At 42.7% G+C, this 121896-nt stretch overlaps 5 protein-coding genes and 1 long non-coding RNA gene across 14 annotated transcripts; 4 read left to right on the top strand and 2 right to left on the bottom strand.

The window, feature by feature from the left end:
* The first annotated feature begins 4439 nt into the window (after positions 1-4439).
* Positions 4440-6978, top strand: LOC145419554 (POU domain, class 3, transcription factor 4-like). Its single transcript, XM_080287555.1, has one exon. The coding sequence runs from the start codon at positions 4510-4512 to the stop codon at positions 5593-5595; it is 1086 nt and encodes a 361-aa protein (XP_080143681.1). The 5' UTR covers positions 4440-4509; the 3' UTR covers positions 5596-6978.
* A 5954-nt stretch (positions 6979-12932) lies between these two features.
* Positions 12933-35635, bottom strand: rps6kal (ribosomal protein S6 kinase a, like). The gene is made up of 22 exons (XM_026188163.2): positions 34709-35635; positions 31803-31862; positions 31583-31699; positions 31415-31496; positions 31224-31304; positions 27276-27355; positions 26420-26526; positions 25272-25309; positions 24418-24560; positions 24228-24298; positions 24020-24108; positions 23787-23851; positions 23245-23347; positions 22946-23070; positions 21996-22118; positions 21166-21255; positions 20923-21081; positions 20683-20844; positions 20519-20595; positions 20293-20410; positions 19897-20037; positions 12933-15414 (listed from the first exon to the last, which is right to left on the bottom strand). The coding sequence occupies exons 1-22, from the start codon at positions 34733-34735 to the stop codon at positions 15289-15291; spliced, it is 2184 nt and encodes a 727-aa protein (XP_026043948.1). The 5' UTR covers positions 34736-35635; the 3' UTR covers positions 12933-15288.
* A 655-nt stretch (positions 35636-36290) lies between these two features.
* Positions 36291-44084, bottom strand: hdx (highly divergent homeobox). The gene is made up of 11 exons (XM_026188150.2): positions 43944-44084; positions 41264-41425; positions 40997-41143; positions 39572-40729; positions 39437-39493; positions 39183-39329; positions 38340-38538; positions 38171-38250; positions 37131-37223; positions 36844-36966; positions 36291-36761 (listed from the first exon to the last, which is right to left on the bottom strand). The coding sequence occupies exons 2-11, from the start codon at positions 41327-41329 to the stop codon at positions 36501-36503; spliced, it is 2331 nt and encodes a 776-aa protein (XP_026043935.1). The 5' UTR covers positions 41330-41425; positions 43944-44084; the 3' UTR covers positions 36291-36500.
* On the top strand, positions 43385-45069 carry LOC113033949 (uncharacterized). The gene is made up of 2 exons (XR_003274100.2): positions 43385-43680; positions 44070-45069. It is a non-coding gene; the product is annotated as an uncharacterized LOC113033949 (long non-coding RNA).
* A 747-nt stretch (positions 45070-45816) lies between these two features.
* On the top strand, positions 45817-112777 carry LOC113033954 (connector enhancer of kinase suppressor of ras 2). 7 transcript variants are annotated; one of them, XR_013900852.1, is made up of 27 exons: positions 45818-46195; positions 59820-59983; positions 67042-67244; positions 67467-67554; positions 68708-68749; positions 73226-73345; positions 75359-75418; positions 75552-75620; positions 79458-79604; positions 86130-86257; positions 86375-86586; positions 88557-88643; positions 89452-89660; positions 94640-94677; positions 94786-94828; positions 96523-96571; positions 96886-97058; positions 99707-99780; positions 99917-99988; positions 104003-104073; positions 104177-104277; positions 104807-105560; positions 108019-108281; positions 109814-110019; positions 111065-111110; positions 111279-111421; positions 111638-112777. XR_013900852.1 is itself a non-coding variant. In XM_080287563.1 (26 exons), the coding sequence occupies exons 1-26, from the start codon at positions 46132-46134 to the stop codon at positions 111291-111293; spliced, it is 3498 nt and encodes a 1165-aa protein (XP_080143689.1). In that variant the 5' UTR covers positions 45818-46131; the 3' UTR covers positions 111294-112777. The 7 variants fall into 7 exon arrangements, 6 of the variants coding, with proteins under 6 accessions (XP_080143688.1, XP_080143689.1, XP_080143685.1 ...); XM_080287563.1 differs by having other exon boundaries at positions 111279-112777; XM_080287562.1 differs by having other exon boundaries at positions 45817-46195; positions 104807-105551; positions 111065-112777.
* Positions 112778-113993: 1216 nt separating this feature from the next.
* On the top strand, positions 113994-121679 carry apool (apolipoprotein O-like). Of its 3 annotated transcripts, none has more exons than XM_026188250.2 (10): positions 113994-114135; positions 114774-114872; positions 114952-115077; positions 115600-115654; positions 116655-116753; positions 118152-118243; positions 118343-118453; positions 118828-119050; positions 119190-119405; positions 121008-121679. In XM_026188250.2, the coding sequence occupies exons 1-10, from the start codon at positions 114124-114126 to the stop codon at positions 121094-121096; spliced, it is 1122 nt and encodes a 373-aa protein (XP_026044035.2). In that variant the 5' UTR covers positions 113994-114123; the 3' UTR covers positions 121097-121679. The 3 variants fall into 3 exon arrangements, with proteins under 3 accessions (XP_026044035.2, XP_026044043.2, XP_026044049.2); XM_026188258.2 differs by having other exon boundaries at positions 119193-119405; XM_026188264.2 differs by lacking the exon at positions 113994-114135 and adding an exon at positions 114366-114480.
* The last annotated feature ends 217 nt before the right edge of the window (positions 121680-121896 follow it).

Genomic DNA, 121896 nt, shown 5'->3' on the forward strand with positions numbered 1-121896 from the left:
TGATTAATTGTGTATTGATTCTTTTTCATTTTGTATTTTTAGGACATCTGTTTATGTGGGGAAAACAATATAAATAATAATAATAACAACAAGAAAAACAGACAAAATAACTATTAACCTGATCCCCATAGCCTGAGACTGCTAAATAGATTCATTGAACCTATCTGCATGAAATTTTCCACTGCTTTTTAAATTTAATCTAAGATCTCCCTCCCCAAATCTGTTCACTGCACTTTTCCTTCACAGATTAAATAAATGTTAGAGGTCACAGGAAGCAGGAAAGGTCTTGTTAATCTCTGTTTGAGGGGGGAAATTTTCAAAATAAAAGTAACATTTTATAAAAATTTGTTCTTAATGAATGACACATTTTGTGTTGCTGCAGTGCTAAAGCTCTGATCACCAGTGCCCATGTTAGACGTTATCTACCCCCGTTATCTACCCCCCCCCCCCCCCCCCCGCCCCATAAATAACATAATGGACGTTTCCGGTGGAAAATCTGAAAATGGGATAACCTTCACATAGATTTGTTTCCACAAAAGTCTTCATTCTAAACCTGTTGAAGACCTTCTCTATGCCATGATGCGCAGATGTCTGACTCTCTCTCTCACACACACACAGTGAGACAAACTGCCTCTTGAACAGTGCAGACCAAACAAACGCACCGGGCCTCATGCATTATGAATGTACATTTACACCGGCGTGCTCTCATGGGGATGAGTTTTAGCTCCACGTCGGCTACACTCACTCACTGGCGTGTCCGATGTGTGTGTGTGTGTGTGTGTGTGTGTGTGTGTGTGTGTGTGTGTGTGTGTGTGTGTGTGTGTGTGTGTATGTGTGTGTGTGTGTGTGTGTGTGTGTTTAAAACCTCTGCTGGACACAAACACAGAGGTAACAATGGAGTCTGTGACTGACAGCTCCGTGTCAAAACCAGCGCTTTAAAAAAATGATAAATAATTTTTAAAAGACATTTTAGTTTCGGGTGTGTTTCTGTAAAAGACGCACCCCCCCCCCCCCCCCCACCCCCTCACAAACACACACTCCCCTCCGGTGTCACTATCCTTTATTAGCGACGTCACGGGTTAATGGGGATATCGATTTTACTGTCTGGGAGCTTGTAAAGTGTGCGCGGCGGGTGTCAGGGATGAGAGCACAAGCACAAGTTTAGACTCAGAGGTGACATGGATGGATCGAGATTCCTTTAAAAGAAGCCAAACCAAAGAAACTACAACAATAATAATAATAATAATAATAATAATAATAATAATAATAATGATGATGATGATGATAAAAAATGTGCTTATGAAAAATAAACTACAAGAACCTCATAAATACAAATTAATAAAAGTGTTTTCATCCCCCTTCTTATTTTGATAGGAAACAAGCCGGGAAATAACGTTTATGTCATGCACGCTTCTAACACCGAGGAGCAGAGATTTAAGCTTCGTGGGGAAAGTTTGCAAAGGTCACGACACCAAGTGGCAGGTCCCGCCCCGAGGCCCAGAGCTGTCTCCACAGCAGACTGAGTCTGATTTATAGAAAAGCTACAGCATTAATGTTGTGACCTGAACGGCCAAGATCGAGGCAAAAAAAATAAAAAAATAAAACAAAATAAAACAATATAAAATACTTCACGACTGTCAGCTGCAGTTCTAACCTTGCATATGAAACGCAACTCCACTGTCATTTTTTTTAAATAATATTTTTTTGGGGAAAAGCTTCCAAACTATAACAATAAAACTGAAGCACTTGTCAATTATTATAAGAGGAAAAAATGTAACAATGCCTTTAAAGTTAGAAACATCATAGAGCCAAGACTCAGACTCTCCAAAGGAAACCTGTCATGTTGTCTCTCTCTGCTCTGTTCTGCGGCATATATATAATTAAAGTGACCTCACATGAGATATTAATCAGCAGTGCTGAACACAAATGTTGCGCTCGCGAGTGCATGTTTCAAACTTGCAATCAATACGCGGTTTATTAGAGACCTTAATAAACATGACGGTGGATATGACACTCTACTCGCATTCGGTTTTGAGTGAATCTGTTTCTTTTTTTTTAGTGTAAATAGAAGCATTTATTTACAGTCCCACGCGTGCCACGCGAGGAAGGAGGGACACTGCTTTTCTTTTCCTTTTTCCTGAAAACTGAATCCATTTTTGTTTTCTTGTTTACCTTATAATTTTATTTTAGTCTGCCTAAATGAAGTCGTGAAACAAATCTATTTATTTCCTTCTCTGCTTATACAGTAAACAGCCCGAGTCAGAAGATAATCACTGGTTAAGACTCGCTTACAGCCGCCAGGCAAACACAAACAAGCCGCTGAACAAACGCTCCACGAAGCAACACTAACACACAAAGACACACACATAAAATAAAAATAAAATGAAGAAATGATAAGTCAGTTAGTTGGAGTTATTTAGCACTAGTGCGCACTGGTTTAAGATAGAGTCTGCAGTGTTAGTGCGTGGTGTAAGTGTAGCAGGGCTGGCTCGGGTTATCTGTGAATGGGCTCTTTATTGGAGGCGCGGAGCGGGGATTTGCCTTTTATTCGCCTCGCTATGGAAACGCGCTCGACGGCAGAAAAATGTTGACGCGAATAAAAGGAATCGGCACAAGGAGCAGTTTCTAGAGAAGCATCTGTTACACTTAGAAACTTAGACTATCGAGAGCAATACAGCCCCCTCTCAAAGTCCCTCTCCTGTCTGCTTTATGCACCACAAAAAAACCCGCAGACTTCATCTTTGTAAAGACCCGAAAATGAAAAAGAAAGAGAAAAAAAATGTTTTTTATATTCAAATTTAGTTCGAGTAAATCTGAATTTAAAATCTTACATTTTGTTCAATTTTTCGTATTACATATAATTAATTAATTGTTTTTTTTCCCAGGAATATCCTTTTTATTTCTTTTGAAATGGAGACCCCCATCCTCCAAAATCACTTCACGGTGCGTGTCATTTAATATGACACGTATGAAACTGCGGGAGCCGCTACTAACGCTGCGCAATAACTTTATATTTTGCATTTAATTCTCTCCCCCCCCACCTCCAGTCCCATAACAGCTCCAAACGAAGCAACCCAATTCAGCAAACTAGGCCACTGGAACAACACTGCCATTCACATCAAATATTCAGCCACTTTCACCCAACTTCCACAGACGCAGACACATAGGGAATTTACACGTAAGGCCGCAGCAGAATGAGAATAAAGACACGACAAAACGTATCTGATTAATTATCCTTCCATCCACAGGCGAATCTACTGCACCATGTAAGAGTTAAGAGCGCAAACATCCTGCCATCCTCACAGCTAACTGCCCGTCTGTCACCCCCACCCCACCACGGTTATCGAGGCCCCGTCCACCCTCCAGCACAGCCCTGTCCGAAGTTCTATAGCCCGCGCTCAGCTCACCTTGCTCCGGCCTCCTCCTCTGTCTTCCACCAGCAGCGTGTAGCTCGGCTATACTCGGCGCTCTTTAATGACTTTCTGGTGGCTGCAGCCTTCTTTTATTTCTTCTAAATGTATGAAAATGTATGCAAATTTAAATCAAGCTTAACCTGGGAGCTCGAGCAATATATTTAATGGAATTTCAGACCAATAAGGAGATTGCAACGCAGTCTTCTAATGGCAAATATAATTACGCCGCTAAGTTAGCTCGCTGATTTGCAGATCTTTTTTTCCCCAACTCTGAGAAGACCTGATGAGATTCTTAAATACTGGGAGTGATAAGTGTCTACTGGCTGTGCTCGCGTTTATCTCTTTGAACGTGTGTAACATGGAGACGTTTTCCTTCTGGGAAAATGTGTCAGGTGAGCAGATGTGGATTTTGGGCTCTTGTAGAAATATTATTTCATATCTCTATGTGTTTTATGAATATTCCAGTTTTGGAGAGAAAGACGGCAAGAGTAAAGTCAAACATGTGTGTTATATTTTCACAAGCTCGGGATTATGGATAGCCCGTGCGTAAAGCAATTTTGCCTGAAACACTCTCTCCAGACGTGTCATTCTACAAACACCTGAGGAAATATTCTCCAAGTTAATAATTAGCAGTGAGAACTGCTCTTAGTTTAATTGTATCCTTTTAAATTAAGTGCTGGCACGTCTAAGAAATGCCATTGCGCTTTAATCTCCTTCTTTGCGCGCGCTCAAGGGTGACAGGAGCAGCAATAAACTCGTGCGTAAATCAGTTGGAAACTTTAATTAATAAACAGGAACTGCGCTCCACGCTCACATCATTCCACAGCCAGACCCACTGGACCAGCACTCCGACACACTTCCGGTTCGACAGCCTGTAAACCTTTTCCTACCCGCAGCTCTGCTGCCGGAGGCGGAGGTTTCGGGTGTGCGCCGTCATTGGCGGAGACGTGTCGTCACCGCGTCTCGGTCGGACTGTGAGTGGTGGTGGAGGCTGTCAGTCACTCCCAAGCTGCTGCTGAGCCTCCGGAGAGAGGGAGATGTCAGAGGCTGAGCTGCTCCCTCTCTTCAGTAGCATTAGTGGGGTTGAGCAGCCAGCATGGCCACAGCTGCCTCTAGCCCCTACACCCTGCTCAGTTCCAGTCCCATGATCCACCCGGAGAGCCAGGCCATGCAGCCTGCTAGCCCCTACAGAGGACATCAGAAACTGCTCCAGAGTGACTACCTGCAAAGTGTCCAGAACGGGCACTCCCTCGGGCACCAGTGGGCAAGCAACCTGTCGGAGGGGAGCCCCTGGTCGGCCTCCATGGAGCAGCAGGACGTGAAACCGGGCCGAGAAGACCTCCAGCTCGGCATCATCCATCACCGCTCTCCGCACGTAGCGCATCACTCTCCTCATCACAACAACCATGGCAACCACCCGGGAGCCTGGGGTACTCCGGTGTCCCACAACTCCTCGATCACCAGCGGGCAGCAGATCAACATCTACTCCCAGACGGGCTTCACTGTCAACGGCATGCTGGACCACGGGGGACTCACACCTCCACCCAACCCGCAGGGCCAAGGCATGCACCCGGGCCTCAGGGACACACTTAGCCCCGAGCACAGCGACCTCGGCGGACACCACTGCCACGACCACTCCGACGAGGAAACGCCGACTTCGGACGAGCTGGAGCACTTTGCCAAGCAGTTCAAACAGAGGAGAATCAAACTGGGCTTTACGCAGGCGGACGTGGGTTTGGCTCTGGGCACGCTGTACGGTAACGTCTTTTCCCAAACTACTATCTGCAGGTTCGAGGCTTTGCAGCTGAGCTTTAAAAACATGTGCAAACTAAAGCCGCTGCTGAACAAGTGGCTGGAGGAGGCGGACTCGTCCACGGGCAGCTCCAGCAGTATAGACAAGATAGCAGCTCAGGGGAGAAAGAGGAAGAAGAGGACGTCCATCGAAGTGAGCGTGAAGGGAGTTCTCGAGACGCACTTTCTCAAGTGTCCCAAGCCTTCCGCGCAGGAGATCACGTCGCTGGCGGACTCGCTTCAGTTAGAGAAGGAGGTGGTGCGCGTGTGGTTCTGCAACCGGAGGCAGAAGGAGAAGCGCATGACACCGCCCGGAGAGCAGCCGCCCCACGAGGGACCCTATTCTCACAGCGGGAGCGCGGGAGACGCCTCCTCGTGCCATGATCTCTGACCGAAGCACCTGGAGGAATCCCCCCCACGCCCCCCACCCCCTCCGACACACACCTCCACCTCCACCCGGTGCAGACTCTCGAGCGCTCGGACGCGCGGTGGCACCTTGTAGCCCTCCGCACCTGTCCCGGTACAGACTCGCCCGGATGCCTCCAGCACTGAAACAATAACAGAGATACCTGTTCAGCCTTCGTCATTGTTTTTCCTGCCACGAGGGCATTATCCTATAGCGGCATATCAAACATCACATTCCAGATCACCTTTCTTTTTCTATTTTCTTTTTTGGGAGAGCCCGCCACTTTTTTTTCTCTCCATCACGGATATACATACAAAAAATGTGCCTAATAACCTGCCAGCGCCTTTGGTTTGTGCGTGTGTGTGTGTATGCGTGTGCGTGTGTGTGTCACCGTTTGTAACATCAGCTCGGTAATAACGATAAGATGGGACTGATGGTTTTGTTTTTATTGTTGTTTTCGTGGCTTTCCTCACACACGCCGTGCTCCCGTTGTACCCACGATCGGCGGCGTGGAACCAGTAATAATAACAACAACACCAATAATAACAATAATAATAATAATAATAATAATAATAATGTTACTGTTCTTAATTGATTTGTACCAGCACCAGAGGCCATTTTTTACACTCCACCTCACGCTTCCCCCTCGGGCTTTTCCAACGCCTTAGTTCTCCTCATATTTACAGTCATTTACTTTGTAACGTAGAAGATCTGTATTTTTTTTTCTTTTTGTGCATTTGCAACCTTAGGCCCTCATTCCAGCTGTGCAGCCACTCTACATGACTCTTGGAGGACTGTTTTGCTTTCTTTTACTTTTGGCCTGTAGCTTACGAGGGTTGTACGAAGCCACGCGCAGTTGCAGCTCTATTTATTCATTTACTTCTTTTTTTATTTCGATCATCTTCGACCATTTAAACTGTGCGGACTCTGAAAAAGGACACGAAAGAGCCGAGAGTCTAGAAAGCAACGCTATACACCTGCCTATAATTTTAATGTACGTTCACTATCGAAATTTTATAATCTTAAATACTCCTGTTATTTGGTTTATTTCTTAAGTATTTTTTCGAATATTGTACAGTTTTATATATTACCCTTTTGAAGTCATTAATTTAAATAAATGATCTTAGTTATTCACGCACTTGATTAGCAGTGTTTTAAAAGAAAGAAAAAAGCAAACAAACACGCGAAAAATTTAAAAATCAAAAAACAAAGAAAAAAATTATTTTCAATAAGACTGAATGAACTGTTTCGGCGGTTTTATTCCAAATTTCAATGACAGCTCAAGTAATTATTTATTTTCAGTATAAAGCTTGTATTATGTTTTTGAAATAAACTATGTATGTTGTAATAAACCATTTCTTGCTACAACTGCTCACTGTCCGAAGCAGAAGTCAGCTTCTGATTTTCTTTTTTTTTTTTTTTTTTTTAGAAAAGTAAAGACTATTCAGAAGTTGTTTTTTTAAACCACAGCTTCCTCTTATTGTTATGGAAACAAAGCAATAATTTAAATGAATCACAGCACTTTAAAAAAATATTGCTTTTAAAAGCTTGTATATAATGTGGAGCATTCTGTGTGGGAAATGGTTCGAGCTGAGCTTGTGATTAATTCTGCAAAGTCACCAGATCAGTCCCTTAATGCTGCTTTCAAACTCTTATATTTAGGTGAATTATATTGTTAGGCCGCGTAACCTTCACTTGGCCTCAATGTCATGTCAAGAGGCATCTTTTGCCAAATAAATAACAAATAAATAAATAAATCTCTACAACTAACAGCTGTAAAATATCCAGTGGTTCACAGAGACCCTGCACTGCAAACTGAGACGCTTTCTCCTGCAGTTCCACTGAAATGTTATTGTCCGGGCCCTCTGCCCTTCTCAATCAGACATGCGTGATTTATCGCCTGGGCCGCTGGGCCTGACAGCAAAACACAATGACACACATATACTCAGACACACACACACACACACAATCAGAAGCAGATGAATCTCATTTCAAAGGCTATGGCTGTGTATAATTGGCCATGCCAGGGCAAAATAAAGCTGTACTCCCCCTTTAGAAAAAAGAAAGAAAAACATCATAATGCCCCAAAATAATTTAGGGATGGTTTTGGAAATAAGTAGATGCATTCAGTACTGCTTAAATGTTTCAAAAATAGATCTGGAGAGGGAAAGTGAAAGAGGGAGAGGGAGGAGAGGAGAGGCGGAAGGGTGCTAGGCCTTGCCTTGAAATGGGGAGCCTGACTGGAATACTAATGTGTCTGAATTTATGCATCTCCTCAGTCTGCAGCCCTGAGAGGGGGGTGGGGGAGACAGAGAGAGAGAGAGGAGAGAGGAGAGGGAGGAGAAGGGGAAAGAAAAGGGTGTGAGGGTGGAGGTGAAGAGGAGGAGGGGGGGGGGGGGTAATGTAGAAGAAGAGAAAAGTAAAACCATGGCTGATTGATTCTATCCATCTATTTTAGTCTGAAATAATCCCCAGCTTCTGGGAGGAAGAAAATGACCCTGGAAGGAAGGAAGAACCCAGAAGCCGAGCAAATAAAGCAAAGCAAGCCAAGGTCCACGGCGGCGCTGCGGTATCCTTGAGCCTCTTCCACCTCTCCTTCCCCATGCAAACCCATCCAAATATGTTTTTAAAGAGTAACCAGCACCTCGGCGTGAATAACTTACCAGTTTTAAAAATGACTGACTTGGGGAGATTGTGTAAAGGATATTGAGTAAAGAAGAAGAAGGGAAAAAAGATAACATGTGCAAGATGAAAGCATACTTCAGAGGTATTGAATGATGAACTTCAGGTAATTATTTTTCAAAAAAAAAAAAGGAGAAAAAAACGCTTCAGGTTGGCTCGGCTCGGCGCTCTGGCAAATAATTGAGCTTCTGAATCAGATCCTGAGTGACTGAGTGACAATAGAGAGGCAGGAGTGGTGAAGTTGTGCAGTAGCAGTTTTGGAGGATGAGCAGAGTTGTTTACGTGCAGATTATAATGGGAGCAGCTGACTCACACCTTTTCTTTTTTTTCATAATTACATCTCTTCTAACCTTTTGTTCTCTTTTAATCTATTCTCTCTTTCAAAGAATCTGTCTGAAAGTTAAACCATTAAATAAACTGTTTTCCTGTATTTTTTATACTGTTACTTTGCCCATAATCATAATAATATTAATACAATCTGTCAAGCTCAGTGAAACGACTGAAACACGTTGTGATTAAAGTAACTTCAGGTGGTGCAAAGATTCTGGGGAAGGCAGGAAAGAGCAGAAGGGGCTGATATACTGTTTGCAGTAAAACGTTGGAGGTTAAAGCAAGGACACTCAACATCACATTTCTCTTTAATTAGACAGGGCTGCAGTCTATCTGCCATAGCAAGAGCACAGAGAAGAGCCAAACAGCAGCACCACATGAGAGGATGGGAGTAATGAATGTCGGCTGCTCGTCTGCCACGTGGTTCTTTCACTTTTGGACACCAGTCCTGTCTCTTCCTTTAACTTAAAGTGTATAAAATGATCCGCTCTCCTAATGTTTGCTGTGTCTGCTGCGTTACCTATCGTACTGCGTCCTTTCTGCTTAGAACTGGATACCTGCTGTATTCAACCACATGTGACCAGTTCAGCCCCTCATTTTTATTTCTCTTTTTTTCACTTTTGCCTAATCCGAACTGCCTAAGACCTGGCAGGATTTGTATGACAAACATATATTCCTACCAAAACTTTAAAATAAAGTTCAGTAAACATGACCACTATTACGCGGACTAAAGAAATTTTAAAAATGACAACGTTTGATACAGGAATAAAAAGAAGTAAAGCAAATAGTTATTATTATAGTGGATGTTTATGGAAAACGATCCAAAGATTTCCAAGGAGACAAGCAAACTCTTCAATAAAACACACCTTACAATCTGTTAGGACCAAGTGGTTCAGTCTGAGAGGCCTCAGGTGAAGCTAGAGGAAGAAAAGAGGGAAAGATTTGATTCATTCTTCATAAATAAGCTCTGGACTCAGAGCATAAAGAAAAAAAGTTAACTTCCTCTCATGGGAATTGATTTAGTTGTTTTGGAGTCTTGTCTTTATGTTCCTATTTGTTAGCAGCACGTTTCAAACTTGTTGCAGGCCGATTATAATGTACACCACAGCATTTTTCAGCCTCTGTAGGATTATAACCTCCTGGTCCTGCAGGAGCACAATGTCTCAGTGAGAGAGAGCAAACTTCACAGCTGCTTTATCGCCGCTGGTGCTGATGCACTGGAGGACAGTCAGCTCTGTATACCTTCCAACTGGACGGTGGAGAGACAGAAGAAAAGCAAGCAGGGTGAGGATGAGGAGGGAGAAAGGGGGCGCATCTGCAAACAGGTGTAAGCTGAAATCAGTTTCACCTCCTCAGCTCTGGAATTGTGACACCAGGGTCGGCTAACTGTTAGGTTGGGTGGGTTTGACTCTTCCAGAAAGGATTGCTCCATCTCTCCTGGCAAAAGCATAAATTTAGTTTTTGTATGTGTGAGTTTTCCAGGTTTCTCACATGAGTGGAGTCACTGATGAAGCCCTTTAAAATCCCAGAATCACTAGTGTGCCCCCCCCCCCCCCCCACACCGGGTCAGTAATTAATAATAAAAATCGTGTCAGTGGAACAGCTGCCTCTGACATCCGGTTGCTCCTCTCTGTCTAGGCTGTGTCATTCATGCCTTTGCAGTCAATTAAAGCTATATTACCGCTGTGCAGTGTGATCCATCAATTAAGCAACATGTGAACACAAAGCGATACAGTACAGCTTGACATTTTCCAGGCTGCACTTTTTTTGTTGATGTGACGTTAGGGTGGTCACACGTGGCCCACGATTAAGCTGTACAAAGTGCCAGGTTTATAGGGGAACCCACGAACGTGGAAACACACACACAGAAGAAAGGCCTGTTTGTGGCGCAGTGAGTAAATCACTGTGTCTGATATCTTCATTTGAGACAGGGGGCTGATCACCGCTCGTCCTGCTTGTTCCACATTAACTCATTATCACACGCGCTCACTCCATTAATTCTCCCGCTTTTATTAGCTGCAGGAGCGCGCGCGCGCGAACACGCGCACAGTGGGCCGATGACAGCCGCTGCCTCTACCTCATCTGACAGCTAATGGCTTCATTAGGAGCAGCGTGTTAATTGGCTGACTTTAGGGAGACGCTCGTTAATGAGGATAAATAGATTCACACCTGAGCGGGGCGCTACCCAGCCACAGCAGCACTGTGGGAGCCGTGGAAGAGACGCGAGTGTGGGCTGCAGATACGACTGCATCGGTTTGAGTGAGCGGAGAAGAGACCTGTCCCGCTCTCCTCCTTCCTCCCAGCCTAAGCGCGGTGGTGTTTTCATTGCCAGGCAGACTTATTAGCCGAGTGGTTGATTAGCACCAGGAGGCCAAAACAAAGAGCAGTATGTCAAAGCAATTAGCCCCACTGTTTACCTCTTAGCTCCCACGATGACTGCAAAATGCATCTAATCCAGGACAGAGAGAGAAGGAGGGAGTCAGCTCAGACAGTTTCAGAAAAAGGACAACAGCTGGTCCCTGGGCCAAAGTGTGTGTGTGTGTGTGTGTGTGTGTGTGTGTGTGTGTGTGATGGGAGCAGTCCTCGTGCCTCAATCCATCTGCTTTCCTGCCTAGACCCTCCATCCTCTGCTGTCTGCTCGTGACAGCTCCGACACGCAGACACTCACACGCAGACGCGCGCTTCTCCTTTAACACGCCACTGCTTAGAGGAGCTCATATCCTCAGGGGAGCGGGGTGGGGAGGTGGTGCTGGTGGGGTGGGCAGACAAAATGGAAGCAGGCGAGACTGATGATTTACATCAGGGTAGGAGGACACGGATCTAACCTGGGACGCTGCGTGTTCAACGCTTGTGGAAGTTGGCATGTACTGGAAGGTAATACCACCTAGTGGTGGCTAGAACCCGCTGCAGGTCATTGATGTTTGTTGGGGGAGGCAGGGGAACAAAGGGAAGGAGAAGCGGCTCGAGATGCGCAGGTATTTTGGAAAGAACCGGTTCACTCAAGTTCGCAAACGAAAAACTTTTTTTTTTCTGACACAACTGTTAAAGCTATTTTAGTTGGAACATCATTTAGTTTTCAACAGGACAATGACCCCAAACACACCTCCAGGCTGTGCAAAGGGCTATTTGACCAAGAGGGAGAGTGATGGAGTGCCTCCACGGTCACCTGACCTAAACCCAGTCGAGATGGTTTTAGATGAAATGGACCGACAGAAGAGCCAACAAGTGCTCAGCATCTCTGGGAACACCTTCAAGAGTGTTGGAAACCATTGCAGGCGATGAAGAGTGTGCAAAGCAGTAGTGGCTATTTTAAAGAATCTAAAACGTGTTTGGAGTTATTTCAGACGTTTTTGTTTACTACATAATTCCACATGTGCTCATTCATAGTTTTGATGCCTTCAGTGAGAATCTACAACGTAAGTAGTCATGAAAATAAAGAATGAGAAGGTGTGTCCAAACTTTTTGACTGGTAGTGTAGCAGAGGGTGTTGTTAATCAGTTTCAATTACTTTGGTGTCAATAAAATGAACAACAGGTGTAGTAGAGGGGCAACAATGAGACAACCTCCAAAACAGGGATGCTTTCACAGGTGGAGGTGATTGACATTTTTCCTTCCTCAACTCTTTTTCTGTTTGTTTTTCACTAGAATTACACTCAGGGTGAGTATCACAATGGATCAACTGCTTATTAACATCTATATCTACACAGCCAGTCACATGGCAGCGACTCAATACATGTGAGGTCAAGGCCACGTGCTGAAGTTCAAATTGAACATCAGTGGAGAAGGTGATTGAGTGACTTTGATTGTGGCATGATTGCTGGTGCAGACTCAGGCTGGCCTGAGTGTTTCAGAAACTGCTCATCTGCTGAGATTTTCCCACATAACCAGGTGATAGAAGATAAAACAGACTGCGTTGAGCTGATAGGAAGGCAACAGCAATTCAAACAACCAGTTGATACAACCAAGATGTGCAGAAGAGCATCTCTGAACGTCTAACCTAGAAGCAGCTAGGCTAAAGTAGCAGAAGACCATGATGGGTGCCATTTCTGTCAGCTAAGAATAGAAAACAGCCAACAATTTACTAGGGTTCACCGAAACTAATAATAATAATAATAATAAATTTTATTTATGAGTGCCTTTCAAGTCACCCAAGGACACTTTACAATAGGATAAAACACTTAGTAAAACAATGGCAGAATAAGAACAATAAAATAAAAGCACAAGATAAAATGAACAAACAGTGGATTCACAGTGAATATGCAGATTTGAACAGATGAGTTTTGAGTTGGGATTTAAACTGGGGGAGAGAACCAATATTTCTTATTTCAGGGGGCAGAGAGTTCCACAGCCTGGGAGCAGAGCAGCTGAAAGCTCTGCTTCCCATGGTGGTGAGGCGGAAGGAAGGTACAGTAAGCTGGATAGAAGAAGAAGAACGAAGTGAACGGGCAGAACAAGTGGTGGTTAACAGGTCAGAAAGGTAAGAAGGAGCGAGGTTATGAATAGCCTTGAAGGTGAGCAGAAGAAGTTTGAAAATTATCCGGAATTTCACAGGGAGCCAGTGAAGTTCCTGAAGAACAGGGGTGATGTGCTGGTAGGAGGGGGTTCTGGTGATAATGTGAGCAGCAGAGTTCTGAACCAGTTGAAGCTTATGGAGGGATTTTTGGGGGAGACCATGCAGAAGAGAATTGCAGTAGTCAATACGGGAGGTAACAAGCCTATGTACAAGAATGGACGTAGACTGGGTGGAAAGAGAAGGAAGCAATCTGTTAATGTTACGTAGATGGAAGTAGGCAGAACGGGTGAGATTATTGATGTGAGATTTATAGCAAAGTGAACTGTCTAGGATGACACCAAGGCTCTTAACCTGAGGAGAAGGGAAAACTGTGGAGTTATCGATGGTGAGTGAGAAAAACTAGATAATAGAAGATTGAAAACAACATCATCTGGTCTGATGAGTCTATTTCCGCTGCAACATTTGTATGGTAGGTGAGAATTTAAACCCTAAACTATTGCCGCTGATCGTCATTTAATCAGAATCAGAATACTTTATTGATCCCTGGGGGAATTTTTTTTTTTTTTAAATGACCAGAGTGTACTCATCATCTGATGACTGTTTTTCCTGCAGACTGCTACACCATGTCATATAGTTTAGATCATCTCAAACATGAGATCAGTGTACTCAAATGTCCTGCACAGTCACCAATTCAATATAGTAGAGCACCTTTGGGATGTGGCAGAACAGGAGATTCACATCATGGATGTGCAGCTAACTGTGTGATTGCATCATATCAACATTGAACAAAATCTCATGAGTGTTTCCAGAACTTTGTTGAATCTGTGCTACAAAGAATTATTAGATGGTACAAAAGTGGGTTCAACAGTACCCGTTGTTTCTGCTCTTCACATATTCTAACCAAGTAAATCAGAAGGATCACTAAAACTGAAGTTACCTCTTCACATGAACGCTGGCTCTGTCACACTCATGTGTTAAATCTGCCTCAGCGCTATGTAACAAAGCAGCACAGACCACAGTGGATGCATGTCAATAATGATCTTTAATGTCAATATATACAGAACTTGAAAGAAAAATAGAATCTTAAAAATCAAATGAAATAAATACAGTATCATACAATTTCCACAATGTCTTTTGAAGAGATTTCCATGGAAATGTTTTTTTGTTATTCATTTATTTATTCTTTTAAATTCAGCCTCTCTGGTTCGACAGGGTGCGTCCCATCCCCCCCAGAGAAATCCCGACAGCTCCCCCCCACATGCTCTTCATCTTCATTATGTTCTATATAGTTATATCATTTTTGCAAACGATTTCTTGTTACCACATAGGTTCACCTTCAGTAGCGAGACAGTATCTTTTGTCCGTCTGCAGCATGTTTACGTCTTTTGATACACAAGTAAAACAAATCCGACTGAGTTTCAAGGGAAAAGCAATACAGGATCTGTCCACACATGCGTTTATGTTACCAAAAGTGCTGGGAAGTGATTTTGGTTCTGAAGAACCTTCAAACCCGCTTCAAGCAGTATCTGATTTTTTTTAATACATTTATTTTTTTATTTTTGTCTCAGAAAGGAAACGGTTATGCAAAGTACCTCAGTCAATACCAACTTGCCAGCACTCTCACACATAAATCATTACTTCACGTTGAAAAAAAAAAAAGTAAAAGCAAATGAGGGGAGAGGAGGATGGCGGAGCGAAGATGAAGAGCAGTGTGTGGGGGGGGGAAGCACAGTTTAACCAAAGCAGCTTTTTAATCAGCCAATCACAGTGAAGGAAAACATCAGCTGGTGCGTTTCTTCCTCACATAAAAAGGAAGAAAGAATGAAAGGCGAGGAGGGTAAGTGCATATGAGAAGCTGTGGAAATAAATACAAGTCTGTCTCCCCAGCAGTAACAGATACGAGGTTCCTCTGTTCGTCTTCGGCTGACTTCTGCAACGCAACCTCGTCCTGTGTGTGTGTGTGTGTGTGTGATTGCAGATGTTCCGGTGTTTCAAATAAATAGATTTTTTTTTTTAAAAAAGAAAACCTGGGAGACAGTAGTTCTGACTGGCCAAGACTTGGGGCTGTGGGTGTGCGCGTACTTTTTGCTTTTTCTTGTTTGCGTATGAGTCTGACAGAGTGAGATCAAAACTGGTGGGTGAGAAACATGGGTCTACATGTCCGTTGAGGTGAGTTTCTTCATGCTGCGTCTCTGGGCTAAACTGGATGCCGCCACAGGCTCCAACACTGGCTGACTCGTCTTCTGGCTCAGAGCTGAATAGGTGGCAGCCATCGCTCCCTGATGAAACAAAGACACGTGGCTTTAATGTTTCAGCTGGCCTCACCACCACTGCTACTGTATAAATATATAATTAAATTGTTTCTTACTGGCTGGGAAAAAGATAATATAGTTTCAATAATGTAACAGAAGCTGACGAAATATTGTTAAAGTTACAGTGTGGCTTGCAAAAGTATTCGGCCCCCTTGACCTTTTCCACATTTTGTCACATTACAGCCACAAACATGAATCAATTTTATTGGAATTCCACGTGAAAGACCAACACAAAGTTGTGTACACGTGAGAAGTGGAATGAAAATCATACATGATTCCAAACATTTTTCACAAATAAATAATTGCAAAGTAGGGTGTGCATAATTATTCAGCCCCCTGAGTCAATACTTTGTAGAACCACCTTTTGCTGCAATTCCAGCTGCCAGTCTTTTAGGGTCTGTCTCTCTACCAGCTTTGCACATCTAGAGACTGAAATCCTTGCCCATTCTTCTTTGCAAAACAGCTCCAGCTCAGTCAGATTAGATGGACAGCGTTTGTGAACAGCAGTTTTCAGATCTTGCCACAGATTCTCGATTGGATTTAGATCTGGACTTTGACTGGGCCGTTCTAACACATGGATATGTTTTGTTTTAAACCATTCCATTGTTGCCCTGGCTTTATGTTTAGGGTCGTTGTCCTGCTGGAAGGTAAACCTCCGCCCCAGTCTCAAGTCTTTTGCAGACTCCAAGAGGTTTTCTTCCAAGATTGCCCTGTATTTGGCTCAATCCATCTTCCCATCAACTCTGACCAGCTTCCCTGTCCCTGCTGAAGAGAAGCACCCCCAGAGACTGATGCTGCCACCACCATATTTGACAGTGGGGATGGTGTGTTCAGAGTGATGTGTAGTGTTAGTTTTCCGCCACACATAGTGTTTTGCATTTTGGCCAAAAATGGACATATTCCCCCACCTGAGCTGTAGATCTCTGCAGCTCATCCACAGTCACCATGGGCCTCTTGGCTGCATTTCTGATCAGCGCGCTCATTGTTCGGCCTGTGAGTTTAGGTGGACGGCCTTGTCTTGGTAGGTTTACAGTTGTGCCATACTCCTTCCATTTCTGAATGATCGCTTGAACAGTGCTCTGTGGGATGTTCAAGGCTTGGGAAATCTTTTTGTAGCCTAAGCCTGCTTTAAATTTCTCAATAACTTTATCCCTGACCTGTCTGGTGTCTAAATCCAATCGAGAATCTGTGGCAAGATCTGAAAACTGCTGTTCACAAACGCTGTCCATCTAATCTGAGCTGGAGCTGTTTTGCAAAGAAGAATGGGCAAGCATTTCAGTCTGTAGATGTGCAAAGCTGGTAGAGAGACAGACCCTAAAAGACTGGCAGCTGTAATTGCAGCAAAAGGTGGTTCTACAAAGTATTGACTCAGGGGGCTGAATAATTACGCACACCCCACTTTGCAGTTATTTATTTGTGAAAAATGTTTGGAATCATGTATGATTTTCCTTCCACTTCTCACGTGTACACCACTTTGTGTTGGTCTTTCACGTGGGATTCCAATAAAATTGATTCATGTTTGTGGCTGTAATGTGACAAAATGTGGAAAACTTCAAGGGGGCCGAATACTTTTGCAAGCCACTGTAAATTGTCATATTTTCCCATCTGTGTCGATCACATTTTCCCAGATTTGGTAAATGAGATGGTCACATGTTTTGTCCAACCAACCGCAGTTCCTCAAATGGCTGTTTAAGACTCCCAAAAAGTTTGAAAATCTAACTTTACAGTAAAAATTAAAATATCTAAACTATTTTTTGTTTAATGGCTCACCGGTCCGTGAGTCGTTTGGTACTGGACCGTGAGAGTTGAGGCTCGGGTGTAAAATTTGTGGTTTTCAAGGTTTTTATCGTTAACTCCGTTTCCCTGGGTCTTTCCCAGTGTTGTAGTTGTGAGTCTTATTTTGAAACAAATATTTACGCATTACCATAGCGACCAGAGCACTAAGGGGCAGAGAGGAGGATGTTACTCTCAACGTTGTTGACGCATTTCAGGAGGACGCTGCTAATAAAGTTACAATTACACAGTGAATTCACATTTATTATTATATTTACAAAATACCACAGTTTTTGTCTCGGTCATATCATTTTATTTTGTTGTATTTATCAGAGACACCTTAAAGGCCGGTCCGTGAAAATACTGTCTGACATTAAACCGATCCGAGGCGCAAAAGAGGACGGAGACCGCTGTTATAATGGATATGATACATTTGAGTGACAGGTAGGGGCCAATATACTGACAACCAAGGCTGAAAGGTGATTTGAAAATGTCTTTGGGTAACTTCCTCCTCTTTTAGTAATCCTCTGTGATCCACATCGAATTGTTTTCCCTTCCCCCCCCAGTAAGAAAAATAAAAACATGACAAGCAGCTACTCTGCCACACAGTCTAAGAGTCCTTGATTAGGCATCTAATGTTTCTGCGGTTTACAGTTTAATGAGCTTTTCTGTGTGGATACAGTTAATTATTGAAAGTAGACATTAGGCAGAATTCTGACATGACCAGCAGAGGTTACGGTGCAGTCCAGGCTAGGGCTGGGTCATATCATACCGTTCACGGTAATACCGGTAGAATGTTGGGCAACGATAAGAAAATGAAATATCGCAATAGAATTTGGGTAAAACGCGCATGCGCAGTGCCTTTGTTTTCATACACACATGTAGGAAAAAGCGTGCCTGCGACGGAGAATGAGAAGAGCGAAAGCGGATCGTTGAATGAAGCAAATGAACCAGAACTGGTTTGTAAAAATGCTGCAACTTCAGTGATGTGGAACTGGTTTGGCTTTCATCCGTCAGATACACAACAAAGCACTATTTTTGGTAGAGCATGCTAGCGGGCCGTCGTTATTACCGTGTTTTTTGGAAAATACGGCACACTTAAAATCAATCCTTTGATTTTTCTGAAAATCGACAGTACCCCTTATAATCCCGTGTGCCTTATGTATGAATTCTGGTTGTTTACTGACCTTGAAACGATTTTATGTGGTACACGGCGCTCGAAAATCTGTCGAATGTTTTAGTACGACTTTGCTAAGCTACGAACCCGCACCGCTTGATGGATTGTCGGAGCATTATGGCTATCATAGGGAGGAGCCTCGCAGAGTGATACGTACTGTGCTTCAACATAATATTACCGTATTGTATGTGTATAACCTCTTTCTAAGTTTTGTGGATATTATACACGGTTATGCTGAGGATATGTCGGCCAATTCCCACTGGAAATGCCTTTTGGTTAAACTGTCAGCAAGAAATTTGCATTTGCACTGTTAAATTTTTAGATAACTTTAATGCACATAAAAAACAGCTGCTTGTTTAAGCGAAAATACATTGATGTTTTTTTTCACTAATAAAGTTGTGGAGTTGTAAAGTATTTTGTCTAGTGTCAATTATATCGTCAGTTATATCGTTATCGCAAATTTTCAAATGTATATGGTGATAAATATTTTTGGTCATATCGCCCTGCTCTAGTCCAGGCTACCTAATGTTAACTGAGCAGTCTGGAGACACAAGGATTAACAAAGAATTCTTGGATTTTTAGGACTGAAACCTGCTGTTAATCTGGTCCTTCCTTTAATGGCGACATTATCACCGGATCAGGAAGTGTAAAAAGTCAGAAGCAAAATCCTGTGCATGACTCTGGCCTTTTATACAGCTGCTGCTCTCTGAGATTAAGAGAGGTCAGCTCAGCTGGGTCGAGTGCTTAGCACAAATGATACCCAGACAACCTGACCTGGCCCCCGTGTGTCCAGCCACATTAGGGTGTCCGTATTCCAGCAGAGTGAGGGCAGAAATGATTGACCTCTCCACTCATTTGCCTTAGACCCATTTCTGGCTCCAGTCTTAAATACAGGCATTACTGTGCTTTTCAATTTGTGACGCCTAAACTTTGAAACAACCTTCGGCAGTATACAGGATCTGCTCAGTCTGTGGTTTGTTTTAAAGCATCTGCTGAAGAATTACGTCCCCAAACTGGCCCTTTCATTTGGCAGCAGTGGACAAAAAATAAATAAAAAAGTCCTCAAAATCCTGACGTTTTGGAGGAAATCTGTTTCACTGAAGCCACCGACATCACGATCTGAATACTTTTAGCTCCAACTTTGCGCCCACACGCGCCTCCGTACACAAGTACCAGCAGTGGCTCCACAAATAGCCTCCACTAAACCGTTTACTCTTCCTCAGCCTCCTCATCTGCTCACAAATCTGCTCGTTTCCACCGCACATCGCTCCATAAATAAAAATAAAAAAAAAACAACAACTTCCTTCTAAATACAACGTTATCACTGTCCATCTGTGCACACAGGGCACAAATCTTCTGACGTAAATGAGAAAACTCTTACAGGTCTTAAGTCCAGCACACATGTTGAGGTGTTACTAATCATTTAACTGTAGTAGATAATAATAATTGTTCCTGTAAATTGAGGTCTTTGTTAGCGGGATACGGTTGGATCTACTCACCTTGACGAGGTGCGGTGCATCATGGCGTGTGAGCTGGAAGTGCGGTAGCGTATCTCTGCACGTGATCCAGGAATGCTTTAGAACCTGCTCTGCTGTGTATCGCTGGTGAGGGTCCACATGGAGCATATGGGACAGCAAGTCCTGGAATACACAAATACAGATTTCTAAAGATTAAAGGGCACATTTTAAAAAGCCACTATGAATTCATACGGGTATAAAGGTTTAATTCTGGCCAATTTTAAGTCAACGGCATAATTTGTATCAAACTTTTAAGTACATGGGAAAAGCGGGTCGTCTTCATTAAACTTTACAACGCTGGGTTTACAAAAGGAAACATCACAGCTGCTTAAAAGGAAGCCTGAACAAAAGGATTTAGAACAATGTGTCAGTGTGTACCTTCGAGCTGTCTGACACAGTATCCCAGTTGCCACCCGTCAAAGAGAACTTCCCAGATCCTATCCGGAGAAGAATCTCTTCCGGTGTGTCGTTTGGCCCATTAGCGAACGGTGTGTACCTGACAGCGATGAAAACAAAGCGCAGATTATGAAATGCATAATCGCATCACATGCAGTTTGCTATTAATCATCCAAACGACTCCTGAGAGTTCTGTGTGCAGTCTTACCCTGCTAACATGGTATACAGCAAGACTCCAAGGCTCCATATATCACAGGCTGCATCATAACCTTGTCGCATTAGTACCTACGGAAACAAAGAACAACACAAGCCATCAGACTCAGAAACAAAGCAGATCATGGATTCTCTTTTTTTGCCTTGCTTCCTGCTCACCTCTGGTGCCACAAAGTTGGCGGTGTAACAGGGGGTTAGAAGGAGGCCGTTGCCTCCCCGGAGCTGTTTAGCGAATCCAAAATCACAGATCCTGATGGAGTCGGGATTCCCCGAGTCGTCCATGTACAGGATGTTGCTGGGCTTCAGGTCTCGGTGTACTACCTGAGGAGAAGGAGAAGATATTCAGAAAACGTGTCCAAATTAACTCTGCTGTGCACGCGCGTGTAAGCGTTTCCTCACCCCTTGGCAGTGGAGGTAGTCAACAGTCTTTGTAATGGTGTAAAGAACAGCACTTGCTTCTCTCTCGGAGAAAAACTTCTGCCTGAGGATTCGATCCAGCAGCTCCCCTCCCTTCATCAGCTCCGTCACCAGGTATACATACCTGCCCTCGTCATACACCTGACACAGAGACAACACAACCCGTCAGAATATACCCGCCAAAAGCCGACTGTGTCGGAAAGCTCACACATAAATGTCACTGACGTCTTTCAGAGTGATGATGTTGGGGTGCTGTCCATATCGCATCAGGATTTCGATCTCTTCAGAGGGGTCCCTCTTACTTTTGTCTATAATCTGAGTGAAACACAAACACAGTATTAGTGATCAAACAACTCTAACTTCTATCAGAGACTTGAGACACTAAAAGCAAACTGAAGCTGTGCTGCCATCTGCTGGTGCTTTATGAATAACCAAATTCCATTTGAGTCGCTCTGTTTTAAATGTATCGATAGTTAAAGACGCTGATGTCCACAAACTCTTATTCTACACACATCAACTGTACTTTCATTGGCTCTACCAAGAGGTGCAAAGCATGTGTAATAAAACGAACCAGTCGTGCCACTTAGCGATCTATTAACCTGGAGCTGCAGGACACTGCAAACTAAAGAAGCTGCAGTTTACATCCATGCCTGTCCAAGCATGAGAACGCACACAGGAAAGGCTTTGGAGGAATAAAGCAGGCTCCACAGATTTGTGTCACCAATTCAAGCGTCTGACATTCACATATGTTTTTAAAGAACTTCTACTTTTAGACATTTTTATGAACTTTTGCTATAATCAGTGTCAGTTCTTGAGGACTGGCAGTGAAGATGCAGTGATTTTGAAAGAACCCAAATTCTAAACAGCTCACGCCTGACTCCGAGTGCACATTTGTGCTGTAATGTAAATGTAATTTACATAAACATAATGAAATTTCCCAACATGATCGAGATGCAGTTATGAGAAAACAAGCCATCTAAAAAAAACAAAACACTTCTGTCCTCTGGTATAGATTCTTTAACATGTTCAGAGGTCACAAGGAAACAGCCGGTTACCTTCACAGCATAGTCCATGGCAGAGACTCGGTGTACACAGCGTTTACAAATAGAGTAGGAGCCGACCCCGATGTCCTCCTGCAGCTCGTACATGTCGGAGAACTTGGCTGAGCCTCCGTGCAGCTGGAAAGGGCAGGAATCATTAACATTTATACAGTGTCCTGTGACATTACAAAAAAAAAAGTTCCAGCACAGCATCACCTCGTGTCCTTCACGAGCGACGCTGAAGGATGCAAGTAACACTTCAGCTTGTCTATGCAAGTCAACAACGTGTATCAAATGTTAGAGCATCCTGGTAATTTGAGTCCCACAACAAAGAACATAATGTCAGTGAAGTTGACCTTTGGAGAAGAAAAAAAATAAAAAGACTGAGTACTTCATCATTTTATCTAATAGTTTGACCTTTAACCACCAAATGTTTAGCAGGTCAACCTAAAGTTCAGGTGGACATCTGCACCAAACTGTCCAGAGTGAAACTATTGCTGCACATTTACACAGGTGCTCCGCAGCAAACCTGCCATCAACTTTGTAATGTGCCTGTTTGTTTGTGTCGGTCAGCAGCAGAACAGTCATTACAAGATCATTTAATTTGGATTCTAGACCTCTGCCACCAATCCAAACTATTCCACTGTAATTACAATCAGCAGGCAACAGAAAGAAACCGTGTCAGCAGCACTCAGGTATTAGTTACAATGTTTCAGTGACCGATCTGTCTTACTGTGTTCTGCACAGAGCTGCAACTGCATCATGAAATTTATGCATGGCTCCAAAACAGGAGGAGAAACTGCTGAATTTCTAGAGATTACAATAGTTTCTCATGAACGCTGCTTCATGAAAAGAGAAAAAAAAAGTCTGTGTGAGCTTCGTGCATGCAAGACAATACTTCAAGTACCATTAAGTACCTCGTGTAAAGAGTGAGCGAATACAAGGTTACGATAATGCATCTTCACCTGAACTATGGGGAGGATGCTGAGCAGCGGGGAGCCCTTGTTCTCATCCATGGGGGTCGGCGCAACAAAACTGAAGCCTTTGAAGAGCTGGTGTGCATTAGCACTGGGCGGGATACCTGGGGAGTCTAAATAAACCAAGATAATTCAGAATATAAACAGACTAACATAAACACCCACTAACATTTTGCAGTTGCTGTTTCCATGGCTGCAGGACTAGCTGTTGCTTGTAAGCTTAAAAACATGTGAGCAGAACGTGCGTGCGTGCTTGTGTGTGTGTGTGTGTGTGTGTGTAGGTGTACCTTTCGGCGTTTTAGCGGTGAACTCTGGGTCAAAGCAGAACGTGTCATCTGGTTTACCTGCTGCGGGCTTGAACGGGGGCTGGAGCTCTCTCCTGTACAGTTTCTGCAGGTACAAAAATGCAGGAGACACGTAAACGTGTGAGGAATCAAACTATCACAGGCCGTCTGGAGCGTGTGAACATATGTGCAGGAGAGGCCAAGACCCCCTCCCAGATTAACCCCCTGAAATCCCACCACCGCTTGGTCCGGCCAATAGCATCCTGCCGGCTCTTAAACGCTCATGCAGGGCTATTAGTGCACACACAGTGAGAATTGGACCTCTGCCCAGACTCATGCACACACACATACGCGCACACACACACAAACACAGATCCCGTGGCCAAGACTGATGGCCAGTAGTCACCACGCCAAGCATTTGTTAGGTGTGAATCCTCAGCAGAAGCTGGGGAGTTGTGTGTGTGTGTTTATGCGTGTGGGTGTGTGGGAGAGAGGAGGAAAAAAGAAAAAGAGTGTGAGAAGTGCGTGTTGGTGTGTGCACTCACATTCCAGTCGATGGTGGAAAAGAATGCATGGCGTTTGATCTCTTCCACGCCGTCGGGCCCGGCCCCTAAAGACACAGATGGCTCTGGTTCAGTTAACCCAGCGTTATTGCTTTTCATCGACTCATCCGCACATTATTAACCTCTTGGCCGATTTCGAGGTAGAAGCGGATGCCAAAATGTTAACCAACCTTAGGCTTAGTGAACAGCGTGACTTGACGATCACGTTTCCTTACCTAGCCTGTTAGCAGGGTTACGTTTAAACAGCATTCTCAGCAAACTCTGGGCTTCCAAACTAAGGAACTGGGGCATTCCCAACTTAGCTCTGCAGGGAGAGAGACAACAGAGTGACAGATGAACATGGGGGGGGGGGGGTCCACTGTTATCATCTACATATCAAAACTTGTCTGACATGCCTTAATGATGTCATTCATAATGACTCACTTGAGAATCATGTTCATAGTCTCATTGCGGTCTTTCCCTTGGAATGGTAACGTCCCTGTGAGCATTTCAAACTGCAAACACACCATAGGTCAGGTTTTTTCCTTTTACTTTAATGTATAAAATTCCTATGAATACATATGTCCCATGTCTTTTCTTCCTATTTAAATCAGGTTTGTGTGAGGTTGCGTACCATAAGTACTCCCAGAGACCACCAGTCTGCACTCTGCGTGTGTCCTCTCCTGTTGACCACCTCAGGGGCCATATACTCCACCGTACCACAGAAGGAATATGCCTTCTTATCAGCATCTACCGACTCTTTACTCAAACCAAAGTCTGTGTAACATAGTAAAGTTTTAGGCAAGAAGTTACAGATTTACTGCAAATGTTTGCATTTGGATTTTACTTATTTATACAAAACACAGACCATGCATATTAACGTTGCTGCATTTAAATAAAAACGTAACCAATGCAATACACGTACGACTTCTAACCAAGCTAACTTGCAGATCTTTTCCTGGTTAGGCTTTTAAGATGCAGTATAGCAACACAAATATAAATCAAACAGTTAGAAAACAGCAACAGCAACCACAACAAACAGGAAATAAATAGAAACAGTTAACTCATTTCAGTGATCACAGATTTGCTTTTGTTTAAGGCATAATTTTACCTTTGCATTAAAAACTGATCTTAAAATTTTTAATGTTTTGTTGATGCATCTAATCAATATCATTATTACGAAACTCATAATAAGCAGAAGTGAAACACGGCTACACTGATCCATCATCATCAAATGAGAGAAAGCAGGAGGACATTTCCGACTGTTAGTTGATTTCTGACAGCAACATCGGGCGTCTCTGGCAGTGAAACTCCGTCGTGTGTGAGGAGCACACGAGTAAGATATTTGACAAACAACAAAACTAGTAGGACTCAATACTCAACAGTAGTGGCACATCTATCACTTTAAGCATGGTCATATTTAACAGGTTAACTACATTAGACTCTTTCCTGATTCTTCATAGTCAAAAAAAGTAAGGTAGCTCATACCTGTTAACTTTATGTGTCCAGCTTCATCAAGTAAGATGCTGAAAGACAAGAAGAGATTTCACAGAGGTGAGCATCAAAGCATCTCATGTTTTGTGATTTCTGCATAAAGCACGACTAAAGCGAGTGAGTTCTGAGAGGTTTGTATAAAACGTTCAATCCGTACGCTGCAGACATTTTATGAAAAACGGAGCAAAAGCCGAAAAAACTAAACCAAAATTTCTTTTCATACAGCAGGTAAGTTAGAAAACAAAAATAACCCTTCAACTGATTTTCTTGAAAAATGAATGTTTCATCAAATCCGCCTTGTGATATGGAGAAATTTTCCTAGATTTATGGTATGTATTTATGTTAAAGTTTCATTTACAGAAATGAAATCATATTAGAGATGGAGCAATTTTGTATTTGTAAGGAACTGTGATCCAATACTGATAATTATGGTTTTTCTTTTTTTTAAAGTGCATGACAGCAAAGGCAGGTGCTGTCTGGAGGTATCTCACCCTCTCTCACCAATAAGTTGTTTGTTTCGCAGTCGTTCAGCAGTTTCTGACTTTTTTTTGCGACTCGTTTTGGCTGAGTGAGCCGACAATAAGAGAGCCTCAGACAGCTTCTTTCTCCATTCCAACTGCTATGTTAGCCTCCCAACAAGCGTCAAACGCTGCCTTGCATTTACAGTGACCTGGCATGTTGTCAGCTTTACTCTGCTCCACTCCGTGTGTATGAGGGCCGCACACCGTGGGGAAACTAACGCAGACTCAAACTGAGCAGAGATCTTTATCTTTTTTTTTAAGTCAGATTTAAAAAAAAAAAAAACTTTAACTATTTGAATTTATGCATACACATATTGATTAGTCACATTTTATTTTACGTGGCTGTGTAATCAATAGGTCTATTGTTTTTACAGCTATTGTTTTAATTCAGACTATATGTTAATTGTATTAGCTGCTAACAACACACACACACACACACACACACAATATAGTTTGCAGCAATATAGGTGAAAGATCAAAGTGGTTTTGTACTTGAAAATGTTTGTAATGAAACCAAAAGCAATCGGCTTTTGCAGTTCCCTTCTGTACTCCGTTCTGTGCCATTGCGCAGGGCTTTGCTACGACAGGCTGAAAGGGGAAGATGAGGTCTGTGATTCTTACTTCTCTGGCTTGAGATCTCTGTAAACTATGCCCAGGTTGTGCAGATGGTCGAGGGCCAGGGCCAGCTCTGCAAGGTAGAATTTCACATCTTCCTCTGTAAACATAACCTGATAAGAACTGGACAAATTTACTCTTTGAACTCTGAAGAGAAATTCAGCAGCAGCAAAGGAAACAAAAAAAAAAACCAAAACAAACAAAAAAACAAAACCAAACTTGAATATTAAGCTTCAGTTACCAAAACAGAGAAAAAGAGTATTATCGTTATTGTCACAACAACATCAACATTTCAAATATGTTTCAGGATTCGGCAAGCTGTTGATCTGACGCCGCTGGCAGCTATCGCTTTGGTTCTGAGACATGCTTTCAACAATAGGTCTATCCAGAGAACAATCACACATTGTCTGAGTGCCCTGAAAGCATCTGAGAAAAGCTGAGCCGGGAATCTGACTGACAAGCAGCTGATGATGAAAAAGGGGGAATAAAGATTCCGAGGAAAAGCACTTGCCTTTTCATGAGGAATTCAAGTCGGAATTTGAATAAAAAACAAACAGAAGATATCAGAGACAAATGACTTGGCACATTTATGCGCTTTTAAAATAAATAAAATACTCTTGCATACTAAAATTGCACCTGCTCCATTAGTTGCCGTCATATTTACATTTCCTTAGGGTTTATAAATTAACATTTTGGCATCTGTAGCTCTGAGTTTCACAAACATGGGCACTAACAGGATTTTTATTTTTAAGAACATCTCAGATTTTTTTTTTTTTTTAACCGAAGTACAAAATAAACAGAATAAAGACAAAAATAAGCTTGAAGGCACAACAACATGTAAGACAACAGAATGCCAGCTTACCTCTTTGGATAAGCGAGTGAATACATCCCCTCCCCTGAGAAAGTCCAGTATTAAATACAGTTTCCCTTCTGTCTGAAAGGCTGCGGAGACAGGAAACTGACAATTTATCCACAAGCCAACAGTATTGTGATTTAACAGAGATGTCGAGATGAAATGTCAAATCCTGTTAAATAACTAAAGCATTCAAAAATATTTTGTTAAATGAGGTTAAAGGCATTTCTGACTGAAACACGATGCGGATAAACAGCTTACGCCATGTTAAACCCACCCTGAATTCATTCTGTATGATCATACAGTTACACGCACATGAGACGTTACAGCAACATCTGATTTCAATCAGTTCTGCAAACTGTTTTTTTCTGGAGCAGAAAGCAAAAAAACCCTGAAATGAACACATGGTTCTGATCCCATGTAGAGGCTCAAAACTTTACATCCGCGTATTAATTCAGCGCTGCTGCAAGTTCCAAATGCTGGTGAATGACTAGACTCACCAGCAAGTCCAAGGAGCTCAGAGCACGTCTGAGAAAGACGATTTTGCACAAGTCGGGGACATCTCTTGAAGCCATTTCTAAAGACTTTTATAGTCTAAGATTATCAGTTTAAATGAAGTGCAGCCACTTTGTCAGAGTCTGAAAAGGACTCAAAAGCTTTGATGCGTGCACTACAGCCCTGAACTCCTCCAGACATCACCCAACAGACGTGCACGGGGGAACACAAATGCAGTCAGACTGAACATTAGCCGGTCTTTAACCTGATAGCTCCCTACTATAAAGTCTGCGATGTCGAATTATGCAGATGTGTGAGCAGCGCAGCTATCTGTCAGGTGCGTTCACCTACTGAGTGGGCGTCATGTTTACCGCTTTCAGCGTGCTCTATCAAGGCAGCACCCTCGTATAAACAACACTGAGTAGTTCCAGTTGTGTTAAAAGCACCTGAAGTAGAACCTTTCATTCTTTGTGCTAAGGAGAAAGGGCAACTGTAGAAAATGTCCTGACCGTTTTTTCTGAAATTGTCCGACGTTTACACGTTAAAAACGACAACAACATTCGGCTCGGCTGACACAAAGTTGGAGAAATTATCCAGAAATCACCAAAGCACAGGTCTGCATTGAAGTAGAAGCGGCTAGAAGGCAGAAGTGGGAATGAGTAGACACCCCATGAATACAATATTACTGCCATTTCTAACATTTTGCAATGTGCAGAGTATTGCAACATATATTGTAATTTATCACCTTTTCCAACTGCAAATTATGTCCTCAAAGATTAACTTTAACAGTGCCTGTTTAATCCAATAAGACAAAGTCATCTCACGTCAAGTTTTTCTTGCTGTAAAATGAGCCAAACACACCAGCACTGTCACTAAAACCTGCCATAAATGTTGCCATAAGATGGGAGTTAGCCTGCCATCAATTGAATGGGGTCAAGTTGGCTATTGCAAGCAATCTTTTTAACTGTGATCAATCATTGAAAGTCTGTTGCTTGCTACATAGAAAGAAATTCACATTTGGACGAAATGCATATTTAACTATTACCACTGCACTCAGCAAACTTCCTGTTCTTCAGGAATACCACCGTTCTGCAGGGTTGCCGCTGATTGACCAGCCTGCGCAATCACGTTGCGATCAAAAGTGGTCGTGAATGTGCGACAGCCTCAAGCTCGAAGCAACCATTTAGTCACTAGAGCAGGGCGATATGGCCAAAAATATTTATCACGATATATATTTGAAAATTTGCGATAACGATATAACTGACGATATAATTGATGCAAGACAAAATACAACTCCACAACATTACTAGCGCAAAAAGACAACCTTCCATTTATTTTCACGTAAACAAGAAGCTGGTTTTTATGTACATTAAAGCTTTATAAAAATGTAACAGTGCAAATGCAAATTCCTTGCTGAAAGTTTAACCCAAAGGCATTTCCAGTAGAAATGGGCTGACATATCCTGAGCATAACCATGTATAATATCCACTGAAGTTAAAAAGAGGTGCTTTGCAACATTAAACTGCAGTGTGCAGTACGCATTTTTCGGACCATAAGTTGCACGGGATTATAAGGCACATTAAGCGAAACAAAGCAGTCAGATAAATCAAACTTTATTAAACTCATTCTTCTTGCTTCCTCCACTTCTGTACCATTGATTCATTAATGTTGAATTCTCTGGCAGCTGCTCTATTCCCATGTTGTTGCAGTATATTAATGACTAACCTCGTATTGTGGATGGATTATCTCAGTTGTTCTCCTGACTGAAGTTTGGTCCGTTTACAGCATCCTGCCATGCGATTGCATTTGTCTCTAACCATGAGGAACCTTCACGTTAACTTTTATAAGTGGAAAAGTGTTAGTGTTCGTCCTCCAGCTTCACTGTTTATGTTATGCTAACATAGCTGTGTCGCTAGCGATCACGTAGCACATCATTATATATCAGCTAGCCCAACTTCAGTAACCCTAAAAACGTCACTGCTGTTTAGTTTCCTGTCTTCATTTATGTTGGAAGTGATAGCAGAGCTGTACGTTTGAATTTTTTCAGAAATCTCTCAGTCAGAACATGCTATATCATGCTTAGGTAACTAGCGAAACTAGCGAGATAACTTCCGCTAGCTTCCTGCTAACTTCTAACTCCGTTAAATGTAATAACTTTTGTTTTCATGGATGCCTGGAAGTTAAACTTTATAGTTACACTTGGTAAAGCAGCAATGCTGATCGTTTTATTAAAGATCAAAGAATTTAGACAGTTTTCAACTCTCAGTGATGCTGCAGGGTTGTTTGACCTGAAGTCAAATATACGGAGTTTGGGACCCAGATTACTCCCAGATTTAAGAGCATCTTAGTCCGACAAATACGACAATAACAACGGCCGCTTGCATGTTCTGCAAAAAAATGTGCTTTGTTGTGTATCTGATGGACAAACACCAAACCAGTTCCACATCACGGAAGTTGCACCATTTTTACAAACCAACAATCGGTCATGTGCGTATGAAAACAAAGGCACTGCGCATGCGCGTTTTACTCCCATTCTATCGCGATATTTCATTTTCCTATCGTTGCCTAACATTATACCGGTATTACCGTGAACGGTATAATATGGGCCAGCCCTATTAGTCACAATAAGTTGCAGTTGCAGTCGGTCAGAGAATATGAAAGAAAATCATCAGACTGACACTGATTTTTTGCAAAGAGGTTCTTTTCCCATTTTTACTGCTGTGGTGGATGGTGGTGCATGAGATGAGCCAGAACATTTTATACACTTCATAAAATGCACATATTTGGTGTTTCTCTATTGATACATTATCACCACATAAAACACTCTGATACTATGACACACTGATCATTTCCCCCACCCCTACTGGAACACCAGTGTCAGTCTACCACCAATCATGTTTCACATCACCACACACTGACAGGCTGCAGAACTTCAGCACAACCTCAAGCTATTAGCTAGACTCTTGAAACTTAAAAACAACTATATTTCCAACAGGACAGTGACGCCCTTAAAGAGAGGAAAGCTGGTTGGGGAACAGATAAATTGCCTAATATTAAGCTTCTCTAAAGCCTCAACACTACTGAAATCTGTTGACTCGGCTTTAAAGCCAGTTCCATGCCAGGACAACAAACTTTATTGAACTCTACCAATTCGGCCAAAAACAAATGAATGATTACCAGAATTACGCCAAAAGCTTGTTTATGTAAAATTCTGGACCCCATTGTGTTTTTAAAAAAAAAAGATTTAAAATGTGTGCAGTACATTTCACTTATTTTTAAATTTTTATTTTTACTTGATGTAAAAGTTTCCGTCCCAGAAAAAGAAATAAATGAAATCCTGATGTTTCCATGACGTTTTAGTCCATGAGTGCATCTAAATGTTCAAAACTGTGTAATAGCCATGCTATGTGTATTAAAAATAAATAAATAAACAAACAAACAAACAAACAGTGTTTGTCTTACCGTAGTGCAATTTCACTATGAAGGGATGATTGACTTCCACTAAAATGTCTCTTTCCATCTTAGTGCGAACTCTGTCCCTGACTGGAGACAAAGGAGACAGATGGAGCCATTCAGAAAGAAATCCAGCACTTTGGACAGACAATACTGGTGCTGTTTTATGCAGAGATGGCCAAAAACAACAGTGGCATTACCTTTCAAAGATGCCTTTTTTAGAACTTTCATTGCATATAACTGACCAGCATCTGGACCCAGGATCTTCCTGACAAGAAACACCTGACAGAAGGCGAATGAGAGGATTTTAGATAGATATAAGCGCCGGCACAAACAAACCACTCGACTCATCTCCAGAGTTCCCTCACCTTGCCGAAAGAGCCCTGGCCGAGGACTTTTAGCAGTTCGAACTGAGACGGATCGGCTTTCTCGCAGCCCTCTTTTACATGGTGGGTGATAGGAATCTCCTTATATGTCCCATCATCCTACACAAACATTAGCAGAATGAGACAGAAACACGAGGCGGTGGGGTTAGGTCACCGCTTCACGCACACAGACATGAAGACTTAAAAGCGCAGCCTTACTTACACAGTGTGAGAAAGACTCTCCCTCCTCCATGGGCTCATCCATGATCTGATGCCCATTGACCTGCAGCCAAAGCAACAAATCTGATCAGAGTTGTTGTCAACAGCAGTAAGCACTTTCACAAAGCTTATTCATCCTTGTTTTTAGCTGAGCAGGACTATGACTGCAGCAGCAGCTGCACGCCCACATGTATGATGGAAGATTCAACAGATGAATTCGATGAGTCACACATGCAATAATACGGCACTGTCCCTTTTCCAACTGTAGTTCTCTGCGTGTTGTCAAACAGTATGGAGTCCATACTTTAATCCCGTCCAGCTGTCCAGCCCTTATCCTGTCCCTATAAAGCCCCCCCATTATTAGCATTCTAGCTTAATCCCCAGTGAGAGCAAAAAACAAGCTCCAAGAGTCAGATATTTGCTGGAGCTACAGTCAGCATTCAAGACATAACAGGGCCTGTTTCTTTTAGAGCTTCTAGCTGATGATGCTGGTAAATGCATACTTTAAATGACCGCAGACCACGTTTAAGAAGCGCCCCCCCCCCACACACACACCCTCTTTGTTTACTGTAACAGCCACGCACGCTGAAATGACATTGTCAGAGGAGGAATGTCAGATATCTCGGCATCTGCAAATCAAACGACTGACCACAAAAACATTATCCAGGTCTGAATATTTCAGTTACAGGCTGAAGCGCAGCCTGCATTATGTATTCAGTCCACTGTGTTTGTGTGTGTTGAATTCCATCAAGCCTCTGAAGAGGGGTATGAGTCATAGCACTACGCAAACCCACTCAGTGGGTGGAGCCACCAACATACACTCGTGTACATCCACACAACGGAGGCCAGCAAAACCACTTTCCAATATCTTGCTACTGCTGCTGCAGCAGAGCAACACTGGCAAGAAAAACATATTTAAAAGAAAAAAAAAAATCTGACAAGATAGACACCGCAAAGGCCGAAACAACGCAAAATAAAGCTGAAAGCAAACGCCTCGGTGCATCTGTGAAGGGTAACATCCAAGCTTGGCCGAAGCCAGGGCAGAGCTTGTGTCATAATTCACACATAGATTTTTTTCACTCCCACCTTTGCTGTGGCTCATCACAGCTTGTAATGGGAGTGCAGCCTACACTCAGCGCAACCAGGCCAGCCTTTTGCAGCCATCTGATGTCTGACAATCCTACATAATATCATTTTGCATACACTTATACCGGCATACAAGGGTTTGGCCTGAGAAAAAAGAAGTCTTTTATGTGAGAACTGATACAGTGTTGATTAAACAGCCAGCATCACCACTGCTCTGGTTTAGGTAGCTCAGCTGATATTTACTTCTGTAATCTCAGTCTTCACAGCTGCAGCTTACAGTAAACAGCAAATTCAAGTGTTTGTCTGCAGTAAAACTTTTTAAAAGTGGCGATCATGGCTCAAGAGTTGGGTGTTCGTCTTGTAATCGGAAGGTTGCCGGTTCGAGCCCCAGTCTCGGTCGTTGTGTCCTTGGGCAAGACATTTCACCTACCGCCTACTGGTGATGGCCAGAGGGGCCGATGGCGCGCCATGGCAGCCTCGCCTCTGTCAGTCTGCCCCAGGGCAGCTGTGGCTACAACTGTAGCTTGCCTCCACCAGTGTGTGAATGTGAGAGTGAATGAATAGTGGTATTGTAAAGCACTTTGAGGGGTCCCGAAAAAGCGCTATATAAAAATGCAATCCATTATTATTGTTATTAAAAGCATTGTAATATTTGGGCCATGAAGCTGATTAAGTTATTATAAAAGGTATTATATGAAAGATTAACAAAAAGCTTTAAAAGTTTCCAAGAGAAACCTCAATAAAAATGGAAGGGTCAGTTCAAACAACCCCGGGATGTTTCAGTAACTTTCTGTTGACTTTACGAAAGTCACAGAAGTCTGCCAGACGGACTTTTTCAGTGTGTAAATGTGAAAGGACCGCAAAGAATCCCAGAAATCAGGTTTAGGATGTCAAGTTGGCTTTGCTGCAACTGGAAAACCTTATTACCGAGCCCGTGCAAAAGCAAATTGAATCCTTCCCACAGCTATCACAAGACTGTTTCTGGATGTCATTGCAAAAAGGTATCACTGGTTTGTACTAACAGTGATAAATAGTACAGCTCCATATTGCGCAATTTTCAGTCACAGCGTCGTCACTTTATTGCCGCTGTCAGTCCATTGTTAAACGCGTTGTGCACTTTTTTGGTCAAATTATAACTTATAAAGCTGCGCACAGACGTTTTTGTTATTAAGTTATTAACAGCATCACTAATTCACAAGTACTGCTGACAAGCCAACCTTCAGCAGTAAACACGACTGACCGATTTAGCGCAGCTAATGACAAACTTTAAACAAAAAAAAACAAACAAAAAACTGCAGTGGCTGGATTCATGCGCTGCCTAACTACTACACACACAGACTAAAATACTTTAGCAACCTTTTATTACTTAAACAGTAGAGGTTGGATAACAACTTGGCTCCCAAGTTTTCAAGCCTGCAAGCTGTCAGCTATCAAGCTAGCTGCTGCTAATGCTACAAGCGCTAAGCTAGCTAGGAGGTAAACTCCTCCTGAGAAGTGTAAATAACAAGAAAAAGATGCGCGACGGGCACCTGTCATTGGGTAAAAACACCAGTGTCGGTGCGGAATGATGAGCCGTTGCGAAAGACGGGACGGGTAAGTGTTAAACTAATAAGAAAAAAAAAATCAGGGCAGTGCAATAAAAACAAACATCTAACCAGCTGTTAGCATTAGCTAGTGCGTTAGCATGCATCACGGTGCGCTGCAGGTCGTGATGCGAATTTAAGCTCTGCCGAGACGAGCGGGGCGAGATAACTTAACGGGACACCACGAAACCAGAAGCAACGCGGCGAGATTAACATGCAAAACACGCATTTGTCAACTCACCTCACTACTAACGCTGTTTACCTCCATCTTGTACCAGGATTCCTCTCCAAGTCTAAGGCATCGTAGTCCACCTAGACCCCCGCTCCACGTTGCATGTCTTTCCTCCCCAACCACCCTCTGTGGAAGTCCGGCTTTTTTCTGCCTCGATGCTCCGATGCAGGCTGTGGAACCGCGGGCCGCTCCGAGGAAAGGTTTGGAGGGTCGGCGCAGGGAACAGTCGATGTTGATGACTGGATCACACGCTTGCCGAAAGCACCGCTACCCTACCATAGATGCGAATATGGCGGCTACCGTGGTACCTGATCGTCAGTGAATGGGACTTTATTGACGTATTTATGACGCAATTCAGTTAAGGATTTCCCCCGTCCAAACCAAAGCAGCAGGTCTCGAGATAGAGAGGAGGGAGAGTGGACGTGGTGGCGCGGGGACCTGATGCTGTGTGTGACATGCACACATCCGGTTGATGGACTATTTGCTAGCGACCGAAATAGTTAGTCACCGTGACTGTGGCAGGCAGGGAGTTATTTTTTATTTTTTTTGCTTTTTTCTTGCTGTTGACGCATGATGAAATTAAAGCGCAAACGATTTGTAAGTTAGCGATCTTAACAGTGCGAGCTGTACGTTTTAAAACCACTGTTTCATAAGCCTTTCCATCCCTGGTTTAAGTGCATATAAGAGGCTTAACGCTCTCCGCTTTCTCTGCAGCTTTCTCCCACCCACAAATGCTCCGTGTTTCTGTAGTGAACGACTACATGCGTGGATTTGTCTATTTGATTTGGCACACGCATTTCTTCAGTCTAAACAATACAGCTTAATTGTTTAAATATATATTCGTGTACATATTTGGCCATTAATACTTCCTTGTACAAGTCAAGATACAGTAGGTCAAAACTTACGTGCCAATCTGTTAATAAATACCAGTATTCGCAATAAGACTAACTGTATTTTAACAATCAAACCTGAGGAAGCACTTGGCGACAGTGGTAAGGAAAATCTCCATTTTAACAGGAAGAAATATCTGGCAGAACCAGGCTCAACCCAACTCTGAGCAGCCTGCAACTATTACAGCAGTGTAACTAAGGAAGGGTTTGAGGTCACCTGATTCAACCATCACTATAAGCTTAATCAAAAAAATAAAGTTTTAAGCCTAATCTTGAAATTAGAGAGGATGTCTGTGTCCCGATTCCAAACTGGGAGTTACGTCCACAGAAAATGGGCCTGAAAGCTGAAGCTCCCATTCTACTTTTAAATACCCTAGAAACCAGTAGTAAGCCAAAAGCCTGAGAGCAAAGTGCTCTACTGGGGTGAGATAAGATGAAAATAGATGGGGCCTGATTATTCAAGCCTGTATGCTTGGAGTCCCCGTCAGTACTTTCACTGCAGCATTCTGGATGCACTGAAGTTGATTAACTGAACTCATACTGATGGCGCTCCAGTAGCAGTGTGTGTGTATGCAGCTGCGATCATTGCAGTTACAAGTTTGTTAATGTTTTTAAGAAGTTGTATTTTTACAGCTTAAATTCCTACATAATTTCCTACTCATACTCAGTAATACATGAGAAAAACAAAACACGAGACAAAGTTAAGTTAGAGGTCATTTATTGTTCTCTCAAGGCGAATGATATGCAGTAAAAAAGCCCAACAGTCATAAGTGAAGCGTCAATCCACAGGCACTGGGCGTGGAGTGTGACTTTTCCAAGAGTGTTTTTGTAATTGTTAGACACTACAGTCTCTATAGTTTGAAATAAGCCTCTTTTTGGAGTGAGGAAACATCTCTATAAGTGTGTCTGTGTCACTCTGGTTCTGCTTCTGCTTCCTGCATTTGCTCCTCTGATGCAGAGGGCTCGGCAACATCAGTATCATCTTTGATCATGGTGACCAGCGGGACTTCGTTTGCCTGGGCCAGCTGAGGGTCTCTGAAGCTCGCGCAGGCTGCCTGGGGGTTACTGTGGTTGGAGGATTCATCTGCTGACTCAGCAGGAGACTGGGCTCCTCTGTCCACGGTCATGTCCCATTCCTGGTCTGAAGGCTGAGGTAGACTGGCCATGAGTTCCTAAACATGCACGGCACAACTCAGCTTAGACACTGATAATAAGCTTTTCTCATTTAACATATAAACAAGACTGTGAACATACCTGCTGCCTCTCCAGGTCATTGTTCCTCACAGCACTGAGCAGGCTTTTTGTGAAGCTTGCAAGATCCTGGTACTTTTGTTTTTGGTTCTCTAGCTCATTCTCCAAGAACTGGACTTCCTCATGCTGAAACAGAAGGATCCAAACAAGGCAAAGAATCCATTCAGAATTTAAAATAATGCTAATTCAGGTTACAGCACATTTAGCATCGTGCATTTTATCCTTGCCGCTTTTACAGCACCGTGAGCAATGCTTTGTGAATGTGTCACAGTCTGTGTGGGTGTTTTCACCTTGAATTCCAGCAGGTTCTGCATTTGCTCAAGGTCCGAAGCCACTAATTCATCCTCATCGGCTTCCTCGTCCTCATCGATCACTTCGATCTTCTGTTAAAAAACACAGACATCAAATCACTTTAAACTCTGGAAACGAGCAAAGAAAAATGATTTCCAACAGTTTCGGTGATAATTATACCCTTATACACATTACATGAAGCCTCTCCTCAATTAAGTAAACAATACATCACCATCATCCTCGTCAATAAATAATCCAGAGAATGAGAATGAAAAGGCTTTTACAATTATTTAAAACTAATTCATTTAAAACCTAATAACCCAACAGTCATCTTAATCAGTGCTCTAGAACTATTATTTAGAAAAATGAGCTGAGGCAGAGAAAAATAAATACAATTATTGGCTACATGGTGACCCTTTAATCACAACAAGCTAAGATAAAAAAAATGTGCCTGCGATTGGTCAAGAAATGTATTCGTAAGCATTGTATTTGTCACTAGGTTGCTTTTGATTTTATACACTGCTACATTTCTCCTGGGTACTAATTAAAATCCTCTAAAGCTTAATGTATGAACATAATATTAGCTCTACTATAATGTTGAAAAGTCCCCTTTGAAAAAAGGCTGACTAAGCACATTGCACATTGTGATGTAAGTTTGCGAGTCACCGGGTGGCAACCTTGAAGACTCAGAAAAATGTAGCCACTGCTATGTGCAGTTCCTTTAATGGAGACCTGAGGCTGTTTCTAAAAGTGAGTTGACATCCACAGACTTGCATGTTAAGATCTCCAACATTTTTAAAGCTTGTACTGAAACACATTATAAGGAGTTAGCGGTTTAATCTTTCTGGTAAACAGACTGCACTCCAAGCATCCCCTTTAATACTGCAGTGAATTATAGTTGCTGTCAACCAAACTAGCTTCAGTTTTAGCAGACAACTCTCAGCCTAATTGCTAAACTCATATCATTACATGTTAATATGAATTCTACAAATCACAAAAGCTAATGAGGCTCTAATATAAAGAAGAACTCATAAAGTACCACATTATTGGCCATTGGAGCAGCATTGGACAGATCGTTTCCATCCTCTCCATCCCTGTGTTGTGAATCGATGGTGCCATCTAGGTTTGAGATAGATACTGCGTAAATGCCGGGATGCACGGTTTGTACACAGGATGTGTTAATGTGCGGACGGCATCAGCGGCCTCACCCTCAGACAGGCACACAGAGCCGCCATCGTTCATGTCATCTCCGATTTCAGGGGTTCTGAGGCGCTCCTCGTTAGGGCTGAGGGACACTGGCGATTGGTTTCCTGGCGATGAGGTTGTGAATACAGCAGGCCCACCTTTGGGTGGAGGGATTTCAATACCCATCAGACGGTACTTCCTCCGTCTGTTACTGATCCATGTCTGTAAATCATGTGAGAACAAATGGGAGACCGGGATAAGTATCAGCAGGTGTCCGGTATATTTCCATACCCGGATTTTCTATGAGTGCGCTTATTAAACAAATGGACTGCCTCTTTGATCTGTAACAAGATTCTCTAACACTGATTCATCCAATCACCAAAGTCAGAAGGCAAGGTCAGATGGTGAACTGCACCAGTTGCAGCAAGGAAATTATTTTGCAGTGATCTGAAGATAGTCCTAATTTACTGTAACTCTGAAGGCAAAAGTTTTATTCCTTGCAATAAATATCCTTGTAAGTGAGATGGCACAGGGTCATGTGTGTGTGTCAGGACTTAGAGACTATATTTAGTCTACCAGCATTCCTGCTGTGGCCCTGATATATAACAGCATGACTTTTACACAACATTGTGCAAGTAAGTTAGAAAACCTGACCCAGAAAAGTTGTTCTTTTCTCCTTTCTAACAGCCCTCAAGAGCTCAGACAAGTTAAATAGTCCTGTTTCCACTAAATGTCATAAATAAGTGAACAACTGAAGACCCAAAGCTTTACCATTTGTTTTGTAGCGTATGCAATGCCATGTCTCTTTTTTGATTCTTCCAAACCTAGAATACATTAAGCTATTTCTTTCTTGTTGAGTTGGCTACCTTGACTATTTCAGTGTCTACATTGAGTTGGTTTGCTGCAGCGCTGATCTTCTCCCTGCACACTGAGCCCAGGCTGGTCATGCCTCGGTCCCAGTAGCGCTTTAGCTGGATAAGATCCCCATCACTGAACTGGGTCCGATCCTGCAGCTGAAAACACAAACACCTGTCTGACTACATGTCTCGCATCTATAATTGTATTACTTATTTCCAGCATGCTACATGCGTGCATAAATGTGGTGCTTTAGAGCGCTTACTGTTCTCTTTCTGGAGTTGCTAATAACCCAGGGGGCAGCAGATACACCAACTGCAGTCTGCACACAAAGACACGCAGGTTAAATCTGTCAACTCACTTAAAGGGACGAATGTACCAGCAATAAAACCGCTCCTACTTGTGAGCTGGATTCCCCTGTAAGTGAGGTCTGTGCTGTGAGGGAGTAGCTGCCCTGAAGCAATGCGGGTCTGGAGCTCGTCATCGGAGGTGTGTGGTTTCCTCGCACGACAGACACTTCGGCCCCGATTGGGCTGGCTGACGTCTGCTCCCTGTGGATGTGTGTTTGAGCGGCCATATTTGCCAACTCTTCTTCCCTTTGCCACTCATCTTCTTCATCTCCAGTTTCCATGGCAATGGAGAAGTTATGACTGGTGTCCAGAGGTGCTGACCTGTGGGTTTCCTGGCTTTTACGAGCTGATTTTGGTCCGGGTCTGAGGCGGTCCCTGTCGCCCTTTTCTGACAAGGTGAAAACCTGCTGAATACGAGGTGTCTGATCAGAGGAGGGGCCGGCGTTGTGAACTGGCAAGGAGACCCGAGTTTTCTGCGGAGCAGGCGGCTGAGGTTGTGGGTTGGAGTGAGGTCTGGGCTGAAGCTGAGTCTGGGATTGTGAGGAAGAGGACCAAGGGCGAATTTGCGCTGTACCGTATTGTCTAGTCCAGCTGTGAGGTACTACCCCTGCTCCTGCGCTTACCCCCCCCTCCCCAAGGGATAAAGCGCCTTTTCTGACTGCAGTGTAGACTAAAGGCCCTGAGGCAGAAGTGAGGGATGGGAGATTCTGAGAAAGTGACACTAACTTGGAGTGGACGGGTGAGGAGGAGGAGGAACTGTTCCTGATCTGCAGCACCTGGTTCATCAGAGATGAGGATGTGTGCGCAGAGAGGTCAGAGTCTGACTGAGGCGGTGGGGCCGCGGCTCTCGGTCGGGACTGAGGGCCAGGGTTCAGAGAGTAGATCCCTGTTAGTATTACATCATTGTTGTTGTTGCTTCCACTGCTTAGGGGTGAGGAAGATGAGGGCGGGGAAGGTGTCGACGACACAGAAGGGAAGGACGAGGATGGAGGGAGAAGGTGCACGCGGTTCTGGATGCTCCGCGCTGCAGTCATGTCAGCAGGAAGCAGCGCTCCTACTGCTAGGCTGTGATTGGACAAAGCACCTCCGGCCAATGTGTGATTGGAGAGCATTCCCCCAGCTAGTCCATGACTAGATAAGGAATGAGACACCCCTCCATTCTGGGGAACCTTGGAGGCGAGCTTACGCCTTTTGTTGCCAACCCATGTCTGCAGGGAGAGAGCAATCAGCTCAGTAACATCACTTAAAAAAGCATTCTGCAAAACATTAGGGGAACTAATTCTGCTAAGTGAGGGCAATAACTCATGACTCTACACTAGATGAAGAGCTCGCATAGTATAGATCTGACTCACTGCCTTGATTACCTGCTGCGGCATTACATGAACATTCCTTAATAAAAACGAAACAGAGCATAAATCATAGCAAAGGGTTCCCTACTGCTCGTTCACACGCACAAGCACATTTTATGGGCCTACCCGGACAACACTGAAGTCCAATTTGGCCTCCTGAGCACACTGCAGTATTAGCTGGAAGCAAGACTTGCTCTGATTGGTCATCCCATTCTCATAGTAACGTTCCAGGATCCTCTGCTGCTCAGCCGTAAATACTGACCGCAGGTTCATCTTAGGGGAAAAGGAAAGATAATTACTACTACTAAGTCCCAGCTCGCAGAAATTTTAATTATTTAATTATGGAATTTTCTTTCTTTGGCTAAAACCAACAGAAACTCTTGATGTACTCACCGTCTGCAGGCCACGCCTTTGTGGCCACGCATCCATTCTACTGCTGGAGGGGAACGGGGCAGCCATGCAGATCAAAGCGAAACCTCCGTATTTCTACATTTGCACTATTTTGTTTGTGCCCATTTTGTCTCAGTGTACCCGACGTGCCGCTGGGTAGTGTGGCTGAGGAGAAAGCAAAGCAGACAACACCTTCTTGCAAAGTGTAAACAAAGAGTATAAATAGTAAAAGAAAAGGAAAAAAAAACATTACTCCATTTAGCAGTGTGGATTGACAAAAAAAGCCCCAGAAATGAAATCACTTTTATCACACACACCTATATACGTAACAAAAAAGTCTTGAGCCACCACTCGTTTCTTTATATTTTGCTCGGAAAATAGGAAATAAGTGCAGTGATTAACTGAAACACATATGGTTCACCTTATATAACTATATAAATACAGTATATAAGGCAAAGACAGAGGTACAGCTTTAAAGCCAATACTTGGTGCAACCACCTTCATTATTCAGCACAGCCTGGACTCCCTGAGCCAAACTTTCTTGTCATTTCTTCAGGTAGTCTTAAGGAATAGTTTTCCAGGCTTCCTGAAGGGCATTCAAACCTATTCTTTGCTTGTTGGCTGCTTTTTGTTCTGTTCTGTCAAGACCATCCCACAGTGCTCTAATAATGTTGAGGTCTGAGCTCTGGGGAGGACAATCCATGACTGATAGTGTTTTTCTATCCAGGTATGCTTTTATCGCATTGGCAGTTTGTTTTGGGATCATTGCCATACTGAAAAATGAAGCTGTTGACAGTCAGACAGCTTCCATGCATGACAACACCACCAACTGAAATGCAGCACCAAACCATGACAGAGCCTCCATTGTATTTTACAGATGGCTATAAATCCTCGCTGTCATACCTCTCTCTCATAACTGAACCAGAAATTTCAAATTTGGATTTGGCACTCCATCAGACCTGTTGCCACTGATTTTCAGTCCAGTTCTTGCTCTCCCTCTTTCTCCTTGTTTTCCTTCCTTACCTACGACTGAGACCATTTCTAATGAGGCTTCTCTGAACAACAGATGATTCAGCTGAAGGTCAGATGCATTTCACAGGTCCTGTGTTAGGCTTTTTCATCATTTTTTTCAACCTCTACTTGTCCAATTTCCTCACATTTGTTTTTGTTTTTTGGATACACTGCACACCACACCAAGATATGCCAAGTTGTCAACTAACCTCTCGTTAGCAATCACCTGTCAAACTCTGTTATGTTTGGGATTTTTTTGTGAATTAAATTAAAGAAATGACAACAAATTATGTGATTCTGCAACAGACTGCTAGTAACAAATAACATTTTAACAATTTAAAAACAGTTCTTTGCTAAATTGTTATGTGTAGATATGAAACCGGTTCATCCATTGAGTTAAGAGCCTTTTTTATGCTTGAATGAGTCATAGTCAAGTGGTTTAAACAACCAAACAAACAAACAAAAACAGCATCTCTCTGAAAATGCTCAGGTGCACCAACTGGATTGGAAAAGAGTGAAAAAAATAAACAATTTCAAAAGAAAAACATTGAAAATCTTGCAGAACTATTTCTCGGATAACTGCAAAATTAAAAGACAGTCTGGCTCCTTGAAAGCAGAATGCAAAGGAAAGAGGGCACAGGGCATAAAAGTTATAATAGTCCAGTACTATAATAGCATAACAGTACTCAGTCATTTGAGCAGCTGCGTAATTTTAGTGCAGTTAAAATACTCAAAATACTAATCAAAACAAGTACTTGTTTTGTCAAATGAAAACCACTAAGAGTACTTTAATAAATCCAAAATTCATAATTACATACTTATAAATGATAACGTTATGCCTGACTTTTGGCAAAAACAAAACAAATGGTCCTGTTGAAACTCCTGGTAATTGTTAGAGCCATTCAGCCTTCAATTTAATTGTACACACCGTCATGAGTAATGAAGTGGCACACAGGTAACCTTGTCCATTTGTTACAAACTGATTTATTAACATGGCTGAGTTAAATGTGAGACTTTTAAATGTGTGCAAGTTTCGTAGCAGTGCTGTCCTGCGTTAGGACGGGGTCGTGAGGAAGAAAACAGCGGTAGCCAAATTAGCGTAAAAAAACCCACGCGGACTTTCACAGAGCTGGGAAAACAAAGGCGAACAAGTTTTAAAGCAGAGCTGGGAAATGTTTTGTTTGAAACAAAAGTCACATACGGGAATGTTGTGCGACCAATAAGCAGGCGGCAGGTTTATTTTGAAAGGCTGACTGCGCATGGCTACAGTCAATATGGAAACATTAAGGAGAGAATTAGCAAACAAATTGTGGGCACGTCAGGAAACGGCGGATTCCGGCGCGGATTTACCGCACGGGAGGCTCGTGCCATAACTTTACGGTCGAAAACCCGCACAGTAAACTGACCGGGTAAGAACCGCTTTGTCACAATGGCAACACAGACAGCCTACGTTAGCTTGCAGGCCCGAGCGGCCATGTCTGAGCCAGCCAACGTTAGCTAGCATTAGCATAGCTCTCCCAATGGATAGCTGCAGCTAAACTTTTCCTTCAAATCTGTGATTTCCCGACCGCGGCAGGATCATTCTCACTGACCCTGCCTTCGAGCGGATGCCAGGCTACAAAGCGTTCTGGGGTACCCTGAAGCAAAAAGGAAAAATCACGTCCCTACATACCATTTTTGATGTTAAAATCAGACGAACGCTCAAATTCAGCAGATTTCTTCACCAGTCCCCTTTGCTAGACAATGAAATCAGAACGTCCGATCATCAATTCTAATCATGATTGTGACGTATTTGCAGACAGGAGCCAATGGGAGCTCGAGATCATCGCTGTCACGTTCGGAACAGGCTGAAAACTGAGCACCGTAGTCCCGCCCACCATTGACTTTGTTCACAGGACTGCTGGAAGGAGGAGGTCACAGACATGGAAGCAGTGGAAAGTTTGGGTGGGGAATGCCTCGTTTTCTCTTCACCTGGATATCTCTTACTTAAACTGCCCTCTACAGCACTGCACAAGGAGGAACTGTTTCACTACAGGCTGCAAAAAAATAACACAACAACCCCCCCACGCACACTTTGTTTGATTGCAGATGTGTTTAGAGTTCTGGCTAAGGTCTTCATGAGTTATTATACGTTTCGCTGAATATTAGAATTTGCTTTTGGAGATGTAAAATCTACACTTATAAAACTTTAAGATGGTGTAAATATGCACATATGTTTTCATTATATGAATTTGTTATGATAATGAAGATACAAAACATATATATGTGAACTGAATTACTGTTTATAGTAATAAAGTTTAAGCACCTCATCTAACATAAGTTTGGATGCACTCTCAGCAAGGTCCACAACGTAGCTGATTTTCAGTACCTGTTACAGCCAAGGAGTTTATAGGTAACACTAACAATCAACACGGAGACTCGGTGCTATAAAAAAATAGGTGCTGATTTCTATTCAATTACCATTTTTGGACATAAACGAATCACAGCAGCAGTCACCTCAAGGTGCTTTTATTGTAAGATACCTCTATAATAGAGATTTTTCTGTATGAGAAACTGATATTTGATGTTTGTTTTACTTTGAATCTATGACAATGAAACAAAGACTTGCCTGTCAATTGCAAATATTATAAAACAATAATTGAATCTCGTTTTAATTTAGATGACTTCTAGAGTCATTATTAATATAAACTGCCACTAAGAAGGGTCACGTAAGCACTTTGTACTGTTGCTAATTTTTTTTATAATTCTGCCGAATTAATTAATTAATTCTCTCAATAAAGATGTCTCTCATTCCTAAACGATGACCTGAAACGGTATCTATCGTGAGTGGAAGTTGGTGGTGTGGATGTGTGTGGAAGCGGGCGCTGCTGTAATCCATGACGTCACCTGGTTCCCAGGTACGCAGCAGGGGGCGCTGTTCCTCCCAGCTAGGGTCCACACAGCGAGCAGCAACGCCTGACAAAGTTGATGCTGATTTCCTCACAGACTGAACTTTAAAAAAAGGAGGAGGAGAAGAAGAAAAATCTTACACCTGCTTGCCATGTGATGCGGCACGAGCTGCTGACGCGCAGACGTGGTATTGCAAAGCAGCGCTGACGAATTCTTTCTTTGCTGGGAAGAAAAAAAAACATAATTAATGATCATTTCTGAAAATTTCCACAAGTGCCCTACTTATACCGTCTCTTGTATTCAGTAGAACCTACTGCATTTCATATATTATTTATCAGGGTGTTGCTGCTACATAGTCTGCTGTTTATTTACTGTTTGCATTACCCCAACCCCCAGACACCCCTCCCACATTGTGTATATGTACATGTGTATGTAAGGCAAGGAGGGAGGGAGACCGAGAGAGATCCTCCCTATATGGTGTGCGTTGCACCATTCCCTGGTCTGTATTATGAGTGGTGGCCCTAGTGATGCTGCAGCGAGGCGGGCTGGAGGGGGAAAAAAGAGGAGAGGAGAAGGAAGGGAGGGGAGGGGTCGCTCCATCCCCTGTGCGCCCACCGAATCCACTTCTCACAGAGCGCGGGGCTGCTGGCTGGCGGGAAGGCACGAGAAAGAGAGCGAGAGAGTGAGAGAGCGAGGGAACGAGAGGAGGGAGGGAGAGGGAGAAGCGAAGAGAGAAGAGGAGAAAAGCGTGTGTGTGCGTGTCCGTGTGTGCGCGTGTGGATTGCACCACCGCATCCAGTTCACCGTTTTCTGCAGGCGGCCATGCTCCGATGGAGAGAATAAACCCGACCACGTCTGGTTTCCCCACAGATTTAGCCACTCCGCTCCGTGTTTCCAGATGTGACTGACAAGTCGTTTTATGTCGCCCGCATTGAGCTGTGCGCCGTTCATCTCGGATAGACTGTGACACCATGGCTTTGGTTATGGAACCTATAAGTAAATGGACACCAAAGCAGGTGCTGGACTGGATGAAAGGTAATGTTGGATACCCCACCACCATCACCCCCATCCCCCTTTTCTCTTTCTTTTTTTCTCCCTGTTGCACCATGCTCTAACGTTTTCATGCTGCTTGTGGTTAGACCGACGATAACGATAATGATGATGAGGATGGTGATGATGATGGTGGTGGTGATGAGTAGCAGAGGGCCACGCTCTGTGCATGTGTGTTCTCCTTGTCCAAACCTGTACCCTGCGCCAGACCACTCGGAGACTGATTAAAGTCACTAAAGTGGACCGAAATGCGTTCGAGCATGGATTCCCCCCCCCCATTAAGAAGCGGGGACTTCAGGCTTCTGTCATCTGGCTTGCTTGAGAGCGCATCTCCTGCAAGCCCAGCCATATATGGCAGCGGCGGCGGCATCTCTCTCATCAATGAATGCTGAAGATATGTCATCTCCGCTCACTGGCACATGCCCTTATCAAACCCATGTCAACTCTCGCCGTGCATGTGTGCGCGTGCCAACCGTGCGTGTGTGATTAATGTAGTTAGCTGCATGCACCCCCCCCCCCCCCCCCCGCCCCCGCCCCCTCCAGTGGCTCACGCCAGCCCGTTTCAGCACCGTGGACAGCGCAATGCCGCCTGCCATATAAGGCAAACGCAGCGATCACACTCGCTTTTTTTTTTTTTTTTTTGCTTTTTTCCCCCTGCTGCTCGCTTTGCTGGCACGAGTTAAGTCCCTTCAAAGCGACAGTATGAATGAGTAATCCCTAATCGTGCGTGTGTGTGTGTGTGTGTGTGTGTGTGTGTGTGTGTGTGTGTGTGTGTGTGTGTGTGTGTGTGTGTGTGTGTGTGTGTGTGTGTGTGTGTGTTTGGTGGCGGTGGTAGGTGGTGTTCTCACACACATGGTCATCTACAGAAGCTGTGAGAGAAACTGTGGTAGGCCTATTGACAGACAATAGAAATGGAAAGGGAGGGTGTCCGCAACCCCTTACTTAAGAGGATGACTTAATCGCTCCTTGTTTGATGACTCAGACTGTTACAGGAGTGTAACAGATACTTTGCGAGTGTGTGTTTGAATTATATATGCAGTGGCCAGGTTCGGTATTTAATGTAGAGATGTGCTCGATCCCCAAGTCCCTGTGTGGCTTTTTGGGACCACTACTTTCCTCGTGTGACGGCCAAGCGGTGATCTCTTGGGTTGGAGAGTCAAGGTATAGCCAACACACCATCTGAGTACGCGGAAAGGGATTATTTTGGGATGCGTTACATTAAAGTGATTACGACGTTGTTCCAGGTTTTTATGCTCCCCTCTACCTCTACCTCTCTCTTTCTCCTCGGCCTCAGCCAGTGGAGCTCCAGCTTCATGCTCTGATCCGTGGAGTGCTCATTCGGCACTGCATATTAAGAGAGGCTGAGCGGATTTCTTTTAATGTTTTTGTTTGTTTGTTTGTTTTATGTGAGATTACATGGGGGCAGGCCAAATCGTGAATAGATATCGCAACTTGGAGAACAGAAACAGAACACAAAATAAAAAGAAACATTTGCTCACAAGATGTCGAGAAGCAAGTGATCAGAGCTTTTACCCCCTTTTACAGAGCCAGTGCCAACAAAAAAGTGATGTCCACCTTATTTGCAGTTTCTCCAGTGTAAACAAACCCTCTCTCCACATGTAGCCCAGGTTCCATTTGATCAGCAAGAAAAAAACCCTGAAAAACAGAACATAACTGTTGAGCTGGTGGGTCTAATTTCCACTGTCATGTTGTGATCGTCATTAAGCCATCGCATCCCACTGCAATTTAAAAGCTCTCAGTGTGGAAAAGAAAAAAACGAGGAAAGAAACTCAGTGCCACGATTCAAATCCACCTGCTCGATAATGAGTACAAATGATCGTGCTTCACGATTTTTCACGTTTTGTTACATGCAAATCCTAGACGTCTTAAAGCACTGTTTATAAAAAAAAAACAACTTTATGTTCAGTGAAGGACAAGCAAAGAAATATGTCCACATTTGCATCCAACCCTTTGAAGGAGAACTGTTTCATCTTGGTCACATAAAACAAGCCACATCCCGGCCTCTTTCACATGAAGCTCGGAGGCTCGTTTTCATAGATGTTTGCCAGCATCTCACAGTGTCATCCCTGTTCTTGTGAAGCTCCTTCCCCCTTGTTTTTTTCCCCTGCAGGGATTTATAACAGACCAGTGGAAGGCATCTTATTTTCGCGTGAACAAAGTAAAATGTGAAAAGCTAGTGCTAATCTGTCCGTTTATGTGGGTTCCAATTTGGCCTCTTTGCTGGGGAGCACCCCGTCTCTCTCACGCCGATCTAAGTACTCTTGTACCATTTTAGCAGAGCAGTGACTCTGAGACCTTCTCTTAAGAAGAAGTACTTCAGCAACCCCCCCCCCCCCCCCCCCCTTTGCTTTTGCAAACACTTAGCAAACACGTGGGTGCCGACAACAAACATTAAGATAAACTGATATTTTCCCCGCATGAAGAAGCCAAAATTATCTCCCTTTTTCATGGTGTAAATGCTGTGCCTGTAAAATGTGTTTACTGTCATTTGATGAAAGAGAGAAATAACAAACACATTCAAACATGTTATGAACCAGTGCAAGAATCGTGCAAAAGTCTGAAAACTATTGAAAGAAAAGTCAGTAAAAAAAAAGAAAAAAAAAGAATAATATCCATGACTTCGAATATTTTGTCAGCTGTGTGAGTGTGCAAAAAGCAGCCAGAAGCTGTAGCTCTTGGAACAAAATGAGCCATTTAAGTGATCCGTGAGCGTGGGTGATGATTTGGGCATCAATCAGCGGATACCCGTCTACATTTTTGGGAATCCATCCCTTACCAGCACAACAACAACCACACAAGCTCTGCTCTTCTGTGTGGGACGGCGTCTTCTTCTTTTCCTTTTCCTCCACAGCCCTTTCCTTTTATATGAACGGAAACACGATATTCTGCAGCCCCAGCCAGAAAACCTGACACAGCTATAGCAGACCATACTGTATCTCCCGCTGCTGTAGAAGGACTACTCCAGCGGCAGAACACTGGCGAGCCTCACAGAAAGATGACTCATCAGCATTTGTTTTGATTTTAAACACCCACACCGGAGGACTTTCCTCTATGTATGTGCGCGTGTGAGCGCATGATGCATCTCCAAGGGTGTGTGCAGACGCAGTGGATGCGTTAAGCGTGGCGCGCTCCAATCTGGGCTTGTTTCTGAGTCCTCTTTCAGCCACACGGTATCGGCAGCTTGCTGATGCATACATTGACAGGAAAATGAATGAATAAGGCAGCTCACTTTTCCTGCAGTAATCCCTCTTACCTCTCCGCGTGCGCTAATGTATTGGAACGATCTCGATGTAAATGGTGGGGTGTCACATTTGATTCAGCGCGAGGCTGCTTTGGGTGACTATAGACTGTAGTCTGTGTTCAGATGGAGGGAAGATTCCAGCTCACTAATGTGTAGTAGTGTGATCTTATTAAAGAGCTCCTCTCAATGTTATGTGGTAGATTAAGTCTCCTGGAGTGTTAAGGACCATGTTTAGCATCATTCCATACTGTGCCTTCTGATTGCGTCTCCCGCTGGTATGGTAAGGAAGTCTGTGTTGCAGAACACTTCCCCCCGGCTCTGACTGTGTGCTTGTCGTAGTTTCAGCTGCATTAAAGATTGAAGAGTGTGCCTTATTATGGGGCGGGGGGGGGGGGGGGGGGGGGGACACACGCGAAAACTCCTCGTGTCCTCTATTATTCACAAAAGAAATGCTGAGGTGAAAGCGTCACGTATGGGCACCGATGCTGCGAAGCATAGGATAGGATAGATAGATATGCGCGCACGCTGACACGGGCATGGATACAAAAACTCTGGAGCAGCAGCTTTAAAGTGGGGCATCCGTAGTCATGGAAACCAGATCTGATCATGTTGGGAGTCACGGCACATGTCATAAGATGGGGAAGCAGCAACACGCACACGCAGATGCCCAGCGCACATCCAGACTCGTGTAGACCCATGCCGCATATTCACATGTTTCCCCTCCGCCTGCTTCATTGCCTCGAGTTAGGGACAGATAGAGAGAAGAGACCGCGGGGACATGAATTCAGAGATCGGGAGGCCCAAAGCGAAATGAAAGAAAGGCTGAGGAGCCTAAGATGGGGGAGGAAATGAGGGTGCGTGAAAAGGGAATGCTGGGCATGATGGCGAAAGGGAGAAGCGGTTTCAGAGCGGGGTGTAGAATAGGGGATGCAGTGGGCATCATATCAAAGCACCCGGTCTATCCGGCTGCTCGGACAGAGGGGCCTGTGTGTGTGTGTGTGTGTGTGTGTGTGTGTGTGTGTGTGTGTGTGTGTGTGTGTGTGTGTGTGTGTGTGTGTGTGTGTGTGTGTGTTCACATGTCCGTTACTGGATTGTTTTTGCACCTGTTGTTCCGGGGCTGCCGTTTTACGGCCAAACATGTTAGGATCAAATGAAGTTTTTCAACCCAGGGCCAAAGACTTCAGATGAGGTCTTATAATATACAAACGGGATCACTTGAAATATCTAATTAAGCCAGCAAATGTGCACTATAAAATCCTTTATGGTGCACACTAACAGCTTGCTGTGAAACTACATTCAGTTTTCTTCATTCTTTGCGCAAAAACCATTTGATTGCTGTTAATGCCTGTGAGGTAAAAAAAAAAAAAAAAACTTAACCGCAGTTACAGTTTTTACAGTATAAAGTTGTAGGTTTCTTTGGCAATCACAGACTCATTGGAATATAAATGCTTGAATCCAATAATTTAGAAAGCCAGCCAGGATGCTGTTGTAATGTAACAGGCTAGAGCAGATATGTCAAACTCATTTCACATCATGTGCCATACACCAATGAAAGTACATAAACTTGTACAGTTACAGAAAATGCTCTAGTAGTTTATTGCTCAGACTGTCCCGTAATGGTAAATTTTGAATATAAAGTTTTCATTAACTGAGAGAAAATATCCTTGTACTTTGGTGTAGTATGACTGGGAATAGAGGTGGAGGTCTTTATCTGTAGGAAAAGCTGTAAAACCTGTTAAAATACAGTTAAAAGTTCGATCTCTAATTCACATCTTCTAAAGCTGTCTGGTGGACTGGATTGGAGTCTATGATCATAAAGTTAGAAAGTATCCGGGCACTAAAATAAATGTCAAACAGCGACTCTTATTTTAGCTCTGTTTTGTTCTCCACCAGCTTCTTGGTAGCAGCTAAATGGCTCGTTCCCCTGCTCTCGCTGCTAACTGTGTGGCCGTGTAGAGTTAGATTTTTAACATACACCTTTTTAATCAGCTCAAAATTATTACCTGCTATGATTGCCTCCCCCAAGCACCCCGATGTCCTTTGCAGACAGTAAATTAATCCAGATTTTATGTAAAGTTGCAGCTCAAATGTAAATGGGTTAGAACAGAGACAGTTGGGGCTCGTGAGGTAAAACTAAAGCTCATGTTAACATATTATCAGTCTTTCTATTCCAGCCTTACTGTAGTCACTTCACATTCTCTCAGGTAGGTCAGATCCTCAGAGTAAAGCGCTGCCCGTGAACTCCTCGCAGTTTTCTGGTTGACCCTGTTCTGTGAGATTGCCTCTTGGCACCTCCCTGCAAGCTGGATCTCAGAGAAGATGCCGTGGTGCACTTGAAGTGTACAGGGGAGCTAAAATGCCACAGTCATAAGAATATTCTGGCATGATGTGATGAATATTTCACAGTAGGAATATTTTTAGTGAGAGCTGTGTCTTTTCCTTGCGCTCGCCGATGCACTTACTCCGGCTCGGATCTCACAGTTGGAGGGTAAGGCAACAGGACAGGAGTCTTTGGTGCTTGTCACCACTCTTAGCCCAGGCCACAAACTGACCCAAACATTGTCTCAAAGAAGGACGAAGGTTTGACTGATTTCAGCTGACATTAACAGCCAGGCAGTGGAGCCTGTTTTCCGCAAGTTGTTGGTTTTTTTCCAATTTGAGGCAAACTCAACTCTAAGAACAAGAACTCTTCAACAAGCTTTCAGCCATAGTGGAAGGCATGTACAGGCTACTGTGTTAGTATTTGTGTGCTTAATGTGTGTGCGCGATCCTTAGCTTAGTATCAGTGCAAGGTCTTGAGGGGAAGCAACTGCTGATCGCTCACTTCTGCTCGGAGGCCTATCTCTCCCTTTGGTTGCCTGGCAACCCTTGTGTTTCTGAACGGGAGGGGTTTATTTTGCCCAGGAAAGAGGAAAAGATTGGAGGGAACCGCATGAAATGTGGATGAAGCTGTCAACATGAGATGCTTTCTCAAGGCTTAGCACTCTGGGATTCAGGGATGGTCAGGATCAAGGGATCCCTTAGTGCAGGGGTGGGCAATTCCAGGCCCCGAGGGCCGGTGTCCTGCAGGTTTTAGATCTCACCTTTGGTCAACACACCTGAATCACATGATTAGTGTGTTACCAGGCCTCTGGAGAACTTCAGGACATGTTGAGGAGCTAATTTAGCCATTTAAATCAGCTGTGTTGGTTCAAAAACACATCTAAAACCTGCAGGGACACCGGCCCTCGAGGCCTGGAGTTGCCCACCGCTGCCTTAGTGTTTCCTATAGGGATCTATTTAACGCACAAACAACACAGGGCCTTTGACTTGAGGTTATAAAAACATAACTGCGCTTGCTACATTCATATTTTAAAAACAATAGACAAATGTGTCAATCAGTTAATCTCACAGTAATTTTAAGAATAAAAATTAAAACTATTCAGAACCTACAGTCATATTACTAAAATCTATATCTCTCCCTGTCGGACTGCATATTCTCTTCCAGCTGAATGTTTTGAGTACTGCACGTCTAAAAGAGAGAAAAGAGAAAATGGCCTTGCAGGCAACACAGCATAAAAAAAAAACAAGTACAGAGAAAAATATTTACACAAGCTGCCAAGCAGACACCTTTTGAAGCAGTGTCTGCTGATAATGGTAATATACTCAAACATAACAGAAAATTAGCATTTTGAGTGACCGCTGGAACCTGTCTTAATTAGCCCTGAGATCTTGGGTTTGGTCTTCTCTTTGCTATTGATGTCTGTGCCGTGTCATCACGCCAAGAATTAAAAAGTCTTTGGAGAAAAAGCTGTGGATGCTTATGAGTCTGGGAAAGGATTTTAAAAAAATCTCAGAAGTATTTGAAATAATTACACTTTAAAGAAAGTCGTTTGAAGCAACTGCGAATTTGGGAGCGGCCAAGGAGCGACCCTTTTAATGCAAATTTCACCACAGGATGTGCAGCTTGCTCTCCTGACTCCTGTGTCAATGTGAAGGTTAGCAGTTGGGTCAGGAACCAAACCCATATTTTGCATATTGTTGTGAACAAACAGGCAAAGAGCAGGCATCTGTATGTGCTTTGTAAAGGCAAATCAAAGATGGTTGGCCTCTTTAACAGTAGATGTGTTTGGCAGGATTTTTTAGGATAACAGTTTTAAAAACATGGACAAATCCACCAAAGAATGGCTCAAAAACAAAAAATGGACGCTATTAAATGATAAAGAGGACAATAGAATCCTGCTGAAATGTTGTCGGGGGATTTAATCCAGGCAACATATCCAAGAAAACCCTGCTGGAACTGACAGCAATCAGCAATTTGTGCTGAAAAGTGGATAAAGATTTTAGCAAGACCATGACAGAGAGCAGTGGATTAAATAAAAGACGCCATAGAGGTGCTGATTTTCTGCTCTGAAGAATGCCACACCTCAGGGTTTTAATGGTTACAAAGAGTCCAGTACTAGTAATATACATGAATAGCATACATGCAAAACTACTGTAATACTACCAATATTTCCTGTCCTGTCTCCTCTTGTAGTTCAGTAATAATTCATTTAAAAAAAAAACCTTCTAAGTCTGATCATCCAGAAGTGAGAAGCGCTACTCAGACTCTAGTTCACAACCTTTCACGGGAGAATTTATGCTGTTGTGAATACTCGGGATGTCATTTTATGTCAGGCTGCAGGCAGTAGCCTTGATTTGAAAAGAAAAAAAATACTATCGATCAAAACTGTCTGAGAAGTCAGACTGTTGACAGTTGACACATTTCTGTTACCAGATGTCATCTGAGGTGCAGAAATCAGAGACGTTACGAGCGATGCTGAGACTCAGCAACTACAGTTCCTGAACTGTGTCGGGCAAATAAACAACCGTTACTGGAAAGACACTGAGTGGCCTGAGCCCACTGGAGAATAATTACAAATAAGCTATGATAAAACATCTTATTCCTTAGAATATTTCCCAGAGGGTACGAGAACAAGCTTATGACTATGAAAGACATTTCACATTCAAAATTGCTTTTTGTGTATTTCGGTTGGGCTTGTTTGTCCTGCACAGGAGAGTGAGGTCAGTTTTCATATTTTCTGAACACTGCAAACTGTCTGAGGATGCAGTGACTGCATCTCACACACTCGCTGTGGCGCAGTTGTGTCATCTGAGTATACAACATTTTAATATCATTAACGATGTGGTGAGGTTATGGTGCTGAGAAAGCTCGTCTCTTATAGCGCTTGTTCGTGGCAGCGTTTGTGCGCCATGTGCTATTTCCAGCTGGCACATGAACTCGGCAGATGAACCCGGATCAGCTGTTTGTCCTCTAGGGGGGGAAAGCATTCTGGCTCATCTGATTGGCTAGCAGCTGTGTGTCACTCTGTGGATGTATGCGTGCGTTTTAATGCATATGCGAGTGCGAGCGTGTGTAAGTGCATATATTTGAAAAAAAAAAAAACTCCTTACAATGTGTGTGCATAATCTCTTTGCATCTAAATGTGTGTGTGTTGCAGAGGTGGGAAATACTATAGCTATGGTATAGTAGGTGGTTTTCCCCAGGAGGCGCTCTTAGTCAGCCTGGACCTCTGATTCTTCATTCATCACATCTCCATATAATTTACAGTACTGTGATTATAATCCTTATGCACTTCAAGCACAATGAGTTGGCTTTAAAAAAATTTATTTATCGATTAGTCCAGAATAAAAAAACAAATCTAATCAAAAATTGATTTACGCAATTATTCCATTAGGTTGAGAGTTTTTTGGGATACTTGGCAGGGAGAGTGTCCAAGCGTCTTGTGTGGATTTAGGCTGTCTCGGTGTCTTCTCCTTCTTCGTGTAATCCCGGACAGAGATAATCTTAAGTGCCTAAAACTCTTTCTTCCACCCTCAAACGATCTTAAACGTGCAATGAAGATATTACACTGTCACCAGAAATCTCATTCGCGTCGTGATGGAATAAGCTATAAAGGGGCCCAATTGCATCACGTGGTCCCTATTAAAATGTGTTTCCCTTGCGCCGGAAGGAGAAATGGGGAAGGACAAGGGCACGGAGGGAGTGGCAGAAAAAGAGAGGTATTAGTTGGAGAGGAAGGCTCACCTTTCTTGTGGACATAAAGACTTCCATCTGTGAGATAGCCAGCACAGTTTTTTCTTCCCTCGCCTCTCACAGTGAGGGTCAGGAGTAAAATATTCAGGCACCCTATTTATTAGCTGCAGGCTGTCTTTCTGCTTTATCTCCATGTTCTCTACTTCTAAAGCTGGCGGCCGGCTAAAGGAGACTGCAGAGCGAGTCCACTTGTGCGTGTCTTTGCCAGCTCTGGTGATGATTTATGAGACTGTACTAGACTGTCTTACCACAGCAATGAACAGGGTGTATTCAAAGAAAAACTAAAGCTAATTTGAATATAATACTAGAATATAGCACTGCACTTGGCCTTACTCAAGCATTTGTCAACAAGAGCAGGCTTGTAAAACAAATGGAGTTTCTTGTAATTTTTTAAAGTGGCCTTTAGTAATAGTTCTCCAGCTGTTCTGAAGCTCTTTTCAAGGTTTTTCTTTAGGCATTGGCTGCTTTTTCACTCATTTAAACTCCAGTTCTTATATTTGACCATTTTCAGAGGGATGTTTTTTCAGTTTGTTTGTTAAGCCACATAACAGTGACCAATGAATCATTCGAGGATAAAAAGAAACTGTCACGGCTGCCGGCGTGAGCCGTGTGGTGTAGGAGGAAAAGAACCCAAAATGCAGGCAGTTGACTGGTGATGAGAATGAAGTTTTATTTGCAGAAGTGGAGCGACTGAACAGGTAGTGAGACAAGACGAATAACTGAAAAAACCTAGACTGGGAAAACTAAATAACAAACCTAAGCATGAAACAGGGAGCGGACAATGCAGAGAGCCGTAGTTACACCGAGAAACACAGACGATCCGACGATGAACAGAAGCCAACACACACTATAAATACACACTAGGTAATGAGGAGATGACATGCAGGGGTGGACACAGCTGATACTAATGGACATGATGAGAGGCAGACCTACAAAGTAAAACCGGAAACACCCAGACTGTTTTGCAACAAAAACACAGGGACCTGAACGGAGCACAGAGGGGAGACACAGGTAGGGATAATAAACACGACAACCAACCCAAAGAATTAATACAGAATCAGAATAAACACCAAACACAAGATGAACCCAAAAAGAAACACAAAACGCTGGGTCAACGACCCAGGATCATGACAGAAACAACTCAAAGGGCAAACCAGCACTGCATCTAAACACAGCAGACAACTTAGCAAAGTGTTAAACTGTAATGCAAAGACATACAATTTCTTTAGCCGAATCTTTAAAAACTGCCAAACACAGGAAATAGTATTTTTGCACCAACACTGTGATTCCCAAAGAACTAAAACTTGTCATGTTTGGCATACTTTTGTGCAGTGTGAAAAAAAATTTCAGGAAAGTGGAGAAGTCGAAAAAGCTGCAGGCCAAAAAGAAATGTGCATCAGTTGAACAGTATCTGAAATTCGTGCACATTCTTAAGAAACAAGAAAAAATCCAGTGAAGACCTGACGGAGGACCAAAAGATGCATCTGGCCCTTCAGTTGTTCCATTTACTGTTGTACTGATCAGAAATGGTCTCTGTGGAGGAGGAGGGAGAAACAGGCTGAGGCATGCCAGATTACACAAGAACACCACTGAAAATAAGTGGCAACAGGTCTGATATATCGATGAATCCAAATGTAACATTTTTGGTTCAAATCATCATGTATGTATGGTCAAGGTAGAGGCATGACAGTGAGTGTTTGCAGCCATCTATAAAAAACAGGATGGAGGCTCTGTCATGGTTTGGGATGCATTTCAGTCAGTGGTGTTGGAGATCTTGTCAGAATTGATGAAATTATGAGCGCAGAAATTAATGAATGAATGAATCTCACTGGCAACAGCTTCACTTTTCAGCACGGCAATGACCCCAAACACACTAACGATGCAGTAAAAGCATTACTGGAAAGAAAAACACACCAATCCATGACACTATCAATCATGGACTCACCAGCCCAGAGCTCTGACCTCAACATTATTGAAGCAGTGTGGGATCATCTTTATAGAGAACAGAACAGAACACAGCCAACAGCCAAAGAAAAGCTTTGAACGTTCTTCAAGAAGCCTGGAGAATTATTCCTGAAGACGACTTAAAGAAATGACAAGAAAGTTTGCCTGGGAGAGTTCAGGCTGTGATGAAGAGTAAAGGTTGTCAAATCAAATATTGACTCATACAAACTGGGTTTTTTTTGTTTGTTTTTTTACCTTACATATCCTGTATTTTAATTATTTTAATTTCCTATATTCCTAGCAAAATGGAGAGAAATAGTTCAAAACAGTTTACACACCATCTAATATGTCTAACCTGGCCATGTCTTATATCTTAAAGGTGTATCAAATGTTTTGCATTTAATGTTATAATTTCTTAAGATTTTTTCTAAAAAGCCATAAATATTTTTTTATTTAGAATAGAATAATCCTTTAAATGTCCCACTAGAGGAAATTTGGTTGTAACAGCAGCAAAAGAAAAGCACATATACAAACAGAACAGGACACCGAAAACAAACACACACAATTTTTACAGAAAAAAAATATTTACACGATGGACAATAGTTACAAAAACAGAGTACTGTACAGTTATTAAGATTAAAGTACAGATAAAAGTGGCAAAACCAGGTTGTAGTGTGCAGACAGAGCAGGCTACTGGAAGACGTTTAAATAGAATATTTAGAAAAAAGTACAGATTATGGATTGTACCTGTGCATTAAAAAGTAAACGGGTAACTTCCAATAAGTTCGTATATATAAAATGAGAAAAATAACAAGTTATAACAGTAGTAGTTGTTCGGTTGAATTTGAAAGCATGAATTGTTTAAAACAGGAATACACAACTGGTAGAAGCACCAGTACCTCAATTTTGTATTGTGTGCAACATAATAATTATAATATAGTACTTGAATAACGGTATTGATGTGTACTAATATTGCCTATATGAAAACAAATCCTCATATGCACCTAATTCATGTGCAGACTAAGTTATCACACAAGCCTTCCACGTTGCAACACTGTATCATTACCTGTGAAACACATGCTTACATGTGGGCCATTAGGGCTTTTCCACGGGGAACTTATTCTATTAAACAGTTTCCACTTGTGTTGCTACCGGTGTCACTGATGTGTTGCTTTTGAAATGGCTCTGCTGTGCTATATGTAACAACACTTTGTCTGCATGTCACTCAGAGCAACAGCAGGCTTTTTCCCCCCGTTCTGGTATCTCCCATGGCACACGAAGACCAAGAGATATCTCGCTCGAGTGTGTGTACTCTATATACGCATGTGTGGTGACTTTGTTGAGGTGCTACCGCACTGTCTGCTCTTAAGCTTTGCATCCCTCGGGCATCAGTGTTTTCCTCACAGCTCTGCTAGGCTTTAACAACGGGCATCCACAGAGGTGTCAAGACCCTGAAGAGCAACACTAGCTGTAATTGCATTGTGTTTGAAGTCCATGCTCATAGGGGGAGTGAGTGTACCTTATGTGTTTAACTGTGGTTCTGTGCATGTGTGTGCGCATGGATTTGCTTACTCTTGTGCAACTTTTTTGCTCTGTGTTTGCTCGTTTTGGAGCGGGCTCGTTCATTAGATCTGTGGGGAGATGCGCCTTTTTTGCTGACTATATTTGAATCAAAGCCAGAGGCTCTTACCGATCAATTGTATCCACCACGCCTATGTGCAGCTGATTGGCTCTGTGCAAAGCAGGCAGCCACAGCGTAACAGCAGCAAGTCATACGTCGATTTATTGTTCGCATCTTCCTCGTTTTCTTTCGAATGGCTCTTTAATTATGCAAAATATGTGTGAAATAGATTCTTTTCGCTCTAAAATCTCTTTTATTGCCTCTTGAATGTTAAAAGCAGTGGTGAGAAAAGACTTTTTTTTCCTCATCAAGCTTATCATCCCGTACAGAAAAGGTGTACCAACAGATGTGTTTTCTAGCTGTCAGTAAGTTGCTCATAGATCAGTCAGAGCTCCTGGCTTGAGGCTGCTGTTTATCTTTACTTTCTATTTGGCAGGCACAATTTGCATGTTTTTATGCCTGACTACAGTGTTGCATCAAAGTAAGCCAGGATTCGGTCTCGGGAAAGGAGCTCATTCTTGTGTCAGTCAGTCATGTCTGGGACAATATTTCCTAATCGTGTTTTCCGTCTTTGTCTCAGAGCAGAAAGCCTTCTAAATCACTGATTGAAGCCAATATAAATATTTTTCTATATACAGCTGCGCAAAGTGATAGACGACAGATACATCAACACATCCTAATCTGTGTCTGTCTCCACTCTCCTTAGGTCTGGATGACTGTCTCCAGCAGTACATCAAGAGTTTCGAGCGGGAGCAGATGGGAGGAGAGCAGCTGCTTCACATCACCCATCAGGAGCTGGAGGAGCTGGGTGTCACCAGGATAGGACACCAGGAGCTCATCCTGGAAGCCGTGGACCTCCTCTGCGCCCTGGTCAGCCTATGATTTTAAATGCACAGTACTGGATGGAGTGATGGTCAACAAGCTCCTAGATATGCTTGTTATCTTCTTTTATAGCTATTAGTTAGTTATAGTTATTGCTGAGATAAAATAAGCTTAAAAATACACTCATTAGTCATTTTTTCAGGCACACGCGTTCAACTGCTCTTTAAGGAAAACATCTACATATAAAGATGAAAGCATGGCTCCGTCCTGCCTTGTATCAAAGGTTCAGGCTGGCGGTGGTGTAATGGTGTGGGGAATATCCAAGGAGCTGGGAAAGAAAGCCACTGGACTTCTCTAAGTTTCTTGCTTAAACTGTAAAAAGTCCAGGCGCTTTCTTTCCAAGCTCCTTAGACTACCATTACTGGGATGACGGAGAACCTACACAGACCGTGTGGGGAATATTTCCTTAGCACCAACTGAGCCATCCCATGTGCATCCCTTTGTGACCACAGCGTCCACAGTGTGACCACAGTGATGGCTGCTTTGTCATGTCACAAAGCTCAGATCATCTCAAGCTGGTTTCTTGAACATGTCAGTGAGTTCACGGCACTCAATTGGCCTCTAAAGTCAGCAGATCTCAATCTGGTAGAGCATCTTTGGGATGTGGTGGAATGGGAGTTTGACTTTATGGATGTGAAGCCAACTAATGTGAACCAACTGTGTGATGCTGTCGTGTTAATATTGACCAAAATCTCTGAGGAATGTCTCCAGCACCTTGTTGAATTTGTGCCTCAAAGTTAAGGCAGTTCTGCAGGCAGAAGTGGTTTCAGTCTGGTGTACCTAATAAGGTGACTGGTGAGTGTATGTATGTCTATATATGATAGGTGAACATTTCACCAAAGAACAATCATTGTCTAGTGCATAAAACATATGGAAAATCTGTTAAAATCAACTCATTTAAAGGTATCGGGTTCATTGATTAGCCACCATGTCAACAACCCTCCTGTAACGACATGTAGATGGATTTGACAAAGTCAGGGAGCACTATGAACTACTGCACCTGTTTGGATACCACAATGTATTATAGTTTCTTCTGGTTTTGTTTAGATATATAAAATAATACATTATCTAGATATATGAGATATCAAGTAAACTGCTGTTTTTTGTTAGGATAAAGTTATTGTATCCTGTTAAAGGTTTTAAACCATAGCTGGTTCTAGTGTTGAAGCTGATTTTTAAAAAGTACATTATGTGCAAGTAGGTTTTACAAGAAGATATTTGCTCCTTTTTCCCAGTTACTTTAAGATGTGACTATGAGTTTTCTTCTTTTATAACTCACAGAAATACTAACAGGTTCAAAGGTATATATGTTGTTTTTTGTTTATTTTCCTCCACCAGTTATTGATATTGGCTTAAGAAATGACTGAAAAAAAAAGAAAATCATTCAGGCCTCGCTTTGTGTGTACTTCCTCGGTCATTGCTGACTGTATGTGCAGCGGCCCTGCCCGGGATTAGAGAATTAGGGAGAATTAGGTGCTACTCTCCCAGAGAGAGAAAGCGAGGGTGAGAGGGAATGGGAGAGAGAGAGAGAATGTAGAAAGAGTATGCAGGATGCACCTTATCTCCCATGCACACATGGGTGGATTAGTTGGGGCTGTTTGAATGTGTGTGTGTGTGTGTGTGTGTGTGTGTGTGTGTGTGTGTGTGTGTGTGTGTGTGTGTGTGTGTGTGTGCATACATGGTCGTGTGTGTGTGTGTGTGCGCTAATCAGCACCTCTTCTCATTCAAATGTTCCAGTATGGGAATGAGAGTCCAGCAGTAGCGATCACCATATGTCTGGAAATTTCTCACGGACATAAATTCTGAGTATCAGACAAAATGAGCCACTGAAGCTACCGCTGTGAGTACTTTTACTTTTTATTTGTTTGGCGTCATTCCGATCAGTTGCACTGATAATTAGTGAGACTGATGAATGGGTCAGCGTCTGATGGGAAAGCACACACAGTCAGGCATGTTTAAATATAGCCCACATTTACCCGTTTTTATAGTGTACTTAAAAACAGCACAGAAATATTATCCAAACTGACAATTGTAATGCTAAGACTACAAACAGGCTGCATTGTGCACACACAGTTTTTTTTATGTTCAGAGGGATTAGTACCAACATTTTTTGGTATGTTTAGAAAATCTGGGTAATCTGTTGGCAGGTGTACAGCTTGTCTGATCATGCCACTGCTCATTCCTTGCCCAGTCTCTCTTGCAGGGACGTCGTTATGATTCCAATTATTTTGGCTAATAAAAAAGAATAAATAAACCCAATAAATCCAAATCTTTTAAAAAAAACATATTTAGTGAGGAAAAACTTGAGCGCCACAGCTCTGTGGTTCATGTAGATCCTGAATATTTGGACGATAAAAGGAAATGAAATGTCTGGTCATAAAGAAGAGATGAAGTTGGCTCCCATGGTTCAGCTGGGATCCCTCTCTGGTCTGTCTGTTGATCTTGATCAATGCAGGTTTCAAGAACTGACTGAGCTTTCAGTCTTGCTGTAATTGTAGAAACGTTCCTTCTTTTATGCCTGTGCAATCAAATCTTGCCCCCAGCGTGTATACTAAGTAGAATATGTGGGTAGTGAATTTTCAGCAAGCTGTGCTTGGAAATAACTTAAAAAACAAAATTACTGCTCCTTCCTAACATGAAAGACAAAGATATTGGTGCCATTAAAGTTACAGGACAAAAATACAAACAAGTTTGTTGTACTGCAGTACAACCCTCACTATTTAATAGTGAGGGTTGTACTGCAGTATACATTATGTGTTCTGCTTTAACTGATTAATTAAATCGACTTTAACAGTCGGCTCCCACAACCCTGTTCATTTATGTGAACAGGGTTGTGGGAGCCAGGTTAATATAGCTCATATACTTCAGTATTTATATTTGTTGTTAAACTTGTTTTGTGTAATTAATAATTTAATAAGTAAATTCACGGTTATAATTGAACTAAAGTTATTTTCTTGCATTCGTGTTGGCTTGGTTAAGTAAAACTGTGAATACATGTGCCTTAAAGGCTTGGTTTGTAGTTAAAATCCCGGGAGGGAGCCACACGGTTTTTCTACCGTAGTATGTTTGTTGTTGAGGATAACTTAGACCTGATTACTCCTGTAAGAAGATTTACAAGCTGTGGAAAAAAATTTTGTTTGTATCTTTTCTCATCGGTGTCCCGTGGAAGTTTTTTTCTCTTCAAATAAACGTACACGAGAAAAGCACTGGAAAACTGGTCTCAGGACTATACAGGGGTGCTACTTAGATGCTACCTAAGTACCACCCTGCACCTGCTTTATCCTGCACTACCTAACGTTTGCCCTTTGTATCCTGTAAAAAAACATCCATCAGATCTAAACCATCAGCCTTATATAGGTGTGATATTAGCTCAGGATTTATCCCAAGGACAGCGATGCACTCTGGCTATCTGCGTGACAACTCACCTGTCTAAAAAGTTAAAAAGTGCATAGTATACATAGCCTTTAGGTTCTGACCTAACTCTCTCTAATTTTGTGGGTGGGGAATAATTAATAATTAAAGCTATTTAATTACATGAGTAAGTGTGTGTAACTACCTCTCTTCATTTGGAGACACCTGTGGGAGGATCCTGGTTTCTGTCTGGTGCTACAGGTACTTCATAAACTCAGAGGAAAGACTTCCACAAACAGCTTTAAGCAACAAATCAAACCTTAGCTCCTGTAAATTTTTTTGTCTGAACGGCTAAATTCATTAGGCCGTCTGGTGAGTCATGTCACTCCGACTTGTTGGAGACTCTTTTTTTTTCAGTTTGTTATAAATGTGAAATTGTAGAGCAAATGACAGAAGCAAGAGTGACTATTTACTGAATGTGTCTGTGGTTTGAAAGATTTGTGTGAACTAAAGGCTGAGAAACTGTCCACTGGAAAACAAACATGTCAGTGAGAGCTTTTATCACAATCATCTATCACTTTTGCTCTTCATTAAGGAATTTCTTTCTCACTGTAACATGAGATAAGTTTTGGACTGAGCACGTATCTGTGTATTGAAACAGCGGCAGCCATGAAAGATTCTCACTTTGACACTTTGGGTGAGTTTATGAGATTGATTGTGATTAGCTTTTCGTAACTTAACAATTAAAGTTGTTTTGTCATAATCTTCACTGATAATACATATTTTTTCTTTTTGTTTCTAACTCTCCAAATCTGCTTTTTGTCATTTCCTTTATTCTACTTTCATCTCTCCCTGCACCTCTTTCATTTGTGGGTCCTTCTCAGTGCTATCTTGTGACTGCAAAACAAAGTTAGTTGCAACATTTATTTCTTACCATGCTTACCAGCTCATGCTTGGTGTATTACTTGGTCTTTTAACTGTTTACCAAGTAGTTTGGAATAGACTTACAAAAGGGGCCATTACAAACAAATCAAGCTATATGTAGCTCTGTTTTTAAACATTTATTTAACTCACTGAACTGTAAATAGATGTCCCTGACAATCAAGGTTAAAAAAAAATCACCGTTATATTAAATGCAGTGCTCAACAGTCACAAAAATTACAGCAGGACTTATTTTGAAGAGATGCAAAAAGCCTGCAGTAAAAATATAAAATTCATTGGTTGCACAGAATCCATCTGACTAATTTGAGCATTGAGGCCAAATCTTTTTGCAGAAAGCAACATGGGCACGATGGATATATTCTTTCTATGATTGATAGACATTCTACATTTTGGTGCAAGCATAGTGCAAAAGCTTTGACCGAGGAATCTGCAGCTGAGCAATACTTTACTTTTCAACAGGGTTTTATAGTTAAGTCCCTCTTTTACCCAAACATGTCATAAATGATGTGTGATTGTGACTCAGTGTACGAACAATAGCAGAAATACCAGCATAGCAAAGAGGCCACTCCAAACATGGCTGCTATGGTAACCACATTGACATGAATGGCAGGGGGTGGGGTGGATGGGTGGTACTCTAATGGCATCGCTCTCTTACTGTATTGATCTGGCACACTCTCTCCATCACACACACTCACACACACACACACGCAAGCATTGCTAAAATTACTTCTCTCTTTCTCCAAAGTCAAAGTCATTCATGCGCTTTTATTCCCCCGCTTCATCTCAAGCGCTCTGTAGCCTGCAAAGAGCAGCACACAGCTCTAGACTGAATCATATGACAGCCTAATTACAGCTGTGCAAACCATTTACTCTATGTACATGCATGCATCTGCATTCGCACAGGAGATTATCCAGAACACAGTGTATGCATGACCCAGTTTCAGCAAGATGCATAGCTGGGTACGGTCTCTGTTCGTCTCGCTCCCCCCTTCTTGTCTTCTGCCTCTTTACTTCTTTAGTTGCCTCATCTCTCTCTTTCTCTCTCTCTGCTGCCACTGTGAAACCCTCCATCCTTTGTAGTCACTGTGGTCGTGACTGTGTAGAATAGATCTAGAGGCAGAGGAGGAATAGATACGTCTAGCTCAGCCTGTGGATCTGACTACACAAGGAGGCGCGTGTGTGTGCGTGTGTGTGCGTGTGCGCGTGTGCGTGTGCGTGTGTGTGTGTGTGTGTGTGTGTGTGTGTTTGTGTGTGTGTCAGCAGGAATCAGGCTCCGTCATACAGGACATGACTTGAGGTGCCTTGGGATGCTGAGCACAGTGTGGATTAGTGGATGTGTGTTTGTTTATTTAAAAGGGTCCCAGTGCAGTAATGGGCTACTCAGCCAGCTCAGTGTTTTTCTATTAGTGCAGTTAGTGGCTGTATGAATGATTATTAGTAATTCCCAGATGACATTTTTAAATTTCATGTAATTTCACCCGGAATAAGTTTTTATTTAACTCATGTTTCTTAAATATGATCTTTGCACATGATCAGCTAAGACTTGTGTAAAGATCATAGCTTTAAATAATAAGTATAAAAAAGTATTTAAAAAATAAATACTCTTACAAAATATACAAATATTTTTCAAACACTTAGTCTTCGAGTAAATTAGGCTTATCTATCACTAGCTACAGACATGTAAAAAGACTTTTCACAGACATCTCTGCAACCCAGTGAAAAACTAAATACACTTTGAGAAACATCTCAGACTCTACAGGCCTCAGTTAGCGTGCTGAGTGTAAAAGCTGATGACAGTACAAAGCCTTTTCTTTCATATACATTTTCTACATGGGAGTGGGGGAATAAAGATGAGATGTGTTGCACAGTGCCACATTTGGCAAAACAGCTCATACCAACTGTCGAGCATGGCAGTGGAGGGTGATGATTTCAGCTTGGTCTGCAGTGACAGCATCTGGGCACCTGACTGAAATCTGACCATGAGCTCATCAAAGAATTCTAGAGTCAGGTGTGACTCTAGAAAGTGACAGCATTTGTCTGACAGTAAAATGTTAGCTAATCGTGGGTTATGCAACAGAAAATTGATATCAAGTGCAGCAGTAAATCTACAATAGAATTAAAATATAGATAAAAAAAATAAAAGCATTTCAAAATCCAGACCTCAACCTGAGTGAAATGCTCTGGCTGGACCTTAAGAGAACTAAATGAACGAAGTGAAACGAGGTTGTGATAAAGAGAGGGCCAATCGTCCACAATGATGTGAGAAACTGATAAAGTATTCATTCAGAGATATCAGATGATACAGTTATTCACTGACTGTATATCATGTCTGTTATACAGATAAAGTATATTGGACTAAAATACAGACTAGCAGAAGGTGATAGCTAGCCTCACTATTCTTGAACAGAACAAAAATATGCATGTCAGTGCCTCTAGCTAGTCAGGTTAGCTTAACTTAGGAAAAAGCTAGCATGATTTTATCCAGAGTTTTTAAAAAAAATCAGCAACCCAAAACCCTATGTATATATTTCCTCTTTCCAGACCTTTTGAAATATATATATATATACATATTTAGGTTTTTGTATATATGTATATATGTATGTCTTCTAATCCCTACATTAGCTAACTTAAGTTAAGCTCCTTGCTCTTTGGCAAAGCTCCTGACTCCACAGAAGGTCGTGACGTTTTTATCCAACTTCAAATTCTCAGGATAAACATATTTTCTGATCTCAGTTTGTCTGTTTGTCCTGCAGAACTACGGACTAGAGACAGAGAACCTCCGGACTCTATCCCACAAACTCAACGCTTCAGCAAAGAACCTCCAAAATTTCATCCTCGGCAGACGGAGGGGCGGCCATTATGATGGGCGAGCTTCCCGAAGGCTACCAAATGATTTTCTCACTTCAGTGGTGGATCTAATTGGTGCAGCCAAGAACTTGCTAGCTTGGCTTGACAGGTGGGGGATAACATATGGAGATTAGATTGTTTTGTTTTTTTTAAATTACAGTGTTAATGAATAAATGAAATTGCAAATATTTTAAAAAAAAAACACCAAATGCCAATATTTCTCAAAAATTGTTCAGGCAAACATTTTTTCTCTAAAATTGTTGGATGTTTTGTTTTTACACAGCAGAAACATTTCTCAGGTTATGATCCCTATTATTCTTTATTTTCTTAGGTCTCCGTTTGCCAGTGTGACAGAGTATTCATTACTGAAGAACAACATTGTGCAGCTCTGCCTAGAATTAACCACCATTGTACAACAGGTGCTTTCACACACATTCCTGCAAACATTACACAATACACCATTTCCATATCCATTAAAATAAAGGTCATGATTTGAATTTAAGGGTCAACACTAGAGCAGGATTGGATTGGAGACATCAATATGTATAGAGCTTTTGTTGCCTACAGCTGGTTTCTATAGATTTGAGCACGTGTGCAACTTACATGCATTGCCACAGGCTGTTTGCAGCATGGCTGATGGGACGAGTGGCTCTCAATAAAAGCCTTAAGCAACATTCTCATCGACTCACTGTTAGACATCATCCCTTGCCTAACTTAGGCTCTGTTGAACAGTGAACCAGAGGTCTCTCATCCCTATAATTCCCTGTCCTCCTTCTGCTTCCCCTCTGGCTCGATTCCTCATGTTAATGTACCACATTGCGCGCGCGCGCACACACACACACACACACACACACACACACACACACACACACACACACACACACACACATATCCAGCATACTCACTCTGGTACTTTAGCCATCTCATTGTTTGGACAGAAACTATGTCTTGGACCCCATTCATATCCTCCCAGTAAGAGCCTGCTTAGAGTGTATGTGAGAGTGTGTTTGTACTTGTGCCCAGAATGAGTCCTGGAACCGAGCAGATAACACCCATCCCCTGTTACAAGGGCCAAAGAAGAGCGAGGAGAAAGAGACCACCGCAGGTCCACAATGGGCCAAATGAACATGTGGCTGCCAGGGTGCAGCGAGACAGACAAAGGTGGCAGCGCTGTCCGTACTAATGCATCAGACAGATTAATTAGCTGCTACCGTGCACATCTGGTGGATTCAGTGGGCTGCCTTCTCAGAAATGCATTACCTATCAGCTGTCGGTGAATAACACTCCGTCAAGCTTCAAATAAAGTCATTTTATAAATCCAGATATGAATTTGATGCTCCAGACCCCAGAGTAGATCTAAAACTCGTCACTCTACTGTCAAACATAATGCAGAGGGGTTGTAACAAAATAGCCAACTGCTCAGGTCCACATGCCTTCCATTTCTTCCTGTTGGGCATCTCATTTCCTTCTTTCCTCAATGTTATATTTGGACTAGAGAAAGACACTTGAGCTGGAGTGCGGATGTACACATCGATGTTTTCTTAATGTGTTCCTCTTTGTTCTTTTCTACAGGACTGCACTGTCTATGAGACAGAGAATAAAATTCTTCACGTGGTAAGTTTTTTCTTATAATATCAGCGACCATTCAAAGTTGTCAGTCAGTTTTTGGGGTCAACAATGAACTTTCATGCTCAACTAGCTTTACTTCATTGTTGCACTGTCACACATGTGGTTACAGCACACATGAAACTGCAGCGCGTGGTAATCCGCATATTTCCAAGCAGCTGGCTCATTGCACAAACCTGCCATCTAGTATTTGCAAGAACAGAATTTCACATCTACCGGCAGACTTCTGCACCGGTTTTGAGAAATTAAAGCATTTAGAGAAAATCTGTGTGTGAAACAGAAAAAAAAAGTATTAGCTAAACTGGTGCATTTGAGTGCGCTTCAGTTAGACGTTTGTGTTTGTGTGTGGGCGTGTGTGGGCATATATGTGCGTGCACTTCAGCGTACTGTTTGTTTTTGGTCGAGTGTGTGGCACAAATTTGTGCATGTTAAAGTGCAAATGAGCCCGAGGCCTTCTGAAAGCTTCAGTATGTGTGCGTGTTGTGTGTCCATGCGCGCAAATGTGTGCATCCATGACGGAGAACTGTCTGCATCCACGTGTGAAACGGACTGAGCAGCCAGTGTCTGATTTGGGTTGACAGTTGGTTTAGGACACTTCCTGCTGCCATTCAAGGTCAGGTGGAGGAAACCAAATGAAATGTTAGCAGGGGGAGCTCACAGAAAAAACTGTTGACGCATCTTTTGGCAAAGAAAACGCTCAAGGAATGCATATTTTTGCACATGCACATTGGATACTCTGTAATCCATAAGCTCTTTGGTTGAGCTGTCATTTACCTCTGCTGTTACAGCCCCAATAATGACACAGGACAATGACATCAGGCAAATTCAAATATTTAAAGGGCTCCATTGCACACGCAGTTACATGCTCACAGCCATCAGTGCCCGACTAAGGGCCGCACATGATTAAGTCTGTTATGTGCGGGAGGTTTATGTGTGAAAGAGGGGAAACAGCATGAAGAGCGAGAGAGAGGAGGAGCTGTTTGTTTTTAGATCCAGCTTCCTCGCAGGCTCTTATTTACTGTGAGTTTTCCACAAAGATGAAGTGAAGGTGAGATAAACCATGCAGGCACACACAACAAACACAAATATCCAATCTTATCCCCTGTTTTTGAAACAGAATGGCACTTATATTTGGACTTGGACAAGCGCACTTGTCCCCAAAAAAGTTTTTCTATTGCACTGCTAGGTAAAAAAAAATAGGTTAGTTCTAGCCAATGTGTTATGTTGACTCGATGGAATTTTATTGTAGCTGGAAACTGAATTAGAGGGAAGAAAACAGCATATTTCTAACATTTGAATCCTAGTGACCCCTGAAATTAAAAATTATTTACTTCAAAATAACAGCAGCCAGATGTGATTCAGTATAGATGGTAACTTGGTACATTAAAGTGCGTTTCTACTCTACTAGAGCACTCAAAGCACTTTATAAAAAACAGACTATTTACTATTTATCTCCGATTGTTTAGATTTGACCTCCAGGTATAGCAGGGGGATATAAGTAGCATCTTCTCCACCACATAACCAGCAACAAGCTGGTTTATGTCTGTTTGTTACAGCTTCTACTAAAAGCTACCTGTTTCTCAGATGCAGCAAGGATGTTCGCCTCTTCAGCCTCACCCTTCTTCAGCAAGGTGCACTTAACTCACAGGTGCTTCTTCAAATTTTGAAGTAGAGCATGTTAGCGGCTGACAGCAGCTAACAGACTTATCATCACCCCAAGCAAGACTCTTTTTTTCTCTTTTTTGTCTTTTGACGCAACAATGGAGACAGTAACAGATTGACTGGAAACATCATGTTGCTCATTTCAATGCAAATGTAATCTGAGTACTGCTGCTTTGTAACATGTTACAGACAACATTGCACAAAGCTTCAAAAAAACAAGCAAAGCAATAAAAAAAATAAGTAAATTAAGTAAGCTTTTAGTAATTTGATCATATTTATAACTGAAGATTTAGACTGGGCTCTCTGATAGAAAACGAGTTAAACACACCCGTGAGTAACACTGGTTGATTAATTACATTTCCAGCGGGCTCTTTTTCATCCAGAGCTCCAAAACAGTGGAGCAAATGTAAACATACCATAACTGTAGGACACTGCGATACTATAGCCTATCGTAACAATCTCTATAAATATATGATTATTCTAAAAGGAAATGCTTTAAAGGGAGTGATTCTTCAAATTCTGCTCTCATTTCGGTCTGAAGTCTTACTTACAATGCAGTCATTTCACATAACTGGGTTTACAGTTTCACTCAAGTATTCTACTGTATGCAGTTTGATTCAGACAGACATACAGTATCTAAGAGTCTCCAGTGTATAGCCAGCATGGGGATTACAGACTGTTTACTGTAGTGATAGTTGTACCTATCTCAGCTTCTGCTCAATAATGCAAAACTCACTGCTACTCTGTTCTCTTTTAGACCACGGCCTGCAGCAATCAGATGGACAAGGATAGTGTGCGTGCGTGCGTGCGTGCGTGCGTGCGTGCGTGCGTGTGTGTGTGTGTGTGTGTGAGAGAGAGAGGGAGATAGAAAAGAAGAGCTATAAGATATGAATATGTGTGAGTCTGTGTCTGATGGAGCATGAAGTGTGTATGAGTGAGTGTTTTTTGTGCATGCATGCATAAGGATGAGAGGAATTACATAAGACTGTCCTAGTTGTGTGTTTTCCCTTTCTCTTGTTTTCTCCCCCTTTCCTCCCGGACTCCCGCTCCCACCTCCCTGCCTTTCTCCTTCTTTCTCTCTCTTCCTCTTCCCTTCTCTGCCTCTCCATCTTTCGCTCTGTCTTGGTTGATACTTGCTGCAGTGTGTGTGTGAGTATGTGAGAGACCATGCATGTGCAGAGGATGCATTATGCAACCGTGCTCGGTGTGTACATGTGCATGAGATAGAAGGCGCGAGTCGATGAGGATGAAAGCACATGAGAGAATGGGAATAAGAAATGTGGTGGTGGTGCAGTTGAAGGAGGGGGATTCCGCCAGAGCTTAATCCGTTTGGCAGTGTACTATGTCTGGCTTTCTGTTTGACTGCTTTTAAATCTCACGCCAGCCAGCCACATAAGTTAACCTCCCTATAATCTGTGCTCTGGTGCTGAGGAGGCGTGTCAGATCAAGGTCCAGGGTGTCAGAGCTAGAGGAGCTGAGAGTAGCCGCACTGGTGGCCTTTTTGTCTCTCTACTCGGCATTAATCCCGGGTTAGGACTATTAGTCTAATGATCAAAGAGGAGCACAAGTACAGCCCCAATATTGTCACTTGAGCTTTAGCTTGGCATGGCTCTGTACACGGGATTATAAATGCACCTTTTCTCATTGTTTCTACCCCTAACCAACCTTTAAACCCACCCTCACTAAAACTCAAAATGCTGTTTGGTGCCTGAGCTGGGTATGCCATTACATAACGTGAACATGCTGGCTAGAACATAATATTACTGTATAAACATAATACTAAGCAGACAAGGCGATCTTTAAATAAGTGACTCAGAAAAAAAGATGCAGGTGTGTGTGAGAGACAGCATCACATAGCCAGCTCGCCGAAGATTCTCCACCTTTTTCTTTCACACTGAATGAATCATAGGCTGTGAGCTGTACACACACACCGTGTGTATCACATGTGTGTATACTGAAGATCTCCTCTGTTCGTTTCGTAACTGTAATCTGGTAATTGCTCATTAGGACGTAGATCAGAAGATTATTTCATACAGGGTTCATCACTGCCATGCTAGTCACAAGCATACTGTAGCTGTAGTCTGTCTTCCATGTATGCCTGTTACATTTCAGCGTGTGTGCATGTGTGCTAGCATGTGTGTATGCACTACAAAGAGATGCTATGAAGGAGGATAAGCAGGGTAACAGTGTCTGTAAACCACCTGCATTCAATCAACTAAGATTAGAAGGCAAAGATAAATGAACTTGCATGCGTGACCGAGCACACAAACAGCCTGAAATATAGTCAAGGTTTATTTAGAACAGGCAAGGTGAGGCAATGCTTTTTGTGAGTGCTGCTTGGATTGGGTAATGTTGTTTGTATTAGGAATAGGCTTTAAGTGCAGTGTGGGGAAAAAATACAGCAGTTTTACAATTTTTCTTTTTTTGCTTGTTTCATTGATATCCAGGCAAATGTTACTGATAAAAAAAACAAATGGAAACTGTGCTCTGTAATTTAGACGTTAGAAAATGTCAACTGAACACCTCAGGCTGGCTAGTACGGCTGATGTGTTGTTCTGTCTGTGACGGTGTCTTGTGGGCATGCCTGCGGGCGGACTGTGACAGGAAACAGTTTGTGCGCTGGATTGATGGAAGTGGCGACGTGGAACAATCTGATGAAATAATGTCTGTTTCACCTCCTCCAGCTAGGTCACAGCATCCCTTGCGGCCCAAAACCAATCTCAATAACTTTCTGTCTTCCTCTTTTTCTGTCTTTTTCTTTCTTCCTGTCATTTTCCCTGCTCTCTTTGCCTCCATCTTCAGTGTAAGACCTTAGCAGGGATATGCGATCACATCATCTCTCTGTCGTCAGACTCTCTGGTCTCTCAGTCTGCCCATCTGGAGGTGGTCCACCTTACCAGCATCATGCCAAACGAAGGCCTGGTGAGGACCTCTTTGAAGATGCACACAATCAAACAAACTAAGGCTGTTTTAAAACTGCATATATCAACAAGTACTTTATTTCGACAATCGATTAAATTATATTTGTACTGTGAAAGGCAACCTGTAGTTGCATAGCATCTTCTAACCTAAAAGTCTTCCAGGAAGCACTTATACAGCTCTTAATTTACATTTTCCAGGCTCCAGGTCTTGGTTTATTTTTTGCAAGTATCGTAAAACTGTAGTCTCATAGAAAGCCCAGTCAAGTAAGAGTGCAGAATTTGGACTGGCGGTTTGAGTGTTTTGGTGGTTCTTGGCTATCCGGAAACTTTGTGTTAGCCTTTCCTTTAAAATGATCCATCTGTACAGTTGAAGTCTCACAGCAAATATTTCCTAACTAGGTCTGAAGTTCTCACTTTTCAGGTCAAAGGATAAATATGCAGCACTGTGCAGAGGTCTTGAAAATGCCAAAGAAGTTCTAGACAAAAAACTTGTATCCTGCCATTGTGTGCAGTGCATCCTGGACAAAAGTCAAACTGGTAAGCCTAAAAAACTATCTACAGCAGACGAGAAGTCATGTCCTTAAGAAATAGGAAAACCTCCAGCAAAGACCTGACAGAAGACCTGAGAAATGTATCTGGTCCTTCAGCTGATCCACCAACTGCTCACTGAAGCCTCATCAGAAATGGTCTATGTGGTAGGGTGACTGTCAAGGAAGGATGTAAAACAGAGAGAAACTGATAGCAAATTACACAAGAACTGGACTGAAAATATGTGGCAACAGGTCTGATGGAGTGATGAATCCTAACTGGAAATTTCTGTTCAAGTAATTTTCAACATGTATGTACACGGTGGAGGCTCTGTCGTGGTTTAGGCTGCATTTCAAGCCATTGGTGGTGTCTTATCTATCAATCTTGTTCTTCTTCTTTGATCCCTAGCTGGCGTTAGGCCTGGATCGGCTCCTAAGCCAATACGCCAATGGTGGGTGCCAATGGATGTCGAATTTCCTTCACAACTCGTTTCCATGCATGACGATCGTTGGCGATTGTCCTGGCCTTGTCGAGATTTATTCTGCAATCTCTGACGTCATCTTCGACCTGTTTTAGCCATGTTTTCTTTGGTGCTATTTGTTGGATTCTCCACTGGGTGGGTCGTTTACACCAGAAGAGTTGGTGTGGTAGTCGGCTCGCGTCCATTCGACACACATGGCCAAACCATCGCGATCTGCGTTTTTGAATTTACTCCTCGATTGGTGGTTGGTTGTCGCACATCCGTCGGATGTCCTCATTTCGAAGGCGGTCTCGAAGTGATACTCGCAATATTTGCCGAAGGTAACGCATCTGGAAAACTTTGAGTTTGTTGAGGTCCACTTTGAGCACCGTCCACGTTTCGGATCCATAGAGTAGAATCGGCAGGATCAGTGTCCGGAAAAGGTGGATTTTGCTCGGGATGGAAATATTGGTTCGCTTCCGGTGTCTTGTCTATAAGGTGTCTGATTGGCAACAGCTTCATTTTTCAACGTGGCAATGATCCCAAACACACTTCCAGTACAGTAACAGCATACCTGTGTAGAAAATCACACAATGGACCTCTATCAGTCATGGATTGGCCTCTACAGAGCCTGGACCTCAATGTTATTAGAGCATTGTGGGATCATCTTTACAGAGAACAAAGCAAAGGGCAGTCAACGTGCAAAGAAGAGCTTTGAATGTCCTTCAGCAAGCCTGGGGAACTATTCCTGAAGACTACTTGTAGAAATTAGAATAAAGCTTGGCTAAGAGAGTTCATGCTGTATTAAACAATCAAGTTTGTCAGTATTATGCAAACTCTGTTTTTCCCTTATATTACTGTGTAAACCGCTCATAAACCGGTGCACCTATTTCCCATTTATCTAGCAAAATATAAAAACACGAACGGCAGCTCAAGACTTTTGCACAGTACTGTACATATGATGTATTTCCCTGTGCACTCTTATACTAAATCCACCCTGCCTACCTGTGTTTGCTTGCGCTTCAGGGGATGTATATAAAATCAACATATGATGGACTCCATGTTATCACCGGAACCACAGAGAATGTGAGTTTTTGCTTCACTCATTTGAAAGGTTGATGCTCCACCAACCCCAATATAACACCGATTTTGTTGCCTCAGTATTCGCCTAAATTTGTTTCCATTGTCTGTTTTTGTCCTCCATTTTTTGCCTCTGCAGTCTCCAGCAGATCAGTGTAAGAAGATCCATCCAGGGGATGAGGTGATCCAAGTCAACCACCAGACAGTGGTGAGCTAAAGACCTGCCAAACACAACACTGAAGGCATAAAAAATTACAGAAAAGGTCCTTTCCATTTGTTTCCACCGTGACTGCAGTCTTTTGTTCCCATTATGTGCTATGTTAAGGAGGTGCCAAGGTACATAATGTCTGCCGGCACCACCACTGCTGCCACCATGGTGCTTCCTGTCCTGTGCCTGTGTTGCTATATAGGCTAATTAGGCTAGAGGCAGGAGCAGATTATAGGGCAATTGTTAGAAGACCTTTATTCAGACCAGTGTGATTATCTGCTCACTCTTTCTGGAATTTCTTCCTATTGTCAGAAAAAAAAAAACCCTGAAGGAGGCATCCTGTTTGAAATGAGAGCCCATGTTCCACTTTCATATGTGAAAAGCTGTATTCTGCCTATAACTCATCACATCAGAGAAAAGCAGAGAAATGGGCAGCCATTTTAAATGGAACGATGGCTTGTGAGGGCATGTGATTGAACGTGCCTATCTATTGCCTGTGCTGTCAGCTCGGGCACAAACAATTTGTTCCAGTGTTTATATGAGTTTTCTGAAGGGGGGAGTGTTGTGTCTGTGTGCAGACGTCTTTTGTCTGCTTTTTTCCCCATATGAATTTCCTTGTGCATCTTGATAGGTGTTGCTCATGCGAAAGCATGCATGCAGGGGCTTGGGAGCGGTTCTGATTGACATGTCATGTGAGGGAGGTAGGTGTTATCTCTGTCTCTCTCTCCTCGGGGTGACGGTGCAGATCGCACCCTGCCAGGCTCTCAGCTCCAACCCTTCATTACTCCCTCAGCTAGACCCTCACCACTCTGATACCTCACTCTGGGGTAGGAGATAAGCAGTGGGGGAAACAGAGGTGTGTGTGCGTGTACGGTGGGGGGGGCTGAAGCATTTGGGGGAGGCTGAGATGCTGAGGCAGAGCTGGGAGAGTTGGTGGGAGGGAGGAGGAAGTAAAGAGGGACTTGGGGAGAAGAGTAAGGGGATAAAAGAAAAAGAGAAGAGGGGGGAGAGACAGCAGAGGGAAGTCTCCAGTCAACACAGCTCTTCGTTCAATCCCAAATTGAGCTGCTAAAGAGTAAAGACGGATACACACCACCAGTAAACTGTAACTGTCAACAGCAATTGATAAGTTCATCTTATCAGCCTTCAAAGTTAAAATTACATTAGTGTGAATATGGATCGTACAAATTCCGTTACATTATGGAATCATCATGTAGGCCTATTAAGCAACAACGCTGCTTTCGTGTCTGTGAATGAGGGTTTTTGGAGACTCACTTCAAAACAGGGAGTTGTTTTTTTTAGCTCAGCTCGTTTTCTGAGGAAAAATGTGGAATTTGCTCAAATAAAAAACTGATTGTTTGAAGAGGCAGCATAATTATGTGGAGGTAATAGCATCTGGGAAAATAATGAAGACCCCTGGGATTTGAAAAAAGCTCTCCAGCAGCAGTTTATGCTCTGTTATTTTGGTAGGTCTCTCCCTGCTTCCCTTTGCTATCTGTGTATTTGGATAAGAGAGGAGACCTAAACTGGGCTGGTTACCAGTAGCTGTGTGAGCCCTTGTAGTTTACAATGCACTATGTTGCTGTGGAGCTTAAAGTCATGGAAGAAACAAAAGTTTAGCTTGATAAAAGTCGAGTTCAGCTCACTCGCAGTTTAGCTGCATAAAAATCAAGGAAAGGAAATCGAACCACAGTCTTATCAACTCATGTAGCTTCAAAACTACAGACACGACAGGATTAGCTTAGCATAGCTAAATCAGGTGGGGGCAGCGTTTGCTTCAACAAACAAGATATTGCACTAATTGTTAAACTTCAGAAGCACTGATATAAAGGGGGTTTTTTTGTTTGTTTTTTTCTACATTTTGTCAGATTTGAGCTACCTGTTTCCACCATTTCCCAAGTGATTACACTAAGCTTGGCTAATTGTTGTGTGGTTATCACTTCATGCTAAACAGTTTGCTAGCAATCAGCTCAGCAGCCAAGCACGACAAGAATGTCCCAACATGTTGAAGTTTTCCTACTATAAAAGAGGCCAAAATGCTTAAATGGTAAATGTTCTGTGAGCGTACACAGCTCTTTAAAGCTTTGTCTAAAATGAGTCGACTTTTATTTCAAATCAGGAGCTGATTAATGTATCGTAAACAAGATTTAAAATCTGACCAGAGATTCAAAGCTAGCTTTCGATGCTTGAAGGTGTTTAGATGACAGGAACTATTTGTTTCCACACTTCTGTTTGATAAATGTCCTTACCCCTCGCACAAGGATTTGAGCTTGAGCTCAACAGTTCACATTGGTAAATTACAGCACAGATGAATGGCACCAGTTTTAGTGTGTCCAGGAATAACCCCTTTTTGGTTTAAGTGGCAGGAGAGAACAGACTGCAGTAACTCACTTTGACCCAGGCTCTTCCTGCATTTGAACACTGACTGAACTCAGAGCTCTGAACTGGAGAGGGGGAAAGTGGACGCTACAGGCCGACACAGGCCATCATTATGTCAGGAATAAGGTCAGAGCAGCTCTGTCTCTGTGTGTGGCTGAGTGTGCATGCGAGTGTATGTGGCCTCTGCGGACATTTACAGTGGCTGAGACCAGTGTAGCCAATCAATGGCCTGACGACTACTTCGAGCTCTGGAGACAGGCCGGCCAGAATTGCTGCAGTCAGCACTCCTTTCTCTCTCTCTTTTCTGCATTCCTTAGGCCTAACTATACTGACTAAGCAACCCTCTATTTAAATATGACACTTCTTCTAGACCAGTGGGGCCACTGTGGTCAGTTTTTTGCTTTACTTAAGGCTACAAAGTTTAGCATTCAAACACTCTGTGTTGCAGCTTGTATGTTTGCAACTATTAAATCGGAACATTTTTTCCTTTTAGGTTAGACGTGCTTGTATTAGACTACATCGAATTTTAGCTTTGAGTTAAATAGCAAACTCTAAACTAATTTGGTAACTAGTTTCAGAAATTGCAAATTAGAGGTTTATTATAGATGGTATTACATGCACACCTGTGGGTTCTTTCCGGGTAATCTGACTTGCTTCCACAGTAAAAATGCATATTGGTTTAATTGGGGATTCTAAATTGGCCATAGGTGTGAATGTGACTGTAAAATTTTTCTGTCTCAAGTTGTTAGCCCTGCCACAAACTGGCAACCCTGCCTTTTGCCTTATGACAGCTGGCATAGGCTACAGCAACCCTGTGACACTGAGTGCAGAAGAAAACGGACTGAAAGTCAACTTGGCTGGAAATCATGCTTGGAAAGTTTTCGGATAAGGCCAGGCACTAGTGAAAAATAAACTTAGCTGTCCATCACTGCGTGTTAACTAACCAATTTTGACCAATCACATTAACAAATCTTACAAGACAGACATACCAGAGAGTGAAAGCAGGTGATATTTTGAAAGCTAGCAGGTACTATTTAGGTAGGTATGAAGTTAGCATGTTAGATAATTCTATCTTTGTAGGGAATATTTGTGTATAACATGAATGGAACTGGCTGGCAGTGATGATATCTATCTATTGGACATTTAAAACAGAAGTTCCTCACAGGATGCTGGTTTGTCTAAGCTGTATACTAGAGCTGCTCCAGTGGCTTTTCTAATAATTTCTTTCATACTATTATTACTCTCTGTCTGGAAAAAAAAATGTATAATATGTCCTAGAAACATACACTCTTTTGGACAAGCAGTATCAAAAGCATGTGTGTGGTGGTTTGCAGCAGCAGTCAGTCCTATATCTGCTGCTGTGCATGGTGGTTTTCCACAACAGATTCAGATGAGCCTGATTCATTGTGTAGCAGTTTGCAGCAGTCGTTTCGGGAGCCTGGTATGTGTGTTTCTCAGGTGGGCTGGCAACTGAAGAACCTGGTGAATGCTCTAAGAGAGGACCCATGTGGAGTCATCCTCACGCTGAAGAAAAGGCCCCAGAACACCCTGAGCTCCACACCAGCTCTGCTCAGGAACGTCCGCTGGAAACCACTGGGCCTGCAGGTAAACACCAGCACAACTCACAGACGCATTAATGTCTCGCATGCTGACCGGACAAACGGTCAGACTCAGTTTGAAGAATTACTGTGACTAAAATGTGAACGGAGATGTCAGAAACTTGTATTACTTGTATTACTCCCCTTCTGTTTAGTCTCATGCATCCTTATCAGCACACTCGACAGCTACAGTGTAAATTCACATGTAGTAACCTGTGTAGTACTTCCATCTTTGACTCACTCTCACTCTTGCTTTTACTGCCCACACTCTGCATTCTGCTCCTGGCATTTTAAACGAATATTGTTTTAAAAGAAACTTATTCCCTGATTGACCTTGTATCAGTCCTTCCGTTGAGCATTTAAGAAATCTTTTTTACCATTTGCCACACTGCTGGCAGCGTTCAAAGCCATTCACAAATGCGTAGGCAGCTAATGCTCAACCTGAAGAGAATTTAGGCATACAGAAGGCTTGCTTTTTTTTTGTTAAACAGCAATAATGCTAAAAAATCATAGCAGTGGAGAGTAAACTACCTAATTAAATCTGCACTTTATTTCGATCTTGTGTAAAGGATGTAAATAGCGCAACGTGGCCTAAAGTTTTATGCTGGAGAGAAAGAGTTTAGGCAACAAAAGGTAATCCGAGGGGTCCCCATCCCACTCCCCTCCTGCTCACATTCAGATTTATTGAGACTTTAGTCCCGATTCATTCAACCTTTGCCCCAGAGATCGTCTCGTTGTCAAAGACGAGTAAATTTTTAATGTACTGTAGATCTTAAAGGTGGAACGCCTGTTTGAAGTCTCGCAGCTCGTAGTGGGTGTACACATTTCACTTAAGGGCAAATACTTTGTTAATCTGTCACTCGCCGCCCAGAAATATCACTGAGCAATTTAGGCACACAGAAAGAACGAGCTGTGCCGAGACGGACGGAGGGGTGAGGCGAGGGCTAGTCTGATGCTGCCTGAGTGCTCTCTGAAGCGCCAAATGTTTTGTCAAGATCCTGTGTTGCACTGCTATTTTTATCTCAGCATCAGGCTAATTCATTTACATGCTACATGTATGCTTTGATCTCTGTTCAGCTGCTCTTTAGCTTTTTGAGGGTTTTTTTGTTTGTTTTTATTTTTTCGTATGCTCCTTTTTTATTCTGTGCTTTCTGTGAGCATATAACTGCATTATTAGGTGGCATGCATGCAAGTGTATATTTATGCAGAACTTGCAGCTTCTGGGTAGCGATGTGCAATAGCGCTCAACTTCATCACCACAAGGTGAAAGATCATAACAAGGTAAAAGACTCTTCTCGTTTCCAGGTTGCTGCCTTGTTATCACGGCCCCCGAGTTGTCATCAGGAGCCTATTGTTATATTTATGCAATAGCAGGGGATTGTGGGAATTCTACTCTGATGGACTGCTTAGACATAAACGCGCCATGAGGGGCCCAGATCAGAGCGCAGAGATATCTGCTGGAGAAGAGAAGAAAGGAGTGTTTTAGTTTTGTTCTCTCTCAGAAAGACTGGATCTCTTAATTATTCATAAGCAACTACAGGCAGCTCCACTGGCTCTGAAACAAGAGCTGCTACTCAGCAAATACTGTAGATAATTCACTGAATCCAAAATATCTTGCTAAACAGCCTGTTTGTGTGTGAGCGTGTGTGTGTGCGCGCGGTGGAGAGAGGTGGGTGTGCGCACATTGCTGAGCTTGGCCGCATGCACGCTTGTCCATCTGGGTGTCGGAGCAAGTGTGTTACTGTATGTGTTTGTGCATGCATGCGGAGAGATGATTCCCCGTCATCGGACCCGTTGCTCCTTTGAGAGGCGAGGGAACTGGGTCACTTCACTGTGTAAGCGCTGGTTTTTGGATGCATTACTGTACATGCACGCTTCCAAATCAAACACACATAGAGAAGACATGCGCACTCGCACCTCTGAGCTCAATTTTGGAGGATGAATTGTAAGGGCTGCGAAGTTTAGCTGAAATGTGGCAAATGTACAGCTGGATTATAACTGAATCCACAAAGGAAACAATTTATCTCGGCATGTTATCATGTGATTCCAAGCTCCCAAAATCCTTCCATGGCAACGTCTTTTATTCTACTAAATAATGACATATCTCTCTCCTTTGCTCTCTCTCTCGTTCTTTCTATGTGTGTGCCGGTTTGTGAGCAGCAGGAAGGAGTAAAAGCAATTTGATGATTCACTGTCATTACATGTGAAAGGGTTTTAAAAGAGAACACGAGGATTACCGTGATGATGCATACCGCATGCGTGCATTCTTGCATGAATGTCTTCTGGGCTGCTGCAACATGTATGTGTTACTGAGAGCATCCACGTCACAGGTCACACATGCGCCACACGTTGCCTGTGACCCTGCTTTCACAAACCTGTTACATGCTCAGACATATAAACCATTACTCTTGATAAAAACCTGCTATTTTGAGCAACATGTATTGGCAGTGAAGCTCTTAATTGATTGGCTAGCTGAGTGCGAGGGAAGTTATTGATTTCTATTATTTTTTTAATAATCACAAGTCGTTCTTTTGGTCTGTTATTGTGCTGTGTGGTGTTTTCAGCTCCTAGTTTCATACTCAGTGCAGTCATATGAGTGGTATCAATCTCTTCATCTAACTAGAGGCATTAAAGCAAATAATTACATTTCTCCAAATGTCACACTGTTAATTTGACACATCGGTATATGCCATTTCTATTTTTTCCACATGGGCTTGCTTTAAATATAGTCACTGGCCACTTCATTATGTACACTTTGCTAATACTGGGGGGGATATTGGGCCATACTGACATGATAGCTTAAAACATTTGCAGCAGATTCTTGCACATCCTGTCCGCCGCATCCCCCCAAAAAACGGATCCATTTGAGCTTTTTGACACGGTGGGTTATCCAGCCATCAGGAGATGGGTACACTGTTGTCACAAAGGGATAGACATGGTCAGCAAGAATCCTCAAATAGGGCTGTGACATTTAAACAATGCTCAGTTGATAGTTAGGGGCCAGGAGAATATCTCTCATATTATTAAACCATGAGCTGCCTGAACCATTGATGCAAGGCAGGATGGATCCATGTTTTCTCATTGTTTCACACCAAATTCTGTCCCTGCCACTCCGAGTGTTGCAGCAGAAATCAAGACTCATGAGACCCGGCTGCATTTTTCCAAACTTCAATTATCCAGGTTTGGGGAGCCTGTGCAATTTGTAGTCTCAATAGCTTGTTCTTAGCTGAAAGAGTGGCATCTGCTTCAATGCTCGACGTGTTGTGCGTTCAGAGATGCTCTGCTGTATAACTTGGTTGTATACAAGAGATTATTTGAGTAGCATAAACAGCCATGCCAGGTTCAATGTCACTTAAATCACTTTTCTTTCCCATTCTGATGCTTGATTTGAACTTCAGCGGGGCACCTTGACCATGCCTAATTCCTAAATGCATTGAGTTGCTGCCATGTGATTGGCTGATAGATAGATTTTTGCATTAACAACCAGCTGAACAGGTTTCTATAATGAAGTGGACATGAGTGTCCCTCTGGGTCACAGTATGGCTTATTTATCATTATTTATCAGTCACTGTAGCTTATAACTTCTGTGCTTATGATTGAATGTTTATTATTTCAGCACATTTTAGATTTGTCTGTAAATGTTATAGCTGAGTTTAAGTTTAGATTAGTACTGTATTTTTCGGACCATAAGGAGCACCGGATTATAAGGCGCGTTAAGCAAAACAAAACAGTCAGATAAGTCAAACTTTACTCAACTCATTTTTCTTGCTTCCTCCACTTCCCTATCATTGATTCATTAATGTTCAATTCTCTTGCAGCTGCTCTATTCCCATGTTGTTGCTCAGTTGTTCTCGTGACTGAAGTTTGGTCTGTTTACAGCATCTTGCCATGCGATTGCATTTGTCCCTAACCATCGGGAACCCTCATGTTAACGTTTATCGGGTGTGAAAGAATTGCTGCACATTTCACGTATGTCAACATACTGATTGTTATCAAGAACACAAATTACTTGTGTGATATTTACACATCATGTGGAAAATGTGAAGGTGTGATGACAGTTTAGTTCTAGTCAAAACATGTTTATTGTGCTGATCGAACAGAAATGTTAGTGCAGATCTAAACTGTCCTCTCTCCGGGAGCCTGGTTCTGCTGGAGGTTTCTTCCTGTTAAAAGGGAGTTTTTTCCTTTTGCCAAGTGTTTGCTCATAGAGGGTCATATGATTGTTAGGGTTTTCTCTCTGGGGCGATCGTGGCTCAAGAGTTTGCCTTGTAATCGGAAGGTTGCCGGTTCAAGCCCCGGCTTGGATAGTTTCGGTCGTTGTGTCCTTGGGCAAGACACTTCACCTGTTGCCTACTGGTGGTGATCAGAGGGCCCGGTGGCGCCAGTGTCCGGCAGCCTTGCCTCTGTCAGTGCGCCCCAGGGTGGCTGTGGCTACAACGTAGCTTGCCATCACCAGTGTGTGAATGACTGGATGTGTAAAGCGCTTTGGGGTCCTTAGGGACTAGTAAAGCACTATACAAATACAGGCCATTTTTTATTGTAGGATCTTTACCCCACAATATGAAGTATCTATATAAATAAAACTGAATTGAGTTGAATATGGCGTTACATAGCTTTATTCAATGGCATTATGTTGTTATTTTGATACACCAAAGGTGACTTTCCTGATATTTCAGCCGGGTCAAATACTGCCATTTCATTAAAGTGTGTAATATCAGAAATTACACACAAGGTGTCTTTTTGTGCCAGTGTGGGCGTCACCTGTTTTGGGCCAGTTCCACAGTCTCACTGTAAAGGACTGCTTGGTGTCGCATTTTACTATATTAGCACTTTTTAAAAAAACTTGTCTACAACCAAGGAACAGGCAGGAAACGACACTCTGACATATCAGGCAGTGCAGCAGTGTTTGACATCCGGATGAACGATAAACGGCATGGCTTCCTGTGAAACATGGACGCTTTTTATACTCTAACACACCAAATTGTCTGCAGTGGATAAGGCCTATTGTGACTTGAAAATTACAGGCTCACTGAACTTAACTCAGTAAAAGAATCCAAGGAATGGTAAAACATTCAATTTAATAACTCCCCTTTTTTGAAACATTCTTAAGCGTTTAAGGCCTTTACTTTGTCGTGTGTGTGTGTGTGTGTGTGTGGGGGGGGCTAGGAAAATTGGTCTGGGAAAGGTTTTAGTGGTAGATTCTTAGGTAGTCTAGAGTGGACACAGCGGGGGTCAAATGCTTTAAGTGTTGTTTTAACAGACTAGAATTTCTCCTGCTGTGTTACTCCCATCTCTCCCTACTTCTACCCCCAATCCCTTTCCCTTGCAGGGAGCAGTGGGCTGTAATCACTAAATTACTGTTTTCAGACTCAGTTCGAGTCACCAAACTGCACAGCTCCCCCACCTCTTTCCCTCTTTGTCTCTCATGCTCTCTCTCACTCTCTAGCACTCTTTCCCTTTCTCTCTTTGTCCTATTTCATTTGCTCTCTCATGTCGTTCTCTTCCCAGCTCGCCTTCATTATTTATCGTGAAGCCGTCTTACTGTAAGCTGCCTTTATGAGTGGAGGGCTGTGCGGGAGAGAGAAGAGGAAGACAGAGGCAGCCTGGGGGATAGAGGCGAGGGAGAGAGAGGGGAGAGGAGAGGATGGAAAGTTTGGAATATGAAATGAATTTGATTAATACGCTGCTGATGAAATGATGAAACCACGGGCTTTCGTAATGGGAGCACTGCCCACTTTGCCGTTGCTCAGGCTTCATATCTGTTTATCTGTCTTCACTTGTGTCGTCTCCGTCTAAAATGGAGCGTACTCCTCTGACAGTAAAACACTTCATTTTTCTAAATCTGTAAGCCTCTTCCTCAGGGGTGGAGGGGTGGCGGCACGAGCTAAGCATTTGCCACCCCCGACTGTTTTGTCTGAGAATTAATATAATTTGTTTATAAACTTGGACTGAGTCGCAGTGACATCAGAGGTGAGGCATCCTCTCCTCACGGAGGACTCCGTAACAAATGGGTGTCCTTGAGTCAAGCATAGGTAGGAGGCTACACTACTTTCCCTCTGTCCCCGCTTTTTCTTGTGGCACGGGATGCAGGGAGGGGTTTACAGAGGGGTGAGAACCGAGGAAGAGCAAAGAGAGCATGGGAGAAGGAGGGGTTGTCATGGGAACAGACGTGGAGAGGCCTGTGTGAACGAAGAGGCTTGAGACAAAATGACAGGGTGGTGAAGTGACTGAACTTGGGGTAGGCAGGTATTTAAAAAGGGAAAAACAACATAGGCGACATGACAGCGGTGTGGAGATAACGCTCTTGTTTGTGATTCGCTCTTAAAACAAATGCCAGGTGCAGCGCGAGCAGGATATCACAAATAAAAGGCTCCATTCCCTTGTAGGACCGTAAACTGTGTGCTTGTTTGTTTTTCTGTGAAGCAGGGAAAGCTCTAATGCTCACTTACTGCAGGTTGTGCTCTGAGATCCCTCACCATCCTCCCATTAAAGACTCGTCCTTTCTCTCTGTTCTTCTGTTCTCTCTCTTCAGCCGGTCCCGACCAGCCCCACCAGCACCTCACCTACACCCGGTGGAACTTTGGGCATGTCCAAAATGGATGCCCCCAGCATGCAGGACGTCTATATCCTCTCTCCTGTTTCCGGACTCTATAGCACCAGGTCAGCCTCACACACAGGCAGATGTCTGATGATGACCATTACATTGATTATTATGATACAACGATGATGAGTACACTCATGACAGCGGTGATGACAAGCTGTGCTGTCTCTCCCCAGGGAGGAGATGGGTCTGATGTCATGTGACGACATCAGCCGCTACAGCGTTAGCTCCCAGTCGGGCTCTAAAGGTTCAGAGGCGGTCAGTTACTACCTGGACCAGGACAGCGGTCAGTACTTCTCCTTGCTGGAAGGAGATGGACCGCCGGGACCTGACTATGACAGGGGTCGCAATACGGGGGTTCGTCGGCGAGATAAGACCCCTACCCACGGTAAGAGGTCAAGCGTGACCAGGCGGCATGGATGGAGCAGGAATGGCTCTGGGTCTGTGTTTGTAATGGAAAAAAAAAATCATGCTTTCTCCCACAAGCTCTCTCACCTTTTCTTTTCACCATGCTCTCAGAGCTCCTCCTTATATGTTTGTTCATCACCCGCTTCATGGCTCTGCTCCTTTGTGTCATTTTCCGGCGGACACATGTGCCAAAAGCAAAACAAAATCACACGCCAAACAGTCAATCCAAATAAACTGTCTCCAGCTCCCTGTCTGCCCCACCACCTGTGTCCACCCTCGTTCCAGATCACTTCCAAAGCTTCCTGTAATGCACCCTTCCTCTGAGTTTATTCAGGCACAGCTATATGGCATGCAGGATGAGGGTCATTGAAGCTGAGTCAGAAGGCAACATTACTTTATCATCTCTTTAGCGAGGCAGTCTGAGAGCACAGTGGCAAAATGAAACTAATATTAGCGATTACATATGCAAGAATGTCCTCGTATGTTTCATGTGTCGTTTTGTGCCAGGCAAAACAGCATGACAAATCTTTACCAGGATGGTGGCTGAGAAAGAAATGATGGGTTAAAAAAATACCTGTCATGTCAGACATGAGTGCAACAGTATATACTTTAGCAATGTCAATAGCAGCTAACATGCTAGCATGGATATCTATACTATAGTGGAATATGCTAGCATTTTCTATACCTCCAAAGGCAAAGAGAGGGGATTGCTAAATGAAGTTGCAGGACCATGGCATTATGAACAGACAACATGCCTGATTTGAATTTAATCAGTTTCCCTTTCAAAGTAATCTTCTCGTGCACCTCTGGGCCACTTCCAGTGCAGCTGCTATTTTTAGATCGATGTTTGTTTTGTCTCTTCTGCACTGTGCACTTTGTGATCTCACCGTGGACCTCGATTTTTGTAGGAAGAAAACATAAAATTTTTGCTTCAAACTGAGCTGTCATCACTGGTGAAAGAAAGTGACCTGTGATACTGTTAGCTGTGTTCGGTTAGAGTTCAAGGTTTCAAGCACAACCAGGAGCATCCTCGTGGTTTTTTGCCTTGTTATGCACAGGTTGTGCAAAGTGACATGTAAAGCTATAAACCCAGCTTTCAACTGCCACATCCTGGAATACCTGCCGCTGAATATAGCTGAGTTTCTACGGTTTTTCAGTGGATGACAATAAATCTTATACCATTATGAAACATGTTTATTAACCCTTAAACGGGGAAACAGTTTATTCTGCTACTGATTCTCGTTTGGTGTCGTTTCTTGGATTGGATGATTAAAGTCTGAGATAGTGGCAATTTAACAGTTTATTCATTTAACAAAGGGGGGCCTCAGTAGCTGTGGATAAACCGAACACACGCACAAACGCCTGAGACCTCCTCCTCATGATGGCCACCAGCTTGGCCCCACACTGCTGTGAGATGGCATCGTGAGTCACCCAGCAGGGTTGTGTTGTTTACAGAATATTTGTGGCCAACATTGTTTGGCATCGGCAGGAAGGATCTCGCACGTTTTCAGGTATCAGTACTGGACTGCAAATGATTGACAAAGCAGCCAAAGTCCTAAGAAAAACTTTGATAGACCTCAAGAAAGGCTGGAGAACTATTGCTCAAGGCCACTTTTAAAAATTGCACAAAAATCTGACTCCTTGGAAGCAAAATATAAAGAAATGAGTGACTCAAGACACAGTCAAGCTTTGTTGAAATACGAATGAAATTAAGTGACAACAAAATATAAATTCAGCCTAATTACGGGGCCTTACTCGACACTCGCCTTGCAAGCTGTGTAAGTCCCCCGAGAGTCTGCCCAACCCCCTACCTGCACACACCTTCGCTCCCACCTGTCTGCCCCACCAGCTGTGTCCCACTCTGTCTCTTAGTCGCTGCGTCCTGCAAAACACCCCACCTCCAGTTCCTCCCCCATAGCAGACTATCTGATTGATGATTGGTACTTCCAGGTGACCTCAGACCCGTTTCCATGCCTCCCGAATATAACTGGATGGCCGAGGCCAAGGAACCCAGCATGGGCAAGAGAGGGAGCCGAGGTACACACACACAAACACCTATACGTGCTAAAGCACAGCCCTCACACACACTGTTCAGACTGGTGCTTTGCTTCATACTCAGCTCAACACATTTCAGCTCATCTTCTGGTTATCCATGGTGGTGTGGTTGTGTGAGGATACATATCTACCAGGTATGTATCTGACAGGGTGAAAAACGAACATAAATGCAAAGCGACTGCATTTATACAGCTGCCCTGGAAATGTGGATATTTCAATGTTCCCGATTTTACCCAGCTTCACCTTTTTTTGCGGCAATACTCAATTTGTATTCAGCTGGGGATCCACAACTCTGCCATCAGAGAGTCTATGAATAATATTAAAGCACAATACAAATGTTGGGGTTCTGCCCTTCTCCCTCTCCTTCTCGTTCTCTCTGTAACTTTTTCGTTTTCTAATATTTAAGTGTTCGGATAAGAAGCAAATTAGGTAAGATGCATTGTCTATGTGGAGCCAAAGCAGTATAAAACTTTCTGTGACCAACAAGATTTAGTTGTTGTGGTGCCTCCCAAATCAACATAATCACTGCAGACAGATTAGATGTATGTCCCCAGCTGTGGCGCCATATCAGATGCAACAGCTCTGAGGCACTTTTATCCTTTTCTGTTGGGTTTTTATCTGTAAGGGTCTATTCAGTCTTGTCTGTTTCCGCTCTGCTCAGGGCTTCTCCTTTGGCTCTTATATGCTATCTCCCCCCCTCTGTGGTTTTCCTCTTACTGTCATCCAATCTATCGATCCTGTCCATCATCTAATGTCCATGTCCCTTCAATCCCCCTCCTCTTCCATACAGATTCAGACAACTCCCTCCTGCGCTACCTTAGTGACGACAAGATCCTGGTGATCGAGGAAGAACCCGAGGGTCCGAGCAGAGAGAGCCGCCGGGATTCCACCAGACGCTCGAGGCGTAAGAGCCGTAATCCCAGCAGCCCTAGTTTTCCCATCAGCCCCTCCATGCTGTCCTCCACCCTGCTCCTAGACCAGCCACCTGAAGCTTTGCCTGTAAGTACATTAGTTTTGAACGTTTATTGTTGCCTTTAAATACAGGGCGAGTAAGTTTTATCCACCTTCATCAGGACACAAGCTATTTTAAAACAGACTGTGTCCAAGTGAAACAACTGTCCCATAGTCAAACCAATTTAGACTGACATTCTTGATAGAGCCTTATAGTCATATGGAGAACATATAAAGGAGCCAAAGAGAGGGGAAGTCCACTTTGCTGTCAGCACAAAATTCAAAAGCCAGCATCTGATGGCATTTGTAGACATTAATGAATGCATGACATTTGTGAAGGCACCATTAATCCTGGACGTATACAGAATTTTTGGAGCAACACGTGCTGTCATCAAGATAATGTCAGTTGAAGAAGAGGAAACCAAAACACATTTACACATCTTAAATCAGCATGCTCAAAACACAAAGAGCTTCAGGGTTAAAGTAACCTGCATTCAAGAAAACATAAACTTTTCAAAACTAAATTAAGTGGTGCTGGAGCCTATCGAAGCTGGCAAGGAGCAAGAGGCACACAGAGATGGAAAACCATTCATCCTCACATCTACACCTAGGGCCACGTTACAATCACCACTTATCTGTGGACTGGGGGAGGAAACTCAGGCCCGAGCCGGCCAGTGGATTCGAACCTAAGGCCTTCCGTTGCTTCACTGCTAACCAGAGTTGCTCTATCATCGACAAAAGTAGCAATTATTGTTCAAAAAGTAACAAGCAATTATATTTCTGACTTGATTCTTGATTTTCTGTTTCCTGATAATTAATTTCCAGATGTATTTGATGTCTGACATTAACCATGGAAGAGAAAGGCCTGGTACTGATAGAAAGGTGCACACAGAGCATCACAGTTTGTTGTTGTCCAACAGACAACAACACGTGAGAGCATGTGAGCATCAGAACTGGACCACAGAGAAATGGAAAAAACATGATGAATCGTGTTTTCTTTTATATTTCGTGGATGGCCAAGTGCATGTGCGTCACTTACCTGAGGATCACCTGGCACCAGGATGCACTGTGGGAAGAAGACGAGCCAGCGGAGGCAGGATGATGCTTGGAGTAATGTTCTGCTGGGAAACCTTGGGTCCTCCCATCCATGTGGATGTTACTTTGACCTGTACCACCTACCTGAGCATTGTTGCAGACCATAAACACCCTTTCATGGAAACTGTATTCCCTAAAGGCTGTTGCCTCTTTCAGCAAGATAGGGCGCCCTGCCACAAAGCAGGAATAGTTCAGGAATAGTTCAGCACAACGAGTTTGAGGAGTTGACTTGGCCTCCAAATTCCACCGATCTCAATCAAATCGAGCATCTGTGGGTCCACCCTTCATGATCCATGAAGCCCCTACAGGGTTTTTACAGTCTGTTGCTAACAACAACGGTGCCAGACACCACAGCACCATTTCAGGGGTCTAGTGGAGTCCATGACTTGACCAACACATTATTAGGCAGGTGGTCAGAATATTATGCCTGATCAGTGTATTATTCAAGTTTGAACATTTCCTAATAAATATGTTATTTACTTTGTTTTACTAACTTTTTTCAGACTACAGTGCTCAGCTGTTTAAGATTATTGAGCCATTTTTAAACACTAAACTACTGATAGACACCAATTTAAAGGTTTACACCAGGGCCGGTGTCCTGCAGGTTTTAGATCTCACCCTGGGTCAACATACCTGAATAAAATGATTAGTTCATTACCAGACCTCTGGAGAACTTCAAGACATGTTGAGGAGGTAATCTATCCATTTAAATCAGCTGTGTTGGATCAAGGGCACATCTAAAACCTGCAGGACACCGGCCCTTGAGGCCTGGAGTTCCCCCACCCCTGGTTTACACCATTGTTAGGATTTACTGGTCTTAGGACTAGGTTTTTCTAAGACAGGGTTAAGAAACGCACTGAAACAAAACACCGACGTGTTACCTTCATTTTTGTTAACTTTAATGCTTGTGTATTTCTAGCCAAACCTTTCTCCTTATTATCAAACATCAGATATGTCTGGAAATTAAGTATCAAGTGCTAAAATGATCAGAAAATAAGCAACAAGCAACAAGAGTTTGGAGAAACAGAAAAGAGTTTCAGAAGCGAAGCAGAAAACTGAGTGTAGCGGAAGCTTTATTATTAGTGAATAACATGGCACAAAGCTGATCAAAAGCATTAAGTCATAACTACAATTGCTTGTTCTTATCATCAGAGGCATCTGGGCCTCTGAGAAGGGACCTGCCGGTGGCTGTAGGACAGGTCGCGGTGTTCGCACCTTCTGACATGCTGTCGGTTGTGTTTGTGTGCATTTGTCAGGTAGAGGACACAGAGGAGAGCGACAATGATAAGTGTTATTGCACGGCCGTCAGCATCGCCCATGACGGGAAAGACAGTGACACCGAAGCACTCCCCTCCATAGCTCATATGTTTCTCCCGTGCGCAACAAGCTCACGTGCACGCGGCTACGCGCAAAACAAACGAGCATACAAGGAGGGCATTTGTATGCAGGGTAGCCATCTCACGACTCATCCTAACTCATCCTAATATCCCCCATCTCCTCAGACACGCCTGGGTCTAAATAGGAGTTTATTCTGAATAAACACACACGCTCCCGTGCGCACACACAGGAGCACGTATCCCTGTGAGTAGGTGTATGACTCAGCATCAGCTAGACCAATTACAAGCTCAACTGACAGACTGTGCTTAAAACACTACGCACGCAAACACAAACACGCACACACACCACACGGCAAGCTAACAGCTTAGCTCACACCGGCCCTCTCTAACCCTCTCGGCTGCGTGTTTCTCACGGTGGTGAGTCATACCTGTTTGGTGGGACATGAAGTATACCATCCTGCACTAACAAGCATATGCTAACCTAAATGACCCGTGGGTTTTGTCTGTCTCATTTCCTCTGTCTGATTCGTTTCTATCATAGCAACAGTTTGGCAAATGTCACACAAACTGAACGGCAGACATTTAGAAGATTTTTTGTTTTGTTTTGTTTTTTAGTTTTTGCACATTTTTTACACTGCATGCCATTAGATTGCCCATACAGGTGACGTATTCTTCATATCATGTACTGTAAGATGTGCAGTGTATAAGGCTAGCAAAAGAACGTGCAACAGTACTTGTGTTGCAAAATCTCCTGGAAGACTGCAAGGATTATGAGATAATGAAACCCCGACTGAGCCCCTGCTCTCCAGCAACAAATGCTCCTAATGATCTCGTCGCACTGTGGCTCAGGATCTGAGGATCCCTTGAGCACAGAAAGCTTCACAAGTAGTCCCATTTGTTTAAGAAGAATATTTTGTGATAATGGATTTTTAAAAAATAGATGTTTTTAAAGGACACCACAAGTGAATTCACTGAGCTGCAACTAGATTTTTATAGTTAGGTCCATACGTGTTTGACATTGTCATAATTTTTGTAATTTTGCCTCTCTACACCACCTCGGTGAATTTTAAATCCAACAGGCTAAATGTGGTTGAAGTGTATCCTTCAACTTTATTTCAAGGGTTTTTTTTACAAAAGTACTGTATTAACTGTTCAAAAATTACAGACATTTTTCCACGCAGACCTGCATTTTCAGAGGCCTAAAAGTATTTTGGCAATTCACTGACAAGGGGTTTTGCTGCCAGATGATCTTCCTTCATTATTCCATAAACAATTAGCCAAATTATAGATTAGTATTGATCTTATGTGTTCAAGGGGTATTTGGTAGCTTTTCCCTGAACTCTTAATATGAGGTACAAAGAGATGTTAATGCACATGAAGGAGGGCCTTATTGGGCTGAAAAAAACTATTTAGGAAGATGGGAAAAAGCTTCTAGTACAATCTGGTTATTCTTTAATATAAGGAATGCATTGGAAAACTCAGCAAGAAAGACCACAGGAGACAACTAAAGACTGGAGGTTTCTTTACTTGGTTGGCTTCACAACCTCTAACCAAGTCAAGAAACCTCTTGAGGAGGAAGGTGTGTCATTGCCAAAGTCTACAATCAAGAGATGCATTCATGAATAGAAATACGGAGGGTTTAACACCAAGGTGAAAACCACTGATTACACATCTAAGAGAACATCTAAAAGAGTTTGACCACAGCCTCCGTCTAACATGGTGGAGTCAATATTATGTCATGGCCATGTATGGACACCAGTGACCCAGACTAGTGTTTATTGATGATGTGACGTCTCATAGAAACAACGGGGTGAATTGTGAAGTGCGCAGGGCTGCACACTCTCTCCTCATATTCAGTCGAGTGCTGCAAAACTGATCAGGCAGCACTTCACGGTGCAAATAGCGAGCGTGCTGCAAAGCCAAGAGATTCACAAGGTCAAGAAATGTGACATCCTTCAATGACCAAGTCAATCAATGACAGCCAAAGAGAAAAGTGGCAACAACTGCAGTAAAGGCCTGGCAAAGTCTGCACTTTAATAATTGTTTGGTATTTTCATTAAAAATCCTCTGCAGTGGTGCATGAAGCAAAATTACAAAATTAGCATTACTGTCCAAATACTTATGACCCAAACCCATTGCTTAAGTAAAAAAAATCAAAATCCTACTTTAGTGGCCTGGAAGTATACATTTTTTAGGATCAAAACATATTTAAAGTGGTTACAACAAAGTGGTTTATAATGCAAAATGTCACTTTTCAGGAGCATATATCTGTTATATTACTGGGACACTCTCCCCCTTCAGGTCATTATGTTTGTGGTGTTATAATTGGGAGCAATTCTCGTAACACTGCAGTTAGCCACAAATAGTTTCCCTGCAGACTTGACTGCAACATAAAACAATTCAGTAAAAAAAGGCAGTGCAGCGCTGATGAGTCTTGATCCTCAGCTTTGCTGTGATCCTCACGTTATAGAGTCTTATAACTGTGGTGTTTTCATTTTAGCTGTTATTCATTCATTTATACAGTGCAGTGTAAATATGCGTGCAGAATTATGGAAGGTTTCAGAGGTTATTTAATGATTTTTATTTATTTTTCAGAGAGGTGCAGACACACTGAGGGCAGACACAACAGACAGGTGAGTTTGTGTCCGTGGTTGCTTGGCGGTTTCACCGCTTGCTTGTGATTGGTGGAAGAGGTTGTGAGAGTCATTTGTGCTGACTTTCAGCTCTGTGCCTTCTTGCAGGTACTCGGGCTCAGGAAGCTCGGGAGCCGCCTCCATGAGGAAGGTGAGGGGGAAAACAGTGCTAAGGGGACTGGCTTTATATTTTCTTAACATGCTTTATTATGATGGGATTTTTCAAGCAGCACTGCCTTCAGTATACTGATTCTGACTCTGGCACCATTTTAATGAAGTGACAGTTACATCAACAATCTCCTAGCAACCGCATCTCGCTGTTACACGGAGATCAATTATGTCTTAATCGCTGAACATACAGCCAGACAGGAGCAGGAGAGATTTCTGAGATTAAATCAATTTAGCACTTCTTTAATTGAATAAAAAGATAAGAGTCGGGTAAGTTGAATTGGTTTCCATTTTTAGGCTACTGTGGCACAGGGAGCTGCTTTAGTCATTAGCCCCAGTCTTTTCTCTAAAGCAACATGAGTTGTCGTGTACAGTGACTAACCTTGTTTGACTGTAAACAGACAAACAAATAGCTGCTAGGCTTGTTCATTTGTGTTAGTACTAATGCTATCACCTAAACACGCATTAGCTTCTTTGATCTACAGTTTTTTTTATATAGAAAACTCTTGTGGAAAAATCATTTGGGTGCAGCAGGCTGACCTTAAACACCTATACATGACTGAGCTTGACTGAGAATGCAGACAAAGGTCTGCATGGATAAAGTCCAACTCTTCTGAGCTTCAGAGTTTGGGCCACAGCCTTCTGGCCAGCTGTACAAACATCCAAGGATCAAAACTAAAAGAGCAAAAAAAACCTCATTTATTCTCAAGGCGGTAGTCTAGCCACTGGTGTCAAACTTGGACTCGGGTGATGGAATGCACAGATATATAAAACAATTGCATTTTACTCTATGCAAATCATGGTTTACAGCTACTGACATCCAAAAGGGACTGAAAGAATCAATTTATGTCCACTGTGAGCGACCATCTTTGAACAGAGGCGGTGGCTTACGACACCAACTGTCTGCCATCTATAATCCAGTTCTGAGATCCTTCCCCAGACGCCTTAACGCCCACTCACATCCTGGGCCATCTGACCTCAGGATATCACATGATAGGGTGGGGTTAGGTTTCACAATGAGCTCACCCGAAACCTTGGCTGCTTGTGACCTACACCCGTTTTCACACCTTGGCTCATGTGATTAGGTAGAGGATCATTAAGGCATCCATTGTCCCTCTTGAGGAGGGGACACTCCCACAGGGCTTAAATCTGGGACTCTCCACCATTTGACCCTAGAACCGAAGAAGCTTCTTGGATGAGAGGTGAAACGTCTTCAAGCGACTTAAAGAAATCCAGACGCTTTTCTTTCCAAGCTCCTTAGACTTTTCATTAGATAGCAAAATAGCTCAATTTAAACATTTGATATGTTTCCTATGTTCTGTGGTGATTAAAACATACCTTTATGAGACTTGCAAATCACTCCAATCCACTTTGACATTTTATACAAGATCCCAACTTTTTTGGAGTTAGACTTGTATTTTATTAATTTACTAAAAGTCTAAAAGAAGAGCAGTCCTGACCTCTTTGGCACACAGGTTATTACTGATTGTAGGTCACTTCCTGCTCTCTGGTAGGTTTAGCCTTGTGCCCTGTGCCTGTAATCCTCTTTGGAGTGTGCCTGATGAAAATTTGAAAAAAATCAGCTAAACATTGCGGTGTGAGCTAGCCGCTTAGCTGTGTGGTACATCCATTAAACAACCACAGACTTTCTCTCTAATATCTTTTTCCCCCATCTAGTCTTTCCATTACACCTCCCTAAGAACGAAAACCAAAAAGAGAAGTAAAGGTAGGTACTTTTCTGTTTTATTTTCCAGTGTAGGATCTTCACAGTAACACACTGCAGTGCTGCATGCATGGGAGCACTTGAGGCCCCCGTGATTTACCCTGAAAATGTGTCTAAACTCCAGACATGATCACTCATCGCTGTGAGATAATGACAGGGATTAAAATTCTCCCAGAGATAAAGAATAGACTCCTAACATTTGAATTTCATTTGTTAGCATTAGCAACTTCAAATACTGATTACATGTTAGCACACACAGAGTACTTATTTTCACTGTCAGACCTTCAGGATTCTTGGTCTTTCTTCTCCCTCGCTAGGTTCCCTCACTAGTGCCAGTCGAAGGAGAATCTCCTGTAAGGATCTCGGCCACGGTGACTGTGAAGGCTGGCTATGGAAAAAGAAGGACGCTAAAGGCTACTTCACCCAAAAATGGAGGAAGTACTGGTTTATCCTCAAAGAGTCTTGTCTCTACTGGTACACCAACCAAAACGTAAGGCATTACATTCAAAAACACAGCAATTTCGCTGTGCTTATTGTTGCCAGAACTAATGAACACTAGCTAGTTGTCACAGTTTCAACACAAAACTTCACCAGTCCACATATGAAGTGTAATACAGTGTCTGATACAGATACATTATTATATTTCAAATGACTATAATGGCTCTCTTTCAAATTAGAGACCAAATTAGATTTTTGAATAAAAAACAAAAACACCATATGAGGCATTATTAATAGCATATAGCAATGAGTGCTACAGGATATTAATGTTAATGATTTTCTCTTTTGAGGCTTTTCTTTCTTATTTATGAGGTTCTGCTGAAATCAGGTTTACATCTCCTCTGTCTGTTTCAGACAAACATTTGACAAAACATCATCTTACTTGCTTTCATTTGGCTGTTGTCACAGGCTGGGACTCCGACCCAGCACTCTGAGTTTTTCTTTGTATTTTTTGATATGTTATTAGTTTTTGTGTTATTTCCTATTTTGCCTTTAGTTTAGGCAGTTATTGGTTATTGTTCCTGGGTTTTCTATGTTTTGGGGTTTGGTATTTATTCATCACGTATTAGGTCTGTTAAGTTGTGTTGTCATGTTTAGTTTTAGTATTTCCTGTTTTATTCTGACAATGTCATGTGTTCTCTGTTAATTGTATTTAGCTTTTCTCTCCTGGTCGTGTCATTAGGTTTATGGCTGTCAGCTGTTTCCCCATATGTTTCCACTTCCCCTGATTCACCTCATGTCTGTATTTAAGCCCTTTGTTTTCTGCATGCCATTGTCGGGTCGTCTGTTTATTCTGCCCTAGTTCTAGCCTGGTTCTGTTTATTTTGACCTCGGTCTTAGTTATGATTTTCATCTGTTATTCATCATTAGTCTTAGTCATAGTATTTGCTGGTTATTTTCCATCACAGTCATAGTTTAGGTTTTGGTCTCAGTACCGTTTAGTGTTTTGTTTCTTAGTGTTTTGTCAGTTTACTTTGGTTTCCTGGTTTACTTCTGCCGTCATCTAATAAAGGATCACTTTTCTGCTCAAACTTTCAACTACTCGTCATCATCTGCTTTTGGGTCCTGTTTCCACACACATCGGCGCACCCCGCCGTGACAGCTGTGTTGTGTAGTTTTGGCTATAGAACCAGCCAAAGTAATAATGAGGATACTAGTAAAAACAAGAAGCCAGGTGACACATAAAGACAACATGCAGAACCAGAAGTACACCGACACAAAGATGACTTGTCAGGTGATTTGTGAGGTGACAGATGTCGACGGTCTGCCTGTCCGTGCTGGAGTACAGTTCAGAGTTGACATGAACCTTTTCATTTGACATAGAAAGTGTGCATGTGACCATCATTTTAATACAAATGGAACCCCATACTGTTCCTGTAATGAAATCTTCTCATAAAATCAAGAAAAAAAGGCTAATATCATTTCTACATCTCTGTCGCCGTGTCTTATAATTGGACTGCAACTAGGAAATGCATAATTTAGTCAATTAAAATAAAATAATACTTTTTTCAATTGAAAATTTTCATTACAAAAAAAATGTAAACAAAAAATTAATTTAATGTTTTACAGCAAAGTACTGAAACAATTTCTCGCTGATTTTGGTCCGTATTGACATGACAGCAACACACAGTTGTCTGTGAACGATATCTGGTGAATGTGGAGGCCATTTAATAGTCACGTTTAAGAAACCAGTTTAAGATCGTTTGGTTGATCTCATTATCCATCAGAAGATGGGGACATTGTGGTTATAAAGGGATGGACATGAACAATACGCGGGTAGGCTGTGGTGTTTAAACAATGCTCTCTTGGTACGAAGGGGCCCAAAGTGTACCAAGAAATCCTCCTCTACACCACTACCAACAGATGAGACGAGGCAGGATGGATCCATGCTTTCATGTTGTTTATGCCAAATTATGACACTGTTATCTGTAGCAGCAGAAATCGAGACTCAGGAGACCAGGCAAATTCTTTCCAATCGTCTGTTGCCCAATTTTGATTAGCCTGTGTGAATTGCAGCCTCATTTACCTGTTGTTAGCTGACAGGAGTGGCGCCGGGTCTGGTCTTCTGCTGCTTACTGTTGCCTTCCTATCAGCTCAAAGTAGTCTGGCTAGTCTTCCACTTTTGACATGTTTTAGCTTTTTCAGACTCCTTAAACCCTAAAGACAGCTGTAAGGGGAAAATCCCAGTAGATTAGCGGTTTTGCACCAACGACCATGCCATGGTCAAAATCACCTAAATCAGTTTAAATGAGTCACTTAAATGAACTTCAGCAGGCTGTCTTGACCATGCCTACATGCCTAAATGAACAGAGTTGCTGCAATGTGGTTGTGTACCTAATAAATTGACCAGTTAGTGTATATGTGAAATATTTTGAAACCAAAATCTCATCGAGACGAAATTAACAGTGGATGAGTTTGTTTATGCAGAAGATTTTATCTCCATGTTCTGGCTATGATAGTCATAGCTTGTCTTTTTAATGTTAAGTGGGAAAAGGACTTTATCCCAGCCAATGTAAACAACATATGTTATTTTCATATGCTTGACTAGAGTCTTAGTATCCCAAATAAAATTGGTATGCATGACATTTTGTTCTGTGTGTTGATGCTGTACCACCACTCTCCATCTGTCTCTGCCTGCAGGATGAGAAGGCTGAGGGCTTCATCAGCCTCCCTGAGTTCAGAATAGACCGAGCCATAGAGTGCAGACGGAAATTGTGAGTGTCTCTCACATGTCGCCAAAAATTACTAATCAAGCACATGTGCGCTCACCCACACAACGTGAGCACGCACAAACCCACTGCGCACACGCAAAAACACTAATCAGTCCTTCTTCTCCCTGACTGACTGCAGTGCCTTCAAAGCCTGTCATCCGAAAATCAAGAGCTTCTTCTTCGCCACAGATTGTCTTGAGGAAATGAACAGGTGAGTTACTGTGAATATATACAAGTTTCTGAGCGTGTGTGGGGTGGTGTTTTGGGTTTGTTTCTTTAAATATGGACCAACGTCAGAGACAGGGGACGTCACGTGTCCTTTAATGAATATTTTAATGGAGTAAATCAAGTTTACACAGGGAACAACTCACCAACACAACTCTAAGCATGAATAAGGCATGAACTTGGCCCTCCTTTGTTAAATGCTCTTGTTTGTGTGTGTGTGTGTGTGTGTGTGTGTGTGTGTGTTGTGTGTGCTTACAAGAGATAGATTGTAGAGATATATTTGCAGGAGTGCTATCTGATGAGCTCTAATTATCCACACCTCTCCTCAATGACATGGGGAGATAATTGGAAGAGAGTAATTAATCAGCTATATTTGACTTCCATACTTCATCTGGAGTGTTCCTGTGTGAAAGTGTTGTTTCACGCATTTTCTTGGGCATTATGTGTGAAAAAGTGGGTGTTAGCATTTTTCAGCACTTACAGTGAAGCTAAATTTAGATCCTGATTCTTCGTGGTGGTTCACAAAGTCCTAAAAGGTTTCTGTTTCCCTGTGGAATTCATCCATGTATCCGTCTTAACCGCAAATCGAATTCAGGGTTGCTGGATGAGAGGCCAGTCTATCAGGCAGACAACCATTCATTCCAGTATCAACACCTACTCGGGATTAAACACTGAAAACTAGCCAAGATAAAACCACATCAATAGAGACATTGTTCCTCAATAATATCTGAATGGTTTGTGAAACTTATTCCAAAGCTTTGAACATAGTGCGTATCATAACAAATGGTTGGTGGTAAATGTGTTATTAAAAAGCGCAGAATAAAGCTTGGCGCTACATTTTTTTTTTTAATCAAAGAAGAGGAAAATATTGGATTGTGAGGAACTATTTTTATATAAGGATTAATACGCGGTAATAGCTATATGAGCTATTAGCAGAAAAACAAAAATACAAAACACAAATGCATAATTAACATGACTTCAACAACTGGTTAAAGAAGGCTTGTTTAAAATGCTTTAAAGTTTAGCATTTTTGCTGGTGATACCTTGTGTTTTGGTCTATTTTTGTTTTTAATTTAGATAGAAATCACCACATTTACATGAGAGCATTAAGCTATCGGCTAACGCTAGCAAGTCGGTTAGCATCTGCAGACTGAATGGGTGCTTTGCTCCGACAGATACTTGCTAATCAGTCTTAACATACTGTACAACTGTGCTATAAAAACAAATAAACTAGGATTTCATTTATACACACAAAAACACATAAAACACATTTTTTTAAATGGCGATTGAACATGCTATTAGCGCAGTTAACCATGTATAAAGCCATTATTTGTCACAAAATTAAAAAGCACAGGTCCAGTTCAGTGACCTTGCTACAGTGACACCTAGCAGCAAAATCAATAACTTTAGGTCATTTTTTCTGTAAATATTGAAAATAAAAGTGTATGGATATTTATTTACCTTTGAAGTAAGTAAGTACCTTTGAAGGCTGCGTCCTACAACGTGCGCAGCGCGGTCCGAAAGGCAAAGCGGAGCTACGGGGAAAAACTAGAGTCACAGCTACGACAGTGTGACTCTAGGAGCCTGTGGAAAGGACTGCGGACTATAACAGACTATAAACGACCAGCTTCTTCAATGATGAATGCAGATGCTTCACTGGCTGATGAGCTGAACACGTTTTATGCTCGCTTCGACGCCGCAGCAATTAAAACAACAAACGGCTGCGCGCGCTCGGAGTGCACCAGTGAAGAAAATGCATTCGTCATCACAGAGCATGCCATGAGGAACACCTTCAGGAGGGTGAACACCAGGAAGGCAGCAGGACCAGATGCAATCCCTGGCCGGGTCCTTAAAGCCTGCGCTGATCAACTAGCGCCGGTGTTCACGGAGATCTTCAACCTCTCCCTGGCCCAAGCAATGGTTCCCACGTGCTTCAAACAGTCCATCATTGTCCCTGTTCCAAAGAAACAACAGCCCGCTTGCCACAATGACTACCGTCCAGTAGCACTGACTTCAATTGTGATGAAGTGTTTTGAAAGACTGATGAGAGATCACATCACTTCTTCACTTCCTGCCACCATCGACTCATTTCAGTTTGCTTACCGGACTAATCGTTCCACAGACGATGCCATATGTCACCTGCTCCACACATCCCTGAGTCACCTGGACACTGGCAGAGGGAATTATGTTAGGATGCTGTTCGTGGACTACAGTTCAGCATTCAACACAATAATTCCCTCTAAGCTTTTCACCAAGTTGACGGATCTAGGACTCAGCTCATCACTGTGTCAGTGGATCCTCAACTTCCTCACAGACAGACCCCAATCAATGAGGGTGGGAAAATAAGTCTCCCCCTCCATCTCACTCAGCACTGGAGTGCCTCAGGGCTGTGTTTTAAGCCCCCTGCTGTACTCACTGTACACTTATGACTGTGTAGCCACATCAGACACCACCTCCATTGTCAAGTTTGCTGACGACACTGTTGTTGTGGGCCTGATCTCCGACAACATTGAGACGGCCTACCTGGAGGAGATTAGGAACCTGGAGACCTGGTGCCAGGAGAATAACCTCCTCCTAAACGTCAGCAAGACTAAGGAGCTGATCGTGGACTTGACTACAAAGCAGGCGAGGAATTACAAACCCCTCATCATCAGTGGCACACCAGTGGAGAGAGTGGACAGTTTCCGATATTTGGGTGTCCACATCACTCGGGACTTGTCATGGTCCTGTCACATCAACACCCTGGTTAAGAAAGCCCGTCAGCGTCTCTTCTTCCTCAGAAGACTTAGAGACTTCCATCTGCCACTGAAAGTGCTCAAGAACTTTTACTCCTGCACCATCGAGAGCGTCCTGCACATCTGCACCTGGTTTGGGAACAGCACCAAGCAGGACAGACGAGATCTGCAAAGGGTGGTGCGCTCGGCAGAACGCATCATTCAATCAGAGCTCCCTGACCTGCTGTCCGTCTACACCAAGTGGTGCAAGACCAAAGCTAGGAAGATTATGATGGACCTCTCCCATCCCAACAATGGACTCTTCTCACTGTTGAGGTCTGGGAAGCGCTTCCGCTCCCTTAAGGCCAAAACAGAGAGAATGAGGAGGAGCTTCTTCCCCCAGGCTATTTGGGTCCTGAACCAGGTGTAGGACTGGACTCTCCCAAACACGTCACTATAAGACTGGACTCTCACACACGTCACCACCACACATTTCCTATAATCCTATAATTTATAATCCTTATCTTTATAATCTCTTCTGCTATTTGCACATTCTTTACTGTAAATTCCTAAGTTAATTTGTAAATTTTTGTAGTAAACTGTAAATTATAAATATTGTAAAACTTTTCTTCTCTCATTTAATGGTCGGGCATTGTACAGCTACAAGCATTTCACCCCCATGTCATACTGTGTATGGTTGTGTGTGTGTGACAAATAAAATTTGAATTTGAATTTGAAGTATGCCCCAAGTGGCCACTCCAGTAACTGCAGGGGTTGCTGCTTTTTTGTTCATGAGGGGTTTTTTTGTTTTTAATTTAAAAATGTAATGCGTGTGTCATTTCCTGTTGGAGGCCCTATTTACTGTAGTTTGCAAGAACAGGAAACCTGTCAAAGTCGGAGACTATTCTTAGTCACAACTTTATTATTAGGTGACTGTAGAGAGACACGGGACAAGGTGGGATCTGTTTGGAGACAGACAGGAGCGTGGAGGCAGACAGCATCGGAGACTCACTCTTCAGAGAGAATGGCTGTTTTTCTCTCTTGTCTTTCTCTATTTCTGCCTCCATCTCATTAATTATCTCAAAGCCTTTCTCCTCTCTTTGGGGGGGGATAGAGTCAGTTAGACATCAGCTGTTAAGAGAAACAACTTAAATTATTTAGAGTGAAAGTTTTTTTTTATTCATCACCTACCATTTACCAAGTATAACCCATCCTTCCTTCTCATCATCTTGTCTAGACTTATTCTCATCTATCCTTTGATGCTTTGCTTCACTTGTTTCCTGTAGGTGGATGAACCGGCTGGGTCTAGCTGCTATTGGATACACACCAGATGATAAGGTGCCTCGCCCTGATGAAGGTGAGGTGGATGGGCTAGACAAGAAAGGATTCCCTCAAACTTTGTGTGTGTGTGTATAACTAGCACAATTTTGTATGTGCATGTGTATTTATCGTCACGTCAGACTATTGGAGTGAGAGCGATCAAGACGACGTTGACGGCTCGATGACACTCAAACAGGAGGGACCTTCATCATTCTGTGATACTTACCATCGCACACCATCGGTAAGTAACACACTCAACTATACTCCTTTGCAATGTTTCATTCTGATAGAATATTTGATTCTTAAAAGCCCCACAGTTTTCCGATCTGCGTAGACCAGAGCTCGGCATTAATAAAACATCAGAGTGTGAGCCTAACGGCTTCTGTAAGCAGCCAAGACCATCACTTCTCTGTGTTCTGCTGCCAGAACTTGTACTTAGTCTGACCTCTAGGTGGCGACATGCACATGCTCATTACATCACTGCTCTGATGTTACTCAGAGAATTAAAATCCAGTGGCACTGGTGTCATTAATATCTCAGCTGAGCCACACAATGCTCATGTCAGTCATTCGTAGATTACTCTTCAGCCATCTCATTGCTTTTTTATTCTCATCTTTTGCTCTCTTTCTTTCCTTCTCCTGTCCTCTCTCCACCCTTGCACACCTCCTCCTCGTCTTGCGGGTCACTGTTTCCTTGTATCTGTGCTCACCTTTCACTCTTCACCACTTTCATCTATCCCTGCTCACTTCTCTTACTCTTGATCCGTTCAGGCTAACCTCCTCCACAGTTATGACCAGTTGCCCCGCTCAGTGAGCTCCATGAGCCTCATGCGCTCCACTCCATCCCCACTCCCCCCACCAATGAGTGCCTCCACCTCCCCCATTCCTCCACAGATGGTCTCTTCCACCTCCCCTCTCCCTCCGCAGGTTAATTCTTCTAGCCCCTTCCCGGAGCCTAAGCATGGTCGGCATTTCTCCAGCGAGTCCACACACTCCCACTCCTCTGCTGAGGACCAGCGTGGAGACAGCATGGGCATGGGAACTGGCACAGGCAGCACCAGTACCCACTCATCCGGCTGCCGCTCTTCCCATCGTGAACGACGCTCCTGGCAGGACCTCATTGAGACCCCTCTGACCAGCGCAGGGCTGCACTTCCTCCAGACAGCACCGGGGGAGAGTGAGTATGGCGGCTTAATGGGGAGCATGGCTGGAGAAATGGGGTTCTACGGAGGGCTGGGCAGACAGGGCATGTCCCCAGAGAGACGCAGGCAGGCCACGCTGCCCGTACGGAGACACCACGCCGCAGAGAGGGACAGAGAACGGGACGGGCCCTTCCCTCTGGAGCGGGGGCCGTACACACACAGCCACACACACAGGCGCTCCCACAAGCAGCGGAGCCAGAGTCTCCCCAGGAACAGGGACCCGATGCCAGGAAAGCTGCTGCACACCTCTGCTCACATGGAGGAGAGGAGTGAAGACGAGGAGGCAGAAGAGCAGGCTGCAGATATGCTTGAGGGTGAGGAGGGTAAGAAAGTTACAGGGTTAATATTTTCCTAGTGTTGTATACATTAGACAAAATATTAATGTCATGTATTTAAGTTAAAGTAAAAAAAAAAAAGCTCTTTATAACACAGCCCACGACTAAGACTAGAATTAAATGTAATTTCACTTTATGTTTTCTGAATAATACAGTCATATTTATCTAAAGTAATCGGGTAACAATTCAGCTATTTATAGCAACTATTCACAGGAAATAAAGAAGTAATGATGATAAAGAAATAACTATATTGTAAGGAACTTTAAGTAGTGCATAACTTCTGAGTATTTTACAGGAATTGAGACACAAAATGATGTAAAATTGATCAAGTTTACAGTGTTGTTTTGTATATAACTATCCTCCCACCCATATCTATGTAGAGCCCAGGTCAAAATATGTAGTAAATATCAGCTCAGTCATTAACAATAAGAAGAATAAGAATAACTTTATTGATCCCAGAGGGAAATTAATATGTCTGGCTCAGATTAATTTACTGATTAGTATGCAATCACTGACTTTTCAGGCTTTAAAAAAGCCCAGTTTTCTAACAGTGTTCAATACAGTCAACTATGAAATTAATATAAGCTGTCATGTGTCATTTTTATTTTTATTTTTATTTTATTTTATTGCTATGTCTGGTTTTATTACTATGTGAATATTAGTATTGTACAGCACTTTGGTCTACCAGGTGTGTTTTTAAAGTGCTATATAAATAAACGATGATGATGATGTGATCATTGTCAGATACAAAAATGTAAAGAAATTCTGTAAATATTAGATAATAATATTTCTCTAATATTCCCATTTCTACTAAACAAACAAAAAATCTTTTAAACTTTAAAACTTAATTTAAACTTCTGCTTTGAATCTATGTAGAGCCCAGAACATAGTCTGCAGTGGTTCTAAGTGTATATACACCTATCATGGGCATGAATCTCATGGTTTTGGACTTTAAATGATTTCTTTAAACTCTTCTTTTTCCAGGATCAAATGATTGTACAGCAACATCTGTAGGGTCAAATAAATATGTACACCTCTCACTAATATTTGGGTAAATGTCCCTCACCGAGTTGCAGATGTTTTGGGAGCCATCGACGAGCTTCTGGCATAATCCTGGACGGATAGTTGACCCCTCTCTTTGGCACTAGGTTCATTTAAATTGGTTGGTTTCCAGGCACGGACTTGGCATTGACGCATTCTCCACAAATTTCCAATAGTGTTGAGTTCGGGGAAGACCGTTTCAGATGCTAAATGTTGGTCTGCTTTATCTATTCCAAACCAGTTTTAAAGTGTTTTCAGGATCATTGTTTCGTTTCTTTTCAGCCATATACCAACTGGTTTAAAGTGAATTGTTGCCAAATAGAGTTCTTGTTTTTTTTATAGTCATCAAAGATGGATGCTGGAAAATAAAACAGTACAAAGAAATCATTAAAAGCCCTAAATGACCACGGTATTCATGCCCATGACGAGTGTTTGTAAACTTGTGGCCCAAACTGTACACAAGCCTTCCACTCTGTTGTCAATATTCATACCAGTGCGGCCTGTGGCGATGCCATGTGTAGTTAGATTTGTAGGAAGGTGCATGTTAGGTTATTTAAAAGGGTTTGCAGCAATGACATACAGATGCCTTCAGCCAAGGTTTAACATGAATGCATAAATCCACTGTAACCAAACAAAAGGTTCACTCTCCAAAAAGGGTACTACTATAAGTTTTATTTGTATTAAGGAGGTAGAGCTAACAAAAGAGCTTCCATAACAGTGAAAATTCCCAGTTTGATCCCAAAAGGAGACACAAATCCCTTTGGGGTTGCATCAGGAGGGCATCTGGTGTAAAAATCTGCTAAATCAGACACATGCAGCTACCAGCTGTTGTGACCCCTCATGAATAAGGGAGCAGCTGAAAGTAATAGTTTTTCCTTAAGCTGTTTTTGCAGATGCACTGCAGTCTTGAAATTTTGCAGGAACTCCCTCATACGAATACCTTTTGCACCAATATGCGAATAACACAGCTAATATTCCAGTACGTGCTAGCAGGTGGGCGTCACATGTGCGGCAATCTGCTCATTGTGTCCAGGCAGCTCTTGCCTAAACCACTGAGAATTCCCGGTTTTATGAATGCATCTAAATAGACTCTTTCCTGCTGTGTGACACATGTGAAACTATTTATACTGCTCTTAGTATTACTTGTGCCAGTGATCGGAGTTAACTAATTCTCTTTACTTCACCGTTTATTTATTTTGTAAAGACAAAACAGTGTCACATTAGTATAAAGGCATCCAAATCTAGACATGGGACAAAAACATTTCAGTTAACTTCTGAAAACCCCCCCAAAGAAAACAAGAATATCTCTGAGGAGCGTGGGATGACATGCAACTTTGTTTGCTAGGTTTTTTTCTAACTGTCAGTTGTACGTGATCGGTCTGTCTCTCACCGCTCGTCTCGTTAGATCTGCGGGAGCTGAGAGTGGAGAGCAGAGAGAGGAGGGTGTCGGAGGGACGGGAGCGGCGAGTTTCAGAGTGCCGCGAGCCCGAGCCGCTGGATGGGCTAGAGCAGCTCTATCGGGCCCTGGAGCAAGCCAACGTGACAGCTTTAGGAGACCCTAGACCATGTAGCAGGCAGGAGCTTCGACGCTGTTTCATCCAGAGAGCCAGGGACCCCCTGCTCAACGACAGGCTGCACCGGGTCCGAGCCCTCCGTAGCACCTTGAAGGTATCATTAACAACTTCTGTCACAAACGGAACAAAGATTTAACATGTTTTAAAACTTTCTAATACCCGTAAACCCATAACTCCCTTAGTCACGTGTCCCCTTAGTGTGTCATTTCATGGAAATGTTGCTGAAAAACAAACAATACTTCCCCTCCTTACATCACAAGTATGCTGTACCTTTCCTGGCGTATTATGGAATGGATTAATCTTGCCTTTTCACATCGTTATTTTTTAACGTCTTTATTTATTAATTGATGCACAACAACTTGATGAATTTTAAATAAAGATAGACCCAAAATAAGATGGCGCCTGTTAAAAGTCTGTGAAGGTTCTCAGTCATCCAGGTCGTCGTAGTCTAAGTAGCTTGGAAAGAAAAGCATCTGGACTTCTTTAAGTTGCTTGAAGACGTTTCACCTCTCATCCGAGAAGCTTCTTCAGTTCTAGGGTCAAATAGAGGAGAGTCCCAGATTTAAGCCCTGTGGGAGTGTCCCCCAAAGAGGGACAATGGACCCCCACGAGACAAGACTCGGCTGTCCATTTGCATCTAAAGGACAAAGGTCACTCTTTCGAGGATGACATTTTGGACAGAGACGACAGATGGTTTGAAAAAGGGACTGAAAGAATCAATTTATGTCCACTGTGATCGACCATCTTTGAACAGAAGCGGGGGTTTACGACACCAACTCTCTGCCATCTATAATCCAGTTCTGAGATCCCTTCCCAGACGCCTTAACGCCCACTCACATCCTGGGCCAGCTGACCTCAGGATATCACATGATAGGGTGGGGTTAGGTTTCACAATGAGCTCACCCGAAACCTTGGCTGCTTGTGACCCACACCCGTTTTCACACCTTGGCTCACGTGATTAGGTAGAGGACCATTAGGGCATCCATTGTCGCTGTTGGGGGGGGGGGACACTCCCACAGGGCTTAAATCTGTGACTTTCCAGCATTTGACCCTAGAACTGAAGAAGCTTCTATGCTTTGTGCTATGTGAATAAAACTGAATTGAATTGAATTGAAAAAAAAAGATGTAAAAAAGCAAGATTTCCCGACTTCATAATACGGCCCACACTCCGAAAAGTACAGCATACTTACGATGCAAGATGGGGAAATAATGTTTTTCTGTAAAATTACCATAGAATTACATACTTACACTATACTTAAAATTACAGTGTAAGTACAATTTTCTTGGCTGACATGTTACCCCTTTATTCTATCATTTATATTACGTTTATTCTAGTCCATATTTACAGATAAATATACAACAATTACATTATAGTTTCAACTGAAATACATTGAATTTCCATTTAACTCATTCACTGCCATTGACGTCTATAGCCGTCAATGGCAGTGAATGAGTCAATGGGTTTAACTCATTCACTGCCAATGGCTGGCAGTGAATGAGTTAATTACAGGGGAACTACATCCTTTATCACAGGGTGTATTATAAGTGTTACCAGGTTGTTGTTGGGTTTTTTTACACAAAAAAAACAACGTGAGGATTTAATGCGGTAACGCTTTTCTCCTACAGGCCAAAGAGTCGGAGCTAGCAGTGATCTGTTCCCTCCTGGAGGACCCTGGCCTGTGCTCCCAAACCTTCAGAGAATGGAAGCAGTGGCACAGCGAGCTCTACTCAGACATCTGCCAGCTCAGCCCCGGCACCAACGGCCAGGATGACCTCTCCCCGCTGGCCGCACCTCTCATGACCCACACGCACTCCTTCATAGAGACCCACGTGTGAGAAAGAGACGAGAAGCGAAGGCTGAACTGACACGCACACGCAAACACACACACACGCGCGCAGCAACACGGAGCTTTACATTAGCTAACCCTCTGTCCTGGTCACGACTCTGAGCATGCACACACACACACACATTGTAAGATGTGTAAATATCATAGAGGGAACAGTCTGAGACCTGCGTGTATGAACTTTTGATAATCCCGAGGACCCCACAGGGTGCCAATTGCATGCCTGAACAGAAAGCATTAATCTTCCTTTGTCTATGGATCTCAGCATAAACGCCACACGCTTGTCAAGCAAAACGGGGGGAAAAAACAGACCTTTTAACACAAATTTTTTCTTTTATATTCTCTAGGTTTTGCTTTTGCTTTTTTTTCTGCTTTATTTTAGGGGTAAGGGGGAGCTATGTAGCAGCAATACAGAGGAAAACCCTTTTCACCACAACACTGTACTTTTGTACTGATGAACTTTGCACCCAGAGCCACCAGTTCTCCCCCTTTCTCTGTGTTTTTTTTCCTCTTGCGTATCTTTTTGAGTTACAGGGACCTCACTGTTATTTCAGGCTGATCTCACGGCACAGTGCGGGGAAAGTAAAGTGTGAAACTGTGAGAGGTAGCCAGCAATGTCGGTTTATCAGCGAGAACCCCTTTGCGCTGGCCGGATTCATGTGCTGAAGGAGGCTCCTCTGAACGAGTGCAGTTCTGTTGGCATCTTCTCTTCCTCTCGTTTCTCTCCATCACCTTCTCTTTTCTTAGCGACTTCTTTCTCTAGTCCTCAAAGACTTGTGTATATGTGTATACTGATGTAAATGTTTGCGTTCCACTACCACTGTGATAGGCTTCTAGAGGTAGCGGAGGGAAGACAGAGAGTATGTATTTGTGCGGGTGCAAAACAAGTTTATTATTATTACTTTTTTTTTGGTTTCTTTCGTAGTTTTTTTTCCTTAAACCGTGAATGCAAGAGCTTAGAGAGTTCTTTTTCAGTCACTCACTACAACGAATGCACTTTCTATATCTCTATATCTCATCGGCTGCATCACAGGGTCTACGTGTCATCGGCCTCATTACCATTGCTGTTCAAATATCAGGTAAAAGCATTTGCCGTCTCATTTTCTAAAGATTTGTGTACAGTCTACAAATATATTTAAACATAGAAGACTATATAAAATCTATTTACGTTTTGTGTCATAGAAATAATGTAAAGTATGATGTATTCTATGCCAAGGTTCTGCAGTGTCCCCCTCTTCACTCTGTAGATGCAGGGTGTTTAGCAGTCGAACAAATAGGATGCGACCGACAGCCGTCGCTGATGGTCTTTACTGGTTTACATCATGGCTGACCATTCTCTGGGTGGTGCGTTGCTTGAGACAAAGGCCTGGGACTGATTTGAATGGACAGGGTAAAATACTGTGGATCATTTGTGTTCCTTTTTTTGTTCCTTCTCACAATTGCAAGGTAATTAGACTCGTAGCGCATGATAGATGCAAAAGTACCATCGAAGGAAGACTTTTTCTTTATGTGCTCGTAGCTTTCAAGTCTTTGTTTTTCATTCTGCAGTGTTTAGAGACACGTACTGTACTATGAGAGTTAAGGGAGGTTTTTCCTTCTCCTTTAGCATCCAAGCAGCAGGTTATAATTTGATGTTTGGCTCACATAGAAGACCGACCTGCATCCTAAAGAAGCTTCTGACACCTCACTCCAAGTGACATCACTGCAGTTGCTTCCAAAGTGAAAGCTAATTTGACATTCCCTCTAAGCATATGGTTGATACTGGGCAGTCATAACCTCTGCACTAAACGGTCTGTAATGTCTGTGAAACCGGGATGAATCCTTTCATCTGCAATATCAGGCCAAGGACTCAACGGTGCCCCCCAGCGTCGAGGACTCCGAGAGACACGTGTAGCACCTGCTGCATCCAGCACTGTCTGTACTTAGTCTTCATATTTTACTGTTGTTCTTCTTCATGAGTTTTCATCATGTCACACTGTAGTGAAATATCAAACGTGCCCCAGAGATATAGCTCATGTTATTTGCCTGTTATTTCTTTATTTTTGTTTTTTTTGCTAGTTTGTTTTTTAATGATTAATTTGAGAGTAACACAAAGAAACTCAATGATGCAAGCACTTTCCCTGTGCCTCCCAATCCTCTCTTTGGCAACGAAAGGACTGACTATTTCCACACACAGGCACGCACACACACACACACACACACACACACAGACACACACGCGCAGCTGTAGAAGAGTTACAATACAGTTTTAGTCTGCAGACCTCTCTCTGTTTGTCATCTGTAGTGTTGGTCTTCTTTCTCCAACCGCTGCTCTGACATACTGTAGATTAAAGGAGTTCTGAGAGTTTTCATTTGTAGGCACCGACTGTGTTATTCCTCCCGAATCTTTTTGTGTGTGTAAACCTGCAGAAACAGGCCGAAAAGGGAGATTCCACTGTGTGTTCTTTCAGGGGTGTACACCTCATGGTACATTGCACAGGTGTGTAAGATGTAAGTTGCACTGCGACATTAAAAAAAAAGGAACATATTGCTCTTTTTCAAGGATAATATTAGCTTACTGTTATTCTGTACATTAAAATGACTAAAGACGATATTAAAAAAGAAAGAAAATTACATTTATTCTTCCTAAAGTAGCCTTTTTTGGTTTCATATATATGAATATATATTACAGAAAATACAGATTGTAAACCTAAGTTGTTAAACTTTGACTTCAATAAACTGAATCCTCTGCACTATGGCCGGTTAATGTGTGCCTTTCCTCTGATTTATTGGAAGAGTTTTGCTGTGTCTTCTAGTTAATAACAGTTTCAAGTTAAGGGCAGGAAGCCCTACAGCATGCTGTGCAACTCGTGCCATCCATCTATCCATCATATCTTTTTCAGTTTACAATGTGGTGGGCAAAAGCTTTGTTTCCAGGCTGTCACTTGGCTTCACTCTCTGCACTCTTTTAAAGACAATCTTTATTCTGGATTCATCTCTTGGGGATCTATAGCCTTGCTGGGCGATTGTGGCTCAAGAGTTGGGAGTTCACCTTGTAATCGGAAGGTTGCCGGTTCGAGCCCTGGCTTGGACAGTCTCGGTTGTTGTGTCCTTGGGCAAGACACTTCACCCGTTACCTACCAGTTTCCGGCAGCCTCACCTCTGTCAGTGCGCCCCAGGGTGGCTGTGGCTACAATGTAGCTTGCAATCACGTGTGTGTGAATGGGTGGATGACTGGATGTGTAAAGCGCTTTGGGGTCCTTAGGGACTAGTAAAGCACTATACAAATACAGGCCATTTACCATTTGTTGGGTCCTTACTATTGGAATGAGTATGTGCACAATTGCCTAAACAGTTTTGGCATATAAATATAGAGAAGGTTTATTGATACTGGAAGCTTCCATTAGTAGTCTGCTTGTACTCTCAGTACTAACAAAACAGGTTTGAGCAGGCTTTGGTTGCCTGCAGGTAAATAGTCCAGATGGAGAGGAAAAGAAGGATGCTGTTGAAATGCAATACATAATCAGCAGCTATTCCTGATGTATTTCCATTTGTAAACAATGTTGCAAACCTTAACTCAGATATCTAGTGGCTTCACCGGCAACCCAAAAATTAATTCCTAGACTGATACTGTTTCATCAAATCCAGTGCAACATGTGCACCTGTGCTGTTCTGGTGCAGAACTTTGTGTGTGTAGGTTGATTTCTGACTGAACACATCTTAAAGCTCTTGTGCACAAAGTTAAGTAGTAATGTAAATTTCCTTATACATATTCACTTCATTAAAACTAAACTAAATGTGGAGAAATCCTGTGGTGCTGGAACATGAGGCCCCCTCAGGGTCGATGCTGGCAATGTCTCAGCAACGTAAATAACAACTCATTTACATGTGAAACTGCGAGTAGGAGTTTATTTTTATTTTGATGCAAATGTACAAAGGCAAGGGTCAACTGTCCGCTCAGTGGGTGAGCAACATGTGGACTTACTTGACGAGTAGGATAGCACAGCCGAGCTGCAATTCCCACTTCAGCCCATTAGGTGGCAGTAGCCGACCGCGGGGTTTTTTGGGCTAGAACGAAGCTGTAACCAACAGAAGAAGGGGGAGAGCGCTGTCATGGCGGCCAAGGTGAATGCATGTCATTTTGTCTTCAGCAAAGTTTTTAGCTTTTATTACAATGACTTTTCAATGAAAGTGTAGACTGTATGTTGGCGTCAAGTGCCCCGCAGCTGCTAATGTTTACTTGTTCTGGTTGTCACATCTCAGGCGTTGTTACTCTGCACGAAATATCTTTGCTAGCTATGTGTGCTGTGCTAGCTTCGCTGAATGACTCCTAAAAAGAATACACGGAGGAAGGTTTTAGCAGAGGTTGCATCTTTAAAAGTGTGTAACAGCTGTTTAACCTTAATAGCTGTCAGCCCTGCCTTTGTTAGCTTTCTAGAGCCGCATTAAGCTACAACACAAACACTGTCGGTAAGAGTAACGCTTAACGTCAGTTAGCTTAACTAGTTCGAAACAGTTTGTACACACAAAACAAAGGGAATAAGCTCAGGATGTATACTTAGAAGTTCATTAATGCAGTATAAATAAATATTTGAAAGACTGGAAAAGCGATGCTTTGAAATATATGGTGGTATTGTTGTAATTAATAATATAAAATATATATATAATAATTCTTCCACTGAAAGTCCACGAAGTAAGCTGTGATAGTGATGTGGTGTTGACACACTGACTAAAACTACAGTGTACGTTCCCCCTCCTGCCAGGTGGTAATGGTGGCCGTCCCGACTGTGCTGGGAATAGCCTCCCTCCGTGTGTACTCTGTGAATGAAGCGCCCGCTGATGGGCTGGTTACTCGAGAAAAGGTGTGTATTCATGATTTGTATGGGATATTGCCATTCATAGCCATAATAACGCACCAACTCTCTACCTCCCTTTCCCCAGCTCAACATCTACAACCCGGTGTTGCAGTCTGCTCAGAGTAAGTTTGTCCCAGAGAGTCCAGGGGTCATCGAGGGTGGAGTGACTACAGCCAGAGAGACAGTACTACCATTTGTGCATGCTGTAAAGGTATTCAAGTTTTTTCCCCCTTTGTGTACATGTAAAGCTGCATGTAGGAAAAAATCTCATTCACATTCACCGTCAAGCACTGATGTAGTTCATGCTTTCACATCCTCTTCTGCACTTTTAACACGAGCAGGTGGTGGAAACGCATTTATATTTAAACATATGACAGCTAAAATGCACCAGAGAACTCTTATCTTGCACCTGCGAATTTAGTTGACACCGCTATCTTTTTGCTGCTCATTGTGGTTTACAGAGCACGATCCCACACGCTGCAAGTGCTCGGTGCAGGAAGGATTCTTGCAGGTTTAGGAGTTAGACAGGAAACTTCATGCAGTTTAACTTCAGTTAAACTGCATGAAGTTTGCTGCAAGAAGATTTGACAGTTTGATTCTGTGAAACACAGGTTGTTGGGTGGGGGTGAGCAGTTAGCACTGACTCACATGTATCTGTTTCAGTGTTGCTTAAACAGGCATGTTCTTGATGAACTTTTCTAGTGGTTTCAGTTTAGTCTTCTGTTCCCTGCAGGGTGCCTGTATCTCTGTGAAAAGGGGAAGTATTGATCTTTATCATGCTGGAGAAGGTGAGTAAACAACAGGCAAACAACAGTCTTAGTTACATTGCACCTAAATATCAAATTTCAATAATAATAAGACATTTAAAGTTTTCAACATGTCACACATTTACTAAGTAAATATATTTCAAGGGGTGCTATTGAGGTGAAATTCTCACCAGGTGTCTGTAACAACCCATCCATTTCACACATGCAAAGAAATCAAACCACAGATGTCCATAAATTATGTGTAATAGCGAGAAATGACACAGGGAAAAGTATCAAACGCATGAAAAGGGAGGTGCAAAAAGTCGTGGAAAGTCATGACAGTAGCTTAAATCAGTCCTGCCACTTGTGCAAAGTGCAAATTTATATTAGCTGGTTCTTCAGCAACTGATGGCCTATAAGAAGGGGTCTCATTACTAAGGTGTAAAACCAATTAGCTCTCTCAAGGCCGTTGCAAAACATACCGAAGAATTTCTAAACTAGTGAAGATTCCAGTGAACAAAGTGGAAAGAACATCATGTTACCATAAACCGACCATGACCAGATGCCTCCTGCAAGATTTCAGACAGAGGAGTGAAAAGAATTATCAGAAGAGTTGTCTGAGAGTCAAGCAGCACTAGAGGCGCTGCATATCACCCCCAAAACGGCATACCAACAGTGAAGTTTGATACTGTGTATACAATACTTTCTCCCTGTGTGATTTCTCATTATTACACATAACTTAATTTATGAGCATCTTTGGTTTGATATTGTGGCATTTGTGGATTGGAAGGGTTATTTCACACATCTGGTCAGATTTTCATGTAAATAGCACCTTTAGAAACATATTTAATTTGTGATGTATTCAGTACTTCAGTCTTACCCACAGTAAGACATTAGAGGATGAGAGTGATCTATTTAAAGTTATTTTTTTTTAGTTAGTTTAATGGTAGTCCCAATATTAGTGATACAGGTCACACCTTTTCTTTAAAGGAAGCTGAATGTATTTTTGTCAGCATCTTGATTTCTGTTATCTGCTCCTCAGATTTATACTATTACCTGAAGGACCCTCCTCCTGGTTTTCTACCCAGATTTGGCACCATCACCGTGGCTGGCCTGCTTGGCATGTTCTTGGCACGGAAAGGTAACTTGAACTGACAAACAGTTTAGGCCTGCAAGAAACGTTTTAATCAGTTTCTCATATTAAATAAAGGAAAATGTTTGAAAGAGTGTTGGTCTAAGTGTGAACGGTTGTCTCTCTGTGTTAGCCCTGCAATAGACAGGTCACCTTTCCATTGTGCCATATTACAGGTGGGATAGGCTCCAGCCCCATGTGACCCAGTAAAAGCATTGCATACGACTATAACAAATGTAGCATACGCAAGAACTGCACATAGTGCAAGTTTAGTAAGCTTAAATATACCTTAATGAATAAGTAACTCACAAGACATCAAAACAATTCCCTTTTTTAGGAATCAGTCTAGAAAAATTAAAGATGAAAATCCTGAAAAACAAGTGCAATTTGTTGAATATGTCTCAATAAACATGCATTGCTGCTGACACATCAGTGTGCCACTAAATGGTCACATACAATGTTTTGAAACTCATCAGCAAAACTCGACTCCTGTTCTGTCGCTGCGTCACAACAACAGTGTATTTCTTCTACAAACTGCATTTATTAAGGAAACTTCTTACACTTATCGTCCAGTGGGCTTGACACTTTGGCAGGCTCTGACCTCTGACCTCTGGGCTGTGTGTTTTAACAGTCCCAGATTGTTAAGGTGCGACCCCAGCTCTGCTTGTGAGGATCACAGCACTTTACGTTCTTTCTTAGACCATTTAATATTTTTCTTTGTTTTGCAGAACATAGAAAAAAAACATATAAAGTCATTTCAGAAAGATACGAATTAGTTTTACGCTCTCAGACTGTCTCAGAAGAAAGTTTCATTTCAGCCACACAGGAAATAAAGTATTACAACTTCTGCTTAATGTATTCATGGGATGAACATTTTAGATATTTTCTACACTTCTCACAATGCATGTGAACTTGCACAGAGATATGCATTGTTTGTTAACAAGAACATCTGTTTTACCCCCTTTTTTGTTTTGTGTTTTAAAATGCACATACGCTCCAGATTTATTTATGTGTATTTAATCTTAGCGTGACCTTTTCATGTACGAGATAACACTGTGATTATCAGGGTTTAGACACCACAGCCAGTGAAGCTGAAGTACCCCTCATCATCTCATCATCGATTGCCCAAAGTTTACCACAAGAAACAAGAAGTTTCTGAGGAAGTTTCACTTTTCTCATTACATTGTCTTCCTCACTCTTTCTTCCTATTACCAAAGAGTCATTAAAGTGCATGAAAATGTTAATGTCTTTAAGTTAACCTGGGCATTGTGTTGGCCAAAATGTGCTGCAACACACTATGTGAGCATGACCTTTCTGGATATAGCAGTTCAGTAGCTGGCCTCCAGGACTTAACCTCTGCCCACTTGTATTGATCGCTGCCCTGCTTTGCAAAATGTTTTATTTCAGGCTCTCGTTTCAAGAGGTTAGCGGTCCCGCTGGGCCTGATGAGCGCAGGAGCATCAGTGTGCTACCCTGCACAAGCAGTGGCAGTGTTAAAGGTAACGCTGCTTCCTCAAGCACGGATATCTTGTTAATTCGCAGTATAAATGTTAATATTTTCCTAGTTTAATTCGAGCGTTGTCTTTTGTCCTCCCAAGGTGACGGGAAAGAAGGTTTACGCTGCAGGGCAGTGGAGCCGTGCTGCAGCGTCTTCACTGCTCGCCTCCGCAGAGCCGGTTGCCAAAGAGACTGCTGCTTCACAGCCACAGGTTAACAGACTTTTAAGCGAACTGTTTTTAAGCAGAAAGACTTATAAAGCTGTTTTACTGTGTGACTAAAACCTAAACAGCAGTTCAGCTCGTGTAACTTGCTTTCCACTCGGTGCCTTTCCCTTCTCTACATGTGTTGCTTACTGACAGAGGAAAAAATCCCTTTTGTGTGGTAAATGGGTTATATTCCATTTCCTTTCCTACACATTGCCTTTCATAACTGTTAGTGGAGTTTTATTCTTTGTGCCTCACATGTGATTCAGGCATATTTTGTGAGAGTTTAAATCTAAAATTTTATTACTTAAATATTCAAGAAAATTGTACATTTTAATTACGCACCATTAAAGTCGATTTTTTATTGTTTTTTTTTTTAGTCAGCTATAGCGGAAAATCTAGAGCCTCCAGCGGCTGAAGAAACCTCACAGCCCAGCTCCACTACAGACACCTCAGCCCAGAGCTCTACAATCTCAGACACAGAGGTGAAATCAGCTGATCCTATCTCTGATGAGCCCATTGTTGCTGTCATAACAGAAGAAGAGTCATCCGTAACAGCCACAGAAATATCCCCCAACCAGGCCCCCACAGAGACCAGCACAGGTATTATCAGTATTGATCCCTGTCGTCTTGTTTCTCTGTCTCCGTCTCTTCATTTCACACACAATCACACAGAGACTTATATCAACAGTGGTGGTTTAATTCCCGCTCTTTCCGGCTCTGTTGGCAAATTCTCCGCCAGTAGAAAAAGTGTCCGCGCCTTCCCCAGAGGAGCTGCTGGCCCCTGTTGAAAGCGAAGAAGCCTCGGATAGAAAACAAGCCTCCGGGGATGTATCCACGGACACGAGCCCATCCGAGCCTGCAAGCTCAGGACCGGAAACAATAAAGGCCGTTCCAGTCGAGTCGGCATCTTCCTCTGAAGAAACATCTACTCCAGAGGCTTCCAGTGAGGCCACAGGTACCAAAAATAGTTCATGTCAAAGAGCGAAAGGTTGATAAGTAAATAAAATAAGAAGAAATGATAACCTAAACAGAGGACCTATGCTTTAATCATCACTCCGCTGCTCTTACAATTAGTCGAGTCAGATAGCATGGAGGAGTTGCTGCTTTTAATGAGACACCAGTCGCCACACTCACACCAACACCTATCCAACACAAAACCGTTACTGGTTGTACTTTAACACTTTCTGCACATGTACCTTTGCTCTTGTTTGGGTGTTTACAGTAGACCAGCACAAACAAATGTTTTTTTTTCTTTTTAAGCCCACAGACAAACATAGTGAGCCTTCACTTCCTGTTACTCGCACATTCGACCTCTTCTAAGAATGATGTGGTTACCTAAATGTGGGGACCTAAACGTTGTGGGTCTTGTGTTCTACATAGTTGTTGTTATTAGTATGATTATCACTGCTACCTGGGACTTGGATTCTGTTGTCGCTGTAGTACGTTCAGGTTTACTTCCTAACGTGATATAAATCTGTATTAGTTTTCAGTTTAACTCTTCACATCTCATCCTTCAGCACAGCTTACTTATCTTTTCGGTACATCTGTTTAGCAGTTTGACATACTGAGGATTGACTCACTCTGCACAAACTGTGTGATGTGAAAGAAAAGAGAGGAATGTGATGTAACATCTCACAGCACTCAGTGTGTGGAATATGCATTTTAAAAAGAATCGCAGGGCTTTAGTTGCAGTCTGCTCAGCCTGGCTTTAAGTTGAACCGAAAGATAGTTTTACCAAGAAGTGATATCATATTGCATAATACAGTTTTCTCCAGTGAGATCACAGTAAGAGGATGTGTTTGGGATGTTTTTTTTCCTTCAAGAAAATACATTTCCCGTTCCATGTTGCTGCAGATCTTCTTCCACAAAGCAGCAACTGGAGCTCCATGTAAATGTTTAAAGGAGGTTGCCGTCCCAGTAGGTTGACTGGGTGCTGACATGTGGGTGAAACTGCCCTAAAACTGACAGAATGTATGTACGCAGCGATCTCTGCTTTGTCTCTGCGTATAAATTCTTTAACATGAGTTGCAAATAGTAACACAGGCTGTGCCAAACTATACCACATTATACTTTTCAGTATTTCTGCTAGATTTTAACTCAGTGTTTCCATTTAGCTGGTAAAAGTAGCAGTTTATGTCGACACTGTGTCTCCCATCCCTTTTCTTCTTGGTTCTTTCCATGAACCAAGTGCGGAAAAAGTGCAAGGTCACTCTAACTGTTTGATTTTGTTAAACACTCAGTTTGTTCATAAGATTTTCCAAATCTTTGTACCGCAGTGCTCAAAGGATTACTATGTAAACCAAATGACTAAACACAGAGTTTTGATTTATTTGTACTTTTTAAGAACCAACGCATCCAAATCAATCATGGAATTCAGGCAATTTTAGGAGGAAACATCACGTTTTTCTGCACGTTTGGTTGTTGCGCTGAACATAAAGATCGACAGAAACCTGTGACTTTCACCCGGCAACTCTTAATGTTTTCATCTGTTAATAAAAGTTAATTCTACAAATCTAACTCTATTGATGTGCTTTGCATTTCTCTTGCTGCCCTGCAGAGGGCTCCAGTTTCAAACCAGACCCTTCTCTCATGGATTTCGGCCAGTCCAGCCCTGAGGATGAAGACCTGTACAGCACACGAAGCTGAGAGACTGCAGCCAGCCACAGGAGAAGCCTCATTCCCACACACACTGCCATCTCATATCTCACTCTAATTGACAAACGCTCTGTATCATTATGCGTTGTAAATAGGCCATTTTGCAAGCAATCGCAGTTAGAAAGACTTTAATCAACATTTCCATTCTCATTTCGTCTGCCCACATCAGCTGTTTCCACAGAAAACATCCCAGTACATTTGCATTGCAGCAGCGAGGCAGTGAATCTGGGCACACATAACTGAATCAGTTTGCGTGGGACAGAAAACTGGAATAAAAAACAAAAAAAAACCACCCACTACTATTTACAAGCTTTTATACCCCAAATGGCAGATTGTGAAATTTTCTGTGTCATTTAACAAATACTGGCTTTTTGTGCTCCAGCTTTCACAGTCATGGATGCAGCGTGCTTTTATTTATTGTAATTTAGCCCAGTGTGTTGGTGAACTGAAAAATCTGCACATGTACTCGTGGTGATTACAAGATGGACTAGTACCGTTTCACTCGCTAACACAGGAAATTGTCCTCACTTGTTAATTATGGAACTCAAATAAATCTATATTTTTCATGAATTCATGTTGGGTCATGTCTGCTACTGATTACAGCACTTCCAGCATGTAGCATCAACAGATCTTCACTCAGACCCCGAGTTGTCACATAATGAGCAGCTAAACATGAGGAATCATCTGAGCCGCATGAACCAGAGTTATCTTTGAAGGGAGACCATTAAAGTGGCCCCTTTCCATAGGAAGACGCTCCACATAGTGAGTCTTCATGCTGCAATTAGTCCATG

The sequence above is a fragment of the Astatotilapia calliptera genome, chromosome 2, assembly GCF_964374335.1.
Source record: "Astatotilapia calliptera chromosome 2, fAstCal68.1, whole genome shotgun sequence".
Taxonomy (NCBI): Eukaryota; Metazoa; Chordata; class Actinopteri; order Cichliformes; family Cichlidae; genus Astatotilapia; species Astatotilapia calliptera.

Bases quoted from the DNA above. Each gene is read 5' to 3' on its own strand.
- apool (XM_026188250.2), top strand. The intron at 114,873-114,951 runs GTGTGTATTCAT...CCCTTTCCCCAG, and splicing joins GGCTGGTTACTCGAGAAAAG to CTCAACATCTACAACCCGGT. The intron at 119,051-119,189 runs GTATTATCAGTA...ATTCTCCGCCAG, and splicing joins CCCCACAGAGACCAGCACAG to TAGAAAAAGTGTCCGCGCCT.
- hdx (XM_026188150.2), bottom strand. From the start codon at position 41,329: ATGGCTGCCCCGTTCCCCTCCAGCAGTAGAATGGATGCGTGGCCACAA. The intron at 41,144-41,263 runs GTGAGTACATCA...TTTTCCCCTAAG, and splicing joins AAAGGCGTGGCCTGCAGACG to ATGAACCTGCGGTCAGTATT. The intron at 36,762-36,843 runs GTATGTTCACAG...GTGCATGTTTAG, and splicing joins ATGACCTGGAGAGGCAGCAG to GAACTCATGGCCAGTCTACC.
- LOC113033954 (XM_080287559.1), top strand. From the start codon at position 46,132: ATGGCTTTGGTTATGGAACCTATAAGTAAATGGACACCAAAGCAGGTG. The intron at 59,984-67,041 runs GTCAGCCTATGA...TTTGTCCTGCAG, and splicing joins TGGACCTCCTCTGCGCCCTG to AACTACGGACTAGAGACAGA. The intron at 97,059-99,706 runs GTAAGGCATTAC...CTCTGCCTGCAG, and splicing joins ACTGGTACACCAACCAAAAC to GATGAGAAGGCTGAGGGCTT.
- LOC145419554 (XM_080287555.1), top strand. From the start codon at position 4,510: ATGGCCACAGCTGCCTCTAGCCCCTACACCCTGCTCAGTTCCAGTCCC.
- rps6kal (XM_026188163.2), bottom strand. From the start codon at position 34,735: ATGGAGGTAAACAGCGTTAGTAGTGAG. The intron at 22,119-22,945 runs GTGAAGATGCAT...TGCCCTTTCCAG, and splicing joins GCATCCTCCCCATAGTTCAG to CTGCACGGAGGCTCAGCCAA. The intron at 20,411-20,518 runs GTAAGACTGCAC...CATCGCTGTCAG, and splicing joins CTGTATACCATGTTAGCAGG to GTACACACCGTTCGCTAATG.